The sequence below is a fragment of the Nycticebus coucang genome, chromosome 9 (genome assembly GCF_027406575.1).
Source record: "Nycticebus coucang isolate mNycCou1 chromosome 9, mNycCou1.pri, whole genome shotgun sequence".
NCBI classification, from domain to species: Eukaryota; Metazoa; Chordata; class Mammalia; order Primates; family Lorisidae; genus Nycticebus; species Nycticebus coucang.
This window is the reverse complement of record NC_069788.1, coordinates 96,428,676-96,572,854: the sequence shown is the minus strand read 5'-3', so window position 1 is coordinate 96,572,854 and position 144,179 is coordinate 96,428,676. Positions and strand designations below refer to the sequence as shown.

The following is a 144,179-nucleotide window of genomic DNA, read 5'->3' as shown; positions in this document are numbered from 1 at the left end:
AACATTGAGATTCAGGCACTCTGGTGCCGAAGCCTGTGTACTTTACTGCAACCTGATACCTATCTCTGAACAATGCCACTTTTTTTCAAAGGCAGCCTGGTGATATGGATATACGTTAATTTCTTTACTCAGTCCCCTCTTGATGGGAAGTTAGATTGTTTGCAGTACTTTGCAACCATAAGAAATACTCTGATAGACACCCTTGGATATGGCTTTGTTAACCTCATGAGTTTACCTCCTCCCTTAGTAGACACTTCTTGTAGGATTAAGTCAAAGGGCTTGCTTTGCCCTTTATAAAGGACTACAAAGGTTGTCTGATTGTACAGATGTTAAAGTGCTTCATTTCACCCATTGTTGGCAATACCAGATTTGTCCCTGGTGATTTCAGTTGTAGTTCTTGCTAGACTAAGTTTGAACAGTATTTCCTTTTTATCAACATTTTGATTTTATTCTTGAGTTACTTGTCTTTCCCTTTGCCTCTTTTTTAAAGTAGGGTGCTCATCTCTTGTTGGTTCACTTTTCACAACTCTCCTCATAGGTACACCTCAATGGGTACAGTTATGGGCAGTAAATCGTTTCTTTCAGCACCTGCCCTAAACTTTTCCTGTTCCAGGAGAGGTAAAAACCACATTTTCCGAAGTCTCTTACAGCTAAGACTTCAAATGTGATGTCATCCTACCACTTGGACAAGATGGTAGGAATCTTGAGAGAGTCAGCCCAAGAGACAACTACTGGGTTCACTGCTGCTGCTGTGGCGTCAGTGGGCTTGGTGGGGCTCATTAACCAACAGCTCTAGCCTCAGCTTCCTGATCTTCAGCTTATAGCTATGACCCTGTGACCCAATGACCCTGTAACCCTACACAGAGGAGACAGCAGTGTCCTCAGCAGCCTCCTGGGTTAACTAGAACAGCAGTCTCCTTTGGCGAGCCATCTCTGGAATCTCCTTCTTTGGCCCTTCCAACTATTTGGCAAAAACCTAATTCTGTACATTAAATCCTTTCCTGCCTACAAAGCCAGAGTGGGCTCTGCATCTGAACCCTGCCCACTAAATGTTAAACCGTGCTAAACACGTCTTAGGAATATTTTTTCCAAGCGTGCCATACGTCTATCAACAATACTGTTTTCACTGATCCTCTGCTATTTAAACAGAATTTTGTTTATAGTCATATTTTACAACTCTTTCTTTATGGTTCCTAGTTTTTAGCGGCCCTGAAAAAATTTATTCTTCTCAATATAAAAACTATTTTTTCTTTCTTTATTGCTATTAATATTTACAACTATTTTACAACGGCCATAGCCCATAGTCCCCCCGCTTTTTGAATGTCTTCTATGGCCACTGAAATGTGGAATTTTTTCTATGCTATGGATTGGCAAACTCTTTCTGTAAAGGACCAGAGTATACATTTTTTTGGCTTTGCTGGGTATGTGGTTTCATTTGCAACTATTTCACTCTATTACTGTAGTATGAAAGTACCCAGAGATGATATATAAATGTTGCACACACCATATGTGACCTGCTAGCTTTAGTTTTCTGACACCTGTCTTGTTCCTTACCTTTGTTTACTTGTTCTTGGGTTGGCATGCCCTCTGGTTTATCATAACTCTAAGTCTTTTCACATTAATACTGCTTCACAAAATTTTTCTGGCTATTCTTGATAATTCCTCTAGAAAAACTTTAGAATCATTTCCTCCAGTTGATAAAATCTTATTCGAATTATAAGCAGAGTATGACATAATTCATAAAAAACTTAAAGAAAATGCCATCTTTACAAAATTGTACTTTGACCTCTACTCAATTCTCCTGCTATGAATTTTCTTCCTAGAAGAGCAATTCAGGCAGAGACTCGAATCCCAGCTCGGCTTCTTCTAGGCAGTTGGACTTTGGGCAAGTTGCTTTTCTGTTCTATTTTCTCATTGGTAGAAATAGTATCTCTATTGCAGGATTTGGGGAAGATTAAATAATTTACAGGCACACAGAAAGCACTGTTGACCTATTGCCCTAAATTTTGTGTTTCATTTGTTAGAAAATAGTGGTTATACTTTATTCTCATCTATTTATAACTTTCAAATATGGTTCTAGTGTTTCACTATTAACCATAGTGGAAATAATCATGGAAATTACCCAGTTATTATTTATTACTATTTTACTGTTTATCTACTATATGTATTGACTTTTGTCAACTGCCTCTGCCACATCTATTAAAATCAATACTTTTTCCCACCTTTCCCCCTCAATATAGAGAATTATATTAGCAGATTTCCACTATTGATCCATCTCTGTTCAAATGAACCTCACTTTCCCACGATGCTAACATTTTACTCATTGCTAGATTCTATATGCTTGTACTTTGAGATTTTCCTATCAACATTCTTAGGAAAGATTAAATCACACAGCTAATTGTTTTTAAGAGCTACCTTCACTCACTCTTTTATATTAATGTTGTGCATGCTTCATAAAAATAATTCAGAAGGCTCACTTCTCTTTCTCTGTTCTAGGACACTTGTAAACAGCCTAACAACTGTCCTATCTTCAATAATTTAAAATTATCCAACTGAAAACTGTGCTTAATGTTTTATTGACAATTGGTTCAATTTCTTCCAGAATAATTGGTCATCCTCATTTTTATCAGTTCTTTTCAGTCAGTTTTATTGAAGCTTTTCTTAAAAAAGCATTCATTTAGCCTGATTTTTCTATTTGTTGGCAGATTGCATTTGGATTTACTGGTTACAGAAAAACTGTAAAACTTTTCTAGTTCATCTTGTTTCATTTTTATTATTTCTTTCCTCAAGTTCATTCACTGACTTTTAATTAAAAATAAAAATTACTCATTGTTACATCTACCTCACTCTACACTACTCACAGAAATTTCCCCTACTACTCTCCAGACTTTAATCTAATGTGCAGGCTTTGACGGTCCTTAGACATGCCATCCACTGAAGAAGAAGCCCTTGTGCTAGATGAGCCAGCACATAGGGAGGGGGGAAAGGCAAAGAAAAACAATGGCTTCTGGGACAGGAGGTTTGTTAGGCTACAAGAATGGCTCTCAATCCTGACTATACATCAGGATCACGTAAGTGCTCCTAAAAAATAAATTCCAATCCTTTGACCCCTCCCCAAACCACTCCCATCAGACTCTTCAGGGTAGGACCCAAGCATCAATATTTTAAGTCTCCTCAGATATAACGCGCACCCAAAGTTGAGAACACCTAGGGGGTAGAAATATAGCAGGAGGATAAAGAACCCAAGTCTTTAGATGATTGAGACCACCTGGTCTCCAGCCCACATCTACCACTCACAGACTCGGGCTCCAAACCAAATCGTGGGGCTTGCTGTAGGATTCAGTTCCAGACACAAAGGCTTAAATCTTTCTGTAGGGATCTGAGACGTAAGATCACATTGTTTTCACTACCTAAGACGGGTTCTGGCATTAGAAATACCTCAAGGTATTCAAAACAAAACAAAACACACGCATATACAAAAATGCAAAAGTTCCCTCCCAGTGAAAGTGGAAAAGCAGTGCTAGGGGCCCGAAAGCCTCAGAAAGGCAGTTCCTGTGGCTCACCTCTATGCAGCTGAGGTGAGAGCAGAGGTAAGTCTTCAGGAAAAAGACTTAGAACCATGGAAATAAACCCTAACATCCTGGGAGTAAGATTCAATGTCTCTCGTCCGTCCATGATCTAGATGTGATAACACTAGAGGATGGCATTTTCAAATTAAACACAGAGTTCAGAAGAAAGCCACTCAGATCACAAACAAGATAAGGTAGAAACTTTATCAAGTAACTGTTCTTCAATTCAACCCTAACCCTATCCCCTCACAAAGTACCCTATTTCCCCGAAAATAAGACAGTGTCTTGTTTTAAGGTGGCTCCCAAAGATGCACTAGGTCTTATTTTCAGGGGACGTCTTATCTTTCCTGTAAGTAGATCTTATTTTCAGAGGATGTCTTATTTTTGGGGAAACAGGGTACTCATTTACCTGTGTGAATTAAGAGGTCAGGCTTTTCCTATCTTTTTTCTTCCATTTTATGGTAAAGCTAATTAACTTATCTTTAGTGCTGGACAGCATGTCAACTAAGTTAGGCTTTGTAAATTCCTCAAAATCAATCTGAGAGTAGTTTTACTCATTTCATGTGATAATCAGTGGCAATCCAAAAACCTCCAGCTTCCCCGATAATCCAGGATGGAGTCCGATAGACTAGTCCAAGGTCCTAACTCTCATTGTGTTGTCCCCTTGGGCACATTTTTCAATTTTTAGTTTCAAATCTTCTGTATCTCATGGGGTTGTTACGAGGATAAAACGAGATAACTCATGAGAAGCGCTTAACACCATGTCTGCCACCTCATAAACACTCCATCCCTTCAACCAACAGCTATTCATTTGTTGTATTATATGATTATGCATCATAATCATATGATTATGCTAGGCACTACAGACATGATGGTGCATGAAATCCAACTTGATCGCTGTTTCCATGGACCTTATAAGCTAATTCTCAGTAAATGCCCACTATTATTATTTCAAGATGCGAAGAATGGGAACAATCTGTTCACTGCTAAAAATAAATAGTGTAAGTGGTACAGCAAGAATTTGTGAACTTTTACTTGAGCATGCAGATTCCCAAATGACAGATTTGTGTGCAGTTAAGTTTCACGGTAAGAAACAAAGCAACCCTGAAGGGCTGGATAACTTTCTGACTTTGATGAAATTAGAAATAATGATGATTAATGGGCTTGTGGATACACCCTGAGAGGACCGTCTTTCTGCTCTTATGAAGTCTTCCCAGTGTTCTAACTCCCACTTCAGTCACTTCACCTCTCTGGACTTGAGTTTCCTCCTGTGCAGAATGAAGGAGCAGTGGTATCCAATTATTTTTTTTTTAATTTTTTTATTAAATCATAACTGTATACAAAGATATGATTATGGGGCATCATACACTCACTTCGTAAACCATTTGACACATTTTTATCACAGTGGTTAACATAGCCTTTCCGGCGTTATCTCAGTTACTGTGCCAAAACATTTACATTCTACATTTACCAAGTTTCGCAAATACCCCTGTAATATGCACCACAGGTGTGATCCCACCGATTCCCCTCCCTCTACCCACCCCCCCCTTTCCCACTTCCCCCTATTGTTAAGTTGTAGCTGGGTTATAGCTTTCATGTGAGAGTCCCAAATTAGTTTCATAGTAGGGCTGTGTACATTGGGTATTTTTTCTTCCATTCTTGGGATACTTTACTAAGAAGAATATGTTCCAGCTCCATCCATGTAAACATGAAAGAGGTAAAGTCTCCATCTTTCTTTAAGGCTGCATAGTATTCCATGGTATACATATACCACAATTTATTAATCCATTCGTGGATTGATGGGCACTTGGGCTTTTTCCATGACTTAGCTATTATGAATTGGGCTGCAATAAACATTCTGGTACAAATATCTTTGTTATGTTGTGATTTTTGGTCTTCTGGGTATATGCCCAGCAGAGGAATTACAGGATTGAATGGCAGATCTATTTTTAGATCTCTGAGTGTTCTCCATATATCCTTCCAAAAGGAATGTATTAATTTGCATTCCCACCAGCAGTGCAGAAGTGTTCCCTTTTCTCCGCATCCACGCCAACATCTCTGGTCTTGAGATTTTGTGATATAGGCTAGTCTCATTGGAGTTAGATGATATCTCAAAGTAGTTTTGATTTGCATTTCTCTGATGATTAAAGATGATGAGCATTTTTTCATATGTCTGAAGGCCGTGCGCCTGTCTTCTTCAGAGAAGTTTCTCTTCAAATCCCTTGCCCAGCCTGCGATGGGATCCCTTGTTTTTTTCTTGCTGATGCGTTTGAGTTCTCTGTGGATTCTGGTTATTAAACCTTTGTCAGAGTTATACCCTGCAAATATCTTCTCCCATTCTGAGGGCTGTCTGCTTGCTCTGCTTACTGTGTTCTTAGCTGTGCAGAAGCTTTTTAGTTTGATCAAGTCCCAGTAGTGTATTTTTGAAGCTGCTTCAATTGCCCGGGGGGTTCTCCTCATGAAATGCTCACCCAGACCAATTTCTTCAAGGGTTTTCCCTGCATTCTCCTCTAGTATTTTTATAGTTTCATGTCTTAAGTTTAAATCTTTAATCCAATGAGAGTCTATCTTAGTTAATGGTGAAAGGTGTGGGTCCAATTTCAGTCTTCTGCAGGTTGCCAGCCAGTTCACCCAGCACCATTTGTTAAATAGGGAATCTTTTCCCCACTGAATGTTTTTAATTGGCTTGTCAAAAATCAAATAGCGGTAAGTAGCTGGATTCATCTCTTGGTTCTCTATTCTATTCCAGATATCTACTTCTCTGTTTTTGTGCCAATACCATGCTGTTTTGATCACTATCGATTTGTAGTAAAGTCTGAGGTCTGGTAGTGTGATTCCTCCTGTTTTGTTTTTATTTCTGAGTAATGTCTTGGCTATTCGAGGTTTTTTCTGATTCCATATAAAACGAAGTAATGTTTTTTCAAGATCTTTAAAATATGACAGTGGAGCTTTAATAGGGAGTGCGTTGAAATTATATATTGCTTTGGGTAGTATGGACATTTTGATAATGTTGATTCTTCCTAGCCATGAGCATGGTATGTTTTTCCATTTGTTAACATTTTCAGCTATTTCTTTTCTTAGAGTTTCATAGTTCTCTTTATAGAGATCTTTCACGTCTTTTGTTAGGTAAATTCCCAAATATTTCATCTTCTTTGGCACTACTGTGAATGGGATAGAGTCCTTAACTGTTTTTTCAATTTGACTGTTGTTGGTGTATATAAAGGCTACCGATTTATGAATGTTGATTTTGTAACCTGAGACGCTGCTGTATTCCTTGATCACTTCTAGGAGTTTTGTAGTAGAGTCCCTAGTGTTTTCCAGATACACAATCATATCATCTGCGAAGAGTGAGAGTTTGATTTCTTCTGACCCTATATGGATACCCTTGATCGCCTTTTCTTCCCTAATTGCGGTGGCTAAAACTTCCATTACAATGTTGAAAAGCAATGGAGACAATGGGCAGCCTTGTCTGGTTCCTGATCTGAGTGGAAATGATTCCAATTTAACTCCATTCAATATGATATTGGCTGTGGGTTTGCTGTAGATAGCCTCTATCAGTTTAAGAAAAGTCCCTTCTAGACCAATTTTCTTGAGTGTTCTGATCATGAAGGGATGCTGGATATTATCAAAAGCTTTTTCTGCATCAATTGAGAGAATCATATGGTCTTTGTTTTTTAATTTGTTTATGTGCTGAATTACATTTATAGATTTACGTATATTGAACCAGCCTTGAGACCCTGGGATAAAACCAACTTGGTCATGATGTATAATTTGTTTGATGTGTTGCTGGATTCTGTTTGTTAGGATCTTGTTGAATATTTTTGCATCTATATTCATTAGTGATATTGGTCTATAATTTTCTTTTCTTGTTGGGTCTTTTCCTGATTTGGGGATCAGGGTGATATTTGCTTCATAGAACGTGTTGGGTAGTCTTCCTTCTTTTTCTACATTTTGGAACAGGTTGAGTAATATAGGTACTAATTCCTCTTTAAAAGTTTGGTAGAATTCTGATGTGAAACCATCTGGTCCCGGGCTTTTCTTTTTAGGGAGGTTTTGTATAGTTGATGCTATTTCTGAACTTGATATGGGTCTGTTCAACATTTCTACTTGATTCTGGTTAAGTCTTGGAAGGTGGCGTGCTTCCAAGTATCGGTCTATTTCCTTCAGATTTTCATATTTCTGAGAATAAAGTTTCTTGTAATATTCATTAAGGATTTTTTGGATTTCTGATGAGTCTGTGGTTATTTCGTCTTTGTTGTTTCTGATTGATGATATTAGAGATTTTACTCTTTTTTTCCTGATTAGGTTGGCCAGAGGTTTATCTATTTTATTGACCTTTTCAAAAAACCAGCTTTTTGATTTATTGATCTGTTGTATTATTCTTTTGTTTTCAATTTCATTTAATTCTGCTCTAATTTTGGTTATTTCTTTTCTTCTACTGGGTTTGGGGTTGGAATGTTCTTCCTTTTCCAGTTGCGTGAGATGTCCCATTAAGTTGTTAACTTCCTCTCTTTCCGTTCTCTTGAGGAAGGCTTGCAGTGCTATAAATTTCCCTCTTAGAACTGCCTTTGCGGTGTCTCAGAGGTTCTGATAGTTTGTGTCTTCATTGTCATTTTGTTCCAAAAAATTGGTGATTTCTTTCTTAATCTCATCTCTGACCCAGCTATCATTCAGCATAAGGTTATTTAACTTCCATGTTTTTGTATGGGTATGCAGATTCCTGTTGTTACTCAATTCAAGTTTTATTCCATGATGGTCCGAGAAGATGCATGGAATAATTTCTATTCCTTTAAATTTACTGAGGTTAGACTTGTGACCTAAAATGTGATCAATTTTGGAGTAAGTTCCGTGGGCTGATGAGAAGTATGTGTATTCAGTTTTGTTGGGATGAAATGTTCTGTAGATGTCTGCTAAATCTAAATATTGGATGGTTAGGTTTAAATCTAAGATTTCTTTGCTCAGCTTCTTTCTGGAGGATCGATCCAACACTGCCAAGGGAGTGTTGAAATCTCCAACGATTATGGAGCTGGAGGAAATCAAGTTACTCATGTCTGTTAGAGTTTCTCTTATAAATTGAGGTGCATTCTGGTTGGGTGCATAGATATTAATAATTGAGATCTCGTCATATTGAGTATTACCCTTAACAAATATGAAGTGACCATTCTTGTCCTTCCTTACTTTTGATGGTTTAAAGCCTACTTTATCTGCAAATAAAATTGCAACACCTGCTTTTTTCTGATTACCATTTGCCTGAAATATGGATGACCATCCTTTCACCCTGAGTCTGTATTTGTCTTTTAAGTTGAGATGTGACTCTTGTATGCAACAAATATCTGGCTTAAGTTTTTGTATCCAGTCAGCTAACCTATGCCTCTTTAGAGGACAGTTTAAGCCATTCACATTGATGGAGAGTATTGATAAGTCTGGTGGAATTTTGGGTATCGAGTTTTTCAAAGGTCCAGTGGACATTTTTAATCCTTTCGCCAGTGTGGAAGTTGGAGTTTGATCTGAAGTTTCTGAGTGAGTTTACTTTTGTGGTATAGGATTGGGTTGGTCATTGTGGAGGATAGGTCTGAGAACATCCTGAAGAGCTGGTTTACTAATGGCAAATTTTTTCAACATATGAATGTCATTGAAGTATTTAATTTCTCCATCATAGATGAAACTCAGTTTAGCTGGATACAAGATCCTGGGTTGAAAGTTTTTTTGCTTTAGGAGATTAAAAGTTGATGACCAGCCTCTTCTTGCTTGAAAAGTTTCAGCAGAGAGATCTGCAGTTATTCTAATATTCTTACCTTTGTACGTTATAGTTTTCTTTCGCCGGGCTGCTTTGAGAATCTTCTCTTTCATGTTAACTTTAGTGAAGCTAATTATGATATGTCTGGGAGATGGCTTATTGGGGTTGAATCGTGCTGGGGTTCTCAAGCTGTCTGCTATCTGAATTTCAGATTCTCTAGGCATGTCTGGAAAATTTTCTTTCATAATTTCATGTAGAAGGGCCTCTGTGCCCTTGGCAGCCACTTCATCAGTCTCCGAAATTCCTATAACCCTTATGTTGTTTTTTTTCGAATTATCTGAGAGCTCTCTGAGTGAGTGATCCGTTTTTGCTCTCCATTTCTCTTCCTCTTTGAGAGATTGGGAGCGTTCGAAGACTTTATCTTCAATGTCAGAAATCCTTTCTTCTGCTTGCTCCATTCTGTTACTGAGGGATTCTACTGTATTTTTCATATCTTTGAGGGCTGTAAGTTCTTGTTTCAGTGTGTCTAAGTCTTTGGTGGTTTTGTCTTTAAATTCGTTAAATTCTTGAGACAGTTTTTGAATTTCTCCTCGAATTCCTAATTCCATTTTATTAATCTTGTCTGCAAACCAAATTCTGAATTCGACTTCTGACATCTCAGCCAGTTGTTTATGAATGGGATCTTCAATCACATCTGCCGTATCTTTTCTTGGGGGGGTTGATCTATTCTGGTTATTCATGTTACCAGAGTTTTTCCACTGATTCCGCCCCATGGTTTACTCCCTTTGGTTTTTCCCCTGGGGTTTTATCGAGGGCACGTACAGTGTTGTGGCCTGAGAAACTGTTGCCCTGTCTGGTGTGGTGGAGCAAAGTGGTTCTGTCTTGTTTCCAGCTGGTTTCTGTTCGATCCTATTGCAACTTCTACTCTGGCTTGAAGTCTCAGCTGTGTGGAAAAATCAGCAATTAAGTCACCCCGCCTGCCCACCTCTGGCCCCTTGGAAAAGGAGAATCAAACCTTCCTACAATCACACACCCAGGGCACCGCCTGAAAAGTCCTCAGTCTATTAGCCCAGTTCAAAAGGTCCGAATCAACTGTCTCAATCGGCACTTGTCTCGGGTGGAAGGGTTCAAGAGGTCTCTGGGAACTGGATCACAGGGGCCTGGTGACCCCTCTGACACAGCTCACCCCAGTGCAGCGTGGAGTCAGGAGGAGCCACCCAACAAACAGAGCAGTCTGGGAAGGTTGACGTCTCCTTCCCCACTTTGCCCCTCCGTCGGACCCAGTCACTGGTATCTCTGCAGATGGCTAACCCAGTTGCCTGCAGTGAACAGACACTCCAGGGGTTTGCACCTGCCTGAATCGCAAGGAAGTCTGCCAGGCCCCCGCAGACTGCCGCTATCTAGCAGGAGGAGATGGGGCCTGACATCTTTGAGTGTTTGATGCAGGTGATGGGAAGGAGGTGTTCACTCAGGCTTAGCCCCGTCCCTGATGGATGCTGCTAACAGAACAGAACAGAACAGACAACTTTGTGAGGTTCTGTCTCTGTTCCTGTCGTCGCCTACAGGAGACGGGCTGTTTTGAGTTCAAACGTCTTTGCTGTTGGAGAATTGCGTCTGAACACCTCTCTGGGTCGGCCCCGCCCTGGAGGCTTCTGGGTTTGTGAGCCGTGTCACCGGTGGCCTCCTCTGGTTGCCCAGGGAGACAGGGGGTGTGGCCTCAGAATATCCAGAAGTGAGCGTTCTGCCGTTAAAGAAAAAACGGCTGGTGATCTACCTCCAGGGAACTGCTGCTCTGGTGTGGGCACTCAGGCGACCCTTTTCTCCTCTGTCCCGCGCCCCAGAGTCAGCACTGAGCGGCCGCAGTTTGTGCTGGGTCCACACCCCTTAAGAGATCCCCCAAGAATCAGAACTCTTGGGGGATGGACCCCCAGACCCGGATTGGGAGTGGGGCGGGGGGAAGCTAGAGTTTCATTCAGTTTTACGCAACACTACAGTCTGGGGAGGGCTCCTGCACTGCACCGCAGGGAAGTGCCGCCAAGGCTTGATTTCCCCTCAGCAGAGTGCCCTCTCCTCGCTCATGTGTCCCGGAGTCAGCGCTGACCTGACGCAGCTCAGGCACTGCGCACTCCCCTCGAGAAATCACCCAAGGATCCGAACTCCGGGGGGATAGGCCCTCAGACCCCGAGTGAGAGTAGGGGTTCTCAGCTCTCAGCGGGGAGGCCAGAGTCTTATTCAGTCTTGGGCTCCCTATGCCCAGGGAGGGTTGGTGCACTGCACCGCAGGGAAGTGCCGCCAAGGCTTGATTTCCCCTCAGCAGAGTGCCCTCTCCTCGCTCACGTGTCCCAGAGTCGGGGCTGATCTGACGCAGCTCAGGCACTGTGCACTCCCCTCGAGAAATCACCCAAGGAGCCGAACTCCTGGGGGATAGGCCCTCAGACCCCGAGTGAGAGTAGGGGCTCTCAGCTCTCAGCGGGGAGGCCAGAGTCTTATTCAGTCTTGGGCCCCGTATGCCCGGGGAGGGTTGGTGCACTGTACCGCAGGGAAGTGCCGCGAGGCGTGACTCCCCCTCAGCCCGGTGCCCTCTCCTCTCTCGGCGCGCCTCAGAGTCAATGCTGACCAGTTGCAACTCGGGGACTGTCCACTCCCCTTGAGAAATCACCCACGGATCCGAAGTCCTGGGGGACAGGCCTCCAGACCTCAGTGGGCGGGAGGGGAGCGCCGGGGATTCAGGGTTGCCGGCAAAGGATTCCCAAAGTTTTATTCAGCCCTATGTCTGGCAGGAGAACGCCACGGCACCCCAGTAGGGGAGGTAGGTCCAGTTTTTCGAAGGTCTCTCCCGTGGAGTGTAGTGGGAGGGCCTTTAATTTCTGCCCGCTTGTTCAATTTTGGGGCTCATGAGCCGGTCTCATGGGGGAGGGGGACTCCCGTCCGCTTGGTGGTGGATTTTGTACCTTTTGTTTGCGTCCTTGTGATCACAACTTGCCTCAGCGGTGTTGATGTGCGTTCTTCAGCCTTCTCTCTTGGTGAGGCTCAAGTCCACCAGGATACTTACTAAATTCCTATCCCTTAACTCTCCTTCTGGACGGGAGCCTTTGTTGAAAGCTGGCTTCAGTCCGCCATCTTGTCTCCCCCCCGGTATCCAATTATTTTTAAGATCTCGGCCAGCTCTAACACTCTTCAATAATTTTAGGTTTATGTGTTTTTTGTTTTTCCCCTAAAAAATGACTCCAATCTACCAGATTTACTATATTAGTACTGAAAACAATTAGGCAAAATGCTTTTCCACCAATTAAAATTGTAAATAACATGAATAAAAATAGGCATGCTGCAGCAAAGGTTTCTCATTGCCTACCCCAACACCCATTTTCTCTATCCTCCTTAGTAGCTAAATCCCAGTTTTATTTGAAGTGTCGATGTGCACTGCCTCCCATGTGACTCTCTGGGTAGAATTATACTAAATTCTGGTCAATGACATGCAAATTGGTCTTTCCAGCCAGTCTCCCTAAATGGAAAAGGACAAACCCCTTTTCCTCTAATGAACAGCAGTAAACAAAAAAGAATATGTTAGAAAAAAAAATGCTACTGAAACATGTAAAAGAGAAAAAAAATTTTATTGTTCCAGGTTAATTGAGGGTATAAAGAATTAGGTTACAATGTTTGCATTTGTTAGGTAAAGTCCCTCTTATAAATGTGACCTGCCCCCAAGAGGTGTGCCCCTAACACTGTAGCCATGAAGTGGGAACACACCCAATGGCCCCTCCTACCCTGCCCCTATCTTGAATTGAGTTTTTCTAAAATAGGAATTTTTGAAACTCAATATTTGTGTAATTATTTTTTTAGTTAAATTTCACCATAACCCAGCAAGCCATAAGCATTTTCTTTAGAAGATTAAATTAATGGTTCTTACACCCATCAATCTCCTAGAAGGAAAAAATGTCATCACACCTGGACTCTTGTAAGCTTTTCATTTAATATTCATTCAATAAATATTTATGATCACTGAAGATTTCCCATGTAATCTTATACACCATGCAAAAACAGCCAAAAATCTTTGCACTCTATGAAAATTACATTTTTATTAGAAAATGTAATGTAGTACTCCTATTAGAAGATTTTACTACTTACATTTAAGAAATTTAAGATGTACTTCTAGGATAAAAGCATCTTTATTAGGGTTCTCCAGGGAAAACACACCCAATAGGATGTATGTGGTATACATGTGTGTATGTGTGTTTACCAAAAGACCAGACAAACTGAGAGACAGAGAAGAAAGAAGTTTGGCAAGTCCAAACTCTGCAGGGTGGGGGCCATCAGGCTGGAGACGGAGCTGCAGTCTGAGTACAAAGACTGTCCACTTGCAGAATTCTTTCTTGCTTGGAGAGGTGAATCTCTTTCTATTAAAGCCTTCAACCTTTTGGATGAGGTCTACTCATATTATGAAAGGTAATCTGCTTTACTGATTTAAATATTAATCTCATCCAAAAAGCATCACCTTCACAGAAACATCCAAAAATATTTGACCGAATATCTGAGTACTATGGCCTAGCCAAGTTGATACATAAAATTGGTCATCACAGCAGCTTAGTTTTATTTACAAACCTTCGTTGCAAAGATAGTCACAGTCTATGTAAATCTGTCCTATAGCACATGTGTACATGTGGAGAGAAACTTCTGGACGCTCAGTGTTTCACACCAACAGGGGGTGAGGGGGGCTCTCTTACTCTTACTCTGTTTCCTATTGTTATAAAGGAATATGTGAAGCTGGGTAATGTATAAAGGAAAGAAGTATATGTGGCTCACAGTTCTACAGGCTGTATGAGAAGCCTGGCTCAGCTTCTGCTGAGGCCTCTTGTGCTGTCAAAACATGGTGAAAAAGTTTCTTTTCATGTGTGCCAAAGTGGAGCAGGCACATATGAAGAGAGACTAACCTGAGGGGCTTAAATTAAGCAAAAAAGCTGTTTTCAGAATATGAATAATTTGAAAAATATGATCAAACTATAAAACTTCTGACATACAAAGAAAACTAGACGTTCTTTGAAGTGAATGTAAAATACCAACAAAATGGAAGAAAAATCAGTGTTAGGATGAATACACTGATGAATATGAGTAAAGACTGCAGAACACTGTAATTTCTAAATCACTTCTAGTCTGCCTCACTTCTGGTCTAACACATCACAATGCTTGGGCCCCATGATAGTTTAAAATACAACTAATAGATCTGCGAGAGTGATAAAAAGAATGGTCCTTTCAAGTGGGTGATATATCTAGAGCAGGGGTCCTCAAACTGCGGGCCACATGATGATGTATTTGTTCCCGTTTTGTTTCTTCACTTCAAAATAAGATATGTGCAGTGTGCATAGGAATTTGTTCATAGTTTGTTTTTTTTTAAACTATAGTCCAGCCCTCCAACAGTCTGAGGGACAGTGAACTGGCCCCCTGTTTGAAAAGTTTGAGGACCCCTGATCTAGAGGAATGAAATCTACTGTAAGGCTTATCTAGGTTACTTTAAAATGAAGTAAATTCCATTTTCAAAATTATGTCACTTGATGAAGTCATTTTTCCAGAGTTAAAATGTATGAGGCATTATATAATCTTTCAGTATGAGAACAGATCACAAATCTTAGTGATTAAGAAAAAAAAATTGTATTAAATAAAAGAAATACAGATTTATAAGTCACACCATTAGCGTTACAGAGTAAGAGAGGGAAGCTGTCTCAGTGATCATTAACCTAGCTTTGTTTCATAGAAGCAGCAACTTCAGTTGATAAATAAATTTGCAATAGATCTGGCCTTCAACCCACATCTTACGATACGAGTTCCACAGTCTTATCCTGTTGCTTTCCCAGGCGTTACTGTCAGGTGTATAAAGCAGCTTCATCAACTTACAAAGTAGTTTCATTTACAGCAGTGATTTTCAACCAGTGTGCCATGAGAAGACCCCAGGCGTGCCATGGAGATTTTTAAGGTCATTAATTAAATTATTTTTGAAAGAAGTTCAAAGCACAGTTAAGTATATTCTTTTTTTTACTCTTTCCTTTGATCAACATAATTAAGTGTGCTGCGGAAGTTTAACTATAGGTTCAAGTGTGCCATGAGATAAAGAAGGTTGAAAAACCCTGATCTAGGGGCTTTGATAGATCTACTTCAAGAAATATAATTTATGGGGCCTAGGTAGCCTTTTATAAGAACAGCCTATCAAGATGTCTGAATAGAGACCTCAACTTCCAGGACAGCTCAGTAAGAAGGAGAAGTTTAGATGAATGAGAAGAAAACAAAGAGTGGTGTGGGTCTGAGGTAAGGTGCCAGAACCTTCAGAGACTCCTCCATGGGAGGAGGCTGTAGAGCAAAACATGAAGGAGCAAGGAATGAACAGAGATCAACCCCCGAAAGGCCTGGAGCCCAGTGAGAAGGGTAGGTGGAACAGTTTGTTTCTCCCTTCCTTGCATCTCTGACAGGCAGCAGGTTCCCAAGCTGCGGGACTTTCTTCCCACATGATCCCAGCAGCTGCCGCCACCAGCAAGCTGGGAATTTATGGACAGAACAGCAGGCTCCCAGCCCCCAGGGCACCTCCTATCTCCACAACCAGATTTGGGACAGCAGGCACCATACTGCTTCACCCCCCACCATGTGCCTTTGTCCTCCCCAGGGGGGTTTAACTCCTCAGTTTGTCTAGCTCATTCTCACACAGATATTTTCCAACTCTGGGCCAGACTGCAAGAGCCATAGGGGTCCAGTGAGTCCCGGGTGCCCTGCGTGACTCTAGAGCTAAACATTCTATATGGGCAGCCTTCTGGAGAAAAGGGCAGACACCAGAGTGCTAATTTGAGTGCTAATTTGCCTCCATCTAGAATCTTTTTCTCCCGTCCCTGCCCACTCCATGGCTGCTGAGACAGAGAATTGAGCCACCACAGTGAGACTTCCACAGAAAGTGGGGTTCGGAGCTTTCCTCTGGGGGTCCCACGTACACTGAAGGATGCTCAGACTGTGAGTTCCCTGCCCACTAGCCCTCCCTTGTGCTGTTTCCCTGACAACTCCATCACAGCAGGGCACACCTCAAGCATCAAACCTGCTTGGGCACCCAATGGGCAACTAAGACCAGTGTGCTTCTCCCTGGCATGGTCCAGGATTTATTTTGTGACCTAAGGAAAGACCCATAGTCCAGATCCCATACCCCCAGGTCTTGATCATATTTCTTGGTGGCATGGAGGAGAGATCTATGGATTGGCCTTGGGACGTGAGAGGGCCTACGTGGGCAGAGGGGGAGGAAGAGCATAGTGTGGGTCCTTGCTGCAGTGTAATTGCAAGGTACCCCACACCCCCACAGAAGGCCTGTGTTCTCAGCTCCAGCCAGAATCCTGGACTTTCTAGTTAGGTGAGGCCACTTCAGCCACATCCTAGTGGCTTTGCCTAACAGCTAGAATTAGATCTTTGACCCTTGCTGAAACAGATGCCTTGCCAGCCTTGGTGGAGCCTAAAGATACTTTCACCCAACCCAGACCTGCCCAGCCACAAATCCCCCACCTACCTCTGCTGTGGCGGAGAATAAGGACACAGCAGAAATTCCAGGGTCCTACCCACCACCTACGGAATCAAATTCTTCTGAGGGACTGGAGCTGGTCACAGGACCCAAAATCAACACTGCAGTTTGTTCCTTCTGGAAAGTTCCACCTACGGATAGGGAGGCCAGTTTGCATACCCTTCACAGCATTTACTGACTAACTCGATAATATGAGTGGTTGACTCTCACCCACAAGTATCACCAACTATCTCAGAGATTAAAATGGGTGTGCCAATACCTACATAAAAGAAAATCCAAAAATAAGAAACAGCAGCTGTTCCAGATGAGAAGGAATCAGGGAAAGAACTGTGGAAACATGAAAAATCAGAGTGAAAGAACACCCCCCAAAAAGACAACTCTGTACCAATGGAAACCAAGCAAAACAAGAATATTCAAATTACTGATAAAGAATTTCAAATATGGATTATAAAGAAGCTCAATGAAATACAAGAGAAAATAGAAACCCAACACAAAAACAAGGTAGGAAATGAAAGCAAAATTCACTAAAAAAATCAAATTACTGAAAAAAAAAAATTAAGCAGAGCTTCTGGCAATAAAAAATTCATTTAAAGAAATAAAAACGACCCTAGAACAACTGTGCTTGATAGACACATATAGAACACTCCATCCCAAAGATAAAGAATATGCATTCTTTTCATCACCCCATGGAACACTCTCAAAAATTGATCACATCCTGGGACACAAAACAAATATCAATAGAATCAAAAGAATTGAAATTTTACCTTGTATCTTCTCAGACCATAAGGCACTAAAGGTGGAACTCAACTCTAACAAAAACGCTCGACCTCACACAAAGGCATGGAAATTAAACAACCTTCTGTTGAATAACAGATGGGTGCAGGAAGAAATAAAACAGGAAATCATTAACTTCCTTGAGCATAACAACAATGAAGACACAAGCTACTAAAACCTCTGGGATACCGCAAAAGCAGTTTTGAGAGGAAAATTTATCACTTTAAATGCCTACATTCAAAAAACAGAAAGAGAACGTATCAACAAACTCACAAGCCATCATATGGAATTGGAAAAAGAAGAACAATCTAAGCATAACCCCAGTAGAAGAAAAGAAACATCCAAAATCAAATTAGAGATCAATGAAATTGAAAACAAAAGAATCATTCAGAAAATTAATGAAACAAGGAGTTGGTTTTTTGAAAAAATAAATAAAATACATAAACCATTGGCCAGACTAACAAGAAATACGTAATATCTCTAGTAACCTCAATCAGAAATGATAAAGGGGAATTAACAACTGATCCCACAGAGATACAAGAGATCATCTCTGAATACTACCAGAAACTCTATGCCCAGAAATTTGACAATGTGAAGGAAATGGATCAATATTTGGAATCACACCCTCTCCCTAGACTTAGCCCAGAAGAAATAGAGCTCCTTCTATACTTAGAAATAGACCAATTTCAAGCACTGAGATCAAAGAAACAATAAAAAATCTTCCAACCAAAAAATGCCCTGGTCCAGATGGCTTCACACAAGAATTCTATCAAACCTTCAAGGAAGAGCTTATTCCTGTACTGCAGAAAGTATTCCAAAAAATTGAGGAAGAAGGAATCTTCCCCAACACATTCTATGAGGCAAACATCATCCTGATACCAAAACAAGGAAAAGACCTAACCAAAAAGGAGAATTTCAGACGAATTTCACTCATGAATACAGATGCAAAAATTCTCAACAAAATCCTAGCCAACAGATTACAGCTTATCATCAAAAAAGTCATTCATCATGATCAAGTAGGCTTCATCCCAGGGATGCAAGGCTGGTTTACATATGCAAGTCCATAAACGTTATCCACCATATTAAAAGAGGCAAAAATAAAGATCATATGATCCTCTCAATAGATGCAGAAAAAGCATTTGATAAAATCCAGCATCCTTTTCTAATTAGAACACTGAAGAGTATAGGCATAGGTGGCACATTTCTAAAACTGATTGAAGCTATCTATGACAAACCTATAGCCAATATTTTACTGAATGGAGTAAAACTGAAAGCTTTTCCTCTTAGAACTGGAACCAGACAAGGTTGTCCTCTGTCACCTTTACTATTCAACATAGTGCTAGAAGTTCTAGCCAGTACAATTAGGCAAGACAAGGAAATAAAGGGAATCCAAATGGGAGCAGAGGAGGTCAAACTCTCCCTTTTTGCTGACGACATGATCTTATACTTAAGAGAACCCCAAAGACTCAACCACAAGACTCCTAGAAGTCATCAAAAAATACAGTAATGTTTCAGGAAATAAAATCAATGTCCACAAGTCAGTAGCCTTTGTATACACCAATAACAGTCAAGATGAGAAGCTAATTAAGGACACAACTCCCTTCACCATAGTTTCAAAGAAAATGAAATACCTAGGAATATACCTAACGAAGGAGGTGAAGGACCTCTATAAAGAAAATTATGAAATCCTCAGAAAGGAAATAGCAGAGGATATTAACAAATGGAAGAACATACCATGCTCATGGATGGGAAGAATCAACATTGTTAGAATATCTATACTTCCCAAAGCAATCTACCTATTCAATGCCATTCCTATCAAAATACCAACATCGTACTTTCAAGATTTGGAAAAAATGATTCTGCATTTGGTATGGAACCAGAAAAAACCCCGTATAGCTAAGGCAGTTCTTAGTAATAAAAATAAAGCTGGGGGCATCAGCATACCAGATTTTAGTCTGCACTACAAAGCCATAGTGGTCAAGACAGCATGGTACTGGCACAAAAATAGAGACATAGACACCTGGAATTGAATTGAAAACCAAAAAATGAAACTAACATCTTACAACCATCTAATCTTCGATAAACCAAACAAAACATACTTGGGGGGAAAGACTCCCTATTCAATAAATGGTGTTGGGAGAACTGGATGTCTACATGTAAAAGACTGAAACTGGACCCACACCTTTCCCCACTCACAAAAATTGATTCAAGATGGATAAAGGACTTAAATTTAAGGCATGAAACAATAAAAATCCTCAAAGAAAGCATAGGAAAAACACTGGAAGATATTGGCCTGAGGAAAAACTTCATGAAGAAGACTGCCATGGCAATTGCAACAACAACAAAAATAAACAAATGGGACTTCATTAAACTGAAAAGCTTCTGTACAGCTAAGGAGATAATAACTAAAGCAAAGAGACAACCTACACAATGGGAAAGGATATTTGCATATTTTCAATCAGACAAAAGCTTGATAACTAGGATCTCAAATTAATCCACATGAAAAAAGCCAACAATCCCATATATCAATGGGCAAGAGACATGAATGAACCTTCTCTAAAGATGACAGATGAATGGCTAACAAACATATGAAAAAATGTTCATCATCTCTATATATTAGAGAAATGCAAATCAAAACAACCCTGAGATATCATCTAACCCCAGTGAGAATGGCCCACATCACAAAATCTCAAAACTGCAGATGCTGGCGTGGATGTGGAGAGAAGGGAACACTTTTACACTGCTGGTGGGACTGCAAACTAGTACAACCTTTCTGGAAGGAAGTATGGAGAAACCTCAAAGCACTCAAGCTAGACCTCCCATTTGATCCTGGATTCCCGTTACTGGGCATCTACCCAGAAGGAAAAAAATCCTTTTATCATAAGGACACTTGTATTAGACTGTTTAGTGCAGCTCAATTTACAATCGCCAAAATGTGGAAACAGCCTAAATGCCCACCAACCCAGGAATGGATTAACAAGCTGTGGTATATGTATACCATGGCATACTATTCAGCTATTTAAAAAAAATGGAGACTTTACATCCTTCGTAGTAACCTGGATGGAAGTGGAAGACATTATTCTTAGTAAAGCATCACAAGAATGGAGAAGCATGAATCCTATGTACTCAATTTTGATATGAGGACAATTAATGACAATTAAGGTTATGGCGGGGGGAGGAAAAGCAGAAAGAGGGACGGAGGAAGGGGGGTGGGGCCTTGGTGTGTGTCACCCTTTATGGGGGCAAGACATGATTGCAAGAGGGACTTTACCTAACAGTTGCAATCAGTGTAACCTGGCTTATTGTACCCTCAATGAATCCCCAACAATAAAAAAGTAAAAAAAAAGAGAAAGAAAAAAAAGAAATAAAAACACAGTGGAAAGTCTTAAAAATAGGCTAGATTAGGCAGAAAAAGGGATCTCAGAACTAGAATACACTACCTTTGAGTTAGCAAGTCAGTCAAAGACAAAGAACAGAGAAATAAGAGGAATAAACAAAGCCTACAAGAAATATGGGATTATGTAAAGAAGCCTAACATGAGAATCACAGGCATCCCTGAGAGTGAAGAAGAAAATACACAAGGGCTGGAAAACCTATCTAAGGGAATACTTGAGAAAAATTTCCAAGGTCTTCCTAGAAATTTGAACATCTAGGTACTAAAAGTACAATGGACTCCTGGGAGATTCATCACCAAAAGGCAATCACCACAACACACAGTCATCAAACTGGCCAAAGTTAACATGAAAGACAAACTCCTATGAACCCCCAATGAAGGCAAAAGCATCAGGTAACTTACAAAGGAAAAACTCACTTATCATCACATTAACTATAAACTTCTCAACTGAGACCTTATAAGCCAGAAGGGACTAGAGCCTCCATTCTCAGTCTTTTCATACAGAATGGTCAGCCTAGAATTCTGTATCCTGCAAAACTAAGTTTCATATAGGAGGGAGAAATAAAGACTTTCTCAGACAAGCATACACTGAAGAAATTTGTCAAGACCAGACCTGCCCTGCAGGAAGTACTCCAATCAACATTACTCACTGATCAGCACAACAGACACCCATCAGTGTAAAACCACCCAAATGCAACTTCAGAGCCCAGATACCACAATGGCTCAAGAGACTTAACAGGAGCAACAGAAATTTACCCCACTTACCAATTCTTTCAATAAATGTGAATGAACTCCACTCTCAAGAGACACAGGCTGGCTGAATGGATAAAAAAATACAAACCAGTACCTGCTATTTCCAATAAAGGTATCTAATCCACAAGAACTCAGGAAGACTCAAGGTGAAGGGACAGAAAATACTATTCCATGAAAATACAAACCAAAAGAAAACTGGTGTAGTCATTCTCCTATAAGATAACATAGGCTTCAAAGCAACAAAAGTAAAGAAAAACAAAGATCATCGCTATATAAGGGTAAATGGAAACATGCAACAAGTATTCAACATAAAAATTCTCAATGTTTGGTGGCACCTGTGGCTCAAAGGAATAGGGCGCCAGCCCCATATGCTGGAGGTGGTGGGTTCAAACCCAGCCCCAGCCAAAAACTGCAAAAAAAAAAAAAAGAAAATTCTCAATGTTTATGCACCTAACACAAGTGCACCCAGATTTGTAAAATAAATGCTAATAGATATAAACAAAGTAATAAACAGCAACACTGTAATAGCTGGAGACTTCAATGCTCTGCTGAAAAAACTTGACAAATCTTCCAAGCAGAAATTTAAGTAAGAAACATGGGACTTAAATGAAACTCTGGAGGAAATGGGCCTAACAGACATTTACAGAACATTATACATGAAAACAATTGAATATACATTCTTCTCATCAGCACACGGAACATTCTCCAAAACTGATCACATCTTAGGCCACAAAACATGCCTCAAAAAATAACAAAAAAAAATACCAAATATCTTCTCAGACCACATTGGGATATAATAGGAAATCAACTCCAACAAAAACACTCAATTCTACACAAAGTTATGGAAATTAAACAACCTACTACTGAACAATTACGGGGTCATAGAAGAAATTAACAGAAGTCATAATATTCTTTGAACTAAAATGTCAAAGGCAACACAAGTTATCAAAACCTGTGGAATTCAGCAAAAGCAGTCCTAAGAAGAAAATTCATAGCCTTACATGCCTACATCAGAAACACAGAAACACCACAAATTAACAATGTAATAAATTATCTCAAGGAATTAGAAAAGGAAGAGTAAACCAATCCCAAACCCAGCAAAAGAAACAACTAAGGAAAGTACACAACTAAGTACAATCGATAAAAAAAGAATTATACATAAGATTAATGAAACAAAAAGTAGTTTCTTCTTTGAAAAGATAAAAAAAATTGACAGACCTCTTGGCAGATTAATCAAAAACAGAAAAGACTCTAATAAACTCAAACAGAAATGAAACAGGAGATATTACATGGAAATATAAAACATCACCTCTGAATACCATAAAACCTCTATGTATATAAACTGGAAAACACTGAGGAAATGGACAAATTCTTGTAAACACACAACCTCCTGAGACTCAATAAGGAAGAAACAGAACTAATAAAAACACCAATATCAAGTAACAAAGTTGAAACAGCAATAAAAAATCTTTCAATAAAAGTAAAGCCCCAGACCATGTGGTTTTACAACCAAATTTTACCAGATCTACAAAGAGACCTAGTACTTATACTTCAGAAATTATTTCAAAACATTAAGGAAGGAAGGAATCCTCCCCAACTCATTTATGAAGCTAGCATCATCTTGATATCAAAGCCAGGAAAGGGCACAACAAAACAGGAAAACTACAGATCAATATCCCTTATGAATATAGATGCAAAAATTCTCAATAAAAAATTCTAGTGAACCAAATTCAGCAGCACATCATAAAAATAATCCCCAATGATCAAGTGGGCTTTATCCCAGGGATTTAGAGATGTTTTATCATATGCAAATCTATAAATGTGATTCACCACATAAACAGAAGCAAAAACAAAGACCATATGATAACATCAATAGATGCAGAGAAAACATTTGATAAAATTCAGCACCCTTTTATGGTAAGAACTCTTAACAAAATAGGCACATATGGAACATTGTAAAAGCCATATATGACAAAAGCCTAGTCAATACCACACTGATGGGGGAAAAACTAAAAGCATTCCCTCTTAGACCTGGAACAAGACAGAAGTTGCCTGTCACCACTTCTATTCAACATAGTGGTGGAAGTTCTAGCTAGAGCAATCAGACAAGAGAAGGAGACCAAGGCTATCCAAATGGGGACAGAAGAGGTCAAACCATCCCTGTTTGCTGATGATATGACCTTATATCTAGAAAACCCCAAAGAATCTGGCAAGAGACTCCTGGAATTGATAAATAAATGCAGCAGAGTCTTGGACTACAAAATAAATATATACAAATCAATAGCATTCCTGTACACCAACAATGGTCAAGGTGAGAATCAAATCAAAGACTCAGTGCCTTTCACAATAGCAACAAACAAAATAAAATATCCAGGAATAAATTTAACCAAGGAGACAGAAAACCTCTACAAGGAGAACTACAAGTCACTGAAGAAGGAAATCATGGAAGACGTAAACAAGCAAAAACACATACCACACTCACGAACTGGCACTGTTAAAATGTCTGTACTACTCAAAGTGATGGGCATGTTTAATGCAACCGCCATCAAAATATCAGTATCATTTTTTGCACTAGAAAAAAATAACCCTATGCTTCATCTGGAACCAGAAAAGAGCCTAATAGCCAAAGCAACCTTCAACAATACAAACAAATTGGGAGGCATCACTTTACCAGACTTCAAGCTGTAATGCAAAGCTATAGTAATTACTACAGCATGGTACTGACACTGAACAGACATGGACCAATGCATCGGAACAGAAAACCCAGATAAAAAAACCAAGCAACCCCATAAAAAGTGGGCAAAAGACATTAACAGAAGCTTTTCACAAGAACATAGGCTAATACCCAATAAACATATGAAAATTTGTATATCTCATTATCAGGGAGATGCAAATGAAAAAATAATGAGATATCACCTAACTCCAGTGAGAATGGCTTTTATTAAAAAATTCCAAAACAACAAATGCTGGCTTGGGTGCAGAGAGAAAGGAACACCTATACACCGTTGATGGAACTGCAAACTAGTACAATCTCTGTGGAAATTTCCATGGAGATACCTTAAAGAACTAAAAGTAGGCCTACCACTATTAGGTATTTACCCAAAGAAAAAAAGTCATTTTATCAAAAAGACACATGTACTCAAATGTTTATTGCTGCACAATTCACAATCACAAAGATGGGGAACAAACCCAAACGCCCATCAACATATAAATAGATTTATAAATGTGATATATGTATACCATGAAGTACTACTCAGCCATAAAAAAAAAAGGTCAACATACGTTTTGTAATAACCTGGATGGAACCGGAGACCATTTTTCTAGGTGAAGTATTACAAGAATGGAAAAACAAACACCCATGTACTTGCTATTAAATTGGAGCTAACTGATCAACACCCATATGCACATTTGATAGAAAAACTCGACAGAAAGTAAACAAGTAGAAGTGAGGAGGAGGGAAGAGGTAAATTCACACCTAACAGGTACAATGCACGCTTACAACTTTGACTCAAACTGTAAAAAAAGCAATTCTTGTAACTGTTTGTACTCCCATAATATTCTGAAATTTTAAAAATCTATGCAGAATAACCCAGTTAATCTCCTAATATTTATTACTACAGAAATAACTTTAGAGGTAGTTTATTAATGAGGCACTTTAAATTTATTTTTTGAGTACATGTTTACAATCTGGTTTAACATTTTATTAATATTAATTTTCCTAGTTGGAACCCTGAATAGTAAATAGTTCCTTAAATCATCCTACTCATATCCTGAAATTCAAAGTATTATCTTAAAATGAAAAGAAATAAACACTTTTTAGAGTGTAAGGATAACATGTTGAAGAGGTTTTCAAAAAGTTAGTTCCAGTGTTATTTGGCTTTCAATTATGGCAGCATCATCTTACAAGGAGGACGTTAGCTCAGTGAGACACAAGGCCAGCATTCATAAATACATCTCAGTGATGGTCAAGTTACTCCCATGTGCGTGATCACTTGCAAGTAAGATGAAAACAGCAACCTTATGTTAGCACTAAGGCTTCAGGTCTGAACCACTAAAATCATTCCTAAAGATAGCAGCAAGGTACAGACTGAACTTCAGGGTACATATCAGGTACTGTTAAAGATTCACCTATTTTCTCCCTGGAATTATTTCCAACAAAATCTTCCATAGAATCAAGCAAAAATACATTTTTCTCCCCACTTATTCTTCATTATCTTTAGCTTACAAAGCTTCATATGTCAATCCATCAAAAGAAGAATTGGCTCTGAACCAAAATCATAAAGAAAGAAAAAAACTCCAGAATGTTCTATGATGCCCTGTGAGTATTAGGGTGCGGCTTCCACATGAAAGTTGTCAAACTGTGCAAATTCAAAGGAGTGAGTTCCAATAGCAGCCCAGCCATTCTTCGGGAAATTCACAGGGACGTTTGTCCACAGAGAGTTGTCATTCAACATACCAGAAGCAGAATGATCCTGGAACAGAGGTAAAGCATTAGCCAAGAACCAGAATAAATCTGTATTTAAGTCTTAGAACTATAATGCAATAGGCCTTAATTTAGTTCTTTTATTTTATAGACGAAGACACTGAGGCTTTACAGGATTAAAACTCAAAAAAATTGACTTTGAAAACATATGGAAAAACATCCTTTGAAAACAGGGAAATGACCCTCTGAATTCTGTTTGTTAATAATATATGGCCCTTCTTACTTAGGATTTCTCTCAGCAAAACACAACTCTGGTAAGTTCAAGCAAAAGTTTAAAATACAGAAAACATTTTCTTGGAGGAAACTTTTATCTCCTATTTAACTAGATCCCATATTACAAGGAATTCCTCAACATTTCTTTTGTGTACCACCAAAATGTAAAACTGACGAAAATCCAAAACTTTTCATTATACCATGAAGTTTTAGATAAAGCCTACTAAAATAAAAAACATGTCCTATTTAAGTAGTTGCATGTGTAGGTGTTGTGGCTAATGGCCACCAGCTCTTCAGACAGCACGGTGCTGAGGACAAAACATTAGCCTCTACCTTACTGTCCACGTAAAGTCTTCATTAAGGAGCTTTTGCCAGCCAGAAGAAAAGTAATTAACCTTAGTTTCAGTGTTCTATTGCCATGTACAGAATATTAATTCAAAGCCCTATGAAGCTCCTATGCTTAATTTGGAAAAACAGTAACCATCAGTTAAACTGATAATGGGGCGAGGAGTGATTAGAAGAAAGAACGTATCTACAAGGTGTGACTAACTGGTCCCTGACAGAGAAAGAAAAAATGCTGTCTTCCTCAGCAGGCTGCCATGAGGTTGCCTCTGTGTGCCTCGCACAAGGTAAACAATGTCAGATCTTATTACCATCAATATAGTACATTTATGAGCATAATAATTACAACTAAACATTTAAAACCAGCTACTCTTAAAAGGTAAAGAGCTCAAGATTCAAAGCATTAGCCAAGAACCAAAATAAATCTGTATTTAAGTCTTTTATAATGCAATGGGCCTTATTTTAGTTCTTTTATTTTTTAGGTGAAGACACTGAGGCTTAACAAGATTAAAACTAAAAAACTTTGATTTCATATATGTAATGTGCGGTATTAATGTAATTCATATATTAAAGCAAAAATTATTAACAGCAAGTTCACTACAGAAAAAAAAAAAGTACAGATTTATCAATAGAGCTGAGACTTGAATCCAAGTTACCTAACTCCAAATTCAGAGACACGTTCCTATTATTACACACATATACAGCTATCTTCAGCTCTAAAATTGCTTACTGAACATCTTCTGCAGCTACGTAATAATATTAACTCTGAGCCAAGGGAGTCATATGCACATATCATATTACACACGAAATCTGTCTAATAGCACCTCATCTCCTCCTTCTGCCCTCTTGTCCCTGGGCTTACGCCACCCTGGCATTCTGGTTGCTCCTTACACAAGGTCAGCCATGCCTGCCTTTGGCACCAGTTGTGTGAACTACTCAGATTGTACTTCCCATCATTCAGGTCTGAACTCAAACATCACCAACTCAGCAAGGTCTTCTCTGATCTCCCTGGTTAAAGAATTAATACCCTATTTTTTCTTTATAATTATTTATGTATGTATTTACAAGTGTGTTATCTTAGAGCAGGGGTAAACAAACTCTAACCCACAGGCCAGCCACCTATTTTTATAAATAACACTTTATTGGCACAACCATACCCACTCATTTACTTATTGTCTAGGGTTGCTCTCTCACTACAGCAGAGTTGAGTAGCTGCAACAGAGTCTAAAGCATCTGGCCCTTCAGAAGATATGCTCTAAGACAGCAGGAATCTACTCTGTCTTGTCTACTGCTGTATTTCTAGTGCTTGAGAAAGTGCATATAGTAGAGGCTTAGTAAAAAAATGAAATATATTTAACTCTAAAAGCAATCTCACAGATGCACATTATCTCCATTTTACAGATAAGGAAAACAGAGATTCAAAGAAGTAAAATGACTTACTGGAAGTCTACATGTCAGCAAGGAAATATGAATACTGGTCTGTCTGGTTCCAAATACTGCTAACTCCTTAGAATATTAACTTGATTCATTAAGAGCTTACCACATATCCTGTATTGTACCAAAATTTCACATATGTTATCTCACTGAATCAGCATAAGAAGGTATGTCTTTGTGATGCTATAGGTGGGACATCTGAAGCTGGGCAACATAAAACACTCTCAAGTGGAACCTCACAGACTTCAATGTCTGTTGTTCTAAACATGCAAAAAGCTGGCATTTGCTGAGGAAAGTTCAACCAATGGCCAATGCTAAAATGATAAAATCCTCATATGAGCTGTAATTTAGAATATGGACAACATAGAAGATGGTGTTTGGGGTCTTTTGTATCTATACAAAAATAGGTATATGCCAAATGCTGTTTAATGGACTAGGAATTTAGGATGACAAGAAAGACAAGGTCCCAGTTTGTAGTGAGCTTACCTTCCAGTAGGGGACACACTAACACACATATACTATGAGGAAGGAGTGGCTTGCTGAGAATTACAACAGGTTAATGCGACAATGGATGCCTGAGAGACTGCATTACATTGGCCAGCTAGAGAAAATACTCAATTCTCAGAGTGCATGGCATAAAACTGACATACAAGAGAGAAGCAGAATGCTCACAGCTAATGAAACAGGAAATGACGGAGCTAAGGGAGTGGAATGGGTGCAAACCAGCAAAATCCCTATCCATCCTGTGGCTAAACAAGAACCAATTTCTGAAAGTAATAAATCATGTTATATTAAAGACATACCAGAAGAAACATCTAAAATAGTCATGAGTGACTGTATGAGAGATACAGAACACAGAGTGGGTATGAGGAGGAAGGAACAGAGACAAGGCAGGAGGAAGCTGCATTCGATAGCCCTATTGATTTTGAACAATATATGCAAAGTACCTTTAAAAAGTTAATGTATTTTTTTGAATCTCATTCACAATTTTAAAGAATTTATTAAGTTATTTACTAAAAACAAGCCTAATCAGAAATGTGCAAAAAGTACACAATAAAGACGGAGAGACACGGGGGAGATATTAATGAAAGGTGACATACAGCATGCTCTTGTTCCTATCTTCTATGGGGAACATGTTATCATTTAAAATGTTAATTTTTCCCCAAATTGATATATAAATTTGATGCAAAGCTGTTTTAAAAATTCAAACAGAAGACTAAACATACTAGAATAGCAAAGATAATTTTGAAAAAGAAACCATGAGGAAACTGCCTCATTGGATATCCACACGTTGACTAAGTATTCTTTGAGGTCTTGCTCTGCCCATGTGCCCAACACTTTTCTGAGCACTGCAGAGCCAGCAATGGATAATCAGGAGAGGCCTGTCACTAAGGAGTCGTGTGCTAGTTAAGGGAGAAGGACAAACATATAAGCAATCAATAGAATATGCACCATGTCAAGTGAGGATAAAAACTTTAGAAAAATAAAGCAACCGAAGAGAGACAGAAAGTGAGATGGGGCACTTTTTTACAGCAGGTGACCAGGAAAGAATTCTGAAGGAAGTGAGGGAGTAAGCCTTATAATCAAAGCATTTAGAAAGCGAACATAATTTAAAGTATAACTTGGGATAGCAGACAAACACAACAATATGAAAAAAGGAAAGTTCAGAAACAAGTCTATGCACATGTGCTAATATGTTACATCGAAAAGTTGGCCTTCAAATGATGGGCAAAAGACAGTCCATGGAATAAAGGATGATGGCTATCCAATGGTTTTTAAAAAATTATATTGGGTATTTCCTCTTATATTTCACACATAAATTCCAGATACACAAAGCTTAAACAATAAAAATAAATTCTAGACTTTGTTAGTTTGGGCAAAAATTGTTACTAACCTTGAGAAAGGGAAAGTCCTTCTTAAATAAAACACAAAACATAAAAGCAATGAGAAAAGAGGGGAAATATCTGACAGTATCAAAATTTTTTAATCTATTCATCAAAGATACCATAAACAAAATGAAAATACACACAAACGAAGTGAATATCTGTAAATCTAATATCTGTAAATGTAATAGACAATGGGTTACTAACCAGAATGTATGATAAAGTCATAAAAATCTATCATAAAAAGACAATATGATATAAAAATGAAGAAAAAATGTGCTTTGAAGGTAGAGGAAAGCACATTTTACCTCCGGGCATTATGACTGCAATACCTACCTTAATAGTTAACGTGAGTGTATACCATTTTTTTGCTGTAACATCGACACGTCCTAAAGCATATATGATCCATCCAGCTGTAACACAAAAAGAGATTTATTTTTAAATCAAAAAACTGGCTCAGTCATGTTTCTTTCATCCATGCAGGAGGATATGGGTATGTGTATGTGTGTGTGTGGCAATTCTTTAGTAGTCTGAAGGTAGCAACGTTCAGAAGCTGAGAGAGGCTCCTGTCCAGAAGGAGAGTTGAAGGACAGAAATTTAGCAAGTAACCTGGTGGATTAGAGCTGCACCAAGAGATAAGGTTGAAGAACGCACATCAAACCTGCTGAGGTGAGCTGCGACACCAAGGATACAAACAAAAGGTACAAAGCGGACGGGAGTCCCCTCCCCCATAAGAACGGCTCAGAGTGCCCCACAAACAAACGAGCAGAGTTAAAAGGTCCTCCCACTACACTCCATGGGACACACCCTCTAAAAACTGGAAGTACCTCCCCTACTAGGGTGCAACAGCGTTCTCCTGCCAGGTATAAAACTGTATAAAACTGTATATATATTCTCTACATCCAATTCTGAGCTCCCAGCACTCCCCTCACTCTCACTCTGAGGTCTGGAGGCCTGTCCCCCAGGAGAATCACCCCAGATTCTTGGGTGATTTCTCGAGGGTGTAGACAGGCCCTGGACTGCAGCTGGTCAGTGCTGATTCTGCAGTACAGGAGTGAGGAGAGGACAGTCAGCTAAGAGGGAACCACGCCAGAGCAGTGGTGCCCCAAGGTGCTGAGCAGCAGCTGTTTTTAACAACAATAGGGCTCACCCCCAGATATTCCAAAGCCATACCCCATCTCCCTGGGCAACCAGAGGAGGCTGGGCATCTTCTCAGGTGGCAACGACCATGGAACAGATCTGGGACTGAAATGCAGCCCTGTGAGTAAAGGGTTTGCTTGAGGCAGTACCAGTCTGGGTGGAGCGCTGGGACTAGAAAACGCACGGGCAGAGATAGGAAATTCCCAGGGCAGGGCTGACCCAGAGGACAGCTTTACTGAGCCTAAGATGCACCTGGCCCTCAGGGGATCGTCAGCCTATAGACAAAAGAAGGCAGGAGGGGCTGCCACCGCGATCGGCTCCAGCCTGGACCACTGTAAGAGCTGCGTCGCCCAGACCTCCATTAGAACTGCACCGTGACCTTGATCGGTGCCCACCCAGACCAAGATAACAGCTGCGCCCGCCAAGCCTCCACATGCCCTGACCAGGAACTGTGGGAGCCACGCAACCCTGCGTCCTCCCTCCTGTACCCTCCCTGCCTCCACACCGGCCCACTAGTCTGGCCAGGGACACTGGTAGGTGCGTGTACTCCAGAGTCCTCCCTGCTTCTGTGCAGAGCCCTTCTCCTGGCCAGAGACTGCTGGAGCCTTGGGCTCTCTGTGCCAAAGTCACTGGGCACCAGGCACTCCCAGAACCATGCGCACCACCTCCCATCCTGTTGCTGGATCTGGGTGTGTCACACACCGGAGCTGCTTCCACAACCAGAACTCCCTAGCTGGGGCAGCCCCAGAGGAACTACACAGGGTCACTCCCTACAAAGATCCAGTAACAATAGGGTGATCCCGCTGGGGTCTAATCTTGAAGAGACACCTCCCCAACTCTGAGGACGACCAGAGGAAATGGTGAAAAACAATCATGAGGCGAAATCAACAGAAAAACTCTGGCAATATGAACAATCAGAGTAGATCAACTTCCCCAAGGATCAATGGGGCAGACACAGCACAAGATCCCATGCACAAACAAATACCTGAGATGTCAGAAATCGAATTCGGAATCTGGATAGCAAATAAGATTGAATTAGAATTCAAAGCAGTAACCCAAAAGATATCTGAAGAATTCAACAAATTCAAAGACCAAATAACCAAAGATTTTGACACATTGAGACAAGAAGTTCCATCCCTCAAAGATCTGCAAACACAGTAGAATCCCTCAGTAACACAATGGAACAAGCAGAAGAAAGGATTTCTGACATTGAAGACAAAGCTTTCAAATGCTCCCAAACTCTCAAAGAGGAAGAGAAATGGAGTGCAAAAAGAGATCACTCTCTCAGAGAGCTCTGGGATAATTCAAAGAAAACCAATATTTGTCTTACAGAGATCCCCGAAAGCGACGAAGTGGCTTCACAAGGCACAGAGTCTCTTCATGAGATTATGAAGGAGAACTTTCTAGAAATGCAAAGAGATTCTGAAATTCAGATAGCAGACAGTTTCAGAACTCCAGCACGATACAACCCAAATAAGATATCCCCCAGACACATCATAATCAATTTCATTAAAGTTAATATGAAGAACAAAATTCTGAAAGCAGCCAGACGAAAAAAAACCATCACCTACAAGATGAAGAATACTAGAATAACTGCAGATCTCTCTGCTGAAACCTTTCAAGCTAGAAAAGGATGGTCATCGACTTTTAATCTCCTAAAACAAACTAACTTTCTTTTTTTTTTTTTTGTAGGGACAGTCTCACTTTATGGCCCTCGGTAGAGTGCCATGGCATCACACAGCTCACAGCAACCTCCAACTCTCGGGCTTAAGCAATTCTCTTGCTTCAGCCTCCTGTGTAGCTGTGACTACAGGCGCCCACCACAATGCCCAGCTACTTTTTTTGGTGGCAGTTCAGCCGGGGCTGGGTTTGAACTCACCACCCTCAGTATATGGGGCCGGCGCCTTACTGACTGAGCCACAGGCACTGCCCAAAACAAAATAACTTTCAACCCAGCATCCTGTACCCAGCTAAACTGAGTATCAATTATGACGGAGAAATTAAATACTTTAACGACATTCACATGTTTAAGAAATTTGCCACACCTAAACCAGCTCTCCAGCATATTCTCAAACCTATCCTTCATAAACACCAGCATAACCCTCCACCACAAAAGTAAACCCACCCAGAAAATTTTGAACAATTCCAACTTCCACAGTAGCAAAAGGATTAAAAATGTCCACCGGACTCTCAAAAGGCTTATCAAAATTCTCAATTAATGTGAATGGTTTAAATTAAACTCTAAAGAGACACAGGTTGGCTGACTGGATACAAAAACTAAACCAGATATCTGCAGCATACAAAAATCTCATCTTACATTAAAAGACCAATATAGACTCAAGGTGAAGGATTGGTCATCTATACTCCAGGCAAATGGAAAGCAGAAAAAAGCAGGCATTGCAATCCTATTCGCAGATGCAATAGGCTTTAAACCAACCAAAATAAGGAAGGATAAGGATGGAAACTTCGTATTTGTTAAAGGTAATACTCAACATGATGAGATTTCAATTATTAATATTTATGAACACAACCAGAATGCACCTCAATTTATAAGAGAAACTCTAACAGACATGAGCATGTCTTGATTTCCTCCAGTTCCATAGTAGTTGGAGATTTTAACTCACCTTTAGCAGTGCTGGATAGATAGCACTTCTCCAAAAAGAAGCTAAGCAAAGAAATTGTAGATTTAAACTTAACCATTCAACGTCTGGACTTTTTTCTTTTTTTTTTTTTATTAAATCATAGCTGTGTACATTGATATGATCATGGGGCATCATTCACTAGCTTCACAGACTGTTTACCAAGTTTCACATATACCCTTGTAAGATGCACCGCTGGTGTAATCCCACCAATCCCCTTCCCTCTACCCACCTCCCCCCTCCCTCCCCTCCCTTTCCCCCTTCCCCCTATTCTTAGGTTGTAACTAGGTTATAGCTTTCATGTGAAAACCCTAAATTAGTCTCATGGTAGGGCTGAGTACATTGGGTACATTCTCTTCCATTCTTGAGATACTTTATGAAGAAGAATATGTTCCAGCTCCATCCATGTAAACATGAAAGAGGTAAAGTCTCCATCTTTCTTTAAGGCTGCATAATATTCCATGGTGTACATATACCACAATTTATTAATCCATTCGTGGATCGATGGGCACCTGAGCTTCTTCCATGACTTAGCAATTATGAATTTGGCTGCAATAAACATTCTGGTACAAATATCTTTGTTATGACGTGATTTTTGGTCTTCTGGGTATATGCCCAGTAGAGGAATTACAGGATTGAATGGCAGATCTATTTTTAGATCTCTAAGTGTTTTCCATATCTCTTTCCAAAAGGAATGTATTAATTTGCATTCCCACCAGCAGTGCAAAAGTGTTCCCTTTTCTCCACATCCGCGCCAAGATCTCTGGTCTTGGGATTTTGTGATATAGGCTAGTCTCACTGGAGTTAGATAGTATCTCAAAGTAGTTTTGATTTGCCTTTTTCTGATGATTAAAGATGATGAGCATTTTTTCATATGTCTGAAGGCCGCACGCCTGCCTTCTTCAGAGAAGTATCTCTTCAAATCCCTTGCCCAGCCTGCGATGGGATCCTTTGTTCTATTCTTGCTAATGCATTTGAGTTCTCTGTGGATTCTGGTCATTAAACCTTTGTCAGAGACATAACCTGCAAATATCTTCTCCCATTCTGAGGGCTGTTTGCTTGCTTTACTTACTGTGTTCTTGGCTGTGCAGAAGCTTTTTAGTTTGATCAGGTCCCAGTAGTGTATTTTTAAGCTGCTTCAATTGCCCAGGGGGTCCTCCTCATAAAATACTCGCCAGATTTCTTCAAGGGTTTTCCCTGCACTCTCCTCTAGTATTTTTATAGTTTCATGTCTTAAGTTTAAATCTTTGATCCAGTGAGAGTCTATCTTAGTTAATGGTGAAAGGTGTGGGTCCACTTTCAGTCTTTTACAGGTTGCCAGCCAGTTCACCCAGCACCATTTGTTAAATAGGGAATCTTTTCCCCACTGAATGTTTTTAATTGGCTTGTCAAAGATTAAATAACAGTAAGTAGCTGGACTCATCTCTTGATTCTCTGTTCTATTCCAGACATCTACCTCTCTGTTTTTGTGCCAATAGCATGCTGTTTTGATCACTATTGATATGTAGTCTAGTCTGAGGTCTGGTAGCATAATTCCTCCTGCTTTGTTTTTATTTCTGAGTAATGTCTTGGCTATTTGAGTTTTTTTCTGATTCCATATACAACGGAGTATTTTTTTTTCAAGATCTTTAAAGTATGACAGTGGAGCTTTAATAGGGATTTCATTGAAATTATATATTGCTTTGGGTAGTATAGACATTTTAACTATGTTGATTCTTCCCAGCCATGAGCATGGTATGTTTTTCCATTTGTTAATATTTTCAGCTATTTCTTTTCTTAGAGTTTCATAGTTCTCTTTATAGAGATCTCTCACGTCCCTTGTTAGATAAATTCCCAAATATTTCATCTTCTTTGGCACTACTGTGAATGGGATAGAGTCCTTAACTGTTTTTTCAATTTGACTGTTGTTGGTATATATAAAGGCTACCGATTTATGAATGTTGATTTTGTAACTTGAGACGCTGCTGTATTCCTTCATCACTTCTAAGAGTTTTGTACTAGAGTCCCTAGTGTTTTCCAGATATACTATCATATCATCCGCAAAGACTGAAAGTTTTATCTCTTCTGACCCTATATGAATAAACTTGATCACCTTTTCTTCCCTAATTGCAGTGGCTAAAACTTCCATTACAATGTTAAAAAGCAATGGAGACAATGGGCAGCCTTGTCTGGTTCCTGATCTGAGTGGAAATGATTCCAATTTAACTCCATTCAATATGATATTGGCTGTGGGTTTGCTGTAGATGGTCTCTATCAGTTTAAGAAATAGACCTTCTATACCGATTTTCTTAAGTGTTCTGATCATGAAGGGATGCTGGATATTATCAAAAGCTTTTTCTGCATGGATTGAGAGAATCATATGGTCTTTGTTTTTTAATTTGTTTATGTGCTGGATTACATTTATAGATTTATGTATATTGAACCAGCCTTGAGACCCTGGGATAAAACCAACTTGGTCATGATTTATAATTTGTTTGATGTGTTGCTGGATTCTGTTTGTTAGGATCTTGTTGAATATTTTTGCATCTATATTCATTAGTGATATCGGTCTATAATTTTCTTTTCTTGTTGGGTCTTTCCCTGGTTTGGGGATCAGGGTGATGTTTGCTTCATAGAACGTGTTGGGTAGTCTTCCTTCTTTTTCTACCTTTTGGAACAGGTTAAGTAATATAGGTACTAATTCCTCTTTAAAGGTTTGGTGGAATTCAGACGTGAAACCATCTGGTCCTGGGCTTTTCTTTTTAGGGAGGTTTTGTATGGTTGATGCTATTTCCGAACTTGATATGGGCCTGTTCAACATTTCCACTTGATTCTGGCTAAGTCTTGGAAGGTGATGTGCTTCCAAGTTTTGGTCAATTTCCTTCAGATTTTCATATTTCTGAGAATAAATTTTCTTGTAATATTCATTAAGGATATTTTGGATTTCTGAGGAGTCTGTTGTTATTTCATCTTTGTTGTTTGATTGATGAGATTAGAGATTTTACTCTTTTTTTCCTGATTAGGTTGGCCAAAGGTTTCTCTATTTTATTGACCTTTTCAAAAAACCAGCTTTTTGATTTATTGATCTGTTGTATTATTCTTTTGTTTTCAATTTCATTTAATTCTGCTCTAATTTTGGTTATTTCTTTTCTTCTACTGGGTTTGATGTTGGAATGTTCTTCCTTTTCCAGTTGCTTGAGATGTCCCATTAAGTTGTTAACTTCCTCTCTTTCCGTTCTCTTGAGGAAGGCTTGCAGTGCTATAAATTTCCCTCTTAGAACTGCCTTTGTGTTGTCCCAGAGGTTCTGATAGTTCGTGTCTTCATTGTTGTTTTGTTCCAAAAAATTGGCGATTTCTTTCTTAATCTCATCTCTGACCTAGCTATCATTCAGCATAAGGTTATTTAACTTCCATGTTTTTGTATGAGTATGCAGATTCCTGTTGTTACTCAGCTCAAGTTTTATTCCATAGTGGTCCGAGAAGATGCATGGAATAATTTCTATTTCTTTAAATTTACTGAGGTTAGACGTGTGACCTAAGATGTGATCTATTTTGGAGTAAGTTCCATGGGCTGATGAGAAGTATGTGTATTCAGTTTTGTTGGGATGAAATGTTCTGTAGATGTCTGCTAAATCCAAATGTTGGATGGTTAGGTTTAAATCTAAGATTTCTTTGCTCAGCTTCTTGTTGGAGGATCGATCCAACACTGCCAAAGGAGTGTTGAAATCTCCAACGATTATGGAGCTGGAGGAAATCAAGTTGCTCATGTCTGTTACAGTTTCTCTTATAAATTGAGGTGCCTTCTTGTTGGGTGCATAGATATTAATAATTGAGATCTCATCATAGTGAGTATTACCCTTAACAAATATGAAGTGACCATTCTTGTCCTTCCTTACTTTTGTTGGTTTAAAGCCTATTGTATCTGCAAATAAAATTGCAACACCTGCTTTTTTCTGATTACCATTGGCCTGAAATATGAACGACCATCCTTTCACCCTGAGTCTATATTTGTCTTTTATGTTAAGATGTGACTCTTGTATGCAACAGATATCTGGCCAGAGTTTTTGTTTTTTGTTTTTTGTTTTTGTTTTAAAAGGAAAATTTGGCCTGAGTTTTTGTATCCAGTCAGCTAACCTATGCCTCTTTAGAGGACAGTTCAAGCCGTTCACATTAATGGAGAATATTGATAAGTCTGGTGAAGTTTTGGGTATCGAGTTTTTCAAAAGTCCAGTGCCCATTTTTAATCCTTTCGCCAGTGTGGAAATTGGAGTTTGATCCGAAGTTTCTGAGTGAGTTCACTTTTGTGGTATAGGATTGGGTTGGTCATTATGGAGGATAGGTCTGAGAATATCCTGAAGAGCTGGTTTGGTTATGGCAAATTTCTTCAATATATGAATGTCATTAAAGTATTTAATTTCTCCATGATAAATGAAACTCAGTTTAGGTGGATAGAAGATTTGGGGTTGAAAGTTATTTTGCTTTAGGAGATTAAAAGTCAATGACCACCCTCTTCTGGCTTGAAAAGTTTCAGCAGAGAGATCTGCAGTCATTCTAATATTCTTGCCTTTGAAGGTAATGGTTTTCTTTCTCCTGGCAGCTTTGAGGATTTTCTCCTTCATATTAACTTTAGTGAAGTTAATTATGATATGCCTTGGGGATGTCTTATTGGGGTTGAGTCGTGCTGGGGTTCTGAAGCTGTCTGCTATCTGGATTTCAGAATCTCTAGGCATGTCTGGAAAATTCTCTTTCATAATTTCATGCAGAAGGGCCTCTGTGCCCAGCGAGGCCACTTCATCTGTTTCTGGAACTCCTATGATTCGGATATTCGCCTTCCTTGAATTATCCAAGAGCTCTCTGAGTGAGTGATCTGTTTTTGCTCTCCATTTCTCTTCCTCTTTGAGATTTTGGGAGCGTTCAAAGGCTTTATCTTCGATGTCAGAAATCCTTTCTTCTGCTTGCTCCATTCTGTTACTGAGGGATTCTACTGTATTTTTCATATCTTTGAGGGCTGCAAATTCTTGCTTCAGTGTGTCTAAGTTTTTGGTGGTTTTGTCTTTAAATTCGTTAAATTCCTGAGACAACTTTTTAATTTCTCCTCGAATTCCTAATTCCACTTTGTTAATCTTGTCTGCAATCCAAATTCTGTATTCGATTTCTGACATCTCAGCCAGTTGTTTATGAATGGGATCTTCAATTGCATCTGCCATATCTTTCCTTGGGGGGGTTGATCTATTCTGGTTATTCATGTTACCAGAGTTTTTCTGCTGATTCCTCCCCATGGTTGTTTTACTCCCTCTGATTTTTTACCCTGGGGCTTTGTCGAGGGCCTGTACAGTGTTGTGGCCTGAGAAACTGGGGCCCTGTCTGGTGTGGTGGGGCTAAATGGTTCTGCCTTGTTTTCAGCTGGTTTCTGTTCCACCCTAGTGAAACAGATACTTTGGATTGAAGTCTCAGCTGTGGAGAAATATCCGCAATTAAGTCACCACCCCCCACCGGCAAACAATTGGAAAAGAAAAATCAAACCTTCCCACCACCGTGCACCTAGGGCACCACCTGATTTGTCCTCAGGTGATTGGTTCAGTTCAAAAATGTCCAAATCAACTATCTCAGTCTGCACCTGTCTCGGGTGAGAGAGTTTAAGAGGTCTCTGGGAACTGGATCACAGGGATCTGGTGACTACTCTGGTGTGGCTTGCTCCAGTGCTGCGTGGAGTCAGGAGAAGCCACCCAGCCTATAAATCAGTCTGGGAAGGTTGCTGCCTCCTTCCCCACCTTGCACCACTTCACACCCAGTCACTGATAGCCCTGCAGTTGGCTGACCCAGTTGCCTGTAGTGAATTAGTACTCCAGGAGTTTGTACCTGCCTGAATCACAAGGAAGTTTGCCAGGCCGCTGCGCTCTGCCTCTCTCCAGCAGGAGGAGGTGAGGCCTGACAACCTCGGGCGCTAGATAAAGGTTGAGGGGTTTTCACTCAGGTCCAGTCTCACCCCTGACTAATGTTACTGACAGAACAGAACAGAACAACTCTGCGTTTCCCCTGCAGAAGAGAAGCTGAATTGAGTTCCAAATCAGCTTGTCTTTGCTCTTGTATTGTCTATAGGCTGACGATCCCCTGAGGGCCAGGTGTGTCTTAGGTTTAGTAAAGCAGACCTCTGGGTCAGCCCCGCCCTGGGAGTTTCTCTGGTTTGCAAGTTTATGTTGCCTCAGGCAAACTCAGAGTCTCTGGTTGCCCAGAGAGACAGGGGGTGTGGCTTCAGAATATTCTGTAGTGAGCCGTATTGCTAGCAAAAGAGGGCTGCTGCCTTATGGCTCAGGCAACCGTTGCTCCGGTGTAGCTCCCCTCCGGCCAATCGTCCACTCTCTCTGCTTCGTACCCCAGAGTCTGCACCAACAGGCTGCAGCCCAGCACTGTCTACACCCCTCGAGCAATCACCCAAGAGTCTGGACCCCTGGGGGACAGGCCTCCAGACCTTGGAGAGAGAGCAGAGGGGAGCACAGGGAGCGCTGGAAGCCTGGGGTTGCGGGCAGAGAACACACACAGTTTTACACAGTTTTATGCCTGACCGTATTATCACCAAAAGATGGCTGTCACACTGTGCCTCAGGGAACTGCCACTCTGGTGCAGTCCCCTCTCCACCGACCAACCGGGACTGGCCTCCAGACCCCATTGTGAGCGAAGGCGAGTGCTGGGAGCTCAGAATTCCAGGTAGAGACCATATACAGCTTATACAGTTTTATGCTTGGCGGGAGGACGCCGTGGCACCCCAGTAGGGGAGGTAGGTCTAGTTTTTAAAGGGTCTCTCCATGAGAGTGTAGTGGGAGGACATTTGAACTCTGCCCGGTTGCTTGTGGGGCACTCAGAGCCGTTCTCACGGGGGAGGGGACTCCCGTCCGCTTGGTGATGGATTTTGTACCTTTTGTTTGTATCCTTGTGGTCGCAGCTCACCTCAGCGGGGTTGACGTGTGTTCTACAACCTTCTCTCTGAGTGCAGCTCAAATCCACCAGGTTACTTGCTGAATTTTTGTCCTTTAACTCTCCTTCTGAACGGGAGCCTCTGTGGAAAGCTGGCTTCAGTCAGCCATCTTGTCTCCTCCCCTCAATGACTCCACCTCAACATCTGGACTTAATTGAAATCTACAAAGCATTTCATCCCAACAAAACTGAATACACATTCTTCTCATCAGCCCATGAACCATATCCTAGGCCACAAATCTAACCTCAGCAAATTTAAAAAAAATAGAAATTATTCCTTGCATCTTCTCAGACCATCATGGAATAAAAGTTGAACTCAATAACCACAGGAATCTGCATACCCATATAAAACAGGGAAGCTAAACAACCTTATGCTGAAGGATAGATGGGTTATAGACAAGATTAAGAAGGAAATCACCAAATTTTTGGAACAAAACAACAATCAAGACACGAATTATCAGAACCTTTGGGATACTGCAAAGGCAATTGTAAGAGGGAATTTATAATATTGCAAGCCTTACTCAAGAAAACGGAAAGAGAGGAAGTGAATAACTTAATGGGACATCTCAAGCAACTGGAGAAGGAAGAACTTCCAACCCCAAACCCAGCAGAAGAAAAGAAATAACCAAACTCAGAGCAGAATTAAATGAATTATACAACAAAAGAATTATACAACAGATCAATAATCCAAAAGTTGGTCTTTTGAAAACATCAATAAAATATATAAACATTTGGCCAACCTAACAAAGAAAAAAAGATTGAAATCGCTAATTTCATCAATCAGAAATGTTAATGATGAAATAACAACAGACCCCTCAGAAATTCTAAAAATCCTTAATGAATACCAGAAACTCTACTCTAAGAAAGATGAAAATCTGAAAGAAATTGACCAACTGGAAGTATGCCACCGACCAAGAATTAGCCAGAATGAAGTGGAAATGTTGAACAGGCCTATATCAACATCAACTATACAAAATCTCCCTAAAAAGAAAAGCCCAGGACTAGATGGCTTTATGTCAGAATTCTACCAAACCTTTAAAGAAGAACTAGTACCTATATTACTAAACCTCTTCCAAAATATAGAAAAAGAAACAATATTACTCAACACATTCTATGAAGGAAACATCACCTTGATCCCCAAACCAGAGAAAGACCCAACAACAGAAGAAAATTATAGACCAATGTCACTAATGAATATTGATGCTAAAACACTCAATAAGATCCTAACGAACAAAATCCAACAACACATCAAAAATTTATACACCATGACCAAGTGGGATTTATCCCAGGGTTCAAGGCTGGTTCAATATATGTAAATCTATAAATGTAATTCAGCACATAAACTAAAAAATAAGGACCATATGATTCTTTCATTTGATGCAGAAAAAGCTTTTGATAATATCCAGCACCCCTTCATGATCTGAACACTTAAGAAAATTGGTATAGAAGGGACATTTCTTAAACTAATAGAGGCCATCTACAGCAAACACACAGCCAATATCATATTGAATGGAGTTAAATTGAAATCATTTCCACTTAGATCAGGGACCAGGCAAGGTTGCCCATTGTCTCCATTGCTCTTTAACATTGTAATGGAAGTTTTAGCCATTGCAATTAGGAAAGAAAATGTGATCAAGGGTATCCACATAGGGTGAGAAAAGATCAAACTTTCACTCTTCGCAGATGATATGATCGTATATCTGGAAAACACTAGGGATTCTACCACAAAACTTTTAGAAGTGATCAAGGAATACAGCAATGTCTCAGGCTACAAAATCAATACCCATAAATCTGTAGCCTTTATATATACCAACAATAACCAAGCTGAAACAACAATCAAGGACTCTATTCCTTTCACAATAGTGCCAAAGAAGATGAAATATTTGGGAGTATACCTAACAAAGGACGTGAAAGATCTCTACAAAGAGAACTATGAAACTTTAAGAAATAGCTGAAGATGTTAAAAAATGGAAATACATACCATGCTCATGGATGGAAAGAATCAACATTGTTAAAATGTCTATACTACTCAACGCAATATATAATTTTAATGCAATTCCTATTAAAGCTCCATTGTCATACTTTAAATATCTCCAAAAAATAATACTTTGTTTTATATGGAATCAGAAAAAACCTAAAATAGCCAAAACATTACTCAGCAATAAAAACAAACCAGAAGGAATAACGCAACCAGACCTAAGACTGTACTATCAATCGATAGTGATCAAAACAGCATGGTACTGGCACAAAAACAGAGAAGTAGATGTCTAGAACACAATAGAGAATCAAGAGATGAATCCAGCTACTTACCGTTATTTGATCTTTGACAAGTCAATTAAAAACATCAATGGGGAAAAGATTCCCTATTTAACAAATGGTGCTGGGTGAACTGGCTGGCAACCTGTAGAAGATTGAAACTGGACCCACACCTTTCACCATTAACTAAGATAGACTCTCACTGGATAAAAGATTTAAACTTAACATGAAACTATAAAAATACTTGAAGAAAGTGCAGGGAAAACTCTTGAAGGAATCAGCCTGGGTGAATATTATATGAGGAGGACTCCCCAGGCAATTGAAGCAGTATCAAAAATACACTACTGGGACCTGATCAAACTAAAAAGCTTCTGCACAGCCAAGAACATAGTAAGTAAAGCAAGCAGACAGCACAGAGGATGGGAGAAAATATTTGCAGGTTATACCTCTGATAAAGGTTTAATAACCAGAATCCACAGAGAACTCAAACGTATTAAAAAAAGAACAAGCGATCCCATCTCAGGGTGGGCAAGGGAATTAAAGAGAAAATTCTCTAAAGAAGACAGACGCATGATCTACAGACACATGAAAAAAAGCTCATCATCTTTAATCATCAGAGAAATGCAAATCAAAATGACTTTGAGATATCAACTAAACCCAGTAAGAGTAGTCCACATAACAAAATCTCAAAACCAGAAATGTTGGCGTGGATATGGAGAAAAGGGCACACTTCTACACTGCTGGTGGGGATGCAAATTAATACATTCCTCTGGGAAAGATGTTGGGAGAACACTTAGAGACTTAAAAATAGATCTGCCATTCAATCCTATAATTCCTCTACTACGCATATACCCAGAAGACCAAAAATCACATCATAACAAAGATATTTGTACCAGAATGCTTATTTCAGCCCTATTCATAATCGCTAAGTCATGGAAAAAGCCCAAGTGCCCATCAATCCACTAATGGATTAATAAATTGTGGTATATGTACACCATGGAATACTATGCAGCCTTAAAGAAAGATGGAGACTTTACCTCTTTCATGTTTACATGGATGGAGCTGGAAAATATTCCTCTTAGCAAAGTATCTCAGGAATGGAAGAAAAACTATCCAATGTACTCAGCCCTACTATGAAGCAAACATAGCTTTCACATGAAGACTATAACCCAACTATAGCACAAGAATATGGGGAAAGGGCCAAGGAAGGGGAAAGGAGGGGGGAGGTTAGGGTGGAGGGAGGGTGATGGGTGGGGCCACACCTACGGTGCTTCTTAGAATGGGTACAGGGGAAACTTACTAAATGCAGAATACAAATGTTTACATACAATAACTAAGAAAATGCCATGAAGGCTATGTTGAACAGTTTGATGAGAATATTTCAGATTGTATATGAAACCAGCACATTGTACCCCTTGATTGCACTAATGCACACAGCTATGATTTAACAATCAAACAAAAAAGGGAAGGTAGGAGGCTAGAACTGACAGCTAACCAGACTGCAAAGACAAACCTGCAGGAACACAAACAGGGCCTGAGGCGCAGGTTCTGGGAACTCAAAACAGTTTTTCTTCTGCAGGGGAATTTAGCAGGGACAGAAACAAATTCCCGCAAAGTTGTTCTGTTCTGTTAGTAACATCAATCAGACGCAGGGCTGGAACTGACAGAACACACCCCAGCCTCTATCAAGTGCACCAGGTTGTCAGCCCTCACCTCCCCCTGCTGGATAGAGGCAGAGAGCAGCAGCCTGGTGGACGAGATATAGATTTCCTTGTGATTCAGGCAGGTGCAACCCCCTGGAGTATCTGCTCATTGGAGGCAACTGAGTCACAGCCCTGCGGGGCTATTAGTGACTGGGTGTGACAGAGGTTCAAGATGGAGAAGGAGGCATCAACCTTCCCAGAATAATTTATTTCTGGGTGGGTCCTCCTGACTTCACAGAGCACCGGAGCAAGTCATATTTGAATTGTCAGCAGACCCCTGCGATCCAGTTGCCAGAGAACTTTTAAACTCTCCCAGCTGAGACAGGTGCTGACTGAGACAAATGATTTGGACCTTTTGAACTGAGCCAATTGCTTGAGGACTATCCAAGTGGTGTCCTGGGTGTGTGGTTGTAGGAAGGGTTGATTTTCCTTTCCCAATTGTTGCCTGTGGGGGACGGAATGACTTAATTGCTCGTATTTCTCCACAGCAGAGACTTCAAACCAGAGTAACTGTTTCACTAGGATTGGACAGAAACTAGCTGAAAACAAGACAGAACCACTTAGCTGCACCACACCAAACAGATCCCCAGTTTCTAAGGCCGTAACACTGTATGGGTCCTTCACAAAGCTCAGGGGAAAAGTCAAATGGTGTAAAATAATCATGGGGCAGAATCAGCAGAAAAACTCTGGTAACATAAGTAACCATAATAGAAACCCCCCCAAAGGAAAGATATGGCAGACGTAACTGAATATCCCATTCATAAACGGCTGGCCGAGATGTCAGAAATCGAATTAAGAATTTGGATTGCAAATAAGATTAATAGAATGGAGGAAAATTTGGAATTAGAAATTCGAAGAGCAATTCAAAAGTCAGAATTAGAAATTCGAGGAGAAATGCAAAAGTTGTCTCAAGAATTTAACGAATTTAAAGACAAAACCACCAAAGATTTTGACACACTGAAGCAAGAATTTGCAGCTCTCAAAGATCTGAAAAAAAGCAGTAGAATCCCTCAGTAACAGAGTGCAGCAAGCAGAAGAAAGGATTTCTGACATTGAAGACAATGCTTTTGAATGCTCCCAAACTCTCAAAGAGGAAGTGAAATGGAGAGCAAAAATGGATCATTCTCTCAGAGAGCTCTGGGATAATTTGAAGAAGGCTAATATCTGCCTCATTGGACTCCTTGAAAGTGATGAAGTGGCCTCACAAGGCACACAGGCCCTTCTCCATAAAATTATGAAAGAGAATTTTCCAGACATGCCAAGAGATTCTGAAATTCAGATAGCAGACACTTTCGGAACCCCAGCACAACTCAATCCGAATAAGACATCCCCCAAACATATCATAATTTCACTAAAGTTAATATGAAGGAGAAAATTCTGAAAGCAGCCAGAAATAAGAAATACATTACCTACAAAGGGAAGAATATTAGAATGACTGCAGATCTCTTTGCTGAAACTTTTCAAGCCAGAAGAGGGTGGTCATTGACTTTTAATCTCCTAAAAGAAAATAACTTTCAACCCTAGATCCTGTATCCAGCTAAACTGAGTTTCATTTATAATGGAGAAACTAAACACTTTAATGACATTCATATGCTAAAGAAATTTGCCATAACCAAACCAGTTCTTCAGGGTATTCTCAGACCTATCCTCCATAATGACTGGCCCAATCCTCTACCACAAAAGTAAACTCACTCAGAAACTTTTCATCAAACTCCAACTTCCACAGTGGCGAAAGGGTTAAAAATGTCCATTGGACTTTTGAAAAACTTGATACCCAAAATTTTACCAGACTTATCAATATTCCCCATTAATGTGAATGGCTTAAACTGTCCTCTAAAGAGGCTCAGGTTAGCTGACTGGATACAAAAACTCAGGCCAGATATTTGCTGCAGACAAGAGTCACATCTGACCTTAAAAGGATGGTCATCCATATTTCAGGCAAATGGTAACCAGAAAGCAGGTGTTCCAATTGTATTTGCAGACACAATAGGTTTTAAACCAACAAAAGTAAGGAAAAATAAGAATGGTCACTTCATATTTGTTAAGGGTAATACTCAACATGATGAGATTTCAATTATTAATATTTATGCACCCAACCAGAATGCACCTCAATTTATAAGTGAAACTCTAACAGACATGAGCAACTTGATTTCCTCCAGCTCCACAATAGTTAGAGATTTCAACACTCCTCTGGCAGTGTTGGATAGATCCTCCAATAAGAAGCTGGGCAAAGAAATTTCAGATTTAAACCTAACCATCCAACATTTGGATTTAGCAGACATCTACAGAACATTGCATCCCAACAAAACTGAATAAACATACTTCTCATCAGCCCACAGAATATACTCCAAATTCAATCACATCTTAGGTCACAAGTCTAACCTCAGCAAATTTAAAGGAATAGAAATTATTCCTTGCATCTTCTTGGACCACCATAGAATAAAAGTTGAACTCAGTAACAACAGGAATCTGCATACTCATTCAAAAACATGGAAGTTTAATAACCTTATGATGAATGATAGCTGGGTCAGAGATGAGATTAAGAAGGATATGGCCGAATTTTTGGGAAAAAATGACAATGAAGACATGAATTAACAGAACCTCTGGGATACCACAAAGGCAGTCCTAAAGAGGGAAATTTATAGCACTGCAAGCCTTCCTCAAGAGAACGGAAAGAGAAGAAGTTAACAACTTAATGGGACATCTCAAGCAACTCGAAAAGGAAGACCATTCCAACCCCAAATGCAGTAGAAGAAAAGAAATAACCAAAATTACAGCAGAATTAAATGAAATTGAAAACTAAAGAATTATACAACAGATCAATAAATCAAAAAGTTGGTTTTTTGAAAAAGTCAATAAAATAGATAAACCTTTGGCTAACCTAACCAGGAAAAAAAGACTAAAATCTCTAATGTCATCAATCAGAAACGACAAAGACAAAATAACAACAGACTCCTCAGAAATTCAAAAAATCCTTAATGAATATTGCAAGAAACTTCATTCTCAGAAATATGAAAATCTGAAGGAAATTGACCAATACTTGGAAGCATGTCACCTTCCAAGACTTAGCCAGAATCAAGTGGAAATGTTGAACAGGTCCATATCAAGTTTGGAAATAGCATCAACCATACAAAACCTCCCTGAAAAGAAAAGCCCGGGACCAGATGGCTTCACGTCAGAATTCTACCAAACCTTTAAAGAGGAATTAGTACCTATATTACTCAACCTGTTCCAAAATGTAGAAAAAGAAGGAAGACTACCCAACACATTCTATGAAGCAAACATCACCCTGATCCCCAAACCAGGAAAAGACCCAACAAGAAAAGAAAATTATAGACCAATATCACTAATGAATATAGATACAAAAATATTCAACAAGATCCTAACAAACAGAATCCAGCAACACATCAAACAATTTATACATCATGACCAAGTTGGTTTTATCCCAGGGTCTCAAGGCTGGTTCAATAAACATAAAACTATAAGTATAATTCAGCACATAAACAAATTAAAAAAACAAAGACCATATGATTCTCTCAATTGATGCAGAAAAAGCTTTTGATAATATCCAGCATCCCTTCATGATCAGAACACTTAAGAAAATTGGTATAGAAGGACATTTCTTAAAATGATAGAGGCCATCTACAGCAAACCCACAGCCAATATCATATTGAATGGAGTTAAATTGAAATCATTTCCACTCAGATCAGGAACCAGACAAGGCTGCCCATTGTCTCCACTGCTCTTTAACATTGTAATGGAACTTTTAGCCATCGCAATTAGGGAAGAAAGGGCAATCAAGGGTATCCATAGAGGATCAGAAGAGATCAGACTTTCGCTCTACCCAGATGATATGATTATATATCTGGAAAACACCAGGGATTCTACTACAAAACTGTTAGAAATTATCAAGGAATACAGCAGCGTCTCAGGTTGCAAAATCAACATTCATAGATCAGTAGCCTTTATATATACCAACAATAGTCAAGCTGAAAAAACAGTTAAGGGCTCTATTCCATTCACAATAGTGCCAAAGAAGATGGAATATTTGGGAGCTTATGTAACAAAGCACATGAAAGATCTCTATAAAGAGAACTGTGAAACTCTAAGAAAAGAAATAGCTGAAAATGTTAACAAATGGAAACACATACCATGCTCATGGCTGGGAAGAATCAACATTGTTAAAATGTCCATACTACCCAAAGCAATATATAATTTTAATGCAATCCCTATTAAAGCTCCACTGTCATACTTTAAAGATCTTGAAAAAACAATACTTCGTTTTATATGGAATCAGAAAAATCCTTGAATAGCCAAGATATTACTCAGAAATAAAAACAAAGCAGGAGGAATCACGCTACCAGACCGCAGACTATACTATAAATCGAAAGTGAACAAAATAGCATGGCACTTGCACAAAAACAAAAACAAAAAGAGAAGATGTCTGGAACAGAATAGAGAATCAAGAGATGAATCCAGCTACCTACCGTTATTTGATCTTTGACAAGCCAATTAAAAACATTCAGTGGGGAAAAGATTCCCTATTTAATAAATGGTGCTGGGTGAACTGGCTGGCAACCTGTAGAAGATTGAAACTGGACCCACACCTTTCACCATTAACTAAGATAGACTCTCACTGGATAAAAGATTTAAACTTAAGACATGAAACTATAAAAATACTAGAGGAGAGTGCAGGGAAAACCCTTGAGGAAATTGGGCTGGGCGAGTATTTTATGAGGACTCCTGGGGCAATTGAAGCAGCTTCAAAAATACACTACTGGGACCTGATCAAACTAAAAAGCTTCTGCACAGCCAAGAACACAGTAAGCAAAGCAAGCAAACAGCCCTCAGAATGAGAGAAGATATTTGCAGGTTATGTCTCCAACAAAGGTTTAATAAACAGAATCCACAGAGAATTCAAACGTATAAGCAAGAAAAGAACAAGTGATCCCATTGCAGGCTGGGCAAGGGACTTAAAGAGAAACTTCTCTGAAGAATACAGGTGCATGGCCTACAGACATACGAAAAAATGCTCATCATCTTTAATCATCAGAGAAATGCAAATCAAAACAACTTTGAGATATCATCTAACTCCAGTAAGATAAGCCCATATCACAAAATCCCAAGACCAGAGATGTTGTTATAGATGTGGAGAAAAAGGGAACACTTCTACACTTCTGGTGGGAATGCAAATTAATACATTCCTTTGGGAAAGATGTTGGGAGAACACTTAAGAGACCTAAAAATAGATCTGCCATTCAATCTTATAATTCCGCTACTACGCATATACCCAGAAGACCAAAATCACATTATAACAAAGATATTTGTACCAGAATGTTTATTGCAGCCCAATTCATAATTGCTAAGTCATGGAAAAGGCCCAAGTGCCCATCGATCCACGAATGGATTAATAAATTGTGGTATATGTACACCATGGGATATTATGCAGCCTTAAAGAAAGATGGAGACTTTACCTCTTTCATGTTTACATGGATGGAGCTGGAACATATTCTTCTTAGTAAAGTATCTCCAGAATGGAAGAAAAAGTATCCAATGTACTCAGCCCTAGTATGAAACTAATTTATGGCTGTCATATGAAAGCTATACCCCAGTTATAACCTAAGAATATGGGGAAGGGGGAAAGGGAGGGAAGGGAGGGGGGACGATGGGCAGAGGGAGGGTGATTGGTGGGATTACACCTGCGGTGCATCTTACAAGGGTACATGTGAAAATTAGTAAATGTAGAATATAAATGTCTTAACACAATAACTAAGAAAATGCCAGGAAGGCTATGTTAACCGCTGTGATGAAAATGTGTCAATCTATAAAACCAGTGTATGGTGCCCCATGATCGCATTAATGTACACAGCTATGATTTTATAATAAAAATTACATAAATAAATCAAAAAACTGATTTATTTTTAAAATCTCAATTGTAGAACTATTTAACTCAGTGGAGATTTGCAGGTGACATCTGTATGTAGTAAAGAATTATATCCCTTCATTCCCAGATCTACAACTGATTTAAGCCAAAATATCATTCATTGAGCCATGCATTGAATATCCTACTTGAGCCAGACGGTATTTGAGTTCATAACAGAACCAGTGAAATAAACTTAAAAACCAATGACATTTATAGTTCACATTTCTAGTTCAGGTATACATCTGTATCTGATTGGATTGAATATGGAGGATACGAGGGAGGAGACAAAGACTACTATAAGATTTTCATCCGTCTAACTGGTTACACGGTCATAGAATCAACTTAGAATTAAAGGAAGAAAATAATAAGTTAATCTTTTAGGTTTACTAGGAAAAACAAAGGATATTAGACAGCTTAAAACACAGAATGGTAGCGACTAAAGATAGACATTTAAATTTCTAGTTCCAACTCTGCCACTAAATAGCTTTGAGATACTGAGCAAATCAATGAACTTCTCTGGCTCTCTGTTTTGCATTGGGAAATCAGTGAGGTACCATCCCAATTGTAACGCTATAAATACGCAATTCCTACTCTAAGGTTCTCACTACTTGCTCCCTCTTTAATTTTTATATTATTTATAGAGCCAAAACCTTTCATAAATGCAGGAGAAAAGTCAAGAGACTGAGAATCAAGAAAAGGTACCACCATTATGGCCTAGTTTCAATGGAGTGTCGTGTTCCAAAACCAAAGTGAACTGGAAGCAGCTCAACTTGAGCATATTCTAAATATCTATTTTGGGTAAAACAGTATTCTACCATGAGATGAATAAGAAAAGTAAAGCTGTTTTCAAATATTAACTAAATTAGGAAATAAGTTTTATACATTTTAAGCAGATCAATCACTTGGCTGATGTTTCCATCAGCAGAAGAGCAGTATTATTAACATCTTGCTTTTATTAATGGTGGTTCCTGAGGATTCTCTCTACCACTACCACCTCACCCCAGTTATACAAATCCTACCCTCATAACCTCTCTCAACTCTACATACCCTAAAAAGTTTGTACAATTATTATCTACTTTACTGAGCTTCCCATTTCTATATGAAGCAAATAACTCTCTATAATTTTTAATTGCTTGGTATTTGCTTCCTTATGTTGAATCTCTTCCCAATTGATGCCTAAGACCGTTAGGTAGAATTCTTCTATTGCTCCCACAGATAACAAGCAGATAACCAAAGTAACATAATCACACAGTAAGTCATGTGCTATGAAAATTGTCACTTACCAAGATCACCTGTAACTCTGTAAGATCCATTTGCAAAAATCCAGAAGAAAATGCCTCTGGCACTTCTAATCAGAATACCGCCTTTATTAACTCTTCCTGCAATGAACACACCTCCCATCCCAGGGGTCTCTATGTAAACATCACACTTTATAGTCATATTGGTCCTGCAGAATGAAATGGTTGATAAGTGTTCTTAAATTATGCATTTCCTAACATAGCACAAACATTTCACTTCACAGCACATACTTTCAAGCTTCTAATTGAGGCTACAATGTGATTTCTTAAGTCTGAGGTTGCAGCAGAGCCAGGCTTCAAGAATTTGCACTGATGACGGTTTTAAGTTTTACATCACTAAATAAAGTCATTTCATTGCCTCTTTTAATGGGTTACTGGACAATAAGTCACTGTTTTTCAGTTTCATAAGAAAATATTTCTTAAAAGAAAAGAAAAAATATTTCCTTTCTCTCTCTAAAATAACTTCTCATCTTAAGAACATAATAGTGAAAAAAATGTTCTACGAACACATAAAAGTTAAAAATTTCTACATAATTCTGACGAAAATGGTTTATTCAAATTTCCATCAACAAAGAGAAGCAATGAAGGCAATGAAAGGAGCCTCTGGGAGAACATGAGCTACTTCAGGGCCAGTGTTTACACTTAAATCTAGCAAGACTTAAGAATTCCAGAACAAAGGTCTGAAATTATTTCTCTGCAAGGACAGAATCAACCCAGAAAGAAAGCCTGCACACAGCCAGGTAATAAGGAAATTAATTTATTTAAACTAAGACTAAGAACATCTATTTTGGAAATGAATCTAGAATTATGCAGCCTTTATATTTCTCAAAGTTTCTTATTAGTGGATTAAGCACAGTGAAATTTTACTACATAGAGGAAAATAAAAAAGAAACATCTACAACAGGTACATAATCAGGACCACACTCATTTAATAATCTAATCAGAGCTGGGCTGCTTTACAGGAAGATCAAATGCTAACTAAAGCCCAGTCCCTCCCATTCATTCTCTGCCATGAGAGGGAGCTTTTCTCTACAGATTAGCTCTAGCACAAAACCACTAAGGGTCAACAGTTACTTACATCCCTTCCCTGGATCATCAGAAGTTTGAAACTGCTATAGATACTGTCCACACCATAAAATTATTCTATTTAGAATTGGAATGAGAAAAAAATGAAACTTTTTCTTTTTTACATAACACATTCCAGAATAAGTGATTCTTGCATCAGAACTTGACAGGAAATTTTGAAGATAATGCATGAAACAGAATGAAATGTGTTATTCTTCCACAGCCACAGTTTCTCAATTGTGCTGAGAGAACAAAATCCAGCCAATATATTAAGCAAATATGACCTAAAGAAAGTTCATCTGTGTGCAAGGAAAGGTAATTTGTGATTGTTTTCAGATTCCAGCCAAAGTTTACTAACAAGACAGAAAGGCTGAAGTAGCTTTAGTAAAGTCTACCCTTTATTGTCAAGTTACTGTGCTGGTATTTGACTAAATCTAAGACAGGAAGTTCTACTGAAAAGCGCAATCCTATGAACTTTTGGCATGATGCAGATCTGAGTTACTAGAAAAGCACTACAGAGAAACTAATCTTCCTTTTCTGACTCCTACAAAGAAGATAATCACTAAAATGAGGCAGTGAGGTGTCATCAAACGAGCATGGGCTATACAGCCAGACAGACCTGACTTCTAATCCTGGTTATGCCACTTACAAGTATGGGATCTTGGTTAAATCTTATTCGAAAGCCTTGGTTTCTCAATCTACAACGTAGGGAGAATGATACCTCCACTATAAAGTGGTTGAGGGTAGTCCATAAAAGTGTCTGGTGTTACCCAGTTTTCATTCCCTTTTTTCCCCAAAACAAGTGGGCATGGTAACCAGAGAACAGAAATAAACCTAAGAGCTGTGTGATCTCTGAGAAGATGTGGTGGAGTAGAGGATGGAATATTAGAAGAATAACACATAATAGATACATGAGACCAAACTATAAATGGTCTTGGATGTCAGGCACAGAAGGATAGAGCTGATTCAGTAGCAGGAGAGAGACACTGCATAGTCCTGAGCAGAAGAATAACATGACAGAAATAGGGTTTCAGAAAGATGAAACAGTCCTTTCTTGACACGCATACATTTCTAATCTGGTTCCCTTTCTTTCAGGATGTGTCACTGTCTCCCTCTCTCCATACTGCCCATCATCCTTCTCTTCCCTATCTCCTTCCCTACTAGAATAGATCTTAGTGAAGACTGAGTATTGCTATTTAAATAGTACAAAATCTTCAAACACTTCAAGTTTTTTTTAAGTTAATCTTTGAATGACATTATATTTCATCTTTCCACTATACAATTAAGGGGCCTCTCAATTTTTCTAGAATCTCAGCCAGGAGAAAGAGATTTTGTGTTCAGGAAGTACCCTCTATAGTATTCTTTGGCATACAATACAGAGGTTGTCACAGAAAAATTGAAGGCTCCCTATGGTGGCTGGCTTCCAAATTCATGATCAAAACAATAGGGCCCACACCTTGGACACTTAAATCCAGCCACCTGTCTTACAGTAAGACCATTAGTCACAAATGAGGAAGTCACAGACTCCATGCCATGTTCAGAAAATCCAGGGAAAGTGTCTATACCTTGGAGACAATAATTCTCTTCCCAGACCAATTTGCAAGCTGACTTGGCATTACCAGTTAATCTCTAAATCTGGATGCTTGTGTATAGGGTTTTTTTCCTCACAGTGGAATTATACTAGTTATAAGAAAAAAATAGAAAAGAAACACCTAAAACATAGGTCAGCACACTGACATTCCATAAAGATGAAGGAATTAGAGGAGAAGGTGAAGTTTTGATTTCATCATTATATTTTAAGTGAATAAGAAATACAACTTGACTCTTTACTAGATACTTAAAGAATTAAATTTCTAAGCAACTGATGCTGATTTTGCTTTTCACCATTGCCATCTGTCATCTGAAGGATTTTCTACAAAGGCTGAGAACAGTGTTAATCCAGGAGGTGGCAGCACCAGACTAATAAATCACCTCACCAGCAAAACAAAAAACATAACACACAAATCTCAAAGTCTACTTATAAATAAATATTAAATTATAATTGGATCCAAAAGTCTTCAATACAGGGTGGTCATAAATTTCATGTGCAATTTAAAATTGCACACTGTTTTAAATTTCACACTATTTTAGATTGCATATGAACTTTATGACTACCCTGTGTTTATATTAAAATCAAACTGCTCTCATCTCTATTAAATTGCACAAATCTGAAGGAAGGACACTGAGGAAGCAAAACAATTTGCAGCTTTTGGTTATCATGATATTCAACAATTATTGCACATGTATTAGATTCATGAAAAAGACACTTGAAAACTCTTCACTTCAAAATGTATCTAACAGTACAAGGTTGTTTCAGCCAGATCTATCATTTGGTACATAATCACCTTACATACCATTTGTAATCTCCAATAATACTGATCGTGCTGGATGCATCAGCAGCCCATGTGATGGGCCGTTGATTGAGAACTTGGCGCAATGTGAATCGATGCTCTCCAGGATCTTCGATATTTGTAAAGTATTCAAATACACCAGTCTGATCAGCAAAATTCGGAGCTTCACTAAAAAATGGGTAATCTATTCAGAACACAATAAAGTCTGAGTTTAGTATTAAATCCTTACAGAATCTCTCCTCACTGATATTTTATAGTACATTTTGAAACACTTTCGAAACTTTTAAAATAAGCAAATAATTACTTATAATCAATCAACATTTAGGATATAGGTCTCATAAAGAGAAAGTGGTTTTGGTATCATTATTAAGTAACAAGATCATGGGTCTGACACAAGACTCTGCACAATTTTTAAGCTAGGCTGTTGGTGAAGAGGAAAGGTCATGATTAAGTCAGACTAGGTTCAAAATCTAGCTCAGTCTGTCAGCTTGGGAAAGTTTTTTAACTGCCTTGCATCTCAGCTTCTTCATTTGTAGGTAGACAAGAGGACAGAAAATTAAATGAGAGCAGCACCTAGCAATGGCTCAATAAGGGACAGTTATATTATTTCTAATATCTGTCAAGCAAGGTTCGACATCACTGCTCATAACCATTGGCTGAAAGAACATCAGAAAGGTATTATTAACATATCAAGCACAGAATCTACAAATTTTCTTCTGCTTCTAAACTAGAGCAAATATCAGTTTGGGGATTAAGCTATCAATCCCTTTTTAGTTTAGTATTACTGAACTAAAATTTAATTATAGTCTTACATTAAAAAAAGGCTACTGGAAAACAACTTTATTCATATCTTACAGCTATTTCTACTTCATGCTTTTCCAAGTGTTGTTACATTCATTACCTCATGTGAAATATGTAAAAACCACGTCAAGTAATTTCAGAGCCTGGCTTATAATTTTTACCTTTTTTTATTTTGAAAGCAATAAAATATTGTACTCGAGATTAGGAGGTCTAGAATTGCTTTGTCTTCAGTGTCATAGAATGTTAGTTTTGGTGTTGACAGAAGTTCTTTAATCTCATTAACTAGGCCATATCCCACACAGCTTCTTCACCTACTAAAGGCAAGAAGATTCACCTCTGCCAATAGTGAACTGAGAAATAAATTTCAAAGATACATGTTTCACTAATTAATGGCTTTATCTAATAGGTCATTTCAAACAGGTGCAGGAAAGCAATCCACCACGCTCCCCTGAGAGTCACTGTTGTCTATATTATCCAAATAGTTGAGATCAGAGAGGATTCCAGAGGATTCTAGATCATTTCCTGAGAAGGGGAGCTGAGACCCTGTGGCAGTGACCCTGAGAGGTAGTAGGAATCTCCATCTTTGGTGAAACAACCAGCTTTGTGGTCAACATGATGTTCTAGTCACTCTCTAACAATGCCAGTTTTTTCCCTATTCCTCTCCTATAGCTTCAGATTTAGGAGCAGATTACAGAGCCACCCAACTCTGTCTGTGAGACCCATAATCCTATACACCACCACCTACTAATCAACATACAGAAGGTGCCACAAAAATGTCTACACATTTTAAGGAAGGAAAAAAACTGTATTAAAATTGTAATACTCAATATATGCTGATAACAAAAGATGAATACCAGTCACACTGAGTACCTCTTGTAATTTCAGAAGTCAAATGTGACTTGAGTATTACACATTTAATAGTTTTTCCTTTCTTAAGATATATAGACATTTTTGTGGCACCCTCTGTATTTTGTTGCTTACTGAGTGATTTTAGGAATATAACCACAATGACCATTGTTTTCTAACTTTTTCCAAATGCTTTTCTTAAGTTACCTATAACCAAAAACTCTGATAACTTTAGGCCAGATCCTCCTAGTAAACACCAGGAGAACTATAATAAAAAAAGAAACAAACAAAAAAACTTTCAAGCACAACAAGAAGGTCTATCATGACTTGAATTATCTACAACTGCCCATAAGCACTCTTTCCATATCTGAAAAGACAGATAGATATGAAAGTGCCTTGACCTCTACACAGTAGGAAGATGCCAGCAATGGCTACAGAGGCAAAGTTACAATACTTGTTTGACCAACAATAATTTAGAATTACAACATCCATTCTTACAATGACCTCTACATTTTTTCTGCCCCTGAAAAATACAGTCTTCAAATTGAGATTTACTCTAAAGTAATATAAAAGTTAGGTCTCCTTTACCACGTAGAGATTTGAGAGCTAATTTAGGTCTCCTTTACCACGTAGAGATTTGAGAGCTAAATGATCCTGCTTTTGACAGCCACTCCATCATGCACCCAGTTTGACAGGTGGAACTCAACACACTACTGCTGAAGGTGGAGACCAAGTTTTCATGAAAAATACTTACCAACATTGAAATCATCCTGATAGGTACTTGGGAAGGGCTGGGATTTGGGGGGAGGTAAGTAGCTGCCTTTGCTACCTCTGGTGAAAGTGGTGAGTGTGAACAGCTCATCCTCTTGCAATTCTAGGGTGAAAGTGCCTCTGCTGTCAAGAAGCTGAAAAAGAAGATACCACTGTATTCAAGGCAAGGTATATGGTTCCTCACACTTGGGCAAAACAGCTTTTCAAAAAATAAACATTAAAAAAAAAACCCAACTCATTTCTGTTAAAACTTCCTTAACACTTGTGAAAGACACACCAATACCAAGGCCCTTGAAATCTTTTTTCTTAAGTATTTTAAAGTCTCTGTAAACCTATATTTTATAGAAAGTATTTTTAAAGCATTATGCTTCATGAAAAAAAGGACTAGATGACCACCAAGTCTACTTCTATTATTCTACTCTTTCCCGCTATACTTTAAGCTCTTTAAAGCATCTGTATATTCGATACATGCAACTAAGAGACCTGCTTATTTCTCTATTAGAGCTTTACTAAGATAGAAAAATCCATAAAATCTCACTGTTGACTCAGCTACTAACTGCTAAAATTCTTTTACGATTACAAAAGAAACATCCTACTCATTGTATGTTCAATATATACAGGGTATCCATAAAGTACGTGTGCAATTTAAAATAATTGTCTATTTAAATCACACATGAACTTTATGGACACCCTATATTTCAATTAGGTAGTTAAGTTTATGCCACACTTATGATCTTGACAACTTAATCTCTTCAAGCCACAATCTCATCCACAAAATAAGAAAAAACTACTATGCAATAGGGCCATTATGAAGATCAAACCTCATAATATATAGAAAGTGTTTAACTCAGTACGTGACCAATAGGAAACACTCCCTATTTCATAATTCTTCTACCCTCTGTCTCTGAAGACATTGGGATCCCTGACATAATCAATGGAGACATTAAATTTATGCCTATTTTAGGAAACTTTGAGTTTTCTTCCCTTCAAATGAAAGGAGTTATGATCTTTAATAATAAATTGACAGTCAGTTCCATGAAATACTTGATGCTATACAGCGTCCCAAAAGTTGCCCATAAAGTCGCCATACATAGAGAAAATGGGAAATTGTGGCTAAATGTACCTTTATTTATGAAAGATTCATTATAAAATTTTATAAAATATTCTCTATTTGTTGGCTACTTTGTAAAGTTTTATAATGAATCTGCACCCAATCTTAGCCAAAAGGCTGAGAAGCAATTTTTGTAATGAATTTTTTGTAAATAAAGGACATTTAGCTATAATTTCCCATTTTCCCTATGTATCACAACTTTATGGATGATTTTTGGTACAGCCCAAATCATTATTTTTGTTCCTATGGGAAAAAATCAATTTTATTATGCTTTTTCCAACAATATGCCATATAAAAAATAGAAACCGTTTTTTTAAAACTTAATATTTCATCATTGTAGTGACTACTTGATTATCAGAACAGTAATAAGTACCAGAAATAGCAGATTTATGTCAATAAGGTGAAGTAAGTGTTCATTCTTTGAAACTCTTTCTGAGAAGCTACCATGGTTAGCTAAGAACTACAGTGGGCATCAGGGATATAAAGATAAATAAGGCAGGGCCCCAATCTTCAAGGTGTTCAACGCAGTGAGAAACATGTTTAATTAGGTGAACACACAGTCCTACAAGGCTATGAGCTAAGACTGGTAGGGAAAGCTTCAGAGGAAGCGACACTTGAGCAGACTCTTGTAAGATGACAGAGACAAGAAGAAGCCATTCTAGGAGAAGGTAAAAGCACGTGCGAAGTGACACAGGTAACTGAACAGGGACACCATGCTCTGAAAAATATGAGAAGTTTAATCCGTGAAGAGAGGCCAGTTCATTAGGACAGATATCTAGGAAGGAAAGTAGTCTTTCACCTCATGTGCTATAAGGAATGTGAATTTCTAGGAACAATCATTGAGGTGCTCTAAGCACAGTGTCGATGAAAATCAGATCTCTATTTTAGACATCCCACTTTGGTAGGAGTGTGGCAATTGGCTTATTGAAAGTCAGGCTGGGGGCTGGAAAAGCAGGAGGTAGTTTCTGAAATCCAGTTTCTGAATCTAAAGTAATGAACTAACAAGCAGTAACGTGAAATGGAGCATCGGGAATAGATGAGAAAAACGTGAATAACAGAAATGTCTGTACTTGACGAATGGTGGGATACAGAGGATGGATGGGAAAGAAAGTCTCAAATTAGACTTCAGTTTCTGACTTGTACAGCCAACCAATGGTGCACCATTTGCCATTACAAACTAAGTCTCTAAGAGTAAAACAACCTATAAACACACAACTTCTGTAAAGCTTTGAGTGGGACTGACATTTAAAAAAAAAATAGCTGGGGACAATTTTATCTCCATTTTCCTTCAGCCATAAAAGAAAAGATTAACAATTCTTAATTCATTAACCAAATTTCTTTTCCCTTTTAATGTTGCAATGCCCAAAATGAAGAAATTTATTTTAAAACTACCCATATAGAATCCAGTTGCTTAAAAAGAAATTTTTCAGATGGTTTTCCAAGTTTGGTATACCACACTTGTAGCTCTGGTATTACACTCTGGAAAAGAAAAGACAAAAAAAACACATCTGAATGATTTATCAAATCCTCTTTGACAATTTCTAAAATCAGTACCAACAAGAATGGACCGATAATAATGTGACTCTATTTCTATTTACCAAAAGACCCACCTCTAATCTTACATAGTAACATTTTTGAAAATAGAAAAATAGTGTTCAGGTAAATACTTTATTTTCTATAAACACTAAAGAGTTTTTGGCAAACATTTCAAAAGTCTGTGCTTCAAAAAACTCATTATTGTGCCTGTATAAAAAGCTTTTTAAGAATTCTGTGGTATTAAAAAACAATTCATATGCCATTAATGAAAAGGGCATTACAATTTCTCAATTCAAATTTAAGTGGTAGCAATAGCAAGAATCTGATGCCTTTAAACTTTTTTTGGTATACAGTACTGTTAAAGATCAATGCTTAAAAGCAACCTAGACTGTATCATGCTTCCATCACCAAGAATAATTTTCTTGCCTTTGACTTTTGTTAAGTGTTCCACAAAGCCACAGAGAAATTTACTTTCTACTGGCTTCAGTCCTGTTTGACTAAAGCCAATCAGAAGACATAGGGCCCTTGTCCATTCATTGCAAACGGTTAATAGTTCATAATATAAGACTCCACTTAAGAATTACTAGGCTAGGGTGGCGCCTATGGCTCAGTGAGTAGGTGCCGGCCTCATTACCGAGGGTGGCAGGTTCAAACCGGGCTCCGACCAAACTGCAACAAAAAAATAGCCAGGCATTGTGGCAGGTGCCTGTAGTCTCAGCTACTCACAAGCCTGAGGCAAGAGAATCACCTAAGCCAAGAGCTGGAGGTTACTGTGAGCTGTGATACCATGCCACTCCAGGACAACAAAATGAGACTGTCTCTTAAATAAAAAAAGAAAGAAAAGAAAAGAATTGCTGGACTGTGACAGATTCATAAATTCTCAAATCAAAATCACACATATTTACTTACAAAAGATCCCTTAAGAACAAAGGTAGCAAGTTGTCGTGACACATTGAAGTAAGGAAGAAATGGCCGGATACACATAGACAGTTTGTGACTCTGAAAAAAAAACCACATAAGTTGTACAAATGATATTCGAGCTATGCTAGGGAGAGAAAAGTTAAATAGTTTATGCCTCAAGATTTACAGAAATGCTACGCATTAGGTAACAAACAAGAATTTATTTCAAATTTGAAAAGGCTTTCTAGTAACCTTTACTGAGTATATTGTGTGTGTTTACTCAAAGCAAAGCTCAATGGCATTGAAGTTGAATCAAAGTTTGAATTCATAGCTAAACTTCAGAAAAAGTTATGGCAAACACAGATTAATTTTTGATATAACTGTTTTCCAAGTAAAATACATCAGATAAAAAGCAAAAGCTCAATGTTTTTACTGAAAAAGCATCTCATCTAAATATAACCATTAAATGTACACTAACAGCTAAAAACACAAAACTAATAGTTCTCACCCTGCCATCATTTTTTACTAAATAATCACTACCATAAACTAAGACCAAAAGAGGTATGAGATAGCCCTACTTTAGGGGATTCAACAATCACAGAGCACTGGTTCCATCTCAGGTTTTGTAAACCAAAAAAAAAATGAAAATCATAATTAAAGATTGTAATACCCCCCTCTAAGCAATGGATAGTACAAGAAGACAGAAAATTAGTCAAGATATAGGAGATTTGAACAATACTGACAAGTAACTTGCCTTGATTGACCTATAGCTCACTCTACCCAGCAGAAACAGAATACACATTCTTGTCAATTGTACCTGGAACACTGACCAAGGCATAGTATATCCTTATTCATAAAACAAGTTTTCAGAAGTTCAAAAAGATTCAAGTCACATAAAGTATGTTTTTTGATCAGAGCAGAGTTAAATCAGAAATGAATAACAGAAAACCCTACAGAAAATACTAAAATACACTAAATAACAAATGTATAAACAATCCATAGGTCAAAGGAAAAGTAAAATTAGGAAGAATTTTGAGCTATATGAAAACAAAAACTGAACGAACGAGAACTTGTGTGCCATTAACATAGTACATAGGAGGAAATGTATATCACTAAATACCCAGAGATACAAAGAAAGTATCTGAAACTTCAGCTTCCACCTTGAGAGACTACAAAAAGAGAAGCAAATTCAATCCAAAATAAGCAGAGAAAAAATAACAAAGATCAGAGGAAAATGAATTAAACAAAAAACAAAAAGAAAAACCCAAGAGAATAATCAAGAAAACCAAGAAGCTATAAGATACTGGCATCTGTCTCTACAGATACTCAGTTTTGTATTGTTATTTCTCCAGTACTAAAGAGATGAGTTAATCCAATAGCAACAAAAATTTACCATAGTTTCAATGATGATGGTGAGGTTACCTAAGCCATCAGTCAGAGCTACGTAGCTTCCTCCTTTCTCTAAATGGCCAACTGTCTTTAGGTAATACCAACCTGGTTGAGTAAATTGAGTGGTATGAGCTATAAAAAAAGCAGAGAACAATACGAATAAGATAAAAATAGTAATAACGTTTTTTTCTTTTTTTAAACAACAACAAAAAAATCATAAAGCTATATTACCAATTTGAGTTTGATTGGTTCTAACAAGCTGGTTTCTATTTTGGAGGAAAATACCTACCAAACTCACGTTTCAATTTTTAAATAATTAATACAATTAAATGCTACAATTGCAGGAAGATTCTTGGGATAACAGGTAAAAATAAATGAATCTATCAGTTCAAGATCTATCTTTTTTTTTAAAGAACAAAATAAAGTTAAGCACCTCCCAACTTTTGTCCATCTCTATTTAAGCCAACCTAATATAGCTACCAAAAAAGAGGTTAAAAAAGATAATAATGCATTTCAAAAACTAAGTTTTATGGTTTAAAAAAAATTATCTCTATAATATGTATGTCAATTGGTCACCTCCAAAGCTGGTCCTGAAAAGATAGCAAGCAATATTCCATGTCCCAAACCCCACAAAAGTTACAAAATTGGAAGAGTACATTAGTTCATCCAGATAAGAGGTCAAACATTTCCAACATTAAAGGAATTAACCAACTAATAAGACATACAAGTCCAACTTAATTTTTCCATATTTTTTGGAAGAATAATTTAAGAAGTTTAGGATAATATCATGATTACATGATTAATTTCATGTTTACAAATCTCTCTTAGGAGAACACATCAACTAAAAAAGAAAACCACCAAAGTACAATTTTAAAATAAAAACAAATTTACTTTGAACTCATAATTTTCCTCTGAAAGCATCTTACCTTTAAAGAAAATTATTTTTTATTATTATTTTTAAACAAATGATAAAAATTTTTGATCTTTTACAAAAATATTTCAATATTTATCAGCAATAAATTTTTCAAATTTCATTTAAATTATATTAGTAGTATGGTTATATCCCTTCTGTAAAAAAGTATTACCATGTAATCCATTGTCTGCATGATCTTAACTTTCCTTGTGACTAATGAATGATACTGTAGAAAAACTTTTATGTTTCAATAAAAATGAAGCTGTCTATTGTCTCTGAAGGATACAAATTATGTCTTGTCTGGCAAAGATTTAATCGATTTCCCCTCTGTGTGGGAAATCTGCTTTCATTAACAATTCATCTCAAGTTCCTTTACTCCACAAAAACTTGTGCTATATTAAGTTTTCCTTTGAACTAGTTCTAACATCTGCTTGATTCTCTCCTACCATTTAAGTAACATAAATCTTCAGTATGTGTATTTTTTTTATCTGAGATTCATGATTTTACTTTTTCTAAAAATTACCTTTTATCAATGTATTTGAGTAGATTTAGAGAACAATAGAAAGTCATGATACTTAATATAACTTTTATATTTAGTTAATTATTTAAAAACTCAATATGGTATTTGTTAAATATCTACCTTTGACTGTGTTAGTACACTATGCTAATCAACAAGACTGAATCAATATAAAAAGAGCAAAATGACTCCAAAACTGACTTTAAGACTTTTAGATACTCTGAGTTGGAATGAATCTTTGCAAGGACATCATTTTATTACCAATTAACATAATTTGTAATTATGCACTTAGATGATTATTTCTGACTCCATCACTAGACAGCTCTCGCGCCTCCTCCTTTCCTATTCTTTCCTAACAGCCTGGTCCTACAATAATCAAGAATGGAATACAGAAAGTAAGTAGTTACTCTAAATAGTCTTATATTACTAAAACACTAGCAAATCTTTCTTAAAATTGAGACACACTTAAAACATGAATACACACAAACACACACACAAAATGCTTATATAATCTCTTCTAGGTGTTTGCTGCTTTGTGTTTTAGAGAGGAATTTAGGGAGTAAGGGATGGAGTCAGAACCATACCTGAGACCCAGACAGGAGATTCTACCTCATAGTGCCCACTCCATGGCTCCTGGGCAGTCATCAAGCCACAACGCCCATACGGCAACTGTTCATAGTAACTAGCCACCAAATTCCAAGCGATTGTGCTAAAAGTTTTGTTTGATAAAAGAGAAACACCAAAACAACTTAAGATAAAAATTTCAATGTCCAAAACTTTGGAGTAAAAAGACTTTATCATAGTTGTACAAATAAATGTAAATGACCATAAAATGATCACCCAAAACAAGAAAATATAAGTTGCCTAAATTCACCCACACTTTGAAAAATTCAGTGTTGGATCCATTTAAATATTTTTAATGGTGAATCACAAATAAAAAAAATATAAATGTCTTATGGGACAGACATGTTTTTTACTGAACAATGGTATAGCCAGAAGGTCGATCATGTCCTACCAGTATCAGACATGTCACAAATTTGAGCCAAATACAAATAAAGGCTTTATCCATACCTGCTTTCCTTTCAAGAGCCCTCTTAAGACCTCAGTTTCATGACATAATTTTTATGAACTTGAGTCTGAACTGCTCCAAAGTTTGCAACTGAGAACTCTTACAGCCAGACTGCCTGGGTTCAAATCATGTTCTACCACTTAACCTCTCTGGACCTCAGTATCCTCATCCATAAAATGAGGATAATAATTGTACCTAGCTCATGTGACTGTGGTGGTAAGGATTAAATCTACTAAAGTGTATGAAGAGTATGGACTATGGTCTGGGCCACAGTATTGCTGTTATGCTGCTTCATCTGCAAGTAGTAACTAAATCAGCTTCTGGTCTGGTTTTTGCTCCATTTTTCAGATGGTCAAGACATGATAGTGCATAGCAGGTGCTGAACCCTAAGGCTGTGATTCTATAGTTCTCAGAAAATTCAAGGGCAAAAAAATTCTCAAACCTGGTACTACTGAGTTCCTTGCAGCTAAAAAAAAAAAAAAAAGAAGTTTACTTATTGAATTGTATTTTTCTCATCAAGTCCTCATCCATCATAAAAAGACATTCTTAACAAACAAAAGCCTTCTTATTCTGTCAACACAAAGTAGAAATAATGGTCCCAACTTTCAAAAACCTCACTACCAGTAAACATTTCAAGAGTTCTCATGATTTTGCCCATACTTTACAAGATGCCTTATAACCTGTCTGGCTACTGAGAGAGGAATAAATTGAAACAAACTTTCAGAAAAGAATTTCCTAAAATATGTACAAAAGCCTTCAAAATCTATATACATATATCTCTGATCTAAGGATTTCATTTCTAAGAATACATCCTAAGGAAATAATCATAAATGTATACAAAGATACTAATATACGATTGATCATTTTAGTTTGTACAAAGCTATTAATTAAAATACAGACAACATCTAATGGGCACCATGTAAGGGCATAGGGCACACCTCCTGGGTGGGACACAACTACAACAGGGACCTCACCTAACAAATGCAAACATTGTAACCTAGTCATTTGTACCTTCATAATAATCTGAAATTAAAAAAGAAAATAGAAACAACTACTATTTTTAAAAAGAGAGGAATACTCGACAAGGTATAAAATATTTTCTACATCGGCATTTCCCAATCTTGTGTGGCCTCTCGTCACTGGGAGGCCTCTAGTCACTGTGTGGCCTCTAGTCTCTGGAGCCTTCCCTCCCAGGAGCCTTCCCTCCAGATTCTGAGTTAATAAGTCTGGGTAGCTGCTGAACAATCAGTAGACCAAGTGACTCAGATGCATCTTAAGACAAGGCAAGTTTGGGAAATACTGCTTTATGTGACAGAATATAAATAAGCGTTAAAAATTATAAAGTAGAAATATTCTTAACTAAGAGAAAAAGTTCATAATGTCATGTTAAGTGAAAAGCAGCTTACTGATAAACAGATTATTTAGTATGGCCTGAATTTTGTACTAAAAATGAATACATATAAATAAGAGAATATACACCAAAATTTTTAAGGATTTTTTTTTTTTTTGGATAGTAAGATCAGGAGTGATTTTTTTCCTTATTTGTACTTTCTCTAGTTTCTAATTTCTCTGCCATGAATATGCATTACTTCTAATTGCAAATTATTATAACCAACCTCTCTATGATATGCATATTTTCTCTCAAAAATAGAAGTAAAAGAACAAATGCAATATATAGCAACTCACATTAACATCATAAAAGTATATATATTCGTTTGCTTTTGTTCCATTTATCATTATTTTAGAAAGCTAATTTGAATTTAATTACAATTAAAGCATTTTTCAAAGCATTTAAAAAATGTTCCCCTTGCAGAAAGAGGGAGGGAGGGAGAGGGGTGGGGCCTTGGTATGTGTCACACTTTATGGGGGCAATACATGATTACAAGAGGGACTTTACCTAACAATTGCAATCAGTGTAACCTGGCTTATTGTACCCTCAATGAAACCCCAACAATAAAAAAAAAAAAAAAATGTTCCCCTTAGGGAAAAAAAAAAGAGTTGTGTTCTTAAGAGCCTATTTTGTAAACAAACAATTATATAAGTTAAGTGATGAGGAATCAATCAGGCAGATGGAGAAGCTTACAGTCCACAATCCAAGTGGCCTGGTCTTCTCAAAAGATCAGTTATAAAAAATGAAGAATAAGGAAACCATTCTAGATTAAAATAGACTTGAAGAGCATAACCTCTAAATGTAATGCACAGTGCTCAACTAGATCGTCCTATTAAAAAACTGCTATAAATGACATTTATAAAGAGACAATTAGTAAAATCAGTAAATTTATAAAGGAGACAAATAGTAAAATCTGAATATAGACTGAGTATTAGAAATATTTTAAAATGCCCTTCTGTATGAAAATGATATTGTGATCATGTTGAAGAATATCCTTACATTTTGGATACATGTGCTCAAATATTTATATATTGTGAAGTGTCATGAAATGTAATTTACTGTATAATTATTCATTAAAAACACATGTAGCTTGTCAAAAATTAGAGAGCTGCAAATCTTCTACTATAGATAAAGTATACCTCAATAAACCTGACTTTATTTAATATAGAATATATTCAAATATAAGACAATAGATATAAATTACAGATAAAATATAGATGAAATAAATAAGGCAAAATGTTTACAATCATTGAATCTAGGTTGTACAAATATAAAGTTCATTTTTTCTATTATGTAACTTTTTCATAATAAAAGCCCTAAAAGGTTTTTCATAACTTACGAAGTCATATAGCCATTGATGTAATTCTGATTCAATATACGACCCAAGCAACCTGCACCCAAGTCATTATTTACAGTGCTAAAATCTTCAGAAGCCCAAAGCTTCTTCCCAGTCAACTTTGCATCTCTTGCTGAATGGGTTCCAGGATAATGAGCCCTTGAAAAGAAAGGTTGAGAGTTAATGGGGAAAGGTCAGAACGTGGCACTTATACATACTTATTGAGTACATAAAAATACAAGTCCTCTCCAGGCTTTCTATATTTAAACTGTGCAGCTCCAGGTAGATGACAGATAGATGTAAGCATGTACTTTTTGTCCTGTCTCAAGAATCCCTTAAAATGACAGCAAAAATAAAAGGAGATAAACCTACTATAGCACATAGCAAGGTAAAGAAGACCATCACTGAATGAAAAATTTCAGTCTGTTTCTGGAAACCACAAAATAAATGGAAACACACTGATGGATGAACGATGAGGCCACAGCCTAGAACACTGAAAAAAGAGAATGAAGTGGAGATGAGATTCAGACTTCTCAAGGGAAACCAGAGAGTTTGTCATAGTAGGATAGGAGTAAGGAGGAAGCCTAAAATAAGACTAGATAGTCTAGTACATAAAGGGGTACCCTCTCCTCTAGTAGACAGAGAGAGAAAGACAACGTGGCATGTACTCCCAGGCAAAGCAAAGCAAAAATGCCCAGATGGTTATTTCTTGAATAAAGAGAACAAACTACCTTGGGAAAACTAGAAATTACTATCTCAAAGTAGTGTTGATTCTCAACCACGGTGATTCTGTTCTCAGAGAGGATATTTGGCAATATCTGGAGACATTTTTTTCCAACTGTTCTACTTGGAGCAGGGGAAGTTTACTACTGGCATCTAGTGAACAGAGGCCAGAAATGCTGCTAAACACCCTACCATGCATAGGACAGATGCACTACAAAAAATAACCCAGTGAAGGCCTCACTAGTGCAGAGGCTGAGAAACTGCCCCAGAAAATTAATACTTCCTTCCTTTTAGCATTTGAGCGGAGCCATGCAGTTGAAGTATAAATGCACATTTATGATTGTAGGAGTAAAATACTGCCACGATAGCTATGAAAGCTCCTGATTATAGAAATAAAAACAATTAAGAAATTTTAAGCGTAAGGTAGAAAACAGATGGACAGTTAATGAAACAGTAAGAGAGCACCTTAGCTAAGTAATTGTAGGAATAAGAGTGTATACTTCTTATGTCCACAATTATTTACAAAAAAATAATAAAGGCAAAATAATGGAGACTGGATTGTGCAATAATTATAATTTTGTACTTTGATGTAGTAGTATTCATAACATCGAAAAAATGAATGTGAAGATCTGTTTTACTTTTTAGTTACTTAATTCCATTTTAGGTCATAGATCTTTTAAGAAAAGATCCTATTTGGGAAGATGAATTAGGGCACAACATAAGTTTGGCATCCCACAATTTCATGAGCAAGAAAAGAACATATAATATAAAATATATATAAAGAAGTATTAGAGAAAATTGAGTTCCACCAAGATTATTGAGTCACTGAACTCAGGCCATCTACCATTTATATTGCAAATCTATGCTAAAAAGACACCTAAAAGCAACCTAGCACATAAAAGGTTAAGAAATTATTACTTCTGCACTATAAAGCCTAACATGAAAAATCTGACTGCTGTGCTCACTTCAGCAGCACATATACTAAAATTGGAACGATGCACAGAAGATTAGCATAGCCCCTGTGCAAGGATGACATGCAAACTCGTGAAGCATTCCATATTTTAACAAAGTGGCTTCACAAGGCACAGTCTCTTCTTCATGAGATTATGAAAGAGAACTTTCCACACACGCCAAGAGATTCTGAAATTCAGATAGCAGATAGTTTCATAACTCCAGTACAACTCAACACAAATAAGACATCCCCCAGACACATCATAATCAATTTCACTAAAGTTAATATGAAGGAGAAAATTCTGAAAGCAGCCAGATGAAAGAAAACCATCACCTACAAGGGGAAGAATATTAGAATAACTGCAGATCTCTCTACTGAAATCTTTCAAGCTAGAAGAGGATGGTCATTGACTTTTAATCTCCTAAAACAAAATAACTTTCAACCCAGGATCCTATACCCAGCTAAACTAGTTTCATTTATGATGGAGAACTTAAATACTTTAATGATATTCACATGTTGAAGAAATTTGCCATAACTAAACTAGCTCTCCAGGATATTCTCAGACCTCTCCTCCATAAAGACCAGCGTAATCCTCCACCACAAAAGTAAACTCACCCAGAAACTTTTCATCAAATTCCAACTTCCACAGTTGCAAAAGGATTAAAAATGTCCACCGGACTTTCGAAAGGCTTATCAATATTCTCAATTGATGTGAATGGTTTAAATTGTCTTCTAAAGAGGCACAGGTTGGCTGACTGGATACAAAAACTCAGGCCAGATATCTGCGGCATACAAGAATCTCAGCTTGCCTTAAAAGATAAATATAGACTCAAGGCGAAGAGATGTTCATCTATATTCCAGGCAAATGGAAAGCAGAAAAAAGCAGGCGTTGCAATCCTATTTGCAGATACAATAGGCTTTCAACCAACCAAAATAAGGAAGGATAAGGATGGACACTTCATATTTGTTAAAGGTAATACTCAATATGATGGGATCTCAATTATTAATATTTATGCACCCAACCAGAATGTGCCTCATTTTATAAGAAAAACTCTAACAGACATAAGCAACTTGATTTCCTCCAGTTCCACAGTAGTCAGAGAGATTAACGTCACTTTAGCACTGTTGTATAGATCCTCCACAAAGAAGCTGAGCAAAGAAATTTTAGATTTAAACTTAACCTTCAACATCCAGATTTAACAGACATCTACAGAACATTTCATCCCAACAAAACTAAATACACATACTTCTCATCAGCCCACGAAACATACTCCAAAATCGATTACATCTTAGGTCACAAGTCTAACCTCAGCAAATTTAATTAAACAGAAATTATTCCTTCCATCTTCTCAGACCATCATGGAATGAAAGTTGAACTCAATAACAACAGGAATCTGCATATTCATACAAAAACGAAGCTAAATAACCTTATGCTGAAAAATAGATGGGTCATAGATGAGATTAAGAAAAAAATTACCAGAGGGGAGACAAGATGGCGGACTGAAGCCAGCTTCCAACAAAGGCTCCCGTCCAGAAGGAGAGTTAAGGGACAGGAATTTAGTAAGTATCCTGGTGGACTTGAGCCTCACCAAGAGAGAAGGCTGAAGAACGCACATCAACACCGCTGAGGCAAGTTGTGATCACAAGGACGCAAACAAAAGGTACAAAATCCACCACCAAGCGGACGGGAGTCCCCCTCCCCCATGAGACGGGCTCAAGACCCCTCATTTGAACAAGCGGGCAGAAAGTAAAGGCCCTCCCACTACACTCCACGGGAGAGACCTTCTAAAAACTGGACCTACCTCCCCTACTGGGGTGCCGTGGCGTTCTCCTGCCAGACACAGGGCTGAATAAAACGTTGGGAATCCTTTGCCGGCAACCCTGAATCCCCGGCGCTCCCCTCCCGCCCACTGAGGTCTGGAGGCCTGTCCCCCAGGACTTCGGATCCTTGGGTGATTTCTCAAGGGGAGTGGACAGTCCCCGAGTTGCGACTGGTCAGCATTGACTCTGAGGCGCGCGAGTGAGGAGAGGGCACCGGGCTGAGGGGGAGTCACGCCTCGCGGCACTTCCCTGCGGTGCAGTGCACCAACCCTCCCCGGGCATAGGGGGCCCAAGACTGAATCAGACTCTGGCCTCCCCGCTGAGAGCTGAGAACCCCTACTCTCACTCGGGGTCTGAGGGCCTATCCCCCAGGAGTTCGGCTCCTTGGGTGATTTCTCGAGGGGAGTGCACAGTGCCTGAGCTGCGTCAGGTCAGCGCTGACTCTGGGACACGTGAGCGAGGAGAGGGCACTCTGCTGAGGGGAAATCAAGCCTTGGCGGCACTTCCCTGCGGTGCAGTGCAGGAGCCCTCCCCGGGCACAAGACTGAATAAGACTCTGCCCTCCCCGCTGAGAGCTGAGAGCCCCTACTCTCACTCGGGGTCTGAGGGCCTATCACCCAGGAGTTCGGCTCCTTGGGTGATTTCTCGAGGGGAGTGCACAGTGCCTGAGCTGCGTCAGGTCAGCGCTGACTCTGGGATATGTGAGCGAGGAGAGGGCACTCCGCTGAGGGGAAATCAAGCCTTGGCGGCACTTCCCTGCGGTGCAGTGCAGGAGCCCTCCCCGGACCGTAGTATTGCGTGAAACTGAATGAAACTCTAGCTTCCCCCCGCCCCACTCCCAATCCGGGTCTGGGGGCCCATCCCCCAAGAGTTCTGATTCTTGGGGGATCTCTTAAGGGGTGTGGACCCAGCACAAACTGCGGCCGCTCAGTGCTGACTCTGGGGCGCGGGACAGAGGAGAAAAGGGTCGCCTGAGTGCCCACACCAGAGCAGCAGTTCCCTGGAGGTAGATCAACAGCCGTTTTTTCTTTAACGGCAGAACGCTCACTACTGGATATTCTGAGGCCACACCCCCTGTCTCCCTGGGCAACCAGAGGAGGCCACCGGTGACACGGCTCACAAACCCAGAAGCCTCCAGGGCGGCCGACCCAGAGAGGTGTTCAGACGCAATTCTCCAGCAGCAAAGACGTTTGAACTCAAAACAGCCCGTCTCCTGTAGGCGACGACAGGAACAGAGACAGAACCTCACAAAGTTGTCTGTTCTGTTCTGTTCTGTTACCAGCATCCATCAGGGACGGGGCTAAGCCTGAGTGAACACCTCCTTCCCATCACCTGCATCAAACACTCAAAGATGTCAGGCCCCATCTCCTCCTGCTAGATAGCGGCAGGCTGCGGGGGCCTGGCAGACTTCCTTGCGATTCAGGCAGGTGCAAACCCCTGGAGTGTCTGTTCACTGCAGGCAACTGGCTTAGCCATCTGCAGAGATACCAGTGACTGGGTCCGACGGAGGGGCAAAGTGGGGAAGGAGACGTCAACCTTCCCAGACTGCTCTGTTTGCGGGGTGGCTCCTCCTGACTCCACGCTGCACTGGGGTGAGCTGTCTCAGAGGAGTCACCAGGCCCCTGTGATCCAGTTCCCAGAGACCTCTTGAACCCTTCCACCTGAGACAAGTGCCGATCGAGACAGTTGATTCGGACCTTTTGAACTGGGCTAATAGACTGAGGACTTTTCAGGTGGTGCCCTGGGTGTGCGATTGTAGGAAGGTTTGATTCTCCTTTTCCAACTGGGGCCAGAGGTGGGCAGGCGGGGTGACTTAATTGCTGATTTTTCCACACAGCTGAGACTTCAAGCCAGAGTAGAAGTTGCAATAGGATCGAACAGAAACCAGCTGAAAACAAGACAGAACCACTTTGCTCCACCACACCAGACAGGGCCCCAGTTTCTCAGGCCACAACACTGTACGGGCCCTTGATAAAACCCCAGGGGAAAAACCAAAGGGAGTAAACCATGGGGCAGAATCAGCGGAAAAACTCTGGTAACATGAATAACCAGAATAGATCAACCCCCCCAAGAAAAGATACGGCAGATGTGATTGAAGATCCCATTCATAAACAACTGGCTGAGATGTCAGAAGTCGAATTCAGAATTTGGTTTGCAGACAAGATTAATAAAATGGAATTAGGAATTCGAGGAGAAATTCAAAAACTGTCTCAAGAATTTAACGAATTTAAAGACAAAACCACCAAAGACTTAGACACACTGAAACAAGAACTTACAGCCCTCAAAGATATGAAAAATACAGTAGAATCCCTCAGTAACAGAATGGAGCAAGCAGAAGAAAGGATTTCTGACATTGAAGTCTTCGAACGCTCCCAATCTCTCAAAGAGGAAGAGAAATGGAGAGCAAAAACGGATCACTCACTCAGAGAGCTCTCAGATAATTCGAAAAAAAATAACATAAGGGTTATAGGAATTTCAGAGACTGATGAAGTGGCAGCCAAGGGCACAGAGGCCCTTCTACATGAAATTATGAAAGAAAATTTTCCAGACATGCCTAGAGAATCTGAAATTCAGATAGCAGACAGCTTCAGAACCCCAGCACGATTCAACCCCAATAAGCCATCTCCCAGACATATCATAATTAGCTTCACTAAAGTTAACATGAAAGAGAAGATTCTCAAAGCAGCCCGGCGAAAGAAAACTATAACGTACAAAGGTAAGAATATTAGAATAACTGCAGATCTCTCTGCTGAAACTTTTCAAGCAAGAAGAGGCTGGTCATCAACTTTTAATCTCCTAAAGCAAAAAAACTTTCAACCCAGGATCTTGTATACAGCTAAACTGAGTTTCATCTATGATGGAGAAATTAAATACTTCAATGACATTCATATGTTGAAAAAATTTGCCATAAGTAAACCAGCTCTTCAGGATGTTCTCAGACCTATCCTCCACAATGACCAACCCAATCCTATACCACAAAAGTAAACTCACTCAGAAACTTCGGATCAAACTCCAACTTCCACACTGGCGAAAGGATTAAAAATGTCCACTGGACCTTTGAAAAACTCGATACCCAAAATTCCACCAGACTTATCCTTACTCTCCATCAATGTGAATGGCTTAAACTGTCCTCTAAAGAGGCATAGGTTAGCTGACTGGATACAAAAACTTAAGCCAGATATTTGTTGCATACAAGAGTCACATCTCAACTTAAAAGACAAACACAGACTCAGGGTGAAAGGATGGTCATCCATATTTCAGGCAAATGGTAATCAGAAAAAAGCAGGTGTTGCAATTTTATTTGCAGATACAGTAGGCTTTAAACCATCAAAAGTAAGGAAGGACAAGAATGGTCACTTCATATTTGTTAAGGGTAATACTCAATATGACGAGATCTCAATTATTAATATCTATGCACCCAACCAGAATGCACCTCAATTTATAAGAGAAACTCTAACAGACATGAGTAACTTGATTTCCTCCAGCTCCATAATCGTTGGAGATTTCAACACTCCCTTGGCAGTGTTGGATCGATCCTCCAGAAAGAAGCTGAGCAAAGAAATCTTAGATTTAAACCTAACCATCCAATATTTAGATTTAGCAGACATCTACAGAACATTTCATCCCAACAAAACTGAATACACATACTTCTCATCAGCCCACGGAACTTACTCCAAAATTGATCACATTTTAGGTCACAAGTCTAACCTCAGTAAATTTAAAGGAATAGAAATTATTCCATGCATCTTCTCGGACCATCATGGAATAAAACTTGAATTGAGTAACAACAGGAATCTGCATACCCATACAAAAACATGGAAGTTAAATAACCTTATGCTGAATGATAGCTGGGTCAGAGATGAGATTAAGAAAGAAATCACCAATTTTTTGGAACAAAATGACAATGAAGACACAAGCTATCAGAACCTCTGGGACACTGCAAAGGCAGTTCTAAGAGGGAAATTTATAGCACTGCAAGCCTTCCTCAAGAGAACGGAAAGAGAGGAAGTTAACAACTTAATGGGACATCTCACGCAACTGGAAAAGGAAGAACATTCCAACCCCAAACCCAGTAGAAGAAAAGAAATAACCAAAATTAGAGCAGAATTAAATGAAATTGAAAACAAAAGAATAATACAACAGATCAATAAATCAAAAAGCTGTTTTTTTGAAAAGGTCAATAAAATAGATAAACCTCTGGCCAACCTAATCAGGAAAAAAAGAGTAAAATCTCTAATATCATCAATCAGAAACAACAAAGACGAAATAACCACAGACTCATCAGAAATCCAAAAAATCCTTAATGAATATTACAAGAAACTTTATTCTCAGAAATATGAAAATCTGAAGGAAATAGACCGATACTTGGAAGCGCGCCACCTTCCAAGACTTAACCAGAATCAAGTGGAAATGTTGAACAGACCCATATCAAGTTCAGAAATAGCATCAACTATACAAAACCTCCCTAAAAAGAAAAGCCCGGGACCAGATGGTTTTACGTCAGAATTCTACCAAACCTTTAAAGAGGAACTAGTACCTATATTACTCAACCTGTTCCAAAATGTAGAAAAAGAAGGAAGACTACCCAACACGTTCTATGAAGCAAATATCACCCTGATCCCCAAACCAGGAAAAGACCCAACAAGAAAAGAAAATTATAGACCAATATCACTAATGAATATAGATGCAAAAATATTCAACAAGATCCTAACAAACAGAATCCAGCAACACATCAAACAAATTATACATCATGACCAAGTTGGTTTTATCCCAGGGTCTCAAGGCTGGTTCAATATACGTAAATCTATAAATGTAATTCAGCACATAAACAAATTAAAAAACAAAGACCATATGATTCTCTCAATTGATGCAGAAAAAGCTTTTGATAATATCCAGCATCCCTTCATGATCAGAACACTCAAGAAAATTGGTCTAGAAGGGACTTTTCTTAAACTGATAGAGGCTATCTACAGCAAACCCACAGCCAATATCATATTGAATGGAGTTAAATTGGAATCATTTCCACTCAGATCAGGAACCAGACAAGGCTGCCCATTGTCTCCATTGCTTTTCAACATTGTAATGGAAGTTTTAGCCACCGCAATTAGGGAAGAAAAGGCGATCAAGGGTATCCATATAGGGTCAGAAGAGATCAAACTCTCGCTCTTCGCAGATGATATGATTGTGTATCTGGAAAACACTAGGGACTCTACTACAAAACTCCTAGAAGTGATCAAGGAATACAGCAGCGTCTCAGGTTACAAAATCAACATTCATAAATCGGTAGCCTTTATATACACCAACAACAGTCAAATTGAAAAAACAGTTAAGGACTCTATCCCATTCACAGTAGTGCCAAAGAAGATGAAATATTTGGGAATTTACCTAACAAAAGACGTGAAAGATCTCTATAAAGAGAACTATGAAACTCTAAGAAAAGAAATAGCTGAAAATGTTAACAAATGGAAAAACATACCATGCTCATGGCTAGGAAGAATCAACATTATCAAAATGTCCATACTACCCAAAGCAATATATAATTTCAACGCACTCCCTATTAAAGCTCCACTGTCATATTTTAAAGATCTTGAAAAAACATTACTTCGTTTTATATGGAATCAGAAAAAACCTCGAATAGCCAAGACATTACTCAGAAATAAAAACAAAACAGGAGGAATCACACTACCAGACCTCAGACTTTACTACAAATCGATAGTGATCAAAACAGCATGGTATTGGCACAAAAACAGAGAAGTAGATATCTGGAATAGAATAGAGAACCAAGAGATGAATCCAGCTACTTACCGCTATTTGATTTTTGACAAGCCAATTAAAAACATTCAGTGGGGAAAAGATTCCCTATTTAACAAATGGTGCTGGGTGAACTGGCTGGCAACCTGCAGAAGACTGAAATTGGACCCACACCTTTCACCATTAACTAAGATAGACTCTCATTGGATTAAAGATTTAAACTTAAGACATGAAACTATAAAAATACTAGAGGAGAATGCAGGGAAAACCCTTGAAGAAATTGGTCTGGGTGAGCATTTCATGAGGAGAACCCCCCGGGCAATTGAAGCAGCTTCAAAAATACACTACTGGGACTTGATCAAACTAAAAAGCTTCTGCACAGCTAAGAACACAGTAAGCAGAGCAAGCAGACAGCCCTCAGAATGGGAGAAGATATTTGCAGGGTATAACTCTGACAAAGGTTTAATAACCAGAATCCACAGAGAACTCAAACGCATCAGCAAGAAAAAAACAAGGGATCCCATCGCAGGCTGGGCAAGGGATTTGAAGAGAAACTTCTCTGAAGAAGACAGGCGCACGGCCTTCAGACATATGAAAAAATGCTCATCATCTTTAATCATCAGAGAAATGCAAATCAAAACTACTTTGAGATATCATCTAACTCCAATGAGACTAGCCTATATCACAAAATCTCAAGACCAGAGATGTTGGCGTGGATGCGGAGAAAAGGGAACACTTTTGCACTGCTGGTGGGAATGCAAATTAATACATTCCTTTTGGAAAGATATATGGAGAACACTCAGAGATCTAAAAATAGATCTGCCGTTCAATCCTGTAATTCCTCTGCTGGGCATATACCCAGAAGACCAAAAATCACAACATAACAAAGATATTTGTACCAGAATGTTTATTGCAGCCCAATTCATAATAGCTAAGTCATGGAAAAAGCCCAAGTGCCCATCGATCCACGAATGGATTAATAAATTGTGGTATATGTATACCATGGAATACTATGCAGCCTTAAAGAAAGATGGAGACTTTACCTCTTTCATGTTTACATGGATGGAGCTGGAACATATTCTTCTTAGTAAAGTATCCCAAGAATGGAAGAAAAAATACCCAATGTACACAGCCCTACTATGAAACTAATTTGGGGCTCTCACATGAAAGCTATAACCCAGCTACAACTTAACAATAGGGGGAAGTGGGAAAGGGGGTGGGTGGGTAGAGGGAGGGGAATTGGTGGGATCACACCTGTGGTGCATATTACAGGGGTATTTGCGAAACTTGGTAAATGTAGAATGTAAATGTTTTGGCACAGTAACTGAGATAACGCCGGAAAGGCTATGTTAACCACTGTGATAAAAATGTGTCAAATGGTTTATGAAGTGAGTGTATAATGCCCCATAATCATATCATTGTATACAGTTATGATTTAATAAAAAAATTAAAAAAAAAAAAAAGAAAAAAATTACCACATTTTTGGAACAAAATGACAATGAAGACATGAATTATCAGAACCTCTGCGATACTGCAAAGGCAGTCCTAAGAGGGAAATTTGTAGCACTGCAAGCCTTCCTCATGAAAACAGAAAGAGAGGAAGTTAACAACTTAATGAGGCTTCTCAAGCAACTGGAGAAGGAAGAACATTCCAACCCCAAACCCAGCAGAAGAAAAGAAATAACCAAAATTAGAGCAGAATTAAATGAAATTGAAAACAAAAGAATTATAAAACAGATCAATAAATCAAAAACTTGGTTTTTTGAAAAGATCAATAAAATACATAAACCTTTGGCTAACATAACCAGAAAAAAAGAGTAAAATCTCTAATTTCATCAATCAGAAATGGTAAAGACGAAATAATAACAGACCCCTAAGAAATTCAAACAATCCTTAACGAATATTACAAGAAACTTTACTCTCAGAAATATGAAGATCTGAAGGAAATTGACCAATACTTGGAAGCACACCACCTACCAAGACTTAGCCATAACGAAGTGGAAATGTTGACCAGGCCTATATCAAATTCCAAAATAGCATCAACTATACAAAATCTCCCTAAAAAGAAAAGCCTGGGACTAGATGGCTTCATGCCAGAATTCTACCAAACCTTTAAAAGGAACTAGTGCCTATATTACTAAACCTCTTCCAAAATACAGGAAAAAAAGGAATATACCCAACACATTCTATGAAGCAAACAAATCACCTTGATCCCTAAATCAGGCAAAGACCCAACAATAAAAGAAAATTATAGACCAATATCACTAATGAATATTGATGCAAAAATATTCAATAAGATCCTAACAAACAGAAGCCAGCAACACATCAAAAAAATTATACACATGACCAAGTGGGATTTATCCCAGGGTCTCAAGCTGGTTCACTATATGTAAATCCATAAATGTAATTCAGCACATAAACAAACTAAAAAATAAAGACCATTTGATTCTCTCAATTGATGCAGAAAAAGCTTTTGATAATATACAGCATCCCTTCATGATCAGAACACTTAAGAAAATTGGTATAGAAGGGACATTTCTTAAACTGATAGAAGCCATCTACAGCAAACCCACAGCCAATATCGTATTGAATGTAGTTTAATTGAAATCATTTCCACTCAGATCAGGAACCAGGCAAGGTTGCCCATTGTCTCCATTGCTCTTTAACATTGTAATGGAAGTTTCAGCCATTGTAATTAGGGAAGAAAAGGCGATCAAGGGTATCCACATAGGGTCAGAAGAGATCAAACTTTCACTCTTTGCAGATGACATGATTGTATATCTGGAAAACATGAGGGATTCTACTACAAAACTTTTAGAAGTGATCCAGGAATATAGCAATGTCTCAGGCTACAAAATCAACACCCATAAATCTATAGCATTTATATATACCAACAATAGCCAAGCTGAAAAAACAGTCAAGGACTCTATTCCTTTCATAGTAGTGCCAAAGAAGATGAAATATTTGGGAGTTTACCTAGCAAAGGACAAGAAAGATCTCTATAAAGAGAACTATGAAATTTTAATTTTAATTTTAATTTTGTTGCCTTAAGTATAAAACCCTAATAAATAAAGAGAATAGAAGGGAAGAAAAGAAATGTTTTAAAATTCAACAAATTGGGCAGCGCTGTGGCTCAGTCGGTAAGGCGCGGGCCCCATATACCGAGAGTGGCGGGTTCAAACCCGGCCCCGGCCAAACTGCAACCAAAAAATAGCCAGGCGTTGTGGCGGGTGCCTGTAGTCCCAGCTACTTGGGAGGCTGAGGCAAGAGAATCGCTTAAGCCCAGGAGTTGGAGGTTGCTGTGAGCTGTGTGAGGCCACGACACTCTACCGAGGGCCATAAAGTAAAACTCTGTCTCTAAAAAAAAAAAAAAAATTACCTAGTAGCCACACTAAAAAAAAAAAAAAAGTTCTTACCATGTTTAAAACACATACATGAAAAATAATCAATTTAATCTAAAAAACAAAAGGAATAGGGGAATTAATTTTATTGTTATGCAAGATATTATCATTCAACATATAAGCAAAATAAAACTATTATTCATATGTTAGCTTTTTAATATTAAATTTTAAAAATCCAGTGTGTATTTTATACTTAAACAAACCTAAATTCAGGTCAACCAAATTTCTTTTTTTGTTTGTTTGTTTTTATTTTCTTGCTTATTTTTTATTTCTTTGCTTTTTTTTTTTTTTTTTTTTGAGAAAGAGTCCCGCCCTATGTCCCTGAGCAGAATACAGTGGCATCATAGCTCACTGCAACCTCAGACTTGAGCTGTGGGCATCGCGCTGCCTCAGCCTCCGGAAGCCACTAGGATTACAGGATGCTTGCTGCAGTGCCTGGCTGGGTTTTTCCATTTTTTTTCACGATTCAGGGTCTCACTCTCACTCAGGCGAGTCTCGAACTCCTGAGCTCAAGCAATTCTCCCTCCTCAGCTTCCCGCAGTGCTGGGATTACAGGCATGAGCCACCGCGCCCAGCAGATCAACCACATTTCAAGTGCTCTATTGACAAATGCGTCCAGTGGCTACTGTTTTGGATAATATAAGCATAAGTCCTTAACAATTTCAGAAAAATGTAGCAAACAATCCCTTTGAGAATAATAGCACCTCACCAGGAAAATAATTTGGTGAGGTGCTATTGATTATGTGAGTAAGGCAGCAACACTCAGAGTGAGAGAAAAACAACATTTAATTAATAGGATAATGGGGCCCAGAGAAAACACGCCCCAGAGAGTACTGTAACTGCAAAACAAAACTCTGTAGATAGGGCACAAGCCAAGCACAGCATGAAAGAGTGAGGGAATTATATTGTCTGTATGAAAGTGAGAGCCAAGGAATAAACATCTCCCAAACAAAGGTCCAATATACCACAAAAGCCAAAAAATGGAAATAGTGAAAATGACCACTAACAAAGACTAGACAGATAAGTTGTGGTATACTCCTATAATTAGATGCTAAACAATTAAAATTAACTACATCTACACCTGGTGACATGAGTTAATCTTAAAAATGTAATGTTGACCAAAGTAGCAGCTACTAAAAGATGTCATTTACATGAAGTTTTTAAACAGGGAAAAATAGTCTGTGGTGTGAGAGATCAAATTAGTAGTTATCTTTAAAGTTAAAAAAATGGTTAACAGTTAGAAAGATTTCCAAGAAGAAAGCTTCTTGGGTACTGATAACTTTCTGGGTGGTTACATAAGTACATGTTTGCTTTGTGGGGATTCATTAAACTATATTCCTATGATTTGTGTACTCTTATATATCTATGTATTTATGTTACAGTTCAACTAAAAATTTTTAAGATGAATCATTAGACAACAGAGACATGGAAAACTAAATGAGAGAATTATAAAATTATTATTTTGAAAAGGAAAAAACATTTTAGAAATGACTACACTAGAAGGAATGTGAGACAGACATACACTATGAAAAACACAATAAGGGAAATAAGATAGTAAGAGTAAAATCACAGAATAGTAAACAGAAATAAAGACATAAAGAAGATTTGAGAGAAATACAGAATAAAAACAAATGAAAAGGACTAGAGCTTCTAAAGGAAAACCAAAGTGATGGAGCCAAATAATTATTTAAATTATAATTGAAGTAAACTTTACTGAAATAAAAAAAATACTTAAATGGAGATATTGAATGGGTATATGTATATCTGGAGATGATAAATCATACAAAACTATTAAAATTTAAAGATAAATGAAAAATATTATTTGGACACATAAAGAGAAAGTAACTCTGAACTCAAAATTCTCAATAGCAACATTTTATGTAAGCAACCAATGGAGCAAATTCATGATCCTCAAGGATTAAGAAAAGGTACATATCCAGCCAAACTATCCTTCATGAATAAAGACCATAGATAAGCAGTAATAAACATGTAAAAAATTAAGAAATGTTGTTTCCATTAGTACTTTCTGAGGCATCTAATAGACATTAAGCTTCTAACACTCAAGAAAATGAGGAAGAAACTTCCGCAAGACTTAAAGATGAGCATTAAATATGTTTAATCATCAAGCCAGATTAAAAGAAAGCATGACTAAATACGATGTACTAATGTACCACTAATATTCATAAAGCTAACAATAGGAGAAGAGAAGATGGAAGTGAAATGTAAACTAAATTTGCAGATTGGGAATAAAAGATTATAACATGCAGCAGCCAAGTCAAGATGATAGAAGCTCATGTAAGAATACAAAGATTAACTCCAAGATAATTCTGGTCATTAAAATTCTATGGTAGGAGAGAGAAGGAGAGGGAGAGAAGGTTATCAGCAGTTCCTCAATTTCAGCACTATTAACATTCTAGATTGAATAACTTTTTGTTATGCCTGTACATTAGAGCAGCAGTCCCCAACCTTTTTGGCACTAGGAACTGGTTTCATGGAAAACATGGTGGGCAGGGCATTAAATTCTCAGAGGAGCGGGGAACCCAGATTCCTTGCATGCACAGTTTACAGTAGGGTTCGTACTACTTTGAGAATCTAATGCTGCCACTGATATGACAGGAGGCGGAACTCAGGCAATAATTCGAGTGATGGCAAACAGCTGTGATGAAGCTTCACTTGCTCACCCACCATTCACCCTCTGCTGAGCGATCTAGTTCCTAATGGGCCACAAACCAGTACTAACCTGCAGCCCAGGGCTTGGTAAAAACTGCATCATTAGATGACGTTTAGAAACATTTCTGGCCTCCAACCAACTGATGACAGTAGTACCTCCTTACCCAATAGTTAACATTAAAAATTAAAAATATCTCTAGACATTGCAAAATGTCCACTGGGAGCCAAAATTACCCCCAGCTGAAAACCACTAGTAGAAAGGTATAAATCAGTATAAATGTAATCAACAGAACCAAAAATAATCTTTGCTAAATAACGAAAGAGACACCTCCTTAAACAAAAGGAAATAGCATAGCAAAATATTTTGTATTCGTATATGCATAGTATAACTCACTCAATAACAAAAGATAGTAAGATAGCACAGAGAACACAAAATGTCAGTTATATCAAAAAATATAAATGTGTTTAACTCATTCTTTAAAATAAGAATATTTTCAGAGGCTCGTGCCCATAGCACAGTGGTTATGGTACCAGCCACATACACCGAGACTGGTGGGTTCAAACCCGGCCGGGGCCAGATAAACAACAATGACAACTGCAACAAAAAATAGCTAGGTGTTGTGGCAGGCGCCTGTAATCCCAGCTACTTGGGAGACTGAGGCAAGAGAACCACTTAAGCCCAAGTGTTTGAGGTTGCTGTGAGCTGTGACACCATCACACTCTACCCAGGGTGATAGCTTGAGACTGTCTCAAAAAACAGAATATTTTCAGAGCAGCTTGCAAAAAAGCAAAATCTAACTCTCTGCTATATGCAAGCAATTCACCTAAAACAAAATGACTTTGAAAGGTAAAGAATAGAAGGATGGGCAAAAATATACGAGGCAAATATGAGTGAAAAGAAAGTGGGGGTCTTTTAATAACATGCAAGCAGAATTCAATCCAAGAAGCATTAAATGAAATGAAGAATGACATTTAATAATAATGATAATAGTTGCAAATCATAAAAAAGACAAAACATTAATTCCTATGTACCAAACAACAAAGCAGTACCTATCATGCATCAGAAACTACCTAAGATTGAAAGAAAATGTAGAAACTCACTCATAAAAGGAAACAAAACACTCTTGGTAGCCTTGTACAGTTCAAGTGAACAAAATAAGATACAAGACGCAATATAATCAATACAGTAGTAGATCTTATACACTCATCTCTGTATCCTGATAAAGAATACATCCTAAAAAGTCCAAACAGGTTCTTGAGAAATGAGTTCTTGAGATGTTAAAAAAAGCAAGCTTTTTTAAAAAATGATGTTGAAAACATTCAAAAAAATAAGATCTTGAGAAATTCAAAAAATACATTTAGCATTAAATGACTAAAATTAGGAATTAATGATAAAACAGACCCTGGACCTAAAGCTAAAGTAGTGCCCAGGGGGGAAATTCACTACATTGAAATACCCGTATCAACAAAGGCAAAATGAATTACCCATCTTCTTCCTGAAGATACAACAAAACCCATACTTTCAAGTAAATATTTTTTTCCAAGATCAACACAACTTTGTTTTCCTTCAAGACTAGAGCTATAGAAATTTTAATGATAAGGCAAAGTTTTCATTTAAGTATCAATTACTGAAATGTTTAAAAATAAAGCATAAATATGTTGCTCATCTTGCCAAAAAAAAAAAAAAAAAAATTAAGCCTAAATCCATCTAATCAGATTTGTACCAACTTCCAATAAGAAACAGGATAAATAAGCATGTTAAACTAAACAAACTAAACTAAACTCAACAGGGTGAAATCAATAAAATCTGGACTGTGAGAAACTTTATAAGACAACCCAGTTTCTTCAACAAATAAAAATGGGGGAGGGGCAAGAACCTAAAGATTAGAAGGGACTTGAATATCACAATGTTTGACTCTTAAATGGATTCAATCAAAACTAAAAAATAAGAACGGATATTCGATAATATCAGAAAACTGTTTTAAGTATAGTAACAGTAATGTTTATGATAAAAAGTAAAAGAGTTCTCATCTTTAGAGATACATGGTCAAATTTTTATGGGGTAAATTATACAATGGCTAGGGTTTGTTTCAAAATAATGTACGGAGGAAGGGGAGAGGAGTGGATAGGCATGTGGATGAAGAATTGGCCACAGTTCTTAAGCCTGAGTGATAGGAACATAGACATTCATTGTTTTACTCTGTCTAATTTTGGCACATTCAAAATTCTTCATAAAAAAATAAAGCACATTTAGAAATCAAGCAGTCCTTATACTGGATAAAGAACTAATTACACATGTATTCTATTTGTGTAATTTGTAATACATTTCTATATGTATTCTATTTTTCAAACCTTTATACCCTCTATCATATTGGATAAAAAATAAATTCACTTTAAAAAGAAAATGAACCCAATGAGCTCAGAGCCCAGAGGGCTGATAGACAGAAATGGATTAAGGAATAGGGTCAGAGCTATACTGCTAAGAAGACTGGTAGAAGTTAAAAGTTACAGTCAGTAATCATACCAAACCATATCTTCAAAAACCACTAATTTACAAAAGTGTTCATGCAAGAACTCCCAACCACAGGAAGCCTAAGAATTAGGAAATTATTTCACAACATTGCCTTTATAATTTCTAAAATTAAATACAGTACTACTCTGTTCCTTAATCTAAACAAAGCCCCATTTTATTACTCCAAACATCAACATTTTTAAAAGTTACCGGCCACATACACTGACGCTGGTGGGTCTGAGCCTGCCCTGGGCCTGCTAACAATAATAACTTGAACCAAAAAAATAGCTGGGTGTTGTGGCAGGTGCCTGTAATCCCAGCTACTTGGTAGGCTGAGGCAAGAGAATTGCTTAACCCCCAGAGTTTGAGGTTGCTGTGAGGTGTGACACCATGGCACTCTCTGGAGGGCTACATAGTGAGACTCTGCCCCGCCCCCCCAAAAAAAGTTATCCATACACTTCATTGTCATAGAAAAATCCCAAAATACATATATTCAAAGAGAAAGTAATAAACTATGAGCTATACACGCTCTAGTTAATACATACAAGAGTGCTATCTTCTGAGAATATAGTCAAATGAGGAGAAGACAGCAAAAACAAAGACACAGCAAGGAAGCAGAAACTGCTAGTTTTTGAAGTAAAACATTCCTTACCCTAAAACATCAACTGCCTTCAAGAGTTCAGAGTCAAGCAGCATGGAAGTAGAAATAGGCTCCCAGATATTATCACTTGCTATGATTTTCACTCGCTGGAGACCTTGATAGTTCAGCATTTTTCTTAACACCTTTTAGAGGAATAAACACAACACAGGAAAGGTTAAAAACCAGTTTCTAGCTACTCACTTATGACCAAGACAGCTAAAGTATCTTCAAAAATCAGCACTTCTCAACAGAAATGTGCCTCCTGTAGAAAATAAAAGCATTAACATTAAGATAACCTAGGTTATGGGAATGTGAAAAGAAAAAAGAATCCAAGGAGTGAAATGCTTTAGAGGAATTTTCCTTCTGATTTTAAACTTATGTTTAACCATAGAAATATGAGGGAGGAAGAAAGAATTGAGATAAAAAATAATCAAATACTATTACCCAGAAATAACATTATTATTTTGGTATGCATCTTTCCAGGAATTTTCCTATGTAGACAAAATAATAAAATGGGAATCATATTAAACATACCATTTGGCAAAATGCTTTAACTTATCATTTTTAGTATTTTCCACATCTTTTAATATTCTGCCTTTTTTGAAGGTATTGCAGTTAATATTTTGTATACTTGAAGCAGAAATAAAAAATATTCCATCCTTATCCTCAAGTCTTTCCCATTTATAAACAAGAGAAGAAATAAAATCTACCTGTAGGACTGTCTACATACAAAAATAAAAAGTAACAAGCTAAATTCTAATAGGAAATAAATCAACAAAGCACAAACTAAGCTCCTACTCTGGTACTTGATAATATTGGGCCCTATGAGGACTCTAAAAGAAGCCTGAGTTGGAGCCCTCCCCCTTAGGTGGCAAACACACTCACCAGGACACCAAAACTAACGGTATACTAGAAAACCAGAAAGCAGGTATGACCCAAATTAGATGGATCATCGATATGTAAATCAAGAGCAGCAATAAGGAGACATCATTTTACCCAGGATTGAGGGTCAAGTCTCATACCAGAACCAGTTTTTGATAAATGGATACAAATAAGCCCCCACCTATGCCCCTAAGCACTTGGAACTATCTGGCACATAGTAATAGGAACTCCATAATATTGCCTGAATAAATTAAGAAAGAACAAAGAATTTCACAAACTCTCTTTTCATATTCTAACTTTTTCTGAACTTGAGATATTTCCAAATAAAGTGCTCCTTTAGGATGCAAATAATAAAGGCTCTAATTAAATCCATGGAATAGGCTCGGCGCCTGTAGCACAGTGGTTACAGCACCAGCCAGGTATACCAAGGCTGGTGGGTTTGAACCTGGCCCCAGGCCAGCTAAACAACAATGACAACTGCAACAAAAAATAGCTGGGCGTTGTGGCGAGCACCTGTAGTCCCAGCTACTTGGGAGGCTGAGGCAAGAGAATCGCTTAAGCCCAAGAGGCCGAGGTTGCTGTGAGCTGTGATGCCACAGCACTCTACCGAGGGCAACATAGTGAGACTCTGTCTCAAAAAAAAAAACTAATAATCCATGGTATACTTTTCAATGGATGGTTTCTTAAAACAGATGTACTATCACATTTTAGAAAATGTGATGAGAATCAGAGTGGCAATGCAATTTCATCTTTCGAATAGTTCAGCTGAGTCCTAGGGCACCCTAGAAGCAATATGAACAGATCCTTAACAATAGTAAATAGAGACCAACTCTCAAAATTCAGGAGGGGGTGGGAGAATCCCTATCCCTCTATTAGGAGATCAATCTTGAGTTTTATCACCCTGAATTTCTTTTTTATTCTTACAGAGGGGAGGAAGAGCAACTTAAGTCAAACTTGGATTTATCACTGTGGACGTACCTAGTTTTTCTAGTCCTTTGCCTAGACAATCTCCAGAAAGATTGCTTACTTTTTTATAAAGTGTGTTTGAATAACATTTCATTTCACTTGAATAACATACTGCTTTCCTTATACCAGTCTATAAGCTGTGATTTCTAAATAAGTTTCCATCCAAAGTCAGTATGAACAGCAGAAAGTTTTATCTAATATATTATCAGATGCATGTTTTTATTGTAAAATCCTTCTCTCCCAGAAAAAGCTTAGATAGAAGCTCTATTTATAAGATAAATGACACCAGCAGTGCATCTTACAAGGATATATGTGAAACTTGGTAAACGGTCTGTGAAGCTAGTAAATGATGCCCCATGATTATATCAATGTACACAGCTATGATTTAATAAAAAAAAAAAAAAAGATAAATGAAAGCTATTCTGGTTGAATTCAATGAGGGTCCAGAGACTCATACATCCTTCCATCCACTACCATACATGGGATTTTCCAAACACAATTTTAAAACCCCAAGAATCCCACGACAACCAGAGTAAAACATAAAAATAAAGTAAGCAGTGAAAGCAAACTTAAATAATACCTTAAAAGAAACAAACAAAATTGTTCGTTTATATATTTATTTCTAGTTGGAGTAACAAACCCTTATTCTTTCCAGAGGTTTTAACTAAGAACTAGTCTAATTTGGTTCAATGTTGTAATAAAATACAAAAAAATGAAAAGGTGTTTTTCAGCTACAGTGGCCCTCCAGGTTGCGACCTGAGCACACCCAGATGAACCAATGCCCTGTTGGTGACCCTGGAGCCAGCAGAAACAAAAAAGGGCAAACATAAGTGTAACCTAAGGGCTCAGACAGGGAACAACTAAGAAGCAAAGAGTGCCCAGTTTTACTGCAGTACAGACTCAAGGGCCAAAGACCCGACATAACCTCAATGCATGACCCATTCAGATCACTCCTGTTGTATTTTCCTGACTTGCTCATTGCTATACCCTTCCTATACTCTGCCTATAGCTGGGGGAAAAAGGTTTGAGTATAACCTCCTGTATTCTTGCCGGTGAGCTCACAATAAAGCTTCTTTACTCAGAAGCTAGCATCATAGTATTGGTTTCTACGTACATCAGGCAGTGAACCCTTGCTCAGTAACAGACTCATCTTTACACACTATAAAGAATATACAGTAGAAACTGCACAGCTGACCACCTTCCTACACTGACCACCTCAAGTTGACCTAATTTTCATAGACTAGACATGCACCACATGTACATATCAGTTATTCCAAAGGAAATAAGAATGCAAATAGTATATGCTATAAATTTTGACATAAAACAATGAATGAAAAAGCTACAATTTTGAAGTCCTAAAATATATCTAATTGTATCTAAAATGATACAATTGTTTTTATCACCTTTATCATAATTCTAAGATTTTAAAATAAGAAAATTAAACACAGCTGTTTAGACAAAGGCAATTCATGGCACACAAAAAAATTATAGGAATCAATATTATTATTAAGATTTTGCTTGAATTTGATGTCATAACTAACAAAATAACTGTGGTGTAAAACAATGTAGGTTCTCTACTATAAATTTCTACTAATTTCTGTGTGTGGCTCTATAAGGAATTATTAATACCCTAAAGATAGAAAGACATTAAAGTAGTACAGACCTTGATATAATTGATATCAAATGTCCTCTCATTCCAAATCTGGAAAAGAAAAACCAAAAACAAAAAAATGTGAATCAAAAGTTTTTAAATGTCAAAAAGTAGACATTGTCATTGATACATCTCCCATCATCTTTCACATTATCTGATAAGCTGTTTTTCTTAAATTGTGAAATATCCTTCCATAGAATTTATAGATATTTATAAGACAAAACAATTTTTTAAATTAAAATGTTATTTTTAAAAACATAAAATATTTTGTAGATATTTTTCAAAAAGTCATTTATTCCAGAGATGTCCAACAAGGGAATATTCATTCTTTCATTCAATAAATATAGGCAGTGCAATGCCTGTAAGGACTATACTAGGCACTGGAGAACTAATGGATATGGAGATTGTTGTGATAATTCTGACAAGGTTCTCACAGGTACACCTGAAAGCGAAGTATAAATAAGCACACTATATAGAAGGGATCTTTTTCAGCACACACAAAGAAACACAATGATATTCTAGATCGGGGTCCTCAAACTTTAATAAACAGGGGGCCAGTTAACTGTCCCTCAGACCGTTGGAGGGCCGGACTATAGTTTAAAAAAAAAAAAAACTATGAACAAACTCCATGTACACTGCACATATCTTATTTTGAAGTAAAAAAACAAAACATGAACAAATACAATCACACCGCCTCATGTGGCCTGCGGGCCGTAGTCTGAGGACCCCTGTTAGATCATAAAGGCAATCTCTTAATGAGGATAGATAAAAGGAGCACAACAAATCTCTTATGTTTAGAATCATGAGGCATGAAATTTTAGAGTTAAAAGAGAACTTCTATAATTTTCTTTTTATAACTGAAAAAATTGTTAATACCAGAGCTGAGCCTATTGTGCAGACGCTATAATTTTTTTACTTCCAAGATACAGGGAAGAGTTTCTTTCAAAGAAGCTCCTCACCATAACATGTGATTACCAAGAATCTAAATGAGATCTGAGTCACCCATTATTCACCAGAAACATTTAGGAAAAGACAGCAAAAACAAGTATGTTCTTGCTTCTGGCTTCCCACAACCCTTGGTTCATCCTCAGATATTGCAGTTCATCTATTCTAGTGTATCTCTTTCTCTCACTGAACTCCTCAAGAGCTTATTAATCTTGGTATCCCTACAACATTCAAACACAGTTCCTGCAATACAGCAGGAGCTAAATAATTGTTTGCTGGTAATCTAAGTCATGACTGTGATTGCACAAAATCTTTTAAATATCAGTTACAACAGATGGTATATTATAAGCAAATGTTTAAGATGACCCACTATGCACATGTATGTGTAAGGTGCTGTGAGATACGACGCAGTCTGAGGCATGCCTGCAGCCTGCCAACAGACAAGCTGGAAAGACACAATATCATGTTTCACACTTTTTAAATCAAAAGGTGTTAACATTTTGGGACAGGTGGAGGCAGATTTCAGCTAATCTGCCAAATCTGGCCCATTGCTTGTATTTATACAGCCTGAGAGATAAAAATGGTTTTTAGTTTTGAAATGGTTACATTTTAAATGTTATATAATTACCTTTAAAAGATCCTTAATATTGCCTTTAACTCACAAACCCAAACCTCTTTGCACTCTGACCCTTTAAGAAAAAGTTTGCCAAACTTTAGTTTAGGACAATAGAAGATTCAACAATAGAATAAAATGAGAATAATCATTAAACTGTACAGGAAATGGTGTTCTTATAAAAATTAGACAAACTAGAGAAAGCTATGAAAAAGGAGAATTTAAGTTGGTAAAAAAAACAGTTTCAAAAGTGGGAAGAATTTGGATGAGCAAAGAATAAGGATAAAAGGTCACATGTAATTTATCTGTGTTATTATCAAATGCTAACAGAACAAATTAATCTCAGGACAGAAAATAGTTAATCAACAATGTTCCATATTATCAAACTGCTTTTAAAAATTAAAAATAAATGTCCAAGCATAAATCATATTTTAAATATATTACTAACTCCGACATAATCAATGTCCAAATCATGGTAACGTTTGGCACCCACAATCCAAGTCACCACATAGTAGGCAGTCAGCTGAAGATTTACATAAGGCCAGTTGAAACCTTTCCCCAGCCATCCGGGAAATGCCCACGGCAATCCTGCAGAGGAAAGGGAAGAGGCAAAAGTAGTGGGGTGTAACAGCGTTAGCACTATTTAAAAAAAACAGAACAGAACAAACCAGAAAAAAGAAAAAAATCACACTCAGTTAAGCAAAAGCCCAATACGGATTTGACTAAAGGAAACTTATATACCACATAAAAATTGTTGAAATTCTTTCAGATTTCTGGAAACCATAGTTTCTTATTGATCTCCAGAGTCAAGTTCCATAATTCCATATGTTCTTTCAAGAAAAAATATAAAAACAAACAATATGCAGAAAAATCTCTCTCAAAGACATTTAGCAATAGAAAGAAATTGTGCCATACTAATTTTAACTCAACCTCTCCACTCTCTGTTGGGAGGTTCTGTTTCTTTTCTCTGAGGTCAAATTTAAAAGATCTAATGAGTTTATGCCAAGCTACTCATATAAGGTAAGTATAACACAAATTTCTCGTTCACTAGCACATCTTCACAATTTAAGTCTACTCAAAATAGTAATCAGCCAGGCAATCTAATTTAGCAAAACTAGTTTGTCCTTATACGGATACAAATGACAATGAGTCAATAGGGAAATACACCTTTGTTAAATGATATATATAAACAATGATATACATATACCTGACTATTATTTTTAAGTAAAAAAGTGAGAGGAGTAAAAAATACTACTTATAATTCTGAATCCAGGCTGGGCACCGGGGCCCCCACCTATAATCTTAGCACTCTTGGAAGCTGAGGTGGGTGGATGCTTGCGCTCAGGAGTTGGAGACCAGCCTAAGCAAGAAGGAAACCTCCATCTCTACCAAAAATAAAAAAGCTAGCCAGGCATCATGGCAGGCACCTGCAGTACCAGCTACTCAGGAGGCTGAGGCAAGAGGACCATTTGAGCCCAAGAGTTTGAAGTTGCTGTGAGCTATAACACCAGTGAACTCTACCCAGAGCAACAGAGTGAGACTCTATCACAAAAAAAAAAAAAAAAAATTTGCATCTAAATTCTATTCCTAATATATTAAAATATGCCTAACAGATAATAAATTCCTTAAAATTAAATATATTACCAAACTAGTTCATCACTGAAAAAGTGAAAATCAAAATGACAAAACGCTTATTTTTCTAAACTCAGAAGGAATACCTAAGTGTACTACGAAAGAAATGTGACACTGAAATAATGGAACATTTGAAAACAAATGCTAACTATAATATGAAAGCTCACAAAGTGTCTTTGTTTGGACATGATTTGCATGCCAGATTTTCTACATTTAAATGAAGTCTGATATGGAGTGCATTTGTGCTGAATTCAGTGATGCTTTTACTGCTCGAAACATTTCAGGAAACATTTAGAAATATCCGTTTGGAAAGAACACACTCGCTATTCATTTTTTTAATTTAGAAAAATATTATTCTTATTCTTTAATTTAATTGTGAAAATTATTTTTAAATAACTTGAAATCAAGTCTTTAAAACAGATAATTGATTTCATTTAACTTAGTCTGAAGTCTGTAAGCCTGTTGCAAAAAGTCAAATTCATTTCAAATGATGAAAAGTATTCCACCACTCTGGATGTCTGAAATACTTCACAGGCTCTGTACACCCTGTCAGAGAACTGTGAAAGGAGTGCAGTCCCCTTCGAACAATTATCCAATGATCCTGCCACTAGAACCTAAGCCCCATGGGGTCAGTCTGAATTGTCCTGCATCCCAATCCCCAAAACAGAGACCAGCACATCTGGTCTCTGTTGTTCCTCTTCTAAAATATGGTCTACCACTTGTAATAAACAATTTTGTTAAGTAGGTGGGTATAGTATGGTGCGTAATATATGATTTTGTAAACATATTGCCCTTTTTCAAATTTGATGAGTTATTTTGTCAAGGAAAGTAGTTAGCATCAGAGAAAAAACAATGTAATTAAGTTCTAAAACGAATTTTGCCATTTACTAAGTCTGTGACCTTAGGTCAGAGGCATAATGTCTCAAGGTTTCAACTGCTATTATAAGGAAAATAATAATGCCTTACTGTTATAGAGAGATTATAAAGATCTGACAGGTTAATGCTTGGCACATGCTTTGCTGCTGGTATCATACTGGTAATGTTAGCAACATTACTAGTACTTCAGTATTAACAGAGACACACCAATATGATTCAGAATTTAAAAGCAAAAGACCACAGAAGCATTGCAAACTTCACTTCTTACCAATGAGTATAATATTAGGGTTTCTCTTCTTAGCTTCTTTCATTAACCACCACTCATATCCTCGAAAATAATTCTCGTCCAACGCATAGTGCATGTGGGAGGGTTCAGTGCCATCTGAACAGGAAAGAGCAAAAAAGGAAGTAAATGATCCAAGGATGATACTTCTGGGATCACTTTCCCCAATACACAAACCACCACCACCACCACCCACACACACAACACTCTTTCTCTTACTTCATAAAAGTAGTATTCTAATTGGAATCCTGCATTTGGGCAAATAAGAATAATCATATACAACTTGAGGACGGATGATCAAAACTAATTATTTCATCCCTCTCCACTATCTTAAGCGTTGTAAGGATCTTACATCATAAAATCACAAATGTATAAGCAGTATTAAAGAAAACATTATCACCTCTATAATTGAAAATTGCTAGTATTACATTCTTCAGGGGTTTCAGTCTCTCTGTGGTCTTAAATCGCCATGTCTAACTGTAAATTCACATCACCTCAGTGGTTGTTTTGGGGCAGAGACAAGATCGCTGACTGAAGCCAGCTTTCCACAGCGGCTCCAATCCAGAAGGAGAGTTAAAAGACAGAAATTTAACAAGTAACCTGGTGGATTAGAGCTGACCAAAAGAGGTTGAAGAATGCACATCAACCCCACTGAGGCAAGCTGTGTCCACAAGGATACAAACAAAAGGTACAAAATCCATCACCAAGCGGACGGGAGTTCCCTCCCCCATGAGAACGGCTCGGAGTGCCCCACAAACAAACGAGCAGAGTTCAAAGGTCCTCCCACTACACTCCACGGGAGAAACCCTATAAAAACTGGACCTATCTTCCCTACTAGGGTGCCACAGCATTCTTCTGCCAGGCATAAAACTGTATAAAACTGTATATATTCTCTACCTGCAACTCTGAGCTCCCAGCACTCCCCTCCGCTCTCACTCTGAAGTCTGGAGGCCTGTCCCCCAGGAGTCCAGATTCTTGGGGGACAGGCCTCCGGTGCAGGGCCTGAACTGTAGCTGGTCAGTGCTGGCTCTGGGGCATGGAGGTGAGGAGAGGATGGTCAGCTGAGAGGGAACCACAGCGGAGCAGCAGTGCCCTGAAGCACAGAGCAGTAGACATCTTTTAGCAACAATAGGGCTCACTCCCGGATATTCTGAAGCCACACCCCCTGTCTCCCAGAGCAACCAGAGAAGGCCGGGCATCTACTCAGGTGGCAACCACCATGGAACAGATCTGGGACAGAAACACAGGCCCTGTGAGTAAAGGGTTTGCCTGAGGCGGTACAGGCCTAGGTGGAGCGCAGGGATTAGAAATGCATGCGCAAGCCAGGAAGTTCCCAGGGCGGAGCTGACCCAGAGGACCGTTTTACTGAGCCTAAGACGCACCTGGCCTTCAGGGGATCATCAGCCTATAGACAAAGAAACACAGGAGGCTAGAACTGACAGGTAACCGAATACAAACCTACAGGAGCAAAGACAGGAGCTGAGGCACAGGCTCTAAGAACTCAAAACAGTTTCTCTTCTGCAGAGGAATTTAGCAGGGACAGAAACAAATTCCCGCAAAGTTGTCTGTTCTGTTCTGTCAGTAACATCAATCAGGGGCGGGGCTGGAACTGAGTAAACACCCCCCAGCCTCCATCAAGCTCCCGAGGCTATCAGCCCTCACCTCCCCCTGCTAGATAGAGGCAGAGCACAACGGCCAGGCTGAGCAGAAATAGATTTCCTTGTGATTCAGGCAGGTGCAAAACCCTGGAGTATCTGCTCACTACAGGCAACTTGAGTCAAAGGCCTGCAGGACTATCAGTGACTGGGTTTGACAGAGGTGCAAGGTGGGGAAGAAGGCATCAACCTTCCCAGACTGATCTATTTGCTGGGTGGGTCCTCCTGAATCCACGGAGCACTGGAGCAAGCCATATCAGAGTAGTCACCAGACCCATGCAATCCAGTTCCAGAGAACTTTTAAACTCTCCCACCTCAGACAGCTGCTGACTGAGACAATTGATTTGGACCTTTTTAACTGAGTCAATCGCCCAAGGACTATTCAGGTGGTGCCCTGGGAGTGTGGTTGTAGGAAGGTTTGATTATCCTTTTCCAATTGTTGCCTGTGGTGGGTGGGGTGACTTAATTGCTGGTATTTCTCCACAGCTGAGACTTCAACCCAGAGTAACTGTTTCACTAGGGTCGGACAGAGACCAGCTAAAAACAAGACAGAACCATTTATCCCCACCACACCAAACAGGCCCCCAGTTTCTCAGGCCATAACACTGTACAGGTCCAAGAAAAACTTCCAGGGGAAAACTCAAACAGTGTAAAACAACCATGGGGTGGAATCAGCGGAAAAACTCTGGTAACATGAATAACCAGAATAGATCCACACCCCCCAAGGAAACATATGGCAGATGTATCTGAAGATCCCATTCATAAACAGCTGGCTGAGATGTCAGAAATTGAATTCAGAATTTGGATTGCAAACAAGATTAATAAAATGGAGGAAAATTTGGAATTAGAAATTCGAGCAGCAATTCAAAAGTCGGAATTAGAAATTCGCAAATTCAAAAGTTGTCTCAAGAATTTAACAATTTTAAAGACAAAACTACCAAAGATTTTGACACACTGAAGCAAGAATTTGCAGCGCTCAAAGATCTGAAAAATACAGTAGAATCCCTCAGTAACAGAGTGGAGCAAGCAGAAGAAAGGATTTCTGACATTGAAGCCAAAGCCTTTGAACGCTCCCAAACACTCAGAGGAAGAGAAATGGAGAGCAAAAATGGATCATTCTCTCAGAGCGCTCTGGGATAATTCAAAGAAGGCTAATATCCACCTCATTGGAATCCCTGAAAGTAATGATGTGGCCTCACAAGGCACAGAGGCCCTTCTCCATGAAATTATGAAAGAGAATTTTCCAGACATGCATAGAGATTCTGAAATTTAGATAGCAGACAGTTGCAGAACCCCAGAATGACTCAATCTGAATAAGACGTCCCCCAAGCATATCATAATTAACTTCACTAAAGTTAATATGAAGGAGAAAATTCTGAAAGCAGACAGATGTAAGAAATCCATTACCTACAAAGGGAAGAATATTAGAATGACTGCAGATCTCTCTGCTGAAACTTTTCAAGCCAGAAGAGGGTGGTCATCGACTTTTAATCTCCTAAAGCAAAATAACTTTCAACCCCGGAAAGGGGTAGACTGAGTTTCATTTATGATGGAGAAATTAAATACTTTAATTACATTCATATGCTGAAGAAATTTACCATAACCAAACCAGCTCTTCAGGATATTCTCAGACCTATCCTCCATAATGACCAGCGCAATCCTCTACCACAAAAGTAAACTCACTCAGAAACTTTTGATCAAACTCCAACTTCCACAGTGGCGAAAGGATTAAAAATGTCCACTGGACTTTCGAAAAACTCGATACCTAAAATTTTACCAGACTTATCAATATGATCCATTAATGTGAACAGCTTAAACTGACCTCTAAAGACGCACAGTTTAGCTGACTGGATACAAAAACTCAGGCCAGATATTTGCTGCATACAAGAGTCACATCTTACCTTAAAAGACAAACATAGACTCAGTGTGAAAGGATGGTCATTCATATTTCAGGCAAATGGTAACCTGAAAAAAGCAGGGGTTGCAATTCTATTTGCTGATATAAGAGGCTTTAAACCAACAAAAGTAAGGAAGGATAAGAATGGTCACCTCATATTTGTTAAGGGTAATACTCCATATGATGAGATTTCAATTATTAATATCAATGCACCCAACCAGAATGCACCTCAATTATAACAGAAACTCTTAACAGACATGAGCAACTTCATTTCCTCCAGCTCCATAATAGTTGGAGATTTCAACACTCCTTTCGTAGTGTTGGATAGATCTTCCAATAAGAAGCTGAGCAAAGAAATTTTACACTTAAACCTAACCATCCAACATTTGGATTTAACAGACATCTAAAGAACATTTCATCCAAAAAAAAACTGAATACACATACTTTTCATCAGCCCACGGAACATACTTCATCACTGATCACATCTTAGGTCACAAGACTAACCTCAGTAAATTTAAAGGAATAGAAATTATTCCTTGCATCCTCTTAGACCACCATGGAATAAAAGTTGAACTCAGTAACAACAGGAATCTGCATACTCATACAAAAACATGGAAGTTAAATAACCTTATGCTGAATGATAGCTGGGTCAGAAACGAGATTAAGAAGGGAACTGCCAAATTTTTGGAACAAAACGACAATGAAGACACAATCAGAACCACTGGGATACCGCAAAGGCAGTCCTAAGAGGAAAATTTAGAGCACTGCAAGCCTTCCTCAAGAGAATGGAAAGAGAGGAAGTTAACAACTTAATGGGACATCTCAAGCACCTGGAAAAGGAAGAACGTTCCAACCCCAAACCCAGTAGAAGAAAAGAACGAAAATTAGAGCAGAATTAAATGAAATTGAAAACAAAAGAATTATACAACAGGTCAATAAATCAAAAAGTTGGTTTTTTGAAAAGGTCAATAAAATAGATAAACCTTTGGCTAACCTAACCAGGAAAAAAGAGTAAAATCTCTAATCTCATCAATCAGAAACAACAAACATGAAATAACAACAGACTCCTCAGACATTCAAAAAATCCTTAATGAATATTGCAAGAAACTTTATTCTCAGAAATATGAAAATCTGAAACAAATTGACCAATAGTTGGAAGCACGTCACCTTCCAAGACTTAGCCAGAATCAAGTGGAAATGTTGAACAGGCCCATATCAAGTTCGGAAGTAGCATCAACCATACAAAACCTCCCTAAAAAGAAAAGCCCGGGACCAGATGGCTTCACGTCAGAATTCTACCAAACCTTTAAAGAGGAATTAGTACCTATATTACCCAACCTGTTCCAAAATGTAGAAAAAGAAGGAAGACTACCCAACACATTCTATGAAGCAAACATCACCCTGATCCCCAAACCAGGAAAAGACCCAACAAGAAAAGAAAATTATAGACCAATATCACTAATGAATATTGATGCAAAAATATTTAACAAGATCCTAACAAACAGAATCCAGCAACACAGCAAACAAATTATAAATCATGACCAAGTTGGTTTTATCCCAGGCTCTCAAGGCTGGTTCAATATACATAAATCTGTAAGTATAATTCAGCACATAAACAAATTAAAAATAAAGACCATATGATTCTCTCAATCGATGCAGAAAAAGCTTTTGATAATATCCAGCATCCCTTCATGATCAGAACACTTAAGAAAACTGGTATAGAAGGGACATTTCTTAAACTGGTAGAGGCCATCTATAGCAAACCCACAGCCAATATGGTATTGAATGGAGTTAAATTGAAATTATTTCCACTCAGATCAGGAACCAGTCAAGGCTGCCCCCCATTGTCTCCACTGCTCTTTAACATTGTAATGGAAGTTTTAGCCACCACAATTAGGGAAGAAAAGGCGATCAAGGGTATCCACATAGGGTCAGAAGAGATCAAACTTTCACTCTTAGCAGATAATATGATTGTATATCTGGAAAACACCAGGGATTCTACTACAAAACTGTTAGAAATTATCAAGGAATACAGCAGCATCTCAGGTTACAAAATTAACATTCATAAATCAATAGCCTTTATATATACCAACAATAGCCAAGCCAAAAAAACAGTTAAGGACTCTATTCCATTCACAGTAATGCCAAAGAAGATAAAATATCTGGGAGTTTATCTAACAAAGGACGTGAACGATCTCTATAAAGAGAACTATGAAACTCTAAGAAAAGAAATAGCTGAAAATGTTAACAAACATGGAAAAACATACCATGCTCATGGCTGGGAAGAATCAACATTGTTAAAATGTCCATACTACCCAAAGCAATATACAATTTTAATGCAATCCCTATTAAAGCTCTACCGTCATACTTTAAAGATCTTGAAAAAATAATACTTTTTATATGGAATCAGAAAAAAACCTCGAATAGCCAAGACATTACTCAGAAATAAAAACAAAGCAGGAGAAATCACGCTACCAGACCTCAGACCATACTATAAATCAATAGTGATCAAAACAGCATGGTACTGGCACAAAAACACAGAAGTAGATGTCTGGAACAGAATAAGAGAACCAAGAGATGAATCCAGCTACTTACTGTTATTTGATCTTTGACAGCCAATTAAAAACATTCAGTGGGGGAAAGATTCCCTATTTAACAAATGGTGCTGGGTGAACTGGCTGGCAACCTGCAGAAGACTGAAACTGGACCCACACCATTAACCATTATCTAAGATAGACTTTCACTGGATTAAAGATTTAAACTTAAGACATGAAACTGGAAAAATACTAGAAGAGAGTGCAGGGAAAACCCTTGAAGAAATCGGTCTGGGCGAGTATTTTATGAGGAGGACCCCCCCAGGCAATTGACACAGCTTCAAAAATACACTACTGGGACCTGAAAAATTTTCTGCACAGCCAAGAACACAGTAAGTAAAGCAAGCAAACAGCCCTCAGAATGGGAGAAGATATTTGCAGGTTTTGTCTCCGACAAAGATTTAATAACCAGAATCCACAGAGAACTCAAAAGTATAAGCAAGAAAAGAACAAGTGATCCCATCGCAGGCTGGGCAAGGGACTTGAAGAGAAACTTCTCTGAAGAAGACAGGCGCACAGCCTACAGACATATGACAAAATGCTCATCATCTTTAATCATCAGAGAAATGCAAATCAAAACGACTTTGAGATATCGTCTAACTCCAGTAAGATTAGCCTATATCACAAAATCCCAAGACCAGAGATGTTGGCGTGGATGTGGAGAAAAGGAACACTTCTACACTGCTGGTGGGAATGCACATTAATACATTCCTTTTGGAAAGATGTTTGGAGAACACTTAGAGATCTAAAAATAGATTTGCCATTCAGTCCTATAATTCCTCTACTAGGCATATACCCAGAAGACCAAAAATCACATCATAACAAAGATATTTGTATCAGAATGTTTATGGCAGCCCAATTCATAATTGCTAAGTCATGGAAAAAGCCCAAGTGCCCATCGATCCACGAATGGATTAATAAATTGTGGTATACGTACACCATGGAATATTATGCAGCCTTAAAGAAAGATGGAGACTTTACCTCTTTCATGTTTACATGGATGGAGCTGGAACAAACCCTTCTTAGTAAAGTATCTCAAGAATGGAAGAAAAAGTATGCAATGTACTCAGCCCTACTATGAAACTAATTTATGGCTTTCACATGAAAGCTATAACCCAACTTATAACCTAAGAATAGGGGGAAGGAGGAAAGGGAAGGGAAGGACGGGGGAGGTGAGCAGAGGGAGGGTGATTGGTGGGATTACACCTGTGGTGCATCTTACAAGGGTATATGTGAAACTTAGTAAATGTCTTAACAGAATAACTAAGAAAATGCCAGGAAGGCTATGTTAACCAGTGTGATGAAAATGTGTCAATCGGTCTATAAAACCAGTGTATGGTGCCCCATGATCACATTAATGTACACACCTATTATTTAATTAAAAAAAAAGAAAAAAAATTCACATCACCTCAACTTTCACCTTCTCAATTTTGGATGTGAATCCCTGGCCTCGTAAGCTTCAATCCCCAATTCTCACCCCTACATTTTAAGCCCATAATATGTGTTGATATAGCAAGAGTTTAGAAAAGAAACTAGTATACAACCCCCCTACAATAATTACAAAATTCTATACTAGCATCTGTAGTTAGCAGAGATAATATCATCATACCATCAAAGCAGCTAATTGACATCAACTTCTTCACGAGTTCCTAGGTTCAGGTCAGCCCTTGCTAAGTAAGGCATTCCAAAAAGAGGAGGCCTTGTTCATTTCTTCTTAAAGGCAAACATCAGATTCACAAGAACTGCCTATTTCTGTATCTCTAACTGTATTTTAGCTTCAGCAAATGAAGCTGGCCAGTCATTACCGATTCTGCCTAAAAGGTAACCAAAGATATATACTCTTGCAATAGTTTGGGGGAAGTTTCTGTTATGGGGTTTTGTTTAGTTTTTGATATGTACTTTTTCTTTCAACAAAAACACTAATCCTACAACACGGATGTTTAATATATCTGTTTAACAAAAAATTAATTCTAAGTCACTAACAGGAACACAAGTATACAGAAAATACTCTAGAGTTCATTATAACGAAATGTGACGTGTAAATATTAAGCCATTGAGAGAACTAAATTATTTTTTCTTCTTTCTGGAAATCAGAGGCCTATAAACTAATTGATAATATGTACTACACAAAGCCAATCCTCTGACGATTTAGTAATTAAAAACACTTGTTTTTAAAAGAAAAAAGTCATATTTCTGAAATATTGAGTACTTATATTTTACAACATATTTTAAAACTAATAACACCTTAAACGTTCTATACAAAATTGAAATCTTTCTTTTTTATTTTCTCAATAAAATTCCAAACTATCCCTATCCTCTGTCTAGTATATACTGGTTTTAAAAAAAAAATGTGGATTTATTTACTACTGATTACCTCAACTACATAAGCAATTTAAAGTCTGAATACTGCACTGTTTTTAATGGAAAATCCATATTTATACATAACTTTTAAAATAATTACAATTTAAAAAGGAACAAGAAGAAACCATCTACTAAAGAATAATCAATCTAAAAAGTGTTGGTATTATTTACCCATAGTCTGAAATCATAGTTCATATGTTTCATTATAGATTAAAATGTTGGAGGGAAAAATCCTACTCAAATTCTCCTACCTGTGGTCTGCCCATCACCACCTATTTCAACTTTTAGAATATGCAGTGAGGCACCGAAATATGGCTGTGGAAAGAATTAACAGTATTAACATGGTGCTTTATCCAGTGAAGCTTTAAGACAATTTCTAATTATTGCCTTTGGTTTTACAGATTTAAAACAACAGCAAAAATTCAAATGGCAACTTATTCCAAAAGTAACTTGTCATTGTTTCCAAAAGCTTTAATTGTGAAGCTGATAAATTTGTTGTACAAATTCTAAAATATCACAAGTACCATTAAATAATTATTTTTTTCATTACCTTAAAAAGATAATCCAGTATCTGAGAACGATAGGGCTCTGGGTAATTTACTAGAAGTCGAGAGGTTGCCTAAAAGAAAAGTTTTCAAAAGTATGAATAAAAGAAATCTAATCATGAATACTTATCTACAGTGTTCTTGTACACCACCTGACATACCCCTGCTTAGCCAGTTCTCCAGCAAATCAAGCTGTAGAAAGTCACTTCCCAGGTTTTTTGCCTGCCCCTGCTTTGTCAATCATTGGACAAGTAAGGCTGCTCTTTGTTCAACAGCTATAAGATTCACTGCTGCTGGGATGAGGGGTGGCTGGGAGGTAAGCTTGCAAGGCTACTGCTGAACCTCATATCCAACCTATCTTGAAACTTAGGTTTTCTATCTTAGGACAATTTGGCAGCAAAAATACACTGGGGATAGAGAGCAAAGAATCTTAGATATTATGTCCCCTCAACATCTTTCAGAAAAACACTATGAGCAGCAATGCTAAAAAGAAGCACTACTGTCCTCATTCTTATAAATTCTTTTACTATTAAAAATGACCAACAATACTCCCCAGACCAGGAAACTTCACACTAGACTGGCATCAGAATGTACCAAATGATGCAGGTACACAGTGCAGGTACCGATATTTGATCACACCTAGACTAGCCAAGCCAATGACTACTTGAAAAAAGAAATCACAAAACCAGTAAGTGACCCATATTCTATCCTTTGGGAGGCAATATAAGCAAAGGAACAAAAAGGGCAGGTTTTCAGCATGAGACAGTAGCATGTCCCTATGCTTGGAAGCCATACAACTCTAGGTTCTAATTGCTAACACCTTGCAGGTGCATGTATAATAGGGGCAATATCCTGACTTTGATAAGTCTCAACTTTCTATTTCATACTTTTATACATGCTACCACTAACATTCTGGTGGTGCCAGATCTATTCTCGCATACCCAGAACATTCCCAGTCTCTGCCAGTGAGACACAGACCCACAGCATTGCTCTCTAGCCATTCATACCATCTACCTGACACACACCAAACCAAACATAGCACTTTCACCTAAATCTGCTCTTTTTCCTGCACTTGTTAGTAATGAATGACATCATCTGCCTATACTATAAATTCGGGGCCACCCTTTTACCAAACTTGCCATCCATCCTTGGTCACCAAGATGTCCTTAATATCTCTCAAATCCATCCCCTACTCTTTAACCCCACTGATCTTCCTCCACTTATTAAAAAAGTCTAAATGGTCTCAGGGTTCCTCTCGGCCTCCGAGAGGAGGCCTGTGTCTTCTATCTTCCATATTACTTACCAGATTAATCATTCCAAAATATAAACGTAATCATGAAATTACTCTGTTTAAACCTGCTAAGACCTCCCCTTCTCTAACAGCTTTGAGGATAAAACTCAAATTACTGTTTTGTACCCAAATCCCTTGATTATTTGGATCCTAACTCCCACACTTTACCTCTTATCACTGTCACACCTATCTAAACAGATCAAACCACTTTTTCTCTTCCTTCTGCTTGGAATGCACCCCCATATCCTCACTTGAACAACTCTACTTCATCCTTCAGCTTTTAGCTCCAACCCCACCTCTTCAAGGAAGGATGCCTTCTGACCCCCTCTGATTTGATGTGCTCCTCCTTTGTGATCCCTTAGCACCAGGTCCATATCTCTACCCTACCACTTCTAACTCCAACACCCTAATTACTGCTTTACTATTCTGACTCACCTCCAAGTTCCTTGAGGACATGGACTGTATCTTACTTAAGTTCATATCCCCATTCTTAGTTATTCAATACACATTTACTTTTTTTATTTTTCTTTCTTTGTTACACTGATACATAAAGGCATCATAAAGTAGGAGGCTTTCAGTCAAATGGAGTTTGTATCCTGAAATCATCATCTACAACAGTAGTTCTCAAACTATGGGTCGCCACCCACAGGAACTGTAAAGGGCTGCAGCATTAGGAAGGTTGAGAACCGGTGATCTACAAGCTATGTGATAATAGCTTATTGTAAACTAGGTTACCCCACCATTCAGATGTTGTAAGACTAAAATAAGATGCACCTAAAGGACTTTGTACAGTACCTGGTACATACTAAACTCTCAATAAATAGTGGGTGTTGTACATACAAATTGGCCTTAGAAGACATTGTTCTCAAAGAGCTTACAGCCCAGCAGAAGTTCAAACACAGAACCTCTGTACTTGATCACTTCCCTATGTTGACCTAATTTTCATAGACTGGACATGCATCACATGTATGTATATATCAGTACAGTAAGCCTAGTTTCTACATTTACCACTTCTGTATGTTGACCACTTTGTTACAGTCCCTTGGGTGTTCAACTTACAGAGGTTCTACTGTATTAAAGTAGGCACTCTCTAAATGAATGAACACTGTATATCCTTGACCCTAGGTAAACAATGCTTCTTACCCTGCATTATACATTAGAATTATATTTTTTTGCTGTTTGTGGGTTATTTTGCCCTCTATGCACTCCCACATTTAATTCAGAAAGTACCAGCTTTAGCCAAACACACATCATTATTATGCTATTACAACCTACAGTCACACCTAATGCAAAAGCCTACATCAATGGCAATATAACCAAATGTTGAAATGTACCACCAAGTAATAACAAATTATGGGATAACTAACCACACTGCCTGCATAAAGACTGGAGCTGTTTTACAAGCCCAGGAAGATCCCTTGGGAACATTTCTTCATACAAAGTCCTTGAAATAACTTCCTCCTCTCTAATCCCTGAAACTAGTTATTAACCAAAATCAGTCATGTGCCAGACATCATTTATCCTTATCATTTATCCTTAGAATGCACCTGCTAGGCAGGTATCACTGTATCTTAAAAAAAAAAAAAAAAAAAAAAACCTCAGACAAAAACTCAGCATTAGCTGACTAGCCCACAGGTTTCTCCTTAAAGAGAAGGTAAATAACTTGGCAAGGCCATACAGTCAATGGCATGGCCCAGAATGGACCCTTGGGATTATTCTCTTAAAATTCTTAACTACTTACTGAATCATACTGCCTTCCTTATCTGATATGAAGATTATATTAGAACATTCTAAACACTCCCACAATCTGTGCTAGGTACAAGGTACTCCACATGAAGCTTAAAGTAGTGCACAAACATGATGGTGCAATCATTTTCATTATTTATTGAGTTCCTAGGAAGAGCAATGCCCTATCTGTAGGGACACTAATAATTGTTAGATATTCTATAAGACTAGCTAGACATTTCCTACCCTGAGTTGTGAAACAATTCTTCGCGTTTTAATAATTTAAATTGAGCTTAATAAACATATTGAAACCAAAGACTCCCATTTCTCAGTATGTTTATACACTAGATTTATATCACAAGTAAAGGTATCAGAAGGAAATATGGAGCCTCGTTTAATGAAATAATGGCTATTTCTGATTTAGACCCCCCTCCCAAAATTTAAAAATAGTAGTTGTAAAGAACAAATGCATTAGCTCACTAGCCCACAGGTTTCTCCTTAAATACTTTTCCTCCACATCATGAGATCAGGCTACAGGCCAGGTCACTCATGCAGCGAGCAAGCATTTGTCTTCTGTGTTGAATCTAAGTACCAAGCTCCATCTAACTTAACCCAGAAAAACCAACAGTTCGACCTAAACATTGTCAGATAAAATTAGCTCCAGATATGATTTGGGGTACAAAGCAAAAAACAAAACCCCAAAAGTCTGCCATCATAAAGCCCATGAGCTCACAGTAACTGAAGGGATTAAAACAGGGACAATAATTACAAACAGCATTAGGTTTAAGGCAAGTAAACATTATTAGGTGCCATACTACTGAAGAACACGTGGGGTCTAGAAGCCATTTTTAGGCATGATTAAGGACCAGCCACGCTCACTCACAATTTTGCTCATGTTTCAAGCAAATCCTATGGAAAGCATCCCAACTATGAGGCAAGAGAACCCGAAGAATACATGCTAATCCTGGCTGGAATCTCAGAAAATAAAAAGGGCACTGGGTAAAAGCTAGGGAAATGTAAATGATCTATAAACTTTCATTAATAACAGCGTTATCAATATTGGTTGTGAGAAATGTAGCACCCTGATGTGGGATGCTGGTACTAACAAAAACTGGCTGCATGATGTATAAGAATTCTCAATTGTCTTCATAACTTTTCTCTAAATCTAAAACTATTCTAAAATTAAAAAAAAAAAAACCCACATCCCGTTTTTGAAATCCCTGAATCAAAAAGATCTCTCAATACCTAGTTTGAGAATTAACTGGTGTAAAACAGAGGATTCTCAGTCCCCAGTCCAGAACTACAAAGTCACAATGGGAGAGGTAAGACAGAATCTACCTCTTAACAAGTACACACTTACGCGTTCTGAGAGTTAAGAGCCAACATTTCCCACACCTCTTGGCAAATAGAAATAGCCACCAAAAAGGCATAGGCTCTTGCCATTCCGGGGTGTAATTCATGATCTCACGCCTTAGCCACTTCCTTGCCACCTGTTTACTCTCCATCAGACCTAGTGATTAACATGGTGTCTCCCATCAAAAATTATAATAATAATAAAGTCCCAGATAGTCTCAGGTCTCTTAGAATCTTCCTAAAGAGACTTCCAGGCACCAGTCATTCCTATACACACATCCTATTTGGCACTGACCGCTCTGGAAGAGCTGGGGGGCCCCCTAATCTGCCACCCACCAACCCCCAAAATGGAAGAGACAAAGCCAAAGCTTCCCGTTAGGCTTCCTCTTTCGCACACGGACGCTCCCGGGTTCCCTAACCTTCCGGAGGAACCCTCTCAGGATGCTGTCTCATCCACCACAAGGCACAGGCCCCATCGCCCGTCGTGGGTATTTGAACTTCTTTCTTGTCAGTACCTAGACCTGTCACTTTAATTCTCTGGATCTCTGGATCCTCATTTGTTCAAATCTAACTGCCTCTCTAGGTTTCTGTTAAACGAGCGAACACCCATTTCAGCCGCCGCGAAAGTGGGACCCAGACCGGAGCGCGTCTAAACGCCTGGCAACGCCGCAGGGGCTTGTGGGGCGGGACCAGACCCCCGGCGCCCCGCGCCCGCTGTTTGCCGCTCACCCCGCCTCCGCTGACCGCGCCGATGCCGTCGAACTCCCGGCCCAGCCCGTCGGAGTCGTCGAGCACGTACGTGCCGCCGGGCGCCAGGAGAGCGCACAGCAGAAGGGGCAACGCGGCGCGGCCCGCCGAACCCGCGGCGGCCGTCATGGCTTTCACTCGGCGTTGCCGGGAAGCCTGGAGTAGGCACTCAGCCATTGTGTGGGTCACATGACTCCCGTGCCCACGGAGGTGGGTCCTGTCCTCGCCATGTTGGAGACGGGCAAGAGAACTCTGACGCCGACGCCGCCATTTTGAGTGCGGGCCATGAGCCCGCGACGCAGCCACCGTAAAAGGCGGAATGAGACTCTTTACAGTGTCTGTAGTCAGTCGGAGCCTTTCAGGTGTACTGGTTTCGGGGCTTCGTTTCCAAGCTCAGTAGGTGGAGCACTTTACCGCAGGGAAGTTGGATATCCAAGGCAAGCCAAGGGAAGAAGGCAGTGAATAGCCCTACCATGTACTTCCCCAGCATCTTAGGGCGCGTCTGCTTCGTGTGAAGAAGGCCAGGCTGAGAGCCCCTGACCAAGTCTCAGTTCATCCGTCACCTTTGTAGGATCACTTAGCTTTCGGAGCCTGAGTTTTCGCTTACGTAAGATGAGGCAGAAAGAGCAGCAGCTTTGGGGAACATGAGGTTAAATGAGACAAAAGTAAGCACTCAGTGTATCCCAGTTAAATGTATTACACTCTTGGGAAATGTTAAGCTGAAAACGTTTTCCATGCTGTCAAGTATGCATTTCTATCCAAGGCTTTTAGCCTTTGACGGAGTTAAAAATATGCCACCCACAAATAAGCTACTTTGGTATATTCACCATTGTGAATTAAAGGCACTTAAAAAAACAGGGAATGTAAGATCGCTGTGACTGTTATTCTATTTCTTGAATACAGGAGATGAAATTGCCTTCTGAAAGATGTCCTGCCTGTAAAATAACATTCTTATCAAAGATGGAAAGTTGAAGCTGAGGGAAATCTATTAAAAACCCTTATCTTCCCAGTCACTTTGTGACTGGTTTCATAACAAAATTTTACAGTTCTGTATTCTCTTAGCTCCCTCATATTCCAAAAGACTTTCTAGGGTTCACATCAGAACTGAAGCAGGCGGCTAAGTGACCTTGAATGGACAGGGATGAAACAGTGAGTGTTAAGTCAGCTCCAGTGGCCTAGCAACATCAGTCTTAGAAAAAGTACAGAAAAGAAGCTTTTATAGGAATTGCATTAAAATTATATATTGCTTTGGGTAGTATAGACATTTTAATGATGTTGCTTCTTCCCAGCCATGAGCATGGTATGTTTTTCCATTTGTTAACATCTTCAGCTATTTCTTTTCTTAAAGTTTCGTAGTTCTCTTTATAGAGATCTTTCACGTCCTTTGTTAGATAAACTGCCAAATATTTCAACTTCTTTGGCACTACTGTGAAAGGAATAGAGTCCTTGACTGTTTTTTCAGCTTGGCTATTGTTGGTATATATAAAGGCTATGGATTTATGGGTGTTGATTTTGTAGCCTGAGACATTGCTATATTCCTTGATCACTTCTAAAAGTTTTGTAGTAGAATCCCTGGTGTTTTCCAGATATACAATCATGTCATCTGCGAAGAGCTAAAGTTTGATCTCTTCTGACCCTATGTGGATACCCTTGATCGCCTTTTCTTCCCTAATTGCAATGGCTAAAACTTCCGTTACAATGTTAAAGAGCAATGGAGACAATGGGCAGCCTTGCCTGGTCCCTGATCTAAGTGGAAATGATTTCAATTTAACTCCATTCAATACGATATTGGCTGTGGGTTTGCTGTAGATGGCCTCTATTAGTTTAAGAAATGTCCCTTCTATACTAGTTTTCTTAAGTGTTCTGATCATGAAGGGATGCTGGATATTATCAAAAGCTTTTTCTGTATCAATTGAGAGAATCATATGGGCTTTATATTTGTTTATGTGCTGAATTGCATTTATAGATTTACGTATATTGAACCAGCCTTGAGAGCCTGAGATAAATCCCACTTTGTCATGGTATATAATTTTTTGGATGTGTTGTTGGATTCTGTTTGTTAGGATCTTATTGAGTATATTTACATCAATATTCATTAGTGACATTGGTCTATAATTCTGTTTTCTTGTTGAGTCTTTCCCTGGTTTAGGGATCAAGGTGATGTTTGCTTCGTAGAATGTATTGGGTAGTATTCCTTCTTTTTCTATATTTTGGAAGAGGTTTAGTAATATAGGTACTAGTTCTTCTTTAAAAGTTTGGTAGAATTCTGACGTAAAGCCATCTGGTCCTGGGCTTTTCTTTTTAGGGAGATTTTGTATAGTTGATGCTATTTCAGAACTTGATATAGGCCTGTTCAACATTTTCACTTCCTCTGGCTAAGTCTTGGTAGGTGGCATACTTCCAAGTATTGGTCGATTTTTTTCAGATTTTCATATTTCAGACAGTAAAGTTTCTTGTAATATTCGTTAAGGATTTTTTTAATTTCTGAAGGGTCTGTTGTTATTTCATCTCTACCATTTCTGACTGATGAAATTAGAGATTTTACTCTTTTTTCTCCTGGTTAGGTTGGCAAAAGGTTTATCTATTTTATTGATCTTTTCAAATTATGCAGCCTTAAAGAAAGATGGAGACTTTACCTCTTTCATGCTTATATGGATGGAGCTGGAACATATTCTTCTTAGCAAAGTATCTCAAGAATGGAAGAAAAAGTATCCAATGTACTCAGCCATACCATGAAGCTAATTTATAGCTTTCATATGAAGGCTGTAACCCAACTATAACACAAGAATATGGGGAAAGGATCAAGGGAGGGGAAGAGAGGGAGGAAATCAGGGTGGAAGGAGGGTAATGGGTGGGGTCACACCTACGGTGCATCTTAGAATGGGTACAGGCGAAACCTACTAAATGCAGAATACAAATGTCTATATACAATAACTAAGAAAATGCCATGAAGGCTACATTGAATAGTTTGACGAGAATATTTCAGATTGTATATGAAACCAGCACATGTACCCCTTGATTGCACAAATGTACACAGCTATGATTTAACAATAAAAAAATGATAAATTTTAAAAAAAGAAGAAAAGAAAAAGTACAGAAAAGAGAGAGAGGTCTCGGTATAAACCGCTGAACATAACTTTGTCATTTTTTTGTACGTTGATGCAATTTAAGTTTTTCCCAGGAAAAAGCAGAACCTCCTTATAGCCCTAGATGACTATGGAGCCTTACTCTACCAGAATGTCGGGAGAAAGTCAAGATGAGTGATAAGCCACCGCAGATTTTGACCAAGAGCCACTAAGCCTGCACACAAGGCTGAAAGAATGAACAAGAAAGAATATTAACCCCTACCTCATTATAATACTAAAATCCCCATCTTGGGGAGGGATTTGTCTACCATTTTTAGTTCATGGTATGTATGAACTAAGATGATTGCTCAGTGTGTTTGCGTGCACTGCACTCCACCCCAAACATGCAATGGATTTCACTCCCCTTGTTCATTATTCATTTTCTTCTCCATAAACCACTTAACCTGGGCAGCACCTATGGCTCAAGGAGTAGGACGCCGGCCCCATATACCAGTAGTGGAAGGTTCAAACCTGGCCCTGGCAAAAAAAAAAAAACCTTAACCCTGCTAATTGGGTGAATTTGAGGTAACCTGTGCCTCCCCTTCCCAGTTGGCACGTCCTCTGAAATAAATCCTTTTCCTCCTTGACAATCCTTATCTCAGTAGGTGGCTTTCTGTGTGGCCAGCAACAGTGAACCCCCTTTATGGGTTCATTAACAACTCTACCCAAGTAACTAGCCTAGCCCAAGTCTTACCTGCATTACCACATACTGCAACTTCACTTCTTTTTTTCTTTTTTACTGTTGTTGTTTGTGGTTTTGTTTTTTTTTTGTTTTTGTCCAGGTCGGTATACACTTAACTGCTTCTTTAGGTATTTTATTTCCTTATGAGGAGCTCCTCTACCACATGCAACTTAAATGTTTATACTTCTCTCCTCTTAAATTATCCTCCACTATTAGTTAAAATGATTCCAGGCAGATAAACTCAAATTGGCAGGAAAGTTGTCAATTGCCCTAGAATTTCTACCACATCCATCGCTGGCCTGAGATTTCTGATTCCCTTGTTATTAGAGCAAATTAAAGATATTCCAAGAAGCTGCAGGGAAAATTTTTCTGATCCCCATATTTTCCCTTAGCAGAAGCATGGAATTGGTTATTAGTGGCCACACAAGCCTCTGAGACAGCAGAATAGCAAGGAGAAGACCCAGAGGCTTCAGGAAAATGGATATTCCTATTTAGAATTTGATTGTTCTTAACCACAAACCTAAATCTAAGTTTCAAGACCACGATTATAGGCTTGGTGCCCATAACTCAGTGGTTAGGGTGCTGACCACATGCACTGGGGCTAGTGGGTTTGAACCCGGACCGGCCTGCTAAAACAACAATAACAACAAAAAAAAATAACCAGGCGCCTGTAGTCCCAGCTGCTTGGGAGGCTGAGGCAAGAGAATCACTTCAGCCCAAGAGTTTAAGATCGCGGCGAGCTGTGACGCCTCGGCACTCTACCAAGGGTGACACAGTGAGACTCTGTCTCAAAAAAAAAGGTCACAGTTAAAATTGAAGGTCACATCTCTCTCTGAGAAATCCCATAAACACCCACATAAGTCCCTTATATATCCCTAGGTTCATAATGGACAGTAGCTATATTTGTCCTTCCTTTCTTTTTAAACTATTCTATCTTGGTTTTCCAAGAATTCTATTCTATTCTATTCTTTTAAACTAGTCTATCTTGGTTTACCAAGAATAGTCCCAGCTTAGGTCTATTGTCCCAACATAATTATTTATATTGTTCTTCTTACCCTCAAAAGTGTACTATTATTAAGTCACCTCATAGGGGCCATTTTATTTCTTCAGTTTCTTCTTTTTCCATTACAGCACATGTCTGAACTCTCTGCCTTCCCACCACAACTATTCTATGATACTTGTCAATAACTCCAATTCTATGGATTTACCTTTGCAAAACTCACTCTGTACCAATTGTTCTAACCATATTTTAAACATGAGCTATAGCACCTGTAGATGCAAGCTATGGATGATCCATCAAGTGAATGTTAAGCTTCTCACAAACCTTAAAACAGCACATGAGGATCATGTAATGAAGTGACTAGATGGGAAGTACCAAGGTCATAACAGAGGAAAACACCATACACGTGAAATTAGGAAGTTGAAACCGCTACCCAGCACACATCATCCAGGGTAGCACATCAATGTATCTTGTGCGTACTTGAAAGACATGCCACAAATATCTGTCGATGTGTGAAATCTTCAGAAGAGGAAACAGACAAACAGAAAAGGAAGCCTACTCCCTAGAAGTCCCACTAGTTCATATGAGTTCAGAAACCAAAGTAACTGCTCACCAGAGAAAAGACTTGTTTCTAATTTCTAATCTATACTCAGAAGACCACTAGGCAAGAAAAATTATATTGAAAAGAAAATATATACAAGCTGAGGAAGAAATTCCTCAAGATGTGAGAGAAAAGGAAATGACAGTTATCAGAGAAGTGACCATGTGCTTGGCTTCCCTTAATCTGTGGTCAGTGAACTTGGGGTCAGTGAGATAAACAAGATGAAAAGAGAGAAGGTGGCTCCCAATTCTCAAATTTCATGGAGTACTATCAAAAGAAATGACAGTTTTTCTCTTAAGCCACAAATATTTCTGAGTACCACAACTACTACTCAGTCACAGGAAATCTCTCCTTTTTCTAAAAAAATAAAAAAGTTGTCAAAATCAGATAGTCTCTTCAGAAAGATGAGCAGTTTTACCTTTTAATGAAAATTTATTGCTGAAGTCTGATAGCAGTCTGTTGTCTCACTTAAAGTCTTTACTTTTAGAAATTAGAATTAGGCTGTCAGAAATTCAAGAGCAGAGGAAAAGTCTTTTTCCTCTTTGTACCTCCTAAGTTCAGTGTCCAAACCATGGTAAGCACTCAATCCAAGTTAGTGAATTGAGCTTTAAAAAAAAAATCAGTAAGAGTAAGCAGTAAGGATTATTTACAAAATAAGCTAGAAATAGTCCTTAAAGTAGAAGTTTCCTGCGACATAAGAGGGTGTGTGTTTTCTCTTCATGAACTACCCAACAGCACCTGCTATTTGTCTGGTCTTTTAAATCTGGACACAAGTTTCTTAATTGCAACTGTTAATTACATCCCCTGGTTTCTCTCTAAAATATGTGAAGGGTTCTATTAGCTCAGAATGTTATATAAACACAGTGAAAATAGTTCAGAGGATAGAATCCACCTAATGGAATTAACTACATGTTGTGTACAGAACATTTTCCTCTTTAATTTTTAATTTTTTTTTCTATTGTTGGGGATTCATTGAGGGTACAATAAGCCAGGTTACACTGATTGCATTTGTTAGGTAAAGTCCCTCTTGCAATCATGTCTTGCCCCCAGAAGGTGTGGCACACACCAAGGCCCCACCCCCCTCCCTTCTTCCCTCTCTCTGCTTTTCCTTCCCCCACCCATAACCTTAATTGTCATGAATTGTCCTCATATCACAATTGAGTACATAGGATTCATGCTTCTCCATTCTTATGATGCTTTACTAAGAATAATGTCTTCCACTTCCATCCAGGTTACTACAAAGGATGTAAAGTCTCCATTTTTTTTAATAGCTGAATAGTATTCCATGGTATACATATACCACAGCTTGTTAATCCATTCCTGGGTTGGTGGGCATTTAGGCTGTTTGCACATTTTGGCGATTGTAAATTGAGCTGCAATAAACAGTCTAATACAAGTGTCCTTATGATAAAAGGATTTTTTTCCTTCTGGGTAGATGCCCAGTATGGGATTGCCGGACCAAATGGGAGATCTAGCTTGAGTACTTTGAGGTTTCTACTTCCTTCCAAAAGGGTTGTACTAGTTAGCAGTGCCACCAGCAGTGTAAAAGCGTTCCCTTCTCTCCACATCCATGCCAGCATCTGCAGTTTTGAGATTTTGTGATGTGGGCCATTCTCACTGGGGTTAGATGGTATCTCAGGGTGGTTTTGATTTGCATTTCTCTAATATATAGGGATGATGAACATTTTTTTCATATGTTTATTAACCATTCGTCTGTCTTCTTTAGAGAAGGTTCTATTCATGTCTCTTGCCCATTAATATATGGGATTGTTGGCTTTTTTCATGTGGATTAATTTGAGTTCTCTATAGATCCTATTTATCAAGCTTTTGTCTGATTCAAAATATGCAAATATCCTTTCCCATTGTGTAGGTTGTCTCTTTGCTTTGGTTGTTGTCTCCTTAGCTGTACAGAAGCTTTTCAGTTTAATGAAGTCCCATTTGTTTATTTTTGTTGTTGTTGCAATTGCCATGGCAGTCTTCTTCATGAAGTCTTTCCCCAGGCCAGTATCTTCCAGTGTTTTTCCTCTGCTTTCTTTGAGGATTTTTATTGTTTCATGCCTTAAATTTAAGTCTTTTATCCATCTTGAATCAATTTTTGTGAGTGGGGAAAGGTGCGGGTCCAGTTTCAGTCTTTTACATGTAGATATCCAGTTCTCCCAAGACCATTTATTGACTAGGGAGTCTTTCCCCCAAGGTATGTTCTTGTTTGGTTTATTGAAGATTAGATGGTGTAAGATGTTAGTTTCACTTCTTGGTTTTCTGTTCGATTCCAAGTGTCTATGTCTCTATTTGTATACAGAATAGCTATATGGATTCATGGTGTACATGTGATATTTTGATATAAGCATACTATCAAAACAGGACAATGAGGTATCCATCGCCTCAAGCATTTATCATTTTTTGTGTTAGGAATATCCCAATTACACTCTTTAGTTATTCTGAAGAATAACACGATGTTATCAGTAATTATAGTCATCCTATTGTGCTACCACACACTAGATACTATTCCTTCTGTCACCTGTATTTTTGTACCCACTAACTATCCCCTCTGTAACCCTTCCCTCTACACTCTCCTTCCCAGCCTATGGTAAGCATCATTCTACTCTCTATCTCCATGAGTTCAACTCTTTTTTAGCTCCCATGTATTAGTGATAACATGTGATATTTATCTTCCTCTGCCTGGCTTATCTCACTTAACATGATGTCCTTCAGTTCCATCGATGTTGTTGCAAATAGTATTCTTTCTGTGGCTGAATATAGGTATTCTATTGTGTATATGTACCTCAATTCTTTATCTATCTATCTACTGGTGGACACTTAGGTTGATTGCATATCATAGCTATTGTGAATAATCTTCAGTAAACATGGGAAAGCAGATACCTCTTTGATATACAAATTTCCTTTCTTTTGGTTACATATTTAGCAGTGGGATTTCTGGATCATATTGTAGTTCTATTTTTGTTTTTTTGAGGAACCTCCACACCGCTCTCAATAGTGGCTATACTAACTTGCATTCACATCAAGAGTGTAAGTTATGAGTGTATGAGGCTTCCCCTTTCTCCAAATCTTCACGCGTATTAGTTATTGCCTTTTTTTTTAAGACAGCATCTCTGTTGTCTGGGCTAAAATGTCATGGGGTTAGCCTAGCTCCCAGCAACCTCATACTCTTGGGTTTAATCTATTTTCCTGCCTCAGCCTCCTGAGTAGCTGGGTCTACATGAGTACACCACTACACCTGGTTAATTTTTCTATTAACAGATAGGATGTAGCTTTTGCTCAGGCTGGCCTTGAACTCCTAAGCTCAAGCAATCCTCTCACCTCAGCCTCCCATAGTGCTAGTATTACAGGCTTAAGCCACCACACCCAGCCAATAAAAGCCATTTTAACTAGAGATGATATTTCTTCCTAGTTTTAATTTGCATTTCTCTGATGATTGGCAATGTTCAGCAAATTTTCATATACCTGTTGGCCTTTGTATGTCTTCTTCTGAGAAACAGGGTTCAGAATTTTGCCCATTTTTTATTTTATGGGAGTACAAATGGATCACTTTTGTAATGCTTGAGTCATGGGTAACTGTCTCATCACCCAAATAGTGTTAGTTTTTTTCCCCCTCCCCTCCACCTCACCCCTGCTTGATTTCCGCAGTTTTACTTCCCTCTGTGCACATGTGTGTCCATCAGTTAGTTCTAGTTTAATAATGAGTATATCTGGTATTTGTTGCTCCATTCTTGAGATAATACACTTATGATAATGGTCTCCAAATTGTTGCAAAAAGCCTAATCTATCCTTTTTATGACTTACTAGTACTCCAGGGCATACAGATACCACATTTTGTTAATCCACTCATGAACTGATGGGCACTTGGGTTGAAACCACATATTTGTAATTGTAAATAGTGCTTCAAGAAATATTTGAGTGTAGGCATTTTTCTGATAAAAAATTATTTCTTTTCCTTTGGGTAGATATGCAGTAATAGAATTATCAGATTGAATGGTAGGTCTGCTTTTAATGCGTCTTACTGTTTTCCATAGAAGTTTTACTAATTTTCAATCTCACCAAAAGTGTATATGCATTCCTTTTTCTCTGCATCATCACCAACATCTCCTGTTTGGGGGCTTCTTATTAAAAGACATTCTAATAGGGGTGAGATGATGGTTTCAGTTTGATTTTCCCAGATGATTAATGATGTGGAGGATTTTTTTCATGTTTATTGGCCATTTGCTGTCTTTTGAAAAACTTCTTTTCATGTCTTTTGTCCAATTTTTAATGGACTTATTTTTATTTGTCTTTTTTCTTGCTGAATTGTTTGAATTCTTTATAGATCATGGATATTTGTCCTTTATCAGATGTACAGTTTGTGAATATTTTCTCACATTCTGTAAGTTGTATATTTGCTTTGTTGACTATTTCCTTAGCAGTGCAAAGCTTTGTAATTTAATTAAGTCCAACTTATTTATTTATTTATATTGTTCCTATAATTGCCTTGGAAGTGTTAGGCATAACTTTTTTGCCTAGACTAATATCTAGAGGAGTTTGTCCTACATATTCTTACAAAATTCTTATAGATTCATGCCTTGCATTAAAGTCTAATGCATCTTAACTTAATTTTTTGAGAGTGGTGAGGAATAGAGACATGTTTCATTCTTTTGCATGTGGCTATCCAGTTTTCCCAGCATTTATTGAATATTTTTCCGAAGTGAATGTTGTTGTCTGCTTTGTCAAAGATCTGTTGGCTGTATGTAGAAGGTTTTATATCTGGGTTCTCTGTTCTGTTCATTGATTGATGTGTCTATTTTTGTACCTGTTCTGGTTACTATATCCTTGTAGTATTGATTTGAAGTCTGGTAACATTGTGCCTCCAGATTTGATCTTTTTGCTTAAGATCAAACCTTTGGCTATTTGAGCTCTTTTCTACATCCAAACAAAGTGTATAATTATTTTTTCTAGATCTGTGAAATATGATGTTGGTATTTTGGTGGGAATTACATTGAATTGGTAAATTACTTTGGGAAGTATGAACATTTTAACAATGTTGATTCTACCAATTCATGAGCATAATATGTTTTTCCATTTGTTTGTCATCTGCAATTTCTTTCCTTGGTGTTTTATAGTTCTTTTTTTAGAGATCTTTCACCTCCGAGGTTAAGTATATTCCAAGGTATTTTATTTTCTTTATAGCTATTGTGAATGGTATTGAGTCTTTGATTGACTCTCAGTTTGACTGTTATTCGTGTATTGAAATGCTACTAATTTGTGTACCTGGATTTTGTAACCTGAGATGTTAAATTTATTTATCAATGCCAGGAGTCTCTTGGTGGAGTCTTTGGGGTTTTCTATATATATAAAAAAATCCATGACCAAAAAGTAGTAACTTGACCTCCTCTTTCTTGACTTGGATACCTTTATTTCTTTCTCTTCACTGATGATTCTGACTAAGACTTTCCAACACTGTATTGAATTGAAGTGGTGACAGCGGGCACCCTTGTCTTGCTCTAGTTCTTAGGAGAATACTTTCATGCTTTCAATTTCTCTCTATTCAGTATGATGTTGGCTATGGGTTTGTCATATATGATTTTTGTAAGTTTGAGATATGTTTCTGCTATGCCTTGTTTGTTGAGGGTTGTTATCATGAAAGCCTGTGGGATTTTGTCAAGTGCTTTTTCTGCATCTATTGAGATAATGATGTGGCCTTTCTTTTTTGCTTCTGTTTATGTGTTGAATCAAATTTATTGATGTACGTATATTGAACCATCCTTGCATCCCTGGGAGGAAATCTACTTGGTCATGATAGATTTTTTTTTTTTATGTGCTGTTGAATTCAGTTTGCTAGTATTTTATTGAGGATTTTTTTCATGTATATTCATAGGGGATAATGGTCTGTAGTTTTATTTTTTCATTGTGTCCTTTCCTGACTTTGGGACAAAGGTGATACTAACTTCATAGAATGAATAGGGAGAATTCCTTCCTTCTCAATGTTATGGAATACTTTCTGTAGTATGCGTACCAGCTCTCCTTTGCAGATCTGGTATAATTCAGCTACAAATCATTCTTGTCTAGGGATTTTTTTTTGTTGTTGGAAGGTTTTTTATTATTGCTTGAATCTTGGTGGTCATTATTTGGCAACTCAGGAGTTCAATTTCTTCCTGATTGAGTTTTGGTACTTGGTTTGTTTCCAGGAATTTGTCCATTTTCTCTATATGTTCTAGTTTATGTGCACAGAGACATTCATAGTGTTCATGGATGTTTTATATATCTGTGGTATCAGCTGTAATGTCTCCTTTTTTATTGCTGATTGAGTTTATTTTGGTGCTTTCTCTTCTATTCCTTGTTAATGAACCAAGATGTCTGTCAGTTTTGTTTACCTTTTCAAAGAACCAACTTTTTATTTAATATATCTTTTGTACTATTTTTGGTCTGTTTTCTATTTCATTTAGTTCTGCTCTGACCTTTTTTAATTTTTCTTCTGCTGGATTTGCACTTGGTTTCCTCTTTATTTCCTAATTCCTTGAGATATAATATTAGGTTGTTAATTTGTGGTCTCTTTCTGTCTTTTTGATGTAGGCATTTAAGGCTAAGAATTTTCCCCTGAAGAATCTTTTGCTGAGTGTCATAGACTTTTATATCTTGTGTTCCCTTTGTCTTTTAAGGAATCTTTTTATTTTCTTCTTAATTTCATTCTTGATCCAGTAATCATTCACTAGCAGCTTATTTAATTTCCATGACTTTGTGTAGGTTTGAGTGTTTCTCTTCTGATTTATTTCTAGTTTTATTCCACTGTGTTTCAAGAAAATACATGGTATGTTTGTTTGTTTTTTTTATTTGTTGAGACATGTTTTGTGGCCCAAGATATGATTCATCTTGGAAAATATCTCATGTGCTTCCTAGAAGAATGTAAATTCAGTAGTTTAGAGTAGAAGGGACTATAAATGACTGTTAGGTTCATTTGATTTAGAGTCCAGTTTAAGTCTAGTGTTTATTTATTTATTCTCTGCTATTATGATATGTCCAGCTCTGACAATAAAATTCCTGTCAAATACAATGCTGCTATTTATTTCTTTCTTTAGCTCTAGTAAGATTTGCTTTATGTATCTGGGAGCTCCTGTGTTAGATGCATATATATTTAGAAATATTATTTCTTCTTGTTGAATTGTTCCCTTTACCACTATATGATGACCTCTTTGTCTACTTTCATTAATTTAAAGTCAAAGAATGGCTACACCTGTTCTTTTTTGGTTTTCCATTTGCATGGAATATTTTTTTCTATCCTTTCATGTTGACTCTGTGTGCATCCTTGTGGTTTAGATGTGTTTCCTGAAGATAGAAGATACTTGGGTTGTGTTTTTTTAATCCATTCAACCAGCCTATGTTTTTTGAGTGGAGCATTAAGACCATTAACATTGAGTGATAGAAATGATATGTAGGATGCTGATCTATTCACTTGTTGAGTATTACCTTACCGCTTTGTTTTCCCTCTTGTGCTATTGCTTTATGACTGTTATGGGATTTAGGTTTTGAGGGACAGGGATGATTTTACACTGGCCAGAATATATTATGCTGATTCATGTATAATGCAGTTCTGAAAATTTCCTGCAGGGCAGGTCTGGTCATGACATACTTCTTCAGTGATTTCTTGTCTGGAAAAGACTTAATTTCTCCATCAATTGTGAACCTTAGTTTTGTGGGATACAAAATTCTAGGCTGACAATTGTTCTGTTTGAGAAGATTTAAGATGGGATCCAAATCTCTTCTGGGTTATAAAGTTTCCACTGAGAATTCCACAGATAGTTAGAATTCCACTGCTCCGGAGTCTGCAGTGGAGGAGAGAGACCCCTTACAGTTCAAGCTGGTTGCAACTTTTATTCCTCACCTATGAGGCAGCACCCCCATAGCCTGCTTCTATTTTGCTGTCTTTCCCTCTCCCCAGCAATGTGAATTGCATTGGGACCTCCAGCTTAATCTCTGAGATAATGGGTAGTGCTTGTGGGTAGTGCTTGATGGGTTTACTATTGTAGGTTAGTTGTTGCTTTTGTCTTGCTGCTTGCAGAATGTTTTCCTCCATTTTGACTTTGGCCCAATTGATTACTATATCTCTTGGAGAAGTTTTGTTTGCTACGAATCTTCTCAGTTTTGGATGATTGTTTTGTATCTGGATATCTGAATCTCTGTAATACCAGGGAAAATTTTTTTAATCATTCCCTCAAGTAGGTTTTCCATGCTTTTTGCTCTTTTTTCCTGCTCCCTCAGGGATAACTCTAATTTGCATGTTAGTTTGTTTCACATAGTCCCATATCTCTCTCAGTGATTGCTTAGACTTTTTTATTTTCTTCTTTGATCCTTTGAATGACTGAGTTTGCTTGAGAGCCTTGTCTTCAAGCTCTGATAGTCTTTCTTCTTTTTGGTTTAGTCTGTTGAAGCTTTCTGTTGTGTTTTGAAATTCCCTAAATAACTCATTTCTTTAAGGTCTACTGTATCCTTTCTTATATTTTTTGGCTCTTTAGCTACTTTTTCACTGATTTCCTAAAAATTTTTTTGGCTTCTTTTTGTTGGTTTTTAACTCTCTCTTCAATTCAATTCATCTTTTTTATCGTCCATATTCTGAATTCCATTTCTGGCATTTGGGGATTTCCTTATGGGTGGAGTCCAATAATGAGGCTCCACATTATGATCCCATGGGTATGTCAAAATATTTTGTTTTCATGTTGCCATGATTCTTTTGCTGGTTTCTTTTCATCTGGCTCCTCTTCTCTTAGCTCTGGGTTAAAAGGATTGCAGGGCACTTGTTCTTCTTTGCTAGGAACTCTCCTGTTTAGGTAGGAGAAGAGAAGGAGGTTATATGGTGCCTTGTGGCCCTACTCTGGAATGTTGATCCATCAGGGGAGGGGGTGAGTGCACTGAGAGCCTGCATAATAGCTGTTTTGTTTTGACTTGTTGACCTGTGATTGCCTAGCCAGTGCTGGATATCTTCATGTAGGGTGGAAGGTTTTTCCCCAGCTTGTTGGAAGTTCAATTTGGGGAATGGATGTGACCTTCTCCACAGCAACTACTGCTGTGGGGGATTGCTCTGCTGTAATCACCAAGAGGAGTGTGATAGTGACATTTGGGTGAGTCTACTTGGGCAGTTGTTGTGGATGACTGGCCTGTGGGCATTTACACAAAGCAAGTCCAGGAGTTATGGCTGTTCAGGTCTGGGGCATCCCAGGTGACCTCTTGGACCTCAAAGAAGTCCCACCAGATCAGTTGCAGGGGCATGGTTTGTTATGCCCTGGCCCGACTCTGGAATCTCAGGAGAGTGGTGTTGCAGGCTCCACAGGGGCTCTGGAGCTACAGAGGCAGAGCCTTGGGCTTGGGCACAGTGAGAGCTTCAGAGCTGGATCTGGAGATTATGTGGGCAGTGCTGCACAGATGAGGGGCTCTTCTGTAGTGTGGAGACTGCTTATGCCAGGCACATAGGCAGATGCTTGTCTTAGCAGCCCAGGGACTGCAGAAGCCAACTGGAGCTACTGCTCAGCCAAGATTCTCCTCCTCTCCACACTGCCTAGTTCCTGGTTAGGCAGTCACCCAAGGTTTCCCTGGTGGTACCTCTGGCATCTGAGGCTCCTCCTCTGCTCAGATCCCAAACAGTGGGTCAGTAGGGGGTTCCCATCGTAGGGGCACAACATGGATAACCTGTACTCTGTTTGCTCTTCCTCTGGCCTGGCAGGGTTGATGCAAAGGCTACTACTGAAAATCTGAGTCCTGAGCAGACCTGGTGCTGTACATCAGAGCAATCAGAATAGCATTAGCTACAGAAACTCAGGATCAGCATCCTTCAGACTTCTGCTGCATCTGCTCTCCTATGCATTGTCTCTGCACAGACGTTGAGCAGCTTTCCCATTAGCTCCGGAGTCTGCAGTGGAGGAGAGAGACCCCTTACAGTTCAAGCTGGTTGCAACTTTTATTCCTCACCTATGAGGCAGCACCCCCATAGCCTGCTTCTATTTTGCTGTCTTTCCCTCTCCCCAGCAATGTGAATTGCATTGGGACCTCCAGCTTAATCTCTGAGATAATGGGTAGTGCTTGTGGGTAGGAATTGGCCAGGCCCTGTTTGATTGAGTCAGTACATACTGAAATGGGCTATATAGATCATTCTCCTGTCAGTAGTTGCCGCTTATAGGAAAGAAGCAACTGTAGTATTATGCACTGGTGACCTGTAATCACCTCTAGCTGCTCAAGAAAACCACTTCAATACCCCAGGAAGTAGGAGGGACCCTGGACCTCCAAGGGGATTCCTTGTTCACTACCATAGCAGAGGTGGGAGGAGGGTAAGGCTGGGCAGGGCTAGAATTGGAAGGCTCCTCAGAGGTAGGTCCTAGAACTATCTCAACAGGGATCAAAGGTGACTCCCAGGCTGCTGGGGAAAGCCTCTGGGAAGGGAACTTACCAAACTGGAAAGTCTGCTCAGGGGGAAAGGGCCAGCTGTAATTTACTGATTGGCTATCAGGAATGAGTTTTGCTTTTCTCCCTCCTTCCTGGTCCTGTGAGTCTCCTTCTAGAATTTGGTTGCAAACAGGTGCTCACTGAGATCACCAGCAAAGGCACCTCACATTGGGAACTTCTCTCTTAGGAAACCTGCCCCAGTCTGAAAGCATAGCTATCCTATGGAGAGATGGGTGCTCCACAAGTTCTCTGTAAGCTCTGACCCACACTACACTCTCCTGTCAGTTCTGCCCACATGGCTCCCTTGCCCCTTGAGTTTAGTACTGTGATGTCCCCTCTGTGCCCCCAAGCAACCCAATTGAGTCCACGGGTACAGCATCCTGACCCACCAGCAGGCATCTCTGGATAGTGCTGGAGGGCAGGGAATACCCAGACCTAGCATCCCTAGGTCCACTGCAAGTCCTCAAGGAGAAATGTATGGGTTCCACTCTCTGTGGAAAACTCAGCCTGATGGGTATACCAGCAGAAGGGAAGTATCTACTTTTGAAAGTCTTAGCTCAAGTGACCCTTTTGCAGGGAGGAAGAACGTTTGAATGGAGAAGAGCCAACATTCCAGCTCTTCTGATCCCTCTCCCTAGAAGGAAGCCCACACAGAATATCTAAGCTCTGGGATCACACAAATCCTCTGGGGCTCATCCTGGCCTGGGCAGGAGTTGGGAACTATCTGTATGAGAACGAGTGATGTGAAATCTGAAGGGCTGGAGCTCCCCGGAGTGTAAAAAGGGGCACTAATGTGCAGAAAAGCAATATGGCGCATGTGTCTGTGCTCCGGGCTGTGTCTACAAGGAATCACCTCAAAGGGGCTAGGAGCCTGATGCTTTATTTTCACAAAGGTCCCAGTTCAGTGGATGTAGCAGCCCTTAGGCTCATGAGAGTGGGTAAGCTCCCAAGCAGCTCGGCAGGCTGCTAACTACTAGAGGTGTGAGAGAAAGAGAAACAAAACTCCCACCTACCAACTTCACTAGGCTCCGAACAACTCCAGGATTTATCTCTGCCGATATCTTTTTTCTTCCTGTTCTGCTTCACAATTTCTTTCCGTGAATTCTCTGACAGACCCTGGCACCTTTTCCCCAAACTACTCCTGAGCTGTGCCCATTCCATCTCCTTTATCTGAATCCCTTCCATCCCTCCGGGTTGGTCTGGCAACCAGTGTCTCTAGTCATCCATCTTTCCTCTCCCTCTCCCTTTGCCCATTTTTAATCAGATCATTTTTAAAGTATAACTAGAAATAAAAATTGCTATAGCCAGGAGCAATATAATGTAGTGGTTAAGATATTGGTCCTGGAGCCTCAGACTGTTTGGCTTCAAATCTTTCTTCTACCACTTGCTTGCTATGTGAATTTGGCCCTGTTACTTAATTTCTTTCAGCTTAAGTTTACGCATCCATAAGATTTAGATGATGCTGGCAATGCATTAGACAAATTAATACTCATATAGCCCTTAGAAGAGTGACCAGCATATGGTATATGCTATACGGGTATGCTTATTTAATAGGTAATAATATAAATGACATACACATTAACTGTAGCATAACTTTGAGTTTACTGTTCTCTCCATAACTAAGACAATTCTGGGAAAATGGATTATTCCATTTGTCTTGGTCTCAAGTTTTTCTTCTTCACTGTTGACTTCTCTTTTTCTTTTACTGGGTTTTGTTGTTGTTGTCTACAATCATCCAAACTCATATCTAATGTGACAGAGTCCTCATGGTCAGAGTCTCCTATGAGGCAAAATTCTGCCTCCTTCAGAAGCAAAGGAGCAAGATTCTCCCTCTCCCTGCTCCCAGCAGGACAGGATCTAGCAATGAATGACCAGTCTCCCTCCACCACTTCCTTGAACCCATAACTTTGGCCTTGAAAAAAATAACAACTTCATCCTAGAATTGAGTCACAGACCACGTCCCCAGGTCACATAACTCATCTGGGGAATTTGTCTCCCACCTCTGCCTCAGGACCTGCTGAGAAGGAGGTACAGCAGCCAGCACGCAGGGCCTTTCTGCATCTGACCACATCTAAAGCTCACATTGCTTCCTCTCTCACAACACTAAGCCTCACCCCCACCAAGTAAAAAGCTCTTTTTCTGTTCTTAGGGCTGGAAGCTTTACTTTATTTGGATAGCTATTCTCCCAAGCATATTGTCTATAATCTTTTGAAACTTAAAAACCTACATTTGTCTTCTTTTTTCCCCTGCTTTCTGCTAGGAATCTGTTCTCTTGAGGCAATAAATGCAAAATGTTTGTTAACTGAGTGCAAAAGGGTAGGGCTAGAAATGTGGCTGGGAAAATACAGCAGTATTTTAAGTTGTTAGCCTGCCACTTTTAGTTGCCACTTTAGCTGGTGAAATCACACCAGACAGACAATGTGGCCTCACAAAGGACACTGCATCAGCAGAGTAGGCTCTTGCACTGTCTGCCCCATGGAGAAGTTGGAACCAGGCAGATTCACATTCTCTTCCCCTTTTCCTCATGGGTAGCCCAAGTGGTGCCCTGCCTCTAGCCAGTGGTGAGTGTCCAGTTTATAACCACAGAAAACCTTTAAGGGCTTGGCCAGAAATGCCAACTCCCTAAAGGCAGTGCTCTGAATGACTGCTAATTAACTGTCTTAACTTTATGTTCTTAAAAATGTCACAGTAATTCAATGCTCTGAAACTTCCAAGCATTCATCAGATAGCCCTGTGGTTGAAAATATGGTATTGTCACATTTTCAGTACTAAATAAGAAGCAAATTTCTGGAAGCTAGTATACTGCTTATTTTATAGAGTTGGCAGGGTTTTAGCACAAGCCATCTCCAGTTTTTTCTCCTGTTTAATTAGGAGAAGTGAATGTTTGGTTAGATTTCTTGTGTTTTTTAACTACTTCCTTTTTTTTTTTTTTTTGATGAACAAATTATATAGATATATTTGATATGGCTATGAAAGTATCCCTTCCCTAAAAGCAGAAGTATGGTCTATTTAGGGAAAATAAGAGATCATGAGAGTCATGAAATACCCATATATAGAAACCACAGATAAATGGATATGAAAAAACAAGCAAAAGTGAGAATTTGGAATTAGAGTCACAAGTAAACTGAAATCATTATCTTCATTTTTGTAAAATGTTAAGACTATTACTAATTTTCCACTATGTACTTAAATTTTTTTATTTCAGTAACAATATAAAATATTCTGAATCTTTGAGTTACCGTATACGAAATTACAAACTCTCATGTACTTATAAATGTAAAGTATTATAAAACTCTGTGAAAGACCCACAAAGGAAGTGTTGAAAACCTTTACATCTCTGATATACCCTGATTAATTTCAAGATAAAAAGTCTTGGTAATATCGCAAGATCATCCTTTTTTATCTCTGGGTAGGAAAATAATTCACAACCAAACAACCTTTAATGTCCTTTTAAAAATATAGACTCTGATTAAATTCTTTAAAACTAAGTTAAATTTTTCCTATCCCAACTTAATTCTGTCCTTATAAGGAAATATTTTCTGTTTTCATCTCTAATAAAAGTTTATGAGGGCAAGTTGCAAAAGTCTTTGACTTTCTTTTATCTCAAAAGTAAGGAAGTTCTAGGACCTAATTTCACTTCATATTAAATCTCTTACAAATTTAGCACAAACTTTAATTTGCTAAGGTACCATGTGAGTTTTTATAATAATAACCTAAGTCTTTCTCATTAAGTTTTCAAGTTTCATAAAATTATTTGCCTAAGCCAGTTAATTTAACAGGTTTTAGCAATCTCTGTTTTCTAGCCCAAGAGGATAATGAAAAGAGAAAATGGTTCTATTATCAAATACTATATATCAAATACTGTTAGTTTCTCAAAAGAAAAACACTACCAAGTTGGCTATCTTAGCACCCCCTCATCCCCCCATTCCCATCATTGCCATTAAACAGCACAATACCCACCATCAAACATCCAACCCCTATTTTTCCTCTTCCTCTTCCTCTTCTTGATTAACCTGCATTGATCCTCTCCTATCTCAGACATCCAGACCAATTGTCCTATCTCATCTGTATCTGTTTCAGAGTATTTATCCATTTTGCCATTACATTATGGTTACTGTTGAATATGCCTTTCTCCTTTACTAGGCGATATGCTCCAACTGAACTGTACAGTCAGTTCCTCGTAGCCCTATAAATATAATGAGTGATGGATGAATAAATAAGTAAATGGAATACCTAATACACATTATATTAAGTTAAACACACGAAATATCAGTATGAATTTGTAATTAAGATGCAGTGAGACACCTGAGTTATGAAAATCACACTACAGTAAATGATAAATAAAAACATCTCTTGTAGTACTTGAGAGACTTCCTTTGTTCAAACCCGGATAAAGCACCTCCTTCTTGTTAAGATACCTCTTCCTCATTGATTTATGGTGAAATATGAGTGCAATTTCCTGTCCCCTCACCAGTGTCGGTTTCTCTTTTTAATGCACGCAGATTTTTCAGTCTCCTCAGTTGACGAAAGCATCACCTCAAGAAACGTGGGTAAGTATAAGATTAGAAAATAAGATTTTTAAGTAGATATATTTAAATATTTGCTTGTCAGTAACATCTGTGATATTTTGTCTGGCTTAAGCTGAGTAAGCGTGAGAAGAGAGAGAATGAGCATTAAAGAGAGAAATGAAGAAGACACACGGTTTCCTGATGTAAGCAGTGGCACAGGGTCAAAACTTAAATTTAGAACCAGTTGGGTAAAACCGTAGATGTACAAAAGGAGGATTTTTGTGCTCTCTTTTCAGGAAATAGTGTATTAGAAAACTGCTTTAAGTATTTAACAGAAACCTACCAGCTCCTGGTGGTAGAACTATCTGGCACCATTTCCTCGTCAGTACCATAGCCTGGCAATGCTTTCTAGACCTATCAGACATAATGTGAGGTTAGAAAATAATATTTCCATATTAATAACTATTGATTAGTAATTATTAGCCAGTAAGTGACTATCACAGTGCCTGAAATATAACAGTCTTAATAAGTAATTCTTAAACTGATAGATGAAAGCCAGCATTTCCTATAACACTATGAAAAAACATTTTATTTTTGGTCCCTGTCCTCAATGATTTTTACCATTTTCAGAGCTGGTCAGGAACAGATATAATCTAACATACATTTGGTAAAAATTAAAATTAAAAACTCCCCCAAATTTCTCAGTGTTGATTCTATATGCAATTTTCTGAAAATTTGGTTATGATTTGACGTGATTTCCCCTAATTATATCTGAAAAGATGTATGAATACTATAATAAGAATTATAGACAGTACTCCTTTAAAATCACAGCTCCACACGAATTAGATTAACAACTATTAATTTTACTGTGTCACTTTACAAATTAGGCTAAGTGACTCCTCTGCTATGCTCTGTCTCACTAGATGGCCAAAGATGGTCTCCTTTCAGGAAATGTAGAGGACAGCACAATACACGGTGGCAGATTACTGATGTTATCATTAAAATGGTATTTACCATGTGCTAGGTAATTTGCTTAATGAGTCATTTCATTTAACCCTCACAACAGCCCTGTGAAATGGGTACTAACTTACATGCATGAAAACTGGCACATACAGAGGTGAAGAAACACAGACAGTCCCAGATCGCCTGAGTGCCGTTGAGAGGCTTTTGATCTGTCTCCAGAGTCCACGCTCCTAACCACAAGCCTATACTGCCTCTGCTGAACCGTGGAGAAGAGGCCCAGTATCTGCTTCATTAAACCGTTCTGTCTTGCGGTTGTTTAAGCAAAGGTAGGAAACACTTTTACAGTTAGAGGATTTCAATCTGTTGAGAACTTTATAAACCTTCCTAAACTCACTTTTCCCATTTTATCTATCTCATTGCTTTTTTTTTTTCTAATAATATACTTGTTGAGCAACATGGACAAAGGAGGAAGAGGTACCGACTGGCCATTAACCAATCTTCTCAATCCTAGTCCTAGAGGACTGAGGACTCAATAGTTCTCCCCCAGTCACATGAGCCTAGTGGTGGAGCTCGTGTTAGGCACTCATCAGAGTCCCATCCTCAGGAGTTTATTTAATCCTTCGTGCATCTCAGACTTTATTCTGGTGTAATTTTCCTTCTTCATGTATACCCTTTAAAAGTTTCTTTAGTACTGTTTATCTGAAAATATTCTAATTTTTTTTTTAAATTTCAGAACATTTTGGGGGTACAAACGTTTTGATTATATGAATTGCTTTTGTGCCGTTTGAGTCAAAGTTATAAGTGTACCCATCACCCAGAGAGTGTCTATTGTACCCAGTAAATGTGCATTTGCCTGACCCTTCTTCCCCTCTCTCTCCTGCTTGCTTTCTGTTGACTTTTATTGCCATATGTGCACATGGGTGTTGATCAATTAGTTCCAATTTAGTATTGAGTACATATGGTGTTTTCTTTTACATTGTTGAGATACTTCACTTAGAAGAATGATCTCCAGTTCATCCAAATTGTTACATTGTTACAAATGTTCACCATTTTTATGGCTGTGTAGTATTCCATGGTATACATATGCCACATTTTATTAATCCATTCGTGAATGATGGGCACTTGAGTTGATATGACATTTTTGTGAATTGTGCTGAAGTAAACATTTGAGTGCACATGCCTTTTTGATAAAATTACTCTTTTTTTCCTTTGCATAAATGCCCGACAGTGGGATTGCTGGATCAAATGTAGATCTGCTTTTAGTTCTTTCAGGTGTCTCCGTGACTTTCTACAGAGGTTGTACTAGTGTGCGGTCTCACCAGCAGTGTGTCAGTGTTCTTTTCTTTCCACATCCACGCCCCGATGTGTTGTTTGGGGACTTTTTGATAAATGCTATTCTCACTAGAGTTAGGTGATATCTCACTGTGGTTTTGATTGACATTTCCCTGGTGATTAGAGATGTTGAGCATTTTTTCATATGTTTATGGGTCATTGGTCTTCTTTTGAAAAGCTTCTGTTCATGTCTTTTGCCCACTTTCTAATGGGATTGTTTGATTGTATGCTGTCCATTCACACTATTGATCCTTTCCTTAGCTGAGCAGAAGCTTTTTAAATTTAATCAAGTCACATTTGCTGAAGTCCTAGTTTTTGCTCTAGTCCTTAAAAGTTAGTTCTGTTAGGCATACAATTATAGGATATAAAAATATCTATATATTATAGATATTTTCTTAGCATTTTAAAAGTATTAATCCCAGTTACTTGGTTTCTGTTATTGTTGAGAAGTGCTTTGGCAGTCTGAATTCCGTTTTTTATAGGTAGTCCATCTCTTATCTCTGGCTCTTTTTTTCTTAAGTCTTTGGTGTTCTGCAGTTTTATTGCATTCTCAGTATAGATTTCCACTTTTGTTTGTCTTTAATTCTATTTGGGATTTGCTAGCCTTCATAAATCTGAAGATTCCAAGTTCTTCATCAGCTCTGGATGCTCTCAGCCATTATCTTTGTGGATATTGCCTCTTCCCTATTCTCTATTTTTCTATCTTTATGGAACTCTAATTTTAAATATGCTGACGTTTTCACTTTATTCGCCATGTCTCTTTGATATTTTCCCATCTCTTTTAACTCTCTAATAATGTATTATTTCTTAAGCTCTATCTAAAGTATACTTAGTCTGTCTTCAGCTGGCCCAAATCAGTTGGTTAGTCCTTGCGTTGATTTATTTAAATTATCACAGAGCTGGATGCAGTGGCACGCATCTGTAATCCTAGCACTGTGGGAGGCTGAAGCAGGTGGATCCCTTGGGCTCAGGAGTTTGAGACCAGCCTGAGCAACAGTGAGACCCCATCTCTAAAAATAACTAGGTGTTGTGGCAGGTGCCTGTAGTCCCAGCTACTTGGGAGGCTGAGGCAAAAGGATCTCTTGAGCCCAAAATACTGAGGTTGCTGTGAGCTTTGATGCCACCACAATGCAGACAGCCTGGGCCACAGAGCGAGACTCTGTCAAATAAATAAAGAAATAAAGTTTTTATTTCTAGAACATCTATTTCAAGCTTTAAAAAATATGTCTGATCATTTTTTATAGTCTCTTGCTCCTTATTCATGTGTTTAAATTATATTTCTTTAAACATACTTAAGCACATTTGTTTTGTGTTATGTATATACTAATTTTATCTGTAAAGCTTTTACATAGCTGATTCTCTTCTTTCTTCTCAATCTCACTCATAAGGGCTTATTATTTGTCTGCGTGTGTCTGGGTGTGCGTGGGGTGGGGTGTTAATTAGGTCATATTTGTTAGAACTTATCTGTGAGATACTTTGATGCCTGAGTTGAGGGAACCTTCCTCAAGGGAATATTTACTTTAAGTTCTTCCAGATGCCCAGAATTTATTTTTTAAATATAGTAAGCCTTTGTTTTTGGTGTATTTCTTTCCCCAACTACTTAAATTATTTATTTATTATTTTGTTTCTCTGAATCACTTTTTGCACTCATATGATAGAAGTAAAACCATGTCATTTCTTCGGAAGGTGTATATGCCACATCTTCATGTAAAAGAAATCTTTGTCAGGAAGCTTTACATCCCATCTCACATAGCATTTTGATTCCAATTTTTAACATTTTAGTTGCAAAACAGTTTATATGCAGAAAAATGCACATATCCTAAGCGTACAGATGGCTAAATTTTTACAAACCTACCATACTGTGTAAAATGGCACCCATATCAAGAAACAGAACATTACCAAGGTCTCATAAGTTTCCCTCATGCCCTATTCCAGCATTACATGGCCCTTACCCAGAGGCAAACACTTCCCAGCCTCCTAAGAGCATAGGTTAACTTTGCCTGGTTTTTATCAGATAGTGTATACTCTTTGTGCCTGTCTTTTTCTATCACTCAACATTAAATCTCTGAGCTTCTACCATGTGGTTGAATATAACAATAATTTGCTCATTTTCATTGATACATAGATTTTAGCAGAGTTGTTGTACTACAATTTAATTATTTTACCACTAAGGGGCATTCTGGTTAGGATAATACAAATGGTGACACTGTGAACATTCCATTAATAATTCTAGTATGGGGTGGCACCTGTGGCTCAGCGGGTAGGGTGCCGGTCCCATATGCCGGAGGTGGCAGGTTCAAACCCAGCCCTGGCCAAAAAAAAAAAAAATAAATAATTCTAGTATGTACCTTTTTGTTAACATAGCTACATATTTATGTTGATCATATACCTAGAAGTAGAATTGGTGAATTATAAGGTATATATAACTGCCACACAGCTTTCCAGCCAACAGTAGATAAGAGTCCAAGTGTTCCACATCCCCACCAACACTTGATATTTTGTCTTTTTTCCATTTCATTTATTCTGGAGGGTGTGTAATGGATGTCATTGTAATTTTAGTTTGAATTTCCCAGATAGCTAAGGAAATTGAATAAGTAGTTTGGCCTGCAGTTTGTGGGATCAAACTAATAATGTAAACTGAGGCTCAACTTCCAAGAGAGGACCAGCCAGAGTCCGTGAGTGCTCCGGGAAAGATTTTTTTATTATACCTCCTCACAAAAATCAAGCTGGAGAAGAGAATTCACCATCTTTTCTCTGCTATCTGCAAATGGCCACAGAGGTTGTTATTTTATTTGTTTTCTAGTTTGCCCTTTCCCTGAGGGCAGCGGTTCCTGAATCCCACCATCTTTGGAGTGGTCAAAGACCCGTTCCTGCCTGCATGGACCCAAAGCTGGTCCCTAATTCCTCCAATCCAGGGACTCCGGTTGGTTCCTCCTTGCCCACATGTGCCTCCAGAATACCCAGAGCTGTAGTGCTTACTCAGTTTCCTGAGGTCAGCTCCCACCTCTTTTTGCCCATTACACTTTTTTTCCACTTGGGAAGCTTCCTATTTATTTGAAAGGCTGTTTTTCACATTTTAATCAGTTTTAGGTGTGATAAAAGTAGATGATTTCAGGATTATTTTAGTTCTCCATTTTGTTTTGTGACTGAGATAGCCGACTGTCATCTGGATATGGCTTATTCTGCTAGCAGAACCCTCATGCCTTGTGATGGGAGGCCTCTTTGTGCCTAGCACAGTTGGAGGGAATGGTTCTGATGGCCTGTGAGGTGCTCCCACAAAGCTCTCTGGGAAGGTATCCATCAGGTAAATCATCCAATAGGCCTCACTAGCAAAGGAATGTAGACAAAAGTCTTCTTCTACTCCTGGATGGAGACCAGGGTGGATCCTCTACTCTTACGTGAGTCTATGACTTCATAGCTTTAAAAAGAAGCTAACCTGGTAAACAATCAGCTGTAAGGGTGAAAACGGGTGATCCCAAGATTTTACCCAGAACTGAGAACATTCTGTCCTCTCATTTAGAAAACTATAAGAAAGATAAAATCAGCCCACAAAGGAAGCAAAAGAATAAACAAAAGAGGTAAGGTTGTCTAATCATATATTAAGGTTCAACAGGTTATATTTTAAAATTCTACAATGTTATTGTATTTCTTATGGTATTTCCTTGAATAATGAGGTTATTTTGAAAATGCCCCTTGTACTAGATGGTATATGGAATTAAAATTTTGAAAATCATACAGTTTCTCACACATTCAAATGCATTTTTACTTATCCCAAACAAATAATTGAATTTTCTATCTTTAGTTGCTAAAATGGCTCTTTAACTTTAGTTTTGTGTTCTTAGGTCATTTCCAGTGATAAATATAATTCCCTGTAGCATCCTTGGGTAATTCTTATTTGAAATAAGTAAAACATCTCAGCTTGATTTTATTTATTAAAATCAATTTTATAATATTTCGTTTTCAATACCTTCATTAAGATTTAATGCATTTGCAATATCTTTAATAAATGAACTAAAAAGAAATTGTTTCAATCCCCCCCCCCTTTCCTCTCTCTCTCTTTTCTCCTCTCTCTCTCCTTTTCTCTCCTCCTTGGTGCTGCTCTGCGGCATTTCTCCCTCACCAATAAAAACCTTTTGTTCAAAAGAAAGAAATTGTTTCAAAATCATGATCAAACTGATGCTATATATCTTTTAAACATCTAAACTATACTTGTTTGTCTTTCATTACAGAAACAAAGGCATTTTAAAAGGAGATTTCAATCTCTGTGAAAAAAAAAAAAGCCTTATATATTCATGTTTGCACCAATCTCCTGTGAAACTCATGAAGAAAACCCAATTGAGGACAACACTCCGTGGAAGCTAGCAGATACAGCAGGTGGTCCTTGAGGACTCTTTGTTAGCATCCTGTGATAATGAGCACATGGACTTCTGTTCGTCAAATTCATCGACCACTTTAGCTAACTGCCAAGAGCCTGGATCTGACTTCCAACCATTGACATCTTTGAGAAAATTGATTTATATACACCTTTGAAAAGCATTGATGAATGAATCAGAATTTTAGCAAACAAAGAAAAGTAAAAAAAACTTACTAAAAAATCTGATGTATTGAAAACTACATTGAGGCAAGACTAACTTTTCTATTTATCTTCCAAGAACTAATGTAATTGCCACCTTAAAAAGAAAAAATGAACAGCACATGTATTGACGAACAGCACGACCTGGATCACTATTTATTTCCAATTGTGTACGTCCTTGTGATTATAATCAGCGTTCCAGCCAATATTGGATCTCTATGTGTGTCTTTTCTGCAAGCAAAGAAAAATAGTGAATTAGGGATTTACCTCTTCAGTTTATCACTATCAGATTTGCTATATGCATTAACTCTCCCCATATGGGTCAATTATACTTGGAATAAAGACAACTGGACTTTCTCTCACACCTTGTGCAAAGGGAGTACATTCGCCATGTACATAAACTTTTACAGCAGCACAGCATTCCTCACCTGCATAGCTGTTGACCGATATTTGGCAGTTGTCTACCCTTTGAGGTTTTTCTTCCTAAGGACAAGAAGATTTGCATTCATGGTCAGCGTATCCATCTGGGTATTGGAAACCATCTTCAATGCTATCATTTTGTGGGAAGATGAAACAACTATTGAATATTGTGATGGCCAAAAGTCTAATTTTACTTTGTGCTATGACAAATACCCTTTGGAGAAATGGCAAATCAACCTCAACTTGTTTAGGACATGTACAGGCTACGCAATCCCTTTGGTCACCATAATGACTTGCAACCAGAAAGTCTACCAAGCTGTGCGGCGTAACAAAGCCACAGAAAACGGTGAGAAAAAAAGAATTATAAAACTACTTATTAGCATCACATTGACTTTTGTCTTATGCTTCACTCCCTTTCACGTGATGCTGCTGATTCGCTGCATTTTAGAAGGTGATACAAATTTTGATAACCACAGCAGATCTGGGAAGCGGACTTACACAATTTATAGAATCACGGTCGCATTAACAAGTTTAAATTGTGTTGCTGACCCAATTCTGTACTGTTTTGTAACTGAAACAGGAAGATATGATATGTGGAATATATTAAAATTCTGCACTGGGAAGCGTGGTACATCACGAAGGCAAAGAAAACACCTACTTTCTACATCTACAAAAGATACTGTGGAATTAGAGGTCATGGAATAGAGCCAAGGATATTTTAGGGGTGGGGAGGGTAGAGAGAGGGGAAATAAAGTACACAGTATTAAGTCATCTTGATAATACAATTATATTTTGAAAAGCAAATCTAGAACTAAGGGCTCACAGAGATTTTTTTTTATCCTATCCAATAGAAATATTTTTAAAGCTCATTGTATAGCTCACCCCTTCAATTTGATTAAATGAGGTATATTAAAATTAAATATTTTTCTCATGACTCAGGGTCATTATTATTAATGGCAATTTTTTTTTTTTTGTATCTGTGCTATAATCCCTCAGAGGTCAGTAAGGTGTATAGGACTTTGTATCTGGGGTTTATGATTTTATTCACTCCTTCGTATTTTAGGCTTTTAGCCATTAGTTCTCTCAATATTAGGTAGCTATTTTCAACAACCTCAACTTCTGAATACTACTCTAGTCTTTTCAGTCATTAACGAATATTTATTGAACCCACCTCAAATATTCAGTTTGTGTAAACTACTGAGGCTACAAAAGAAATAGTCTCATGAAGCCTCATGAAGTTTACATCAATTCAGAATCCTAGTCACGGAACTTGAAATGCTTCTATATTAAAAAAAAAATAGTCTCCAAGTTTTGTTTTGATTTTTTTTTAGAATTTGTACAGAGTGCAACATTGAAATTATCCTAAGTTCTGTACCTAGATAAATAGGTACTTTCATTAAATTTTACATTCAGAGGCTTCTTTTTTGATTTAGAATATTTACAGAGTCTTGTATATTAAGACTAAATCTCCTTTTATATTCTTTTGAATCCTCACTGTGGAAATTATTCTTTCTAGTTTTAGGTAGACATTTTTCCTAACTAAAGTATGTCTAAAGATTTTTCTACTATATTTTCCTTTCTTTCCTTCTCTTACCTGTCTCTTCTTTCTACTCCCTCTAAAATGATCAGGCAGCAAATGTCTTGGTAACATTTAGTGCTCTCACACTAGAAAATAAAATCCTGACAAGATACACAAATATCCTTTCAATAATGAATTTCTAGACACACACTGAAAAATCAGTGAGTGCACAAACTTACAACATGTTCCATTAAAGTCTTCCATGATGGGGTGTGTACATCATAGAAAAATCAAAAGATCTAAAAACAATTTTTGGGAGATTAAAGATGGCGGCCGAGTAACAGCTTCCCTGCAACTGGGAACAGCGAGTCTGGTGCGACAAGACTCCAGGCATCTCTGGCCGGTGGGATCTGCCTATAATCATCCCTTTGAGGATACAGGGAGCCAGCAAGGGACTTCTGGACCCCAAGAGGAGGACAAAAACAGTGGAAAACTGGAAAGTGGTTGAGTGTGTTCAATCGACCTAATCACGCCGGCAACCGTAAGTACAAGCAGCAGTGTGACTGCAAACCAGAAAGGCCTTACCTGTGAACTGTTTCAGTGTTCTTGGACTTGGCACTCAGTTGAACTGCCTTGGGGAGAGCTTCAGCAGGAGTGTAGAGAACTTTGGGCATTGTCTGGGGCACCAGACTGAGCCACTGAGCTGGGTGCAGGAAGCCATTGTGAAAGAACTGCCCCAGCAAGCTCCACCCTCAGGGTCTCAGAGCAAGGATTAGGTGGGTCAAAGTAACCTACTGACTGAGCAGCCTAAAGGCGGGGCTGAGCTGCCTTACAGCCTTAATCCTTAGGGGCAGAGTGAGACGGTTTTGGCACACTGGAGCCTTGGGCTGTTGCCCTGGGTAGAGTGCCGTGACATCACAGCTCATAGCAACCTCAAACTCCTGGGCTTGGCACCGCCCAGACCTCCATAAGGGGTGTGCAGAGACCCCAGACCTGTGACCCGCACCCACCAGGCCTCCGCTTTCCCTGACCAGGAACTACGGGAGCCATGCAACCCTGCGTCCTCCCTCCTGTGTCCTCCCAGCTTCCACACTAGCCCGTTCATCTGCACAGGGACTCTGGTAGCTGCGTGCCCTTTGGAGCCCTCCCTGCCTCTGTGCAGAGCTCTTCTCCTGGCCAGAGACTGCTGGAGCCTTGGGCTGTCTGTGCCAAAGTCACTGGGTGCCTGGCACTCCCAAAACCGTGCGCACCACCCCCAGCCCTATTACTAGATCCGGGTGTGTCACAAACTGGAGCTGCTTCCACAATAAGAACTCCCTAGCTAGAGCAGCCCCAGAGGAACTACACAGGGTCAGTCCCTACAAAGATCCAGCAACAATAGAGTGATCCCGCTGGGGTCTAATCTTGGAGAGACACCTCCCCAACTCTGAGGACAGCCAGAGGCAATGGTGAAAAACAATCATGAGGTGAAATCAACAGAAAAACTCTGGCAATATGAATAATCAGAGTAGATCAACTCCCCCAAGGATCAATGAGGCAGAAACAGCACAAGACCCCATGCCCAAACAAATAGCTGAGATGTCAGAAATTGAATTCAGGATCTGGATAGCAAATAAGATCGAATTAGAATTCCAAAAGTTATCTCAAGAATTCAACGGATTCAAAGACCAAATGACCAAAGAATTCAACACATTGAGACAAGAAGTTGCAGCCCTCAAAGATCTGAGAAACACAGTAGAATCCCTCAGTAACAGAATGGAGCAAGCAGAAGAAAGGATTTCTGACATTGAAGACAAAGCGTTCGAATGCTCCCAAACCCTCAAAGAAGAAGAGAAATGCAGAGCAAAAACAGACCACTCTCTCAGAGAGCTCTCGGATAATTTGAATAAAACCAATATCCGCCTTATAGGGATCCCCGAAAGTGACAAAATGGCTTCACAAGGCACAGAGTCTCTTCTCCATAAGATTATGAAGGAGAACTTTCCAGACATGTCAAGAGATTCTGAAATTCAGATAGCAGACAGTTTCAGAACTCCAGCATGACTCAACCCAAATAAGACATCCCCCAAACACATCATAATCAATTTCACTAAAGTTGATATGAAGAAGAAAATTCTGAAAGCAGACAGACGAAAGAAAACCATCACCTGCAAGGGCAAGAATATTAGAATAACTGCAGATCTCTCTGCTGAAACCTTTCAAGCTAGAAGAGGATGGTCATCGACTTTTAATCTCCTAAAACAAAATAACTTTCAACCCAGGATCTTGTATCCAGCTAAACTGAGTTTCATTTATGACAGAGAAATTAATTACTTCAATGACATTCACATGTTGAAGAACTTTGCCATAACTAAACCAGCTCTATAGGATATTCTCAGACCTATCCTCCATAAAAACCAGCGTAATCCTCCACCACAAAAGTAAACCCACCTAGAAAATTTTGATCAAATTCCAACTTCCACAGTCACAAAAGGGTTAAAAAGGTCCACCAGACTCTTGAAAGGCTTATCAATATTCTCAATTAATGTGAATGGTTTAAATTGTCTTGTAAACAGGCACAGGTTGGCTGACTGGATACAAAAACTCAAGCCAGATATCTGCTGCATACAAGAATCTCATCTTACATTAAAAGATAAATATAGACTCAAGGTGAAGGGATGGTCATCTATACTCCAGGCAAATAGAAAGCAGAAAAAAGCAGGCATTGCAATCCTATTCGCAGATGCAGTTGGCTGTAAAACAACCGAAATAAGGATAAGGATCGACACTTCACATTTGTTAAAGGTAATACTCAATATGATGAGATTTCAATTGTTAATATTTATTCACCCAACCAGAATGCAACTCAATTTATAAGAGAAACTCTAACACACATGAGCAACTTGATTTCCTCCAGTTCCATAGTAATTAGAGATTTTAACACTCCTTTAGCATTGCTGAATAGATCCTCCAAAAAGAAGCTAAGCAAAGAAATCTTATATTTAAACTTAACCATTCAACGTCTGGATTTAACAGACATGAACAGAACATTTCATCCCAACAAAACTGAATACACATTCTTTTCATCAGCCCATGGAGCATAATCCAAAACTGACCACATCCTGGGCAAGAAATCTAACCTCAGCAAATTTTAAAAAATAGAAATTATTCCTCGCATCTTCTCAGACCATCATGTAATAAAAGTTAAATCGAATAACAACAGGAATCTGCATACCCATACAAGAACATGGAAGCAAAATAACCTTATGCTGAAGGATAGATGGGTTATAGATGAGATTAGGAAAGAAATCACCAAATTTTTGGAACAAAACAACAACGAAGACACAAATTATCAGAAGCTCTTTGATACAGCAAAGGCAGTCATAAGAGGGAAATTTATAGCACTGCAAGCCTTCCTCAAGAAAATGGAAAGAGAGGAAGTTAATAACTTAATGGGACATCTCAAGCAACTGGAGAAGGAAGAACACTACAACCCCAAACCCAGCAGAAGAAAAGAAATAACCAAAATCAGAGCAGAATTAAATGAAATTGAAAACAAAAGAATTATACAACAGATCGATAAATCCAAAAGTTGGTTTTTTGAAAAGATCAATAAAATAGATAAACCTTTTGCCAACTTAACCAGGAAAAAAAGAGTAAAATCTCTAATTTCATCAATCAGAAATGATAATGAAGAAATAACAACAGACCCCTCAGAAATTTAAACAATCCTTAACGAATACTACAAGAAACTCTACTCTCAGAAATATGAAAATCTGAAAGAAATGGACCAATACCTGGAGTACGCCACCTACCAAGACTTAGCCAGAATGAAGTGGAAAGGCTGAACAGGCCTACATCAAGTTCCGACATAGCACCAACTATAGAAAATCTCCCTAAAATGCAAAGCCCAAGACCAGATGGCTTTATGTCAGAATTCTACCAAACCTTTAAAGAAAAACTGGTACCTATATTACTAAACCTCTTCCAAAATATAGAAAAAGAAGGAATATTACCCAACACATTCTACAAAGCAAACATCACCTTGATCCCCAAACCAGGGAAAGACCCAACAAGAAAACAAAATTATACACCAAGATCACTAATGAATATAGATGCTAAAATACTCAATAAGATCCTAACAGAATCCAGCAACACATCAAAAACATTATACACCATGACCAAGTCAGATTTATCCCAAGGTCTCAAGGCTGGTTCAATATACATAAATCTATAAATGTAATTCAACACATAAACAAACTTAAAAATAAAAACCGTATGATTCTCTCAATTGATGCAGAAAAAGCTTTTGATAATAACCAGCATCCCTTCATGATCAGAGCATTTAAGAAAATTGGTATAGAAGGGACATTTCTTAAACTAATAGAGGCCATCTACAGCAAACCCACAGCCAATATCGTATTGAATGGAGTTAAACTGAAATCATTTCCACTTACATCAGGAACCAGGCAAGGTTGCCCATTGTCTCCATTGCTCTTTAACATTGTAATGGAAGTTTTAGCCATTGCAATTAGGGAAGAAAAGGCGATCAAGGGTATCCACATAGGGTCAGAAGAGATCAAACTTTCACTCTTCGCAGATGATATGATCATATATCTGGAAAACACTAGGGATTCTACTACAAAATTTTTAGAAGTGATCAAGGAATATAGCAGTGTCTCAGGCTACAAAATCAACACCCATAAATCTGTAGCCTTTATATATACCAACAATAAGCTAGCCAAACAAACAGTCAAGGACTCTATTCCTTTCACAGTAGTGCCAAAGAAGATGAAATATTTGGGAGTATACCTAACAAAGGACGTGAAAGATCTCTACAAAGAGAACTATGAAACTCTAAGAAAAGAAATAGCCAAAGATGTTAACTGACGGAAAAACATACCATGCTCATGGCTGGGAAGAATCAACATTGTTAGAATGTCCATACTGCCCAAAGCAACATATAATTTTAATGCAATTCCTATTAAAGCTCCATTGTCATACTTTAATGATCTTGAAAAAATAATACTTCATTTTATATGGAATCAGAAAAAACCTCGAATAGCCAAAACATTACTGAGCAATAAAAACAAAGCAGGAGGAATCACGCTACCAGACCTGAGACTGTACTATAAATCCATAGTGATCAAAACAGCATGGTACTGGCACAAAAACAGAGAAGTAGATGTCTGGAACAGAATAGAGAACCAAGAGATGGATCCAGCTACTTACCGTTATTTGATCTTTGACAAGCCAATTAAAAACATTCAGTGGGGAAAATGCTCCCTATTTAACAAATGGTGCTGGGTAAACGGGCTGGCAACCTGTAGAAGATTGAAACTGGACCCACACCTTTCACCATTAACTAAGATAGACTCTCCCTGGATAAAAGATTTAAACTTAAGACATGAAACTATAAAACTACTTGAAGAAAGTGCAGAGAAAACTCTTGAAGGAATCGGCCTGGGTGAATATTTTATGAGGAGGACTCCCCAGGCAATTGAAGCAGTATCAAAAATACACTACTGAGACCTGATCAAACTAAAAAGCTTCTGCACAGCCAAGAACATAGTAAGTAAAGCAAGCAGACAGCCCTCAGAATGGGAGAAAATATTTGCAGGTTATACCTCCGATAAAGGTCTAATAACCAAAATCCACAGAGAACTCAAACGTATTAAGAAAAGAACACGTGACCCCATCTCAGGGTGGGCAAGGGACTTGAAGAGAAACTTCTCTAAAGAAGACCGACGCAAAATCTACAAACACATGAAAAAAAACTCATCATCCTTAATCATCAGAAAAATGCAAATCAAAACTACTCTGAGATATTACCTAACCCCAGTAAGAGTAGCCCACATAACAAAATCTCAAAACCAGAAATGTTGGCGTGGATGTGGAGGAAAGGGCACACTTCTACACTGCTGGTGGGAATGCCCACTAATACGTTCCTTCTGGAAGGATGTTTGGAGAATACTTAGAGACCTAAAAATAGACCTGCCATTCGATCCTATAATTCCTTTACTAGGTTTATACCCAGAAGACCAAAAATCACAATATAACAAAGACATCTGTACTAGAATGTTTATTGCAGCCCAATTCATAATTGCTAAGTCATGGAAGAAGCCCAAGTGCCCATCGACCCACAAATGGACTAGCAAATTGTGGTACATGTATGCCATGGAATACTATGCAGCCTTAAAGAAAGATGGAGACTACCTCTTTCATGTTTACATGGATGGAGCTGGAACATATTCTTCTTAGCAAAGTATCTCAGGAATGGAAGAAAAAGTATCCAATTTACTCAGCCCTACTATGAAGCTAAATTATAGCTTTCACATGAAGACTATAACCCAACTATAGCACAAGACTATGGGGAAATGGCCAAGGAAGGGGAAGGGAGGGGGGAGGTTTTGGTGGAGGGAGAGTAGTGGGGCCACATCTATGGTGCATCTTAGAATGGGTATAGGCGATTGCACTAATGTACACAGCTATGATTTAACAATAAAAAAAAT

The 144,179-nt window shown here is 38.4% G+C and overlaps 2 protein-coding genes and 1 non-coding gene across 8 annotated transcripts; 2 read left to right on the top strand and 1 right to left on the bottom strand.

Moving 5' to 3' along the window:
• Positions 1–24,900: 24,900 nt before the first annotated feature.
• GALC (galactosylceramidase) lies at positions 24,901–108,821 on the bottom strand. Of its 5 annotated transcripts, none has more exons than XM_053602039.1 (17): positions 108,532–108,821; positions 103,439–103,507; positions 103,140–103,203; positions 94,367–94,480; positions 92,039–92,178; positions 90,045–90,083; positions 86,546–86,676; positions 68,067–68,222; positions 64,853–64,977; positions 62,843–62,970; positions 61,459–61,548; positions 60,406–60,492; positions 57,886–58,036; positions 55,488–55,668; positions 52,015–52,178; positions 30,456–30,532; positions 24,901–26,236 (listed from the first exon to the last, which is right to left on the bottom strand). In XM_053602039.1, the coding sequence occupies exons 1-17, from the start codon at positions 108,724–108,726 to the stop codon at positions 26,090–26,092; spliced, it is 2,058 nt and encodes a 685-aa protein (XP_053458014.1). In that variant the 5' UTR covers positions 108,727–108,821; the 3' UTR covers positions 24,901–26,089. The 5 variants fall into 5 exon arrangements, with proteins under 5 accessions (XP_053458014.1, XP_053458016.1, XP_053458017.1 ...); XM_053602041.1 differs by lacking the exon at positions 108,532–108,821 and adding an exon at positions 108,222–108,431; XM_053602042.1 differs by lacking the exon at positions 108,532–108,821 and adding an exon at positions 107,810–107,895.
• Positions 69,744–69,850, top strand: LOC128595048 (U6 spliceosomal RNA). The gene has a single exon (XR_008382741.1). It is a non-coding gene; the product is annotated as a U6 spliceosomal RNA (small nuclear RNA).
• Positions 108,822–128,858: 20,037 nt separating the features above from the next.
• On the top strand, positions 128,859–137,063 carry GPR65 (G protein-coupled receptor 65). 2 transcript variants are annotated; one of them, XM_053603276.1, is made up of 3 exons: positions 128,859–128,923; positions 129,948–130,170; positions 135,406–137,063. In XM_053603276.1, the coding sequence occupies exon 3, from the start codon at positions 135,861–135,863 to the stop codon at positions 136,872–136,874; it is 1,014 nt and encodes a 337-aa protein (XP_053459251.1). In that variant the 5' UTR covers positions 128,859–128,923; positions 129,948–130,170; positions 135,406–135,860; the 3' UTR covers positions 136,875–137,063. The 2 variants fall into 2 exon arrangements, with proteins under 2 accessions (XP_053459251.1, XP_053459250.1); XM_053603275.1 differs by having other exon boundaries at positions 128,880–128,923; positions 129,805–130,170.
• The last annotated feature ends 7,116 nt before the right edge of the window (positions 137,064–144,179 follow it).

Coding starts and splice junctions, on each gene's coding strand:
- GPR65 (XM_053603276.1), top strand. CDS start 135,861: ATGAACAGCACATGTATTGACGAACAGCACGACCTGGATCACTATTTA.
- GALC (XM_053602039.1), bottom strand. CDS start 108,726: ATGGCTGAGTGCCTACTCCAGGCTTCCCGGCAACGCCGAGTGAAAGCC. Junction 103,508..108,531: donor GCGCGGTCAGCGGAGGCGGG/GTGAGCGGCAAA, acceptor CTTTTCTTTTAG/GCAACCTCTCGACTTCTAGT. Junction 60,493..61,458: donor TTGTTCTTAAGGGATCTTTT/GTAAGTAAATAT, acceptor TTTCTTTTCCAG/AGTGTAATACCAGAGCTACA.